Source organism: Pteronotus mesoamericanus, unplaced genomic scaffold, assembly GCF_021234165.1.
Source record: "Pteronotus mesoamericanus isolate MK-2021 breed Mesoamerican mustached bat unplaced genomic scaffold, CSHL_Meso_final contig_90, whole genome shotgun sequence".
Taxonomy (NCBI): Eukaryota; Metazoa; Chordata; class Mammalia; order Chiroptera; family Mormoopidae; genus Pteronotus; species Pteronotus mesoamericanus.
This window is the reverse complement of record NW_026555277.1, coordinates 36,354,333-36,498,511: the sequence shown is the minus strand read 5'-3', so window position 1 is coordinate 36,498,511 and position 144,179 is coordinate 36,354,333. Positions and strand designations below refer to the sequence as shown.

The window sequence follows — 144,179 nt, the reverse complement described above, 5'->3', positions numbered from 1 at the left end:
AAACCCTTCTTGACTGGACTTCCACATGTGATTCTCTACTTAAACATAATGAAAATGTTCTCTTTTTAAAACAAATTGTGATGGGCATTGAGAAGTGGATACTTTACAAATACATGGATCAAGAGAGATTATGGGACATGTAAAATGAACCACCACCAAACACACCAAAGGCTGGTTTTTATTCAAAGAAGGTGATGTTGTGTATATGGTGGTATTGGAAAGGAGTCCTGTAGTATGAGCTCCTTCCAGAAAACCAAATGATTAATCCCAATAAGTACTGCTCCCATTTAGACCAACTGAAAGCAGCACTCAACGAAAAGTGTCCAGAATTAATCAACAAAAAACATACAATCTTTCATCAGGATAACCCAAGACCGCATATTTCTTTGATGACAAGGCAAAAACTGTTACAGCTTGGCAGGGAAATTCTGATTCATTCATCATATTTATCAGACATTGCACTTTTGGATTTCCATTTATTTCAGTCTTTACAAAATTCTCTTAATGGAAAAAATTTCAATTCCCTGGAAGACTGCAAAAGACATGTGGAACAGTTCTTTGCTCAAAAAAATAAAAAGTTTTGGGAAGAGGGAATTATGAAGTTGGCTGAAAGATGGTAGAAAACGATGGAACAAAACAGTTGTTCAATAAAGTTATTGGTAAAAGTTTAAAATGTGCCTTTTATTTTTACTTTAAAACTGAACAAACTTTTTTGGTCAACCCAGTACAAATAAATACCTTTTGAAAGTAAACAAGGTAAAGTGCTTAGTGCAAAAGGTCATGTTATGCTGTTGCTTACTAGCTCCTTCTCATGAGAACTAATTGTTATGTTTTCAGAAATTTTGCAAGTCAGTTGTGAAACAGTCATTATTAAAATTGTTATTTAAACATATAATTAAGTAAATTAAAATAAAGGACATGTATGTGTAAAATTCATCACTTCTTATTTTACTACATTTTACTATTTTCTATGTTTTTGGGGTCATTTGCATCTAATGTATGTATACGATGACAATGCTCTACACAAGTTTGCCATTGCCGTGTTCCCAACTCCACATTCAATGATATCAACCATCATGGAGTATTTACGACATGGAAATCAGCAAGTGCTACAAAGGGAGCTTTTTCTTCCATAGAGCCAGCTCTTAAATACTTCTCAGCACCCTACGAAAAAAGGGTGCCAGTGTCTTTTAGAAGTAGTTAACAAAAGCAAAGGCATGGAGTAGGGGGAATATCTGTAGTTACTTCCCCAGAATTTATTCTCATTCTTTCCCCTTCCTAAACAGGACCCTGAATTTCCCAGCCATGTAGTTTGCATGTTACCTTGTCTTCAGCTGTAGAACAGGGCCCTTATTGTCTTAAGCCCAGTGGCTTATTCTAAACCTCTGACTACCTCAGCCTGGTTCAAGGATGGATTAATGATCAAAATCAGGCAAACTGTGGCCACCAAGGATGATATGGAGAACCTGCATTTAAGCTACCAAAAAAATCTATCCTAGCATTTTTGCTAGACATGAAGAAGGGAGTTTGTAGTCCCAGAGGACACTGATAGCCATCTCGGAAACACAAATGAAAAGAGACTGCCCAAGGGCGAATATAAACTGTGGAAGTAAATACAAAAAAAAAATGGTGATAGAAAAACTAGATTCTGGACTAGAGATAGGCTAAAAATCTAGTTATAGGTTCTGTGTAAGTCAGTAAATTCCTTTTGCCTTTAATCTGATTGAGTTGTACTTCAGTTACTTGCACCAAAATGATTCTTTTCTCATACATAGCATATGGTTCACGTCTTTAGATGAGTTAATTGCAAGAAGATGAAATATTCTTAGCCATTCTCATTCTGATTAAGTGTATGTATACACATATATCAAACCAGCGAGCAAGCTCTCTGTAGGCTGAAATTTTTTATTGCACATCTTTATATCTGTAGCTAACTAAGACTGGGCCCTACACATTTGGGATAAGTAGTATTAAGTGCTTAATACAGGTGTTCATAATAGAATTGGTTAGTAAGTCAGGGAGGGATTGTGCAGGAAGTGAAGTGAATCAGAATAAAGTTCTCTTCCCTTCTTTGCCAAGCAGCCAATTTGAATCCATTTCTTGTCACTTGTGAATATCCCAGGGAAAAAGAATGAAGCAATGTGGTTCTTGAGTCCAAAAGTTCAGTTTTTCTGGAGAAAACTACACTGGAGAAGGTTGTGGTTTTCTTTTTTAAAAAAGATTTTATGTATTTATTTTTAGAGAGTAGGGGAGGGAGAGAGAAAGAGAGAGAGAAAAACATCGAAAGATTGCCTCTCACATGTCCCAAAGTGAAGGACCTGGCCTGCAACCCAGGCACGTGCCCTGACTGGGAAAGGGACCAGCAGCCTTTGCGGAACGGCACCCAACCCACTGAGCTACCCCAGTCACGGTGGTTGTAGTTTTTTGTTGGAATATAGGTATGCCCTGCTTTTCAGAAGTTCACCTTGTGCCACTTCACTTTTACAAAAGACCAACATTGCTACCTGATTTTTCTAACCAAAAGAAATCCAAAGAATATTTTTGTTTTACAAGAAAAAAAAAAGTCCAAAAGTGAAAATAGTGTTCAGTGTTTTCTCTGCAGTAAGCCAGTCATACAGGCAGCATGCTCTTGTAAGTAGAACTACACTATATATACATTATTTCCACTTTATATAGGCTGTGTAGCATATCATCCCTGCTTTTATTATATGTGAGTGTTACTTTAAGTTTTATGTGTTATTTGGTATGGTTTGGTAGGTTGTTTTCAGGGTCTGGGAATGCTCCTAGATTTTTCCTTTATAAATTAATGGTCATTGCTTTACGCTGTTCTGGCTTACAAAAGGTTTTGCAGAAACACTGTACTTCCAGATAGCGAGATAAACCTGCACTGTGAAAACAGCCATAGTCTTTTAGTGAGCATCAATACTAAGGAAACTTCTTTGGTTTCTGTTTTCATGATGCCAGTTATGTGGATAAGAATTAAAATGTGCAGTCAGTTGCAGCATCAGCAGCACATAGACTGAAATTGGAATGACAGAGAGAAGATTAGCATGGCCCTTGTGCATTGAGGACACACAAATGTGTGAAACATTCCATATTTTTGAATATGCTCTCTGTTTTTGAACAAAGAAGACATAAATTTGATTCAGGCACTCATGAAGGATATAAGCTGGTTTTTTTTCCACATAGCTAAGGATTAATTCAGTTCAATATAGTGTAATAACTATGAACATGGAGTCAAAGCACCTGGATCTGAAATTTACTATGCACTAGCTATGTTACTTAACCTCTCAGTTTATTCACCTGTGAAATGGGGCTAATACATAAAAATACATATAAAACATATTGTTGGGAAATAAATTGGTTAATATTGAAAAAAATGTGCTGTCAACATGTCTCAGAAATCTATGCATGTGACACCACATTAACAAAATATCCACTTATTGAACCAGACTTCCTATCTCTGTCCAGGAGTTTGGCTTCATGGCAGTGAAAGTGATGGCAATGAATGTGACAGAACCAAAACTGTATGGCACTGTGGCTCTGAATGATGCCAGTGCCCTATGCCTTGGCGAGGGTGATTGATAGAAACACTGACAAATCATATGACTGTTTCAATAAGATTTCAAGTCAGAAAGAGGGAATAACCAGGGAAATAGGAATGCTGCCTTTTGCTTTCCCATCCTTTCCCTGTCTTTCCTCTACTACCCCATTGCTACCCAACATACATCTTATTTAATCCTCTCTCCATTTCCAGGATCCTAAGCTCCAGGAGGGCAAGGATTTGTTTCTATTTTGTTCATTGCTCTATTCTCAAGACTCGAATAGACTGCGGTATACATTAAGTGTCCCATAAACATTGTTGAACAAAATGATGGCCTGAGGATGTCCATTTGCTAATCAATTAAAACATCAGAAATTATAATGGCCAGGTTAAGAAAAGTTCTTTTTCCCTAAATTAAAGTAAAAGACCCTGTGAATTAATGAGCGTTGGCTCAACTACAATCTTAACTACAAAATAACTTTGTGACTATAAACAGTTTGCTGAACATCATGTCCCTTTGTTTCTCCATCTGGAAAATGAGGAAACAGTACCTGCTCTATATTCTTCAAAAACTTTTAAGTGTTTTAAAAGAGATAATAGCTGTTAAGGTGTCAAGTTAAAGATACAAGGTAGGAGCTTAGCATGGATGTTTTTTCATTAAATTAAACATTTACCTCACTTGTCCATTTACTTATTAAGCTGGCAAAATTCCATTTCAGTTTTTATTCTTATATATACTTGCAAACATGCACAGATCACTTTTCTATTTCCTATTGCATCCAAAGTATTGTTGCTATAAATTTTAGTTAACCATTTTCAAATCAAATGCCACTTCCTATACTTCACATTTGCCTTCAAAGTCACAAACTTTTTTAATGATAGACATACTTATTGAATCCAATCTAACTGATCCTTACTAAAAATGTAAAATGTCATTTCTCTACTAGGGTAGTCACCCTTCTTCCTCCCAATCTGTTAATAGCAAACCAATCTTTTTGTTATGGGAATTCTACTTATCCTCTCCCCAGTTTTTCCCTTCAAGCCAAATTCTAATGTTTAGGGTCTCCCTTCCAATCTTTAAAAAGAGACCCTGTGCCTTTAATAACAGAGACCTGGTGAGAGGTTTCTTTCCAAACTTGTTCCCTGGCTTCCAAGTGACGAAACCAGCTGTAATTTGAGAGCAGAGAGATCCTCAGGATATCATTAGCCAAAGGAAAAGCTCTGCATTCCCACCCAGTCCAGAAGTTGAAATAGTACCAGAGGGCAAGAGCCAGCCTTTCTCTCCAGCTACAGGCTCCATCTCCCAGCAGCAAGGGGAAACTGGAGAGTGAGCTCAGGCAACAGAGCCAGCGTCAGGCCAGAGCCCTGTGATTCGGCCGGAAAGAGCCTGCGGAGTTCCAGCGGCCCAGCACGTAGCGCAGGAGCGCAGAGCCTTGTGCATCCTGCGCTGCTGACCCTGCTACCCAGGCGCTGGTGCCACAGCCACATGAAGCCTGCTGGGGAGGAGGGGCCAGGGTGCAGCAAGCCGGCGGGGACTGAGACTGCCGCTGTCTCAGCGAGGTGCTGACTCCCAAGGGGGACCCCCTTTCTTGTGCCCGGGGCGAAAAGTCTTCTCCAGGGGTCCCCTGTCATCCTGAACATACAGGATGGTGTTCCTGAAGTTCCTCTGGATGGGTTTCTTCTGCCACCTGTGTCAGGGCTACTTCGATGGCCCTCTCTACCCAGAGATGTCCAATGGGACGCTGCACCACTACTTCGTGCCCGATGGGGACTATGAGGAGAACGATGACCCGGAGAAGTGCCAGCTGCTCTTCAGGGTGAGTGACCACCGGCGTTGCTCCCAGGGGGAGGGGAGCCAGGCCAGCCGCCTGCTGAGCCTCACCCTGCGGGAACAGTTCACGGTGCTGGGCCGCCAGGTGGAGGACGCTGGGCGGGTCCTGGAGGGCATCAGTAAGAGCATCTCCTATGACCTGGATGGGGAAGAGAGCTACGGGAAGTACCTGCGCCGGGAGTCCCACCAGATCGGGGATGCCTACTCGAACTCGGACAAGTCCCTCACTGAGCTGGAAAGCAAGTTCAAGCAGGGCCAGGAACAGGACAGCCGGCAGGAGAGCAGGCTCAATGAGGACTTCTTGGGGATGCTGATCCACACCAAGTCCCTGCTGAAGGAAACGCTCGCCATCTCTGTGGGGCTCAGGGACAGATATGAGCTGCTGGCCCTCACCATCAGGAGCCACGGGACCCGACTAGGTCGGCTGAAAAACGATTATCTTAAAGTGTAGGTGACTGGGCAGCCTTCCAGGAGAGGGTATCAGATCTACCCTGCTGTGGAGGGTGGGGAAAGGAAGACAGGGCTAACATTTCCCTTATACTTACTATTTTTTATACCCAGATTTGCACTTGGAGAATGATCTGAAGTCACCTTTAAAAGGAAAGGAGTGGGAGTTGAGTGGTTTTGTTTTACATTATTTATGTGCTTGTCATTGATTTGTCACCTGAAGAAAAGAACAGTTTCAAGCCCTGCCTCCCACCTTCCCTAGAGGCTTGATAACTCTGCTGAGACACCTGTTTCAGCCACATGTAAAAGGACACAAATTCCGCAGTGTTCAGCTTTCCCATCCTGAAGATGTTGTGGAAATACCCAGGAAGCAGTGTGCGTAGTTCCTTTCGGCTTCCAGCCTTCTCTCCTGGGCCCTGAAAGCTGTCAAAGCCGCCTGTGTTTGGGACGGGGGCTGAGGTGCTGCTCTGCATCTGCACGCCTGCCGGCAGACGGAAGTTGCCTGTTTCTTCCTCTTCTTTACTCTCTTATTTATTACCATGGTCTCTAAGGTTTTGTTTTTAGGATTTTTCCTTTTTGGGGTAAAAGTATTGGCTAGAAACTACATGCAAATCATCCTTTGCAGGGAGATGTCTGAAGTGCTTCTGTAGTTGTGTGTAAATTCAAGTGACCACATTTAAGTCTCAACTTTGCTGATGGTTGTGCACTCATGTCGATATGTTGATTTGCTATGTTTCACATTGTATGTCTGTGTCATCAGTGCTACATATGGTCCATTACGAAGAAGTAGATTGATTGTTTGAACGCACCCCCAAATGCCTATGATTTAGGTTACCAATGTATTCTTTCTCATTTGGGGGAGTTGTTTCTGTTTGTTTATTGGAAACTTGTACTTCAGGTAGGGGGAATTCTAATAACTCCTTAACCAAGTTTTATTATTCAGACAATAAATATGTTCTCGTGTAAGGCTGGCTTATTTTCTAAATTCTATCTGTAACTTTTATATTGCAAAAAGGGGCCAATACAAAAGGAAAGAGAAGGATGGGATTTAAGCCAGTTTACTTAGAGTGTATATTAAAGGCAGAGGGATAGCTACATATTTGGCAATCCTCTCTTCCCGGGTCACCCTTTCAATCTTCAAAAGAAAAAAAACAAATCTAGGCCATGCCAGAACTCGATCTTTGCTGGTCTGCCTAAAAACTCCAATTCTCTCTAGTTTTTCCATAGAAATCAACTGGAAAATTTTAGGACAGAGCTTATAATTTATGTGCCCTCATAATGTAGAGGGAGGATTCCATTCAAAGTTAGAGGAACTACAATGATGTTTAGTGATTTTGAAGCCAAGTCTATGTTATTTCATTAATGGCTTAAAAAGGTGGAAATGCATTTTATTTCACGTCTTCCCCTGTCCTTTTCTCATCCTCACCTAAATTTGCTTTCTTTTTACACACACACACACACACACACACACACACACACAGAGGAAAATAAGTAAATGTTCATAATCTCCTCTTCAACAATGAGCCATTTTTTTTCTCTTCCATGCACAAGGAATCCAGTTTTGTACTCTTATGAAATGTCTAATATTCTCCTATCACTGTAGGGGAAACTGAGTCCCAGAAAAGGATTACTCCTCAGCTGGTTGCAATAGCTCCACGTGTCTTAGATTTAAGTACAGGACTTTCCCACATTGCTCCTTTCAAGAATGCTGAGAGACAAGAGGAGAGGCCTGAGACCTAAGCCTTTGGATAACTATCTTATTGTTTAAAATAAAAAAAAACATATGGAATAATAATTCAATTAATCACTTATAATTCCATCACCCAAAAGCATACTTTAGGCTACCTTTAGATTGATATGTGGTAAGAAGGTAAATGATCATTTGAAAGTGTTTCCTTCTTTATTCTATTAAAGATGATGATGACAAAGGAACAGTGTAGGCAAAGGACATGATATTGGATGCTTAAATGATTGTAGCCTGTAGTCACAACCTTCATATCTCAAAGCTTTCATATCACTCACTCTACAGTGCTCAAGTCTCATCCATGGACATATGAAATGTCATCTCCTTGATTTTGCCAACTGTAATAGAAAGATGTGAGATGAGTGATATGGATGGAAAACTGGTTTCTTCACATGTACTAATTTGAATCAATTGCTAATGGTTTCATACAGTACTAAATTAAGCATGATTTAAAAGACACAGATGTGAAGACTTCCATCTCCAATTAGAGATGTCTTCCATGAGAGTGGGGTGGGGGGAGGGGAGAAGAGGTGACACTTCTGCTACAAATTTGAAAACCCTGACATAGATTATAGATGAGGTTCATTCCAGTGTTAACATTCAGTGACTGCTGCAAAACCAGAATGACATGATCTGACATTGGATCATCCATTCATGGCTAGATGAACAGCCAGTAATCCCAGAGTCTTATGTAGATGGATCCAGAGGGCAAGGGGGAATTTTCAGATGGGGAGAGGGAGCGGTCCTGGTCTGTGAACCCAGAGGCTAGCATCACAAGGCCTCTCCAAAGCCTCCTAGGGTGGAGCCAGCGCCACTCAGATTTGTCCTCCCTGCTTCCCAGCTATCCTTGTTAGGACTTCATTACTCACATGGTGACAAATTCTTTTTCAAAACAGTGGTTCTTTGTTTCTTGGATCATGAAGTATTTTGAAAATCTGAGGACAACTGCATACTTTCTCTCCTGAAAAATTTACTTACAAAAATATCCATACAATTTAGAGTATTTGTTACTTTTATAAATATTTGTCAATCACTTAATATGTGTCAGGCCCTCGGTTAAGTTGTGGGTAATTCTGGGATATGACAAAGCCTTGGAACTTCATCTAGCCAAAAATTTCTAAAGGCTCTTAGAGTTTTATTTGGAGAAAGATGCATTCATTATTATTAGTTATAATAACAACGAAATAGCTAACTTATTCGAAAACTCTTATTATTGGTCAAGCCCTCTGCTAAGAACTTTGCCTGAGTTATTTCCCTAATCCTAACAATAAACTGTATGAAGGAAGCATTTTATAAAAGGTAGCACATGCCAAATGCTTAGAATAGCAGCTGACAGAGTGAATCCTCTATAGATGTTACTCGCTATTACTGTTATTATTATTATCATTATTTTAATAACTTAGGCCCAGAAAACCTAGGTTATTTTCCCAAGGTTAAAACTGTGTCATCTTATATACTTCACTATGTTCTCACATTTAAAGTTATCATTATCTAGTGGGATATACGATCAAACAAAAGAAGAATGTGAAGGGTTGGAGTCCAGTAAAGATGACAGATATCCACCCCAAATGCTGTCTCTTGTATGCCAGTCAGCTCACCTCCTACAGCAATTTAGATGTCTGACTATGTCAGTCAGAAGCTGAGTGGCTCCTCTGTTTACAAATTCCTCATTGGTGCTTTCTCTGTATGATTCATAGTTTATTACCACTAATCCTTATGCTCCCAATCTGACCATGTAAAAACTTCCATATGTTGACTTTGAAGAATTTCTACTTTGAAGATAGATATCTGTCTGTATGCATGCCACTGATAAAAAACACCAGGCCATGTTAGCCTCCGCAGCAACCGAAGCCATGCTCATAAAAGCAGGCAGAAGCAGGTGTGTCATGGATGGTTTTACCAACGGGCTATCCTATGGTTCATGTAATTTTCATTGCCTTTTAAACTCGCATTTATAACTCTGCTAAAGAAACAGGCTCAAAACTTTCTGAGAAAAGCCTGAAACTTAGATTATAAACTATTTTAACAAGTAATAAAAATGTCCATGAAAACCTCTTAAACATATGAAATCAACCTAAAGGACAGTATAGTCAAAGTTCCTTGAGGGCATTTTACAGAGGATGATTATTAAAATCTTCTTAATAAAGAACAGTTGGGTATGAAACATAAATGTAAGTTGTGGTTTATAAATGTCTTAATGTAAAAGAAAAAAACGACATAAGCCTCAGTTAGAAATAAAATACAGAAATGCTTAAAAATAATACATTAGTATAGAGAATGAGATTCTGTGCATCATCTTAGTAATTTTGGAATTGAGGTAGTCCTTTAAAACACTATTCCCTGAGTCAGAATCCCAAGGGTTCTGTCATTCATCAAACATTTCTAAAGTGCCACCGCATGAGATGCTGGGGATAGAAATAGTTTATAAGCATGTGAGGAAAATGATGCCTGAAAACAGCTTTAGAGTGCGGCCGCGCGGGGGGCTGACACACGGGCAGGTTCTACGGGTGCTCGGCGAGAGTCTAAACCAGAACCATCTGGGAAATTGTAAATAATAAGAGGGTTTTTAAAGTCACACACTTAAGAAATATAGCAGCATCATTGGTGAAGTTGCTGTCATTTTGTTTTTTAAATGACATTTTTTTTTTCTGGTTATGTAACTCATACCTGCTGAATTCTAGTAATGTCGCAAACAGCAAAACACAAAGAAGATAAAATTGTTAATATTCTCAAACTGCCCCCTCCACACACAAACTATTTGCACTTTGGTGTATACTCTTGCAGTACTTTTCACATGTATCTTTGTACGTATTGATTTCTTTAGACAAACTATTACAATAATACATTGTTTTGGAGCCGATGTCTATTTTTGGTGTTAAATATGCTTAATCTCTTAAATCTTTTTTAAATGCTTAAATTTACCCACAGCACTTCACGAGGCAGAAGTTCTGGGTTCTAGATCTTACCCTACCATATATTCGCTGAGCAGCTTTGAAAAAGTTCCTTAAATGTTCTAAAATTCAGTCTCTTTGCTGCAAAATGAAGATAATAATAGCTAATATTTCTTGGATGGGCACTGCTCAACATGATTTTCCATGCATTATTTTCATAATCCTCCCAGGGTTATATTTCAAATAGCTGTCCTATTTTCTGAACTTTTGGGGTGAGAAAACTGAGGCGGGTTAGGGGACTCACCCAATGTCTCATAGGTGGACGGGAACGGAGTCAAAGGCAGGCAGACTGACTCCTGCACTGATGTTTTAACCATGAACAATGCTATTCCTTTCTGAAGACAGGGGACCAGACATACTTCTTAACTCTCTTCCTATTCTAGGATCTATGATAAACGACCTGTGAAATAAACATTTTCCTTATATAATTTTCTTAACTGAAAAAATTTAAACCCAATTTCTCTCAAAGAATGTTTTTTTTCTCTCCTTTATGTTATGTTAGGTGAAGCATACATTCTTTAGACCTGCGTGCTTGAGGCTGACTTTTTGCCCAGGAGCAACTGGCTTCTTGCTAAATATCATATGTTCCAAGCACTTGTGCATGTATTAGCACACATGATCACAGTACATGTTTTAGATGCTGACCTGTCAGGAAAGTCTGTGGTATTCACTACTTGGAGACAGTAGCCCAACGGTCACAGCTAGAAAATTTAGTCAGGACTGATGGAGATATAAAGACTCCTTCTCCAGACACCACTTTCCTTGCAGGTCTGCTTGTCACATGTTTATTCATTCCAAAAAAAAAAATTATTGAATGCCTACTATGTATCAGTCAGTGTTCCAGGATAGAGCAATCAAAAAAAATCCATACCCTTCTTGATCTAATGTTTGAATGTGAAATTTTAATGAATTCATTAGGACTCCTCTAGTGGAGGAAGAGATAAAAAATAAACTAAATTATATATAATAGAATGTTAGACAGTGATATGTACTATTTTAGATAAAATAGTTAAGAAAGACCTCTCTGAATAAGCAGGAGATCTTTGAAATGAGCCTTAAATCTTGAGTAGAAGGCCAGGGATCTTAAGATTAGAGGAAGAGAGTGTTCTTGGTAAAAGAACAATAAAAGGAAAAAATCCTTCTACCACAGACAGGCTTATATGCTTCTGAAGAGAACCGGGGAAAAAAGCCTGTGTGACCATAGCACAGTAAATCAGAGAAGGACTTAAAGAGCTTGAAGTCAGAGAGGACTGGAGCCAGGTAATATAGGAACTAGATGGCCATCATGAGAAATTTGAATATCATTCTAATTTCAATGCACTGGAGGTCTAAGGAGAGCATATATTGGGTATTAATACATAATATTTGGATATTATAATTATCTAATTATCTAATAACATTCTAATCTCAATACACTGGAGATGTAAGGAGAGGAGGGATGTGATGTGATTTATAGGCTCTAGGAAAGAGGCAGCAAGAAGGGAAGCAGGAAGGCTACTAGTCATGCTGATGAGAGAAGACAGAGGCTTGTTTTAAGGTGGTGGCAATAAAGAAAGCAGGAACTGACCTTGATCCTTACGAATGTGCTCCATTATTGTTTTTGTCCCAGAATAATGCATCATTCTTCCCAACCTTGTGCATCGATCCAGCTCCCCAACTCTTGGCTCCATTTCTTCACTCCCTCCCCCTTTGGATCTGAGGTTAATAGTGCCTCTCATATTCCTGACAACTTTACCCTTTCCTGCCAAGGTAGGTGGACATGCATAAATGGGATTTAGTTGCTCTCCTGACACATTAGGCAATATATGGACCCCAGTAGACCCCTCTGACTTGAAGCCCCACCTGTAGCCCACCAGCCCAAACACTGTCTACCCTATTTGATGGGCTAGAATGGACAGATCTGTGAAGGTAGCGTTTCCATTAAATCACAGGACTGTGTCACATGATTGACTAGTACACAAAAATCACTGTGATTATGCCAAAGTTTAGACAGCTTCCATTATTAATGATCTCTAGCATCCTCATTGTAGTTCTATTTATTCTTGATGTTTCTCCATAGGAGCTTTAAGTACATGAGCTTTACCTAAATATAAAACTTGTGAGGCTTTTCAATGACTTCAAAATGTTGCATCACCTTGTTTGGTAAGGTCACAGAGCATCCTACTTTGACACTAACAAACATTTACTTCGACGACTTGAACATTTCACCATCTCCCTTTTTTGCTTTTCCACGTGAAACAGGAGATATTTTGTATGTCAACAGCTCTCTGTTTACAGAGAGGAGCCTGACAGTTATGATTAATGAGGTAAAGCCTCTGTGCTCTGGGGTTGGCAGCAATGGCTTACATTTTCCAGTTGCAAAAAGTTTCCTCCTGCATGCAGTTAAAGCGATGTTTCCTGAACGTCTTCTCTTGCTTTGATCTTTGCCCAGCTCTCATTCCAAGACGAAGCAAACACGGGTGCCTCCTTCAACTTTTTAAATGTATGTTTTGCTGGCAGGCCCACTGAGTCAAACCACTAACATTTTCCACATGATTCTACTATGGGTTAAATTATAAAGAGCAGCAAACCTAGTGGGTTCACTTTGCTCTGAGGTATATTTTTGCCTGCCCTTCAAGTGTCAGTTATCTCCTACCCTGGTTTCCCCCTCCCTCTTGCCTTAGCCAAGTTCTTTCTCTCCTGTTTTCCGTTTGGCCCTCTGTCTCTCCCTCTGCTCTTGCCGTTACAAGCAGAGGAAGTAGAGGCAGAATCCTGATTCATATCATGCTTCTGCAGTTGTTTAGCCTCAGAACCTAAGCAAACTGTGTAACCTCTTAGAACCTCAGTTTCCTCCACTGTACAGTGGGAATTATGACATAGTGCAGGGTTCTTGTGAGGATTTGATAAACCAATGTATGGAGAAGACTTACTACAATACCGAGCAAAAGTAAGTACCATTATTATCACGCAGTCTAGCCATGCGTATCTCATTGAAGACCTCCTTTCAAGAAAGGATAACTTGTACATTCTTAGGTTGAAATGAAAAGACAAGGTTCAAATAAGCCTGAGGCATTCTGTGTATGTCTACAAACCAGTGCTGACTTCCGCATTCTAGACAGGCACCTCAGAAACCAGACACTTTCGTTCCCATTCACCTGAGAGAAACTCCTGTGCGTGAGTTTACACTGCAAACATTACTCCCTATTTGAGCCAAGAGAATGGATGCTGCAGCAGGAAGTAAGTTAGCAAACTTGCTTATGCTTTATTTCCAAATGTTAACAGTGCCTTCACTTTATACCTTGAGCATGAAAAAAACTTAGAAATTTCAGTATCTAGGTGATTACAGTGAGAGAATGCTCAAAACTTGGCCATGGGGCTACCAAGTGAGACAGAATAGGAATAAGCATTTCTAATATTTATTGAGAACTAAACACATATTTGGTCCTGGGTACCCTGGAAAAGTCTGGCTTTCAGGCCTGTGAGACTGAAGGCCACACCCCGTTTGTGGTGATCGCAATCTGGAAAGCATTAGGGTGACTGTGTGAGCCTCTTTTGTAACCCCAGACTCTCACTGTGGGATTTACCATCCCTAAATGTTTGGACGTTCTTTGCAGTCTCCTGGTCACGAGCTTGCCAGGGCTGGTAGACTGGACTGATCCAAGCCAAGTGTCGGCTTAGATGTAAGTGGCTTCACTGAGAGTACCTTGGGACACTGGCATGTAGCTTTGCAATGTCCCAAAGTGAGAAGCAGTTTGATAATTCTCTAGCTTACCTGTTTCTCCCCATGCAGGCTCAGCCTACCTGGGCTGTGAGGAAGGATGCCTTCGGTCAGTTGAACAAAGACTTAGGACCAGGCACAGTGATCCCTGAAACACATGCACATTGACTCTACATGCTCTTCAATAGAAAAGCAGGCAACGTATACCAGTGAACATAGATAGGGACATATATTTAGCAATAACTATAAGGAATGAATAAGCAGTATTTATTTTCTAATTAGAGGTATTTTGGTCACTTGGGAAACTTTAGAAATAGAACAATTTTTAACTGTTTCGTTCTAACAAAAACTCATTCAGACTTAGAAGTTGACAAAGGCCATACTGATGATAAATACTTATCCCATCATCACATTTTCCATAGACCCTCTAAATTTCCAAGCTTCATCATAAAAAGAGAAGAGCAGTGAAAAATCTGGACTGAAAGTTAAAATAACAATATAATATTAACAGGATGTCAGGGTTTACAGGGCTTTCCCATTTCCCCTGGAAAAATCTTACCATTACCCAAACCTGCAGCCACCACTTTACTTTTCAATTACTGTTAAAAGGCTATTTGTCAAGGAGATATTTATTTTTCTGTTCCTTCCACAAATATTTACTGAGTATTTACTATGTGCAATCACTGTACTATATTCATAGGATAATAATAGTAATAAAACAATCAACAATATTTTTATACTACTTACACTGTCTGGCCAGCGCACTATTCTGAGTATGTCATATAGATTTAACACAGCTAATCCTTGCAACAACTCTTCACAAGGGTTACTTGTAAACTGCCTAGCTTTCTGGAATGTTACCAGATAGCTATGCTAGTCCTTCTCTGTTCCCTCTTCTTGATCTCCAGCCTTGCTACAATCCCATCTCTGGCTACCACTCTCTCCTGACCCGGCCCATCCCACCTTATTAATGGAATCCTAATTCTGAAAGAGAAAGGAAGTCTTTAAATCAGGAGTTCAGGAATATTTGGAGAGAGTTATTCTCCAGGGACCTAGGGAACTAAATAAAGCAAATTTTAGATTTAATTGAGAAGAAAAAAACAAGTGAGAATTAGCAAAAGAAGACTCCAGGCTCAAGTGTCTAGGGTTAAGTTAGCCAACCTGAGCATGAAATCCAAAATATCAACATTATGTTAAACTCTGTCAGGCTAAACTAGTAATAAAACTGTACTTTAATTACATCCTTAGATGTAGTTTGGTTCTGAGAGCTACAGAGTCTGAGAACAAAAGAGATAGAAATTAACTTCAAAAATGCAGAATCTATGGTTTGAACAGGGGAAAAAACTTATTTTGGGTCACATAAATTCATGATATTAAGACCAGAGAATCACAACCCAGAAGGCCAAGCCCATTATATTCACCTATTCAACATCTGCATGAATCTGCCCTATGATATCACAGCCCTACCAAACGATTATTCAGGCCACAATTAAACACCTCAAATTATGGAGCTCTTTCTTCCCTCTGGGGAGTGAATTCATATGTCAGAGAGTTCTAACTCTGAGAAAGTCCTTCCACATTTTGAACTGAAATCTCGCACTATGCAGCTTCCACGGAGATCCACAGTCACCATATACCCCTTTTTAACTCCAAGTTAATCAAAGACCTGACAGCTGCTTTGTCCGGGCTCAATATCCCCAGTTCCTCCAACCCTTCCTTCTGTAACAGAAACAATAAGCAAAGTCTCCCAGCTGCACTTGACTCTCAGGAAGCAATGATTTACGGTGGTTGAAAGCATGGGCTTTGCAAACAGGCAAATCTCTGGGTTGAACTTCAGGTCTACCCTCACAATATTAATGTCCCAGTGTAGTTAACATATTCTGACCATACCTTGGGTTCCATTTATGTAAATTGGTGACAATAATATACACTCATAGGGTTGCTGAGGTAAATAAATGAAATAATGTAGGAATTCAACAAACATATTTGAATGGTTGAGTGAACGAGCTCCTGGTCGAGTGCTAGACTCAGCACTCATCAGTGAGTTTTATTGGTTGATTAACAAATCTGGAGAAGACTCTGTGGAAGAGAGGGTCAAAGGCAGAAGGAGTAGAAAAAGGCCCAAATGAGAACAAAAAGCTTCCATGGCTGACCAGCTTACTGTGCAGGTCACCATCAGGCCATTCCATCACAATGTCACCAACCATCTGAAGAAAGTTTGCTTCATGCTTACAGCTCTGCTCAGTAAGGGAAGGGGAGGGAAGAGCCTTACATTCAAGTATTTTGCAATAATTCTGGACTTTCTCACAAAGATCTGACAACATGCTAATTTGAAAGTCTAAACACTAAGTTATGTTTGGGAATAAGCAGAAAGGTACTTTATATCTATTTTTTTTCCTCCCTCTACAAAAACAGCTGAACAGACTTTCCTAACACTTTCCCAAAAGTTTCATGTTTGGTCTGAGCTCAGCCCTGGAAGGTCTCACTCTCAAGAGGAAGGCCTGAGAAAGTCATTAAAGGCAAATGAAAGCCCTGGAATAGAAATACACAGAGAAATGAAAATTCAATTGGCTTTTTCTCTCAGGTGATCCATCATTTAATAACAGGAAGATGAAACCAAAGCAAACCACCTCAAGGATAATATCTCCTAAATCATTACACACTTTGAAATAGTATTAGAACTCTTAGACGCAGCCTGACTGGAATTGAATCATGGCTGCTCTCTTTGTTATCTAGGTTACATGTGGCAAATGAGTGACATTTCCTGGGCCTTAGTTTCTTCCTCTATAAAATGGATATAATGATTCTTATTTCATAGGATTTTGATGAGCACCAAATGAGAGAATCTAGCTTGATGTATGGTCTGGGACATATATTAGACTATTTCATTAAGTGTAAGGTGGCATATTGTAAGTAGTCTTTGTCCTAGTAACATGATGTATCAAAATGAGTCCACGTTTTTTCTCCTCTTGACAGTTTGGCCCCTTTTCCTCTCGTCTCCTTCCTGGCTCTTGGTGGAAAGGAGAAAACTGCACAGGCATATTATTCATCAGACTTACCAAAAAAAAGGTTATCAAAGAAGAATAACCACATGAATCAGGGGATAGAGTATGGCATGAGGAAAGGGGTAGAGACCAGGGATACTATTAAGCATACTACAGTGCAGAGGACAACTCCTATGACAAAGAATTTTCTGACCCACAATGTCAATAATGCCAATGTTGAGAAACCTAGTCTAGAATACATAAAACTTAAAGTAGTAGTATAAGTAGTGGGATAAGGTTCAGGATCTTGAATATCAGGCTAAGATTCTTCCCAAAGGTAATGGGTATATTATAGAACTCAAAGCATGAAGGAAATAGAATTTTAGGAAGGTGTGTATTACAAAAGTTTGTCTAACCCATTAGATCATACAGATACTAAAGAGTTGAGGCACTTTGATAGAAAATCCTATATTTTATATGTCATTATAGTTATAATGCCCCAACTTCTGGTTGAAAATTGAAAGCATCTGTCAACAGGCTAAATTTATCTCCTTGGCTTTAGCTGCCAAATGCTTGAGCTTTGGTCTTTCCATTAATTAGGGTTCCCTTGCACTTTGGCAAGACAATTAAAAGGGATCAGAAGTGTTGATTTAGTCTAATTAATAGTTTGTCTTGATGTAGACAAAACATCTGGTTGAATGGTGCTTTCATTTATCACTTGGTGGTTTGACATGAAGGAAACATAATCATTGTTGGATGCTTGCTAGTCATCATTGTAAACCCAGCTGATCTCAGGGTAGAATCAACTGGTCCTAAAATAAAGAATTGTAGGTATGAATCTTCAACCTAAAAGACCATTGCTTATAAGAAAAATTAGCTCTTGAGTTGAAAATGAAATACTCAAGAATAACTTTCATTTATGTTTTCCTGCAATTGCTCATATCCAAATACCCTCTCAAAGTCATCTTCTACTCCTGGAAAGTGTGTGCAATCCATCAAAGCAGTAGATCAAGCCACATTCCCTGCACCAGAACTGCATCTGCCTAAAAAAGGGGGCTTCTTTTTCTTCACACTCAAGTTGTGCAGTCTGTTCACAAACCAAAGGGGAAGCTTCCATAAAAAAGGAAAGCATTGATTTTGTTTGTTTGTTTCTTTCTTTCCTTTTTATTCATCTGCCAAGAGGGACACCTTGTTCTAATTCATCTAAAGGAACAATACAGGCTGGTAGAGGTCTTATTCCTTTTTTCTGCCTTTCCAAATCTTATGCATCTTTCCAAGCCTAGCTCAGACTACCTCCAAAATGTCTCATCTGTGGCTCCTGTTTACAGTGATACAATGCATGACAGACAACTTTGATTGGTAAAGACTACCTGGATCACTCTGTCAAGCAAAATAGGAAGTTCTTATCAGGGCTTAAGAAGAAAGAGTTCTATGATCCATTAGAAATGCTTTTCATAATTATAAGATTGAGAGGAGGTAATATATAAACCAAGTATTTACTTTCCTCATCTTTTCCTCACATTCGTTGATGCTGTCATTTTTTTTTGTTACCAGTGCTAGACACTGGTGTTGACAATAGAAAGGAACAATAAATATTATCCATCTTATCTTATACCTTAAAGTCTAATGAAAAGAATTAGTATTTAAATAATTATCTACTTTTCAATAAATTAAGGCAGCCACAAAACCTTTGCTGCTTCATTCACCAGGACATGGCATTTACTCCCATCCCCTTGAACCTGATGGCCTTATGACTTGTTCTCACCAATTAACTGTGATGGAGGTGATACTGTGCCAGACCCCTTCTTTAAAGTGTAAGCTGCCAAGACCCTACTTTAAAGCCAAAAAAATGAAGAAAATAAAATAAAGATTAAAGTGAGAAAAGAATAAAAATGAAAACTATTAGGAAATAATGGAGTTGATGTCAGTTTTGATGTGTGTGCAAAATATATATGGGGGGTTGTAGGAGAGTTAAATAATACTATTTTCTTTCTTATGCTTTCATATATTTTATAAATGTTGGTTTTATAGGGCTTAGATTAGATTAGTGAATGACTGAAGTAATCCCTCTTAAAGCTTAAATACAAAATAAATTATGTGAGTGTACAGCTTTGTAGCACAGCTGGCCAGAGCACTGTCTCACTCACCATTTGCAGCCTGATGGTGATAGGCACAATGCTGGGGAAATTATAGAAAGTGTAAACCAATAGGAAAATGCTGAACGGTAGAGGAAATACTCTCTCTGCCACATCTGCTCTGTAAATCACATGCTAATATCCCTACTTTCAAGCGGGTGTTTCCCTCACAAAATAGTAAAATGAGATAACATAATGCAAATGCTCTGAAAACTATAAGATACTACACAAATATAAAGGAGTGTTATTATTAAGACACTTTCTTTATTTTACTTTTATTTTATTGTTTATGCTATTGCAGTTGTTCCTGCTTTTTCTTGTTTTTCCCACCTCCACCCAGCTCCACCCTCTCCCCTCCCTAAATCAATCCCCATATCACTGCCTGTGTCCATGGATGATGCATCAATGTTCTTTTGTTTATTCCTTCACTACCTTTCATGCCTTAGGCCCCCAGCAGTCTGGCTTCAGTTACAGTCTCGTCACTGGAACTCATTTCTCAAAATTTACCTTATTAGCAATTTGACTTTAGTCAAATTATAGTCAACTATATTATGTTGGGTTGGCCAAAAAGTCTGTTTAGTTTTTTCCATAAAATAAAAGATACATTTTTCATTTTCACCATAACTTTATTGATTTGGATATTTTAAGTATGTCGGCTATCTCCCTCATGGTACAATGTTGATCATTCTCAATTAATGTCTTGATTTGATCGTTATCAACTTCAACTGGTCTCCCTAACCATGGAGCATTGTCCAGCGAGAAATCTCCAGCACAAAATCTCCAGCACAAAACTTTGCAAACCACTTTTGACACATTCGATCAGTCACAGAACCTTTGCTATACACTGCACAAATCGTTCTTTTTAATTTTTTTTTTTTGGTTTTTCAGTTGTGTTTTTTAACTTTCTTGATATCATAACGCATAATATGCTGAAAATATATACTTTCTTCCATCTTCAATATTAAAATGGCTACACAAAAATTCACCAGTTTTGATTTTTTTAAAATGCATCCTGATATGACTGCTGTCACAATACAGTCTAACAAAATTGTTTTAAATGACAGTAAAGATAGCTAAGCACTGTCAGAGCCACCTTATTAAAAAAAAAGCCAAACAAACTTTTTGGACAACCAATATTTGGGATGAAAACAAATGCTGACTTGGATAGATAAACCAAAGGATACAAACCAGAGAAATAAAACTGAGGGACAATCTCTTTCTGTTGCATGTCCTCTCCCTGTAGAAAGGCTATTGTAGAAGCCAATTTATCTGAAGGTTTGATAAGTAAAAAAGTAGATCTTTTATAGTCAACTTTGGTGATTGGTACGTTTAATGACACCACTGTGTGTGCTTCTAGGATAAGGATGCATCCGCCTGTGAGAAACAGATGTTTATACCATCTAATAAGGGCACTCCCTTCTCTGGCTTGTGTCTCTGTTTCTCCTTTGCTGGCCAACATCCCTGCTGAATGACACATTCTTTCCATAGATAAGGTAATGCCTTCACTCAGGTTCAGTTCTGTCTTACTGGCCTGAACAGCACTCTGTTTCTTTTATGTAATTTTGCCTATTTCTGATCCATTAAACCTAAAGTGTCCATTTTATAGTTTAATTTTTATGTGGTCCTCTTATTTTACCTTTAGTGTTCTTTTGTTTGGTGTGTTCTCAAGGGCACTTCACTTTTAGTCCATCTATCATCAACCATAACAGCCTTCTAATTCACCTTCAGATCCACTATCCCCTACTTGGCCTTCATTGGCCTTCATCTCTCTAGCATAACAGAGTCCACCTTGCCTGAGCAGGCAGTTCCTGGCATTATTCTTCTTCTCCTCGATAGTCCTCCAATCTGGGGAAGAGGGAGAGAATTACCTTTCTCTCATTGTATTTTAAGTTTCTGGATGATAAATCTCTGGCTTGCATATGCCCACCTCCAATTATGGACCAGACTCTGGTTCAGTCAAAATAGGTCTGTGACCAAAACTCAGCCAATCAGATGCTTTTGAGACTTGGAGAAGGAGTCGTTCTCACCACTGGGGAGGATACGTAGTTGTCACTGTAATATCACCAGCATACAGAATGCTAGTTCCAACTATAAGATATTTGCCAAAAGGTCCAAGCTTCCCATATTTTGGGCTTCTGAACTAATATATGTAAATTAATATATGTATTACATATGCATATGTAATAAATAAAGTCTATATAATAATTTATTATATATAATTAGAATATATTACCTTGTTAAATATTATATTATTAAATATTATATATTGGTTTCTATTATTCCTAAGTGTTGTCTCCCTACTATCTTTTTTTATGTTACAATGCCTTTATTGTAATTGAGAACATTTTCAATAAATATCTTGAGTTTGAAGCCTTGTCTGAGTAATCTTTTTGCAGTGGAAAACATATTTCACTAATACAATTTTATTACCAACCATGGGATTTATTAAAACTACAAGATATAACATATTGAATATTTTAACATCATTCAGTTGTACATACCTATCTCATTAGCTCTAAGACAAACCAATGTAAGTGCTTAAATGTAGTAAAAATCAATAGATTCTTCACAGATGAAACAATAAAAGACTAAGTCCTACAGCATGTTCATTAATTCTCCAATAATATTTCTTAGCATATTCCAAGGATAATAACATTTATTCACCATTATCAATGTTACCTCAATTTTCAAACTATTAATAGCTTCTAAAAGGCATCAACAAGGATGTACATAGCCAGAACTGTTTTTATAAACTTGCAATGCTTATTTTGTCATGCATTTTATAAAAATAAATAGTGTAACACATGTACATTTAAGTCATTAGTGTTTGAATGAATTTTGCTTACATGGCTATTTGCTTAGGTGAATGGTATAAGTTACAAGATAAAATAATTCTATTATTCTACGGTCCACTGAAATGCTTCCACTAAATCCATTTGTTGAAAATTACGAGAAGAATTTTTATTGTTTGCTGCCAAGAAGTTTTTTGTCTCCTCATGAAAGCAGCAAAAATGGCTTTTCATCACCTCCCCAGCACATTATCTTACATATATTAGATATTCAATAAAGTCTGTATAATGGACCAATTGTGTGTTAGATATTCAGAAATACAGTTGAATGGAATTGAATTGAAATGAATTAAGCAGGCTTTCCTCAGACCCAAAGCAACTATAAAACTAGGCTATTTCACTGCCATTCAGAAAATTGTGCTCACAAGATTTCATTCTGGAATCTTGACAGATAAGATTTCAGCAACTCCTTATTTAAACACTTGTTAGACAAATTATGTGTCTCACTACATTACTAGGAGTTCTGTCAAGAATTTGCAAGAGAAATGTTTTTCCAAAGCAACTGCCTATGTTTGTAGGTAGCGTGTCATTGTGAGGTGGTTGTAATGGACAGCAGTATCATTTGGGTCTCTGGTTTAACCACAGAATGACTCAACAGCAACACTGGTTTGGGCAATCAGACGGAAGAATATATGCTGAATAAGAATTACAGATAATAGCACGGATAAGGTTTTCCTTCTGAAGCTCAGAAAAAAATATATATGTTTTCTCTCCGTGTTGCTGGGTTTCCATAGCACCTTCCTTATCTAGCATTAGATCCATCCCATTTGTCAATTGTGCAAAAGTCTGTTAAATAAAAACAAGAAATTGAAGTTGTGTTCCTGCAAAACTCTTCTTAAGCAACTTATTTACCAAGATATAATTTTAAAATAAGAATAGACTGATTCTTTTAAAGTGACTAGTATTTATACAGCTCAAAAGTTTACCAAAAAAAAAGAACATACGCTAACTTTGTCAAGTAGTATTTTTACTTATTCCTGAGAATAAACCTCTCTCCCTGAAGAAAACCATCATTGGAAGTTCTTGCTCACCACAGAGATCTGGATTTCATCAACAAGGCCACAGCACTTGCTAAACACCACCCCATGCTTGTACTATGTATACATATGCCATGCCAACAACACCATCTCAGCAGCTTTTCACTCTTGATACAGTGTGTCCTTCCCTAACTTGGAAGAACATTCAAAACTATACTTTCTGCAAAGTCACCCTTGAATGATCAGGATGGAACCTCCACTGATGAAGATGAGACACTCAAAGCACACATTTTAACCTTCAGTCATTGATTATAATGGGAGAAGGAGGCCTTGCGGGCAAAAATATATGGCTTGGGCCAGGAAAAATTGCCCTGAAAGAACTTCATTCAGAAATTATTTAGAGCAAAGTAAATCAAATAATTTTGCCACTAAGAAAAATGTAAGCAACAAAGTTTATAGCTTCATTTAAAAAAAAGTCAGTGGTGAGCAGAAAGAATCTCCCCCAAGTTCGGGTAATGATGGGGAGATTTTGTCTAAGAAATGAGGGCCATTCTGTACCATGTATGACTTTAACTGAGGTAGAATGTCCAACTCAAATCCCAGAAAATACAAATGATGTAATAGAAAGACCATCACAAATTGCTTATCCATACAAGAAAAAATAAAATTGGACTTCTGCCTGCCCCACAAAAAAATTAATTCCAGATGGATTAAAGACCTAAATGACAAAAGTAAATATTTTATTGAAAAGTATGGGTGAATTTCTTTCTGACCTTAAGATAGAGAAGGCTTTTTTAAAACACAAAATATGCCAATGTAAATTAAAACATGAATGAATTTATTTTAAAGACCACTTGCTAATTAGAAGAAATATTAAAGAAAATGAAAACACATGTTAAGGATTGGAAGAAGATATTTTCATCATGCATAACCAATAAGAGATTAATAACTATATCTAAAGAACTTTTAAAATTATAAAGAAAGTACTAATAAACCAATAACAAATGATCAAAGGAATGAGCAAACACTTTCAGGTAAAGAAAACAGGTGGAAACACAATAAGGTTTAGTTTCATCATATATCTGGAAAATACAAATTACAATATAAGATACTATTTTAGATCAGCAAAATAATAAAAACAATATTAATAATGTTTGCTAATACCAAGTGTGGGGAAGAATTCAGATGAACAGGATTGACAGGTAAAGATTAACTTTCCAAGACCAAGCCTTATCTCTTAGAAAAGGAGCTGGCCTCTTGCAAAGCTCCATGGAAACCAGCATTAGCCAAATACTTAGAACCATCAATTCTAGTTAACCAACAGGCTTAGACCCGAGTCTGCTGATTATGTCCCAAGGTGGAATGGTGCTTTCAGAAACATGTAAAGCATGTCATGTAGCAAATTCTACCACTCATTCACATCATCTTACATCTGTGAGATTGAGAACGTCATCTCCTCATCACTGCAAGTGAGAAGTTGGTGCTACACTCCAAGAAGACTCACCTAGCAGGATAAAGTTGAACTAAAAGTTCTGCTATGTCATGTTGCTATTTTACTCTGGACTTTAATCATAATGGAAGAGGAGATGGAGCATCCTTAAGTATATAGATGAAAAGTCCTGTAACCCAAGAACAACTGTCTTCTATACTATGACATCTAGCCATGCTAGATAATTGTGACCTACCTCATAATGGAGTGGACAAAGGGGAAGTTCAAGTGATATTGTAGTTCTTATATTGAGTGGTGATTCCTCAAGTGTTTGTTATATTATTGAAAATAAAAATAATTATAAAAAACAAAACAAGTACAACCAATCATGCACCAATGATGGAAGTGGTTCATGACTAAAGACTAAGATTAATTTAATCCTGTGCTCCCGGGCCCAAATTAACACAGGGGGAAAAAGAGCTCTTATAGCTTTAACTTTGATGGTTTACACACCTTATCTAAATTCTTAATTATAATTTGTGATGAAGCTATTATTATATCTATCTTACATAGAAAATAACAGTCTCAGAGAGGATAACTGAATATAATATACACTACATATATAATAAAAATTAAATACTAGATTTGGATCTTTGATCATGTATTAGTTTAATTAAACTGCAATGACAAATAGCCCCTAAATTTCTAGTATATTAATATAATAGAAATTTACTTATTCACATATGGAGCCCAGGAGCATTATTTGAGTCAATGGAGTGGCTCTCCTATGTGGTCATCCATTGGCATAAACTCCTTCCATCTTGTGGCTCCATAATCCTCTTGATCCTCATCATTATGTGTAGGAAAGAACATGGAAGAACACACTGGGGGAGCTGAATAGGCCAAGTTTAAAATGATAGTATTCCTACTCAAATTTCATTAGAGAAAACTAAGTCACATGAGCACACTTAACTGTAAGGGAAGCTAAGATATGGGGGAAGAGTGATTTGGCTAGACAGCTGGTGACTTTTACCATGGGGTCCAAATCTCTTGCTTTTTCCATGAAACCAGATTGCTTCATGGGAAGACAAATGCCAAAGATTAAAAGTTACTTTGGGATATCACATGATAATTGTAGGCCATGAGCAATAAGTTCTGTGGTGCTAATGCACATACAATCCCTGGACTAATGTACTTATTTTGCTAGAATATAAACATTATATCACACCAGTGCAGTACTCCCTCATTATGCTTGAATCCAAAGATGCCCAGTTAACAAATGAATTATGCAAACAACTGTCTATCCTTCAACTGGGAGAAACAACATGGACTGATGTAGTGTGTGTATATATATGCATGCACACACACATGTGCATGCACATTGGAATGAAAATACAGGAAAATAATAAAAAATGGAAACAATCATAATGTTGAAAATCAGAATGTTTTGATTGTCATCCTAGACTAGATTTCCTGGGCCTTGCTTCCCAAAATATAGCATTTTTCTTTTTTTCTTTCTTTTTTTAATTTTTGCCAGATAGTCAACAAGAGTCTAATATGTTTTAAAACAATCATTAGACTTCCAGTCAAGATGGTGGCATAGGCAGACATGGGTCATCTCTTTGCACAACCACATCAAAATTACAACTAAAATATAGAACAACTATCACTGAGAAGCATCAGAAATCTAGTTGAATGGAAGTCTGACAAGTACGGAATTAAAGAAACCACATCCATCCAGACTGGTAGGAGGGGCCCAGATGTAAAACAAGCTGGTCCCTCACCCATGTGCAGTAGATAAAATTTGGGAGGAATATTTCAGGAACCAGGAGTCCCAGCCCCATACCAGACCCCCCAGCCCAGGCTTCCAATGCCAGGAAGGTAAGTCCCCACAAACTCTGGCTGCAAAAACCAGCCAGGATTGAGTCTGTGGAAGAAACTGCTGAAGCCCCAAGCAGTTCCTCTTAAAAAACTCACACATGGCCTCATCTATTCAGATTTACTCCCTCTGAGCTCCAGCACCAACGTAGCAGCTCAAAAAGCACTACTTGGTATACTGAGAAAAACTGAAGTGTCTGGCATCAGGGTAAGCAGAAGCCATTGTCCCTTTTCTAAACACTCCATCAACAGAGCTGACAAGCTGGTGCCACATATGAGACTCCATCAACCTGGTTAACCCTGATTGACCTACATTGGAGATCCCCAGAGACTCTTTCACACCCAACTTATGGGCCTACCTGAGCTGCTTTTCCATGTGAATGGCTGCTCTTGATTCATGTTTCACGACTTACTAAATACTATCAAATGAGAAACAGTTGGCCTCAGTGAGCCGCAAGCCCAGCAGCAGCAGCATCTATCCTAGTTTCACAGCTTGGCATTGCCTGGGAATCTCCAAGCCCAGCACAAGTAGTAGCCATTTCAGATTGCTTTATAGCTCAGGCAGGGTGGCCCAGGCAAAACACAGGTAGGGGCTGACCTTGGCCTGTACCACTCTGAAACCCCAGGGCCAGTCAGTGCACCCATTGGGCAGCTACAGATCATGTCAGAGCACCACCACCCTGCCCCTGTACAGCTGATCCTCCACAGAAGGTGGAGGTTGGTGGTCAGTCGTCACAGCCAATCCTCACAACTGACTGGCCTGGGTCAATCCTTCCCATTGATCTTCCAAAAGCAACCAAGGCTAAACTACAAGAGGAGGGTGTAGTCAGCCCATATGTAAGGTGCACCTCAAATACCCAGCTTCTGTGATAGGGGAGGCTGCACCACTGGATGGTATAGGACACCTACTACATTAGGCCACAGTACCAAGACACAGAGTCAAAGAAGCTCTACCTAACACATAGAAACAAACACAGGGAGGCTGCCAAAACAAGAAGACAAAGAAACATGGCCCAAATGAAAACAGATCAAAACTCCAGAAAAAGAGCTAAATGAAATGGAGATAAGCAATCCATCAGATGCAGAATTCAAAACACTACTTATAAGGATGTTTAAGGAACTTAGTGAGAAGTTCAACAGCATAAAAAAAGATCCATTCAGAAACAAAGGATACACTAATTGAAATGAAGAACAATTTACAGGGAAACAACAATAGAGTGGACGAAGCCAAGAATCAAATCAATGATATAAAACATCAGGAAGCAAAAAACAACCAATCAGAACAAGAAGAAAAAGGAATCCAAAAAAATTAGGATGGAATAAGCAGCCTCTGGGATGACTTCAAGAGGTCCAATATTCTCATGCTTTGGAGGTACCAAAAGGAAACAAGAAAGAGCAAGAAACTGGAAATTTATTTTAAAATAATGAAAGAAAAATTCCCTAATTTGGTGAAGGAAATAAGCATGCAAGTCCAGGGAGCACAAAGAGTCCCAAACAAGATGGATGCAAAAAGGCCCACACCAACATATCATAATTAAAATACCAAAGGTTACAGATTAAGAGAGAATTTTAAAAGCAGCAAGAGAAAAGAAGTCAAAAACCTTCAAGGGAGTTCCCATAGGACTGTTACAGCTGATTCCTCAAAAGGAACTTTGCAGGCTAGAAGGTATTGGCAGAAAGTATTCAAAGTCATGAAAAGCAGGGACCTACAGCCAACATTGCTCTACCCAGCAAAGATATCGTTTAGAATCAAAGGGCAGATAAAGAGCTTCCCAGACAAGAAAAAACCAAAGGAGTTCATCATCACCAAACCATTATTATAGGGAATGTTAAAGGGACTTAAGAAAAAGATCAAAACTATGAACAAAAAATGGCAAAACATACAAATCTATCAACAACTGAATCTAAAAAACAAACTAAGCAAACAAGAAGAACAGAGACAGAATCATGGATACGGAGAGCATTTTGATGGTTGCCAGGGGGTTGGGAGTATGGGGGAATGGGTGAAGAGGTGAGGGGATTAAGAACTAGAAATAGGTAGATACAGAGCAGCCATGGGGATGTAAAGTGCAGTATAGGAAATGGAGTAGCCAAAGAACTTGCACGCATGACCCATGGACATGACCAATGGTGTGGGGATGGCCTGAGGGAGTGGGGGGAGCTAGATAGAGGGGGACTAAGTGGGGAAAATCAGGGCAAATGTAACAGCATAGTCAATAAAATATAATTTTTTAAATTAAAAAAATGAAAACAATCAGTATTATCTGCCGGTTCTTCAGAATTAGCACTAGTAGAAAGAGCTTCTCAAATAAAATCAAGTTTCTGCAGAGTGTGACTAAGTTACTAGGAGACAATAGCAGATACTCTCTGGCCAAGCATGTACATAGCCTACCAAGTCAATCGGTTATCTGCTTTCATACTTTTCTAAATAATAACAGCACCTACTTTGGGCTAAAAGCTTTATGTACATTAAATCATTTAACCGCAATATGTTATCAAGTAGTCACTGAAATTCCCAATTTTCAGATGAAGACACTGATAAGTGTGAAACTGCCTAAGGTCACACAGCTAGGAAGTAGCAGATCAGGATTAGAATGTGGATCTTTTATTCCAAAACTATTATTCTTCCCCATCACAATAAGCAGCCAGCGAGAAGTCTAACTCAGAGTCAATAATGTTATTCATTATGTACTGAACAGAATGATGATTTTCTTATTTTAATTAGAGTGTTTCTACTGGAAAGGCTACAACTGGTACTATATATGGTGGGATCGAATGTCCTTGCACCGATCTCAGGAGGATCTCAATTATCCACACAACCCTGGCCCACGAAGACACAGGACACCAGACATCTGCACTGATAATACAAGAACTTAAGATGTTCTCTTGGTTTAGTCCTTGTGGAAACAATGTTTAACCCTAGGCTCCTGTCAGATTAGGATTCAAAGAGTGTACGTGTTTAACCCAAACAAGACCTTTCCAGGGTCTGTAAACTCAAACTACACTTTGCAGGCATAACAATTTCCCTAGCAGCCGACCTTGACTAGAAACCCCAGTTTTATATATGTTGAGTAATACAAACTTAAATGCAACTTTCCTAATTCCCTTATAATTGACTCTTAGGATCCAGTGCTAATGAAAAAAAAGAAAGTGCTTACATGTCCTATCCTGTTTTCTTCCATATTGGAAAGACCAAGGAAAGGAAGAGAGAGGAGTGAGGCCTTTTCAGGTGTGCTGGCTCTGCATCGAGCTGAAGTTGGATGCAGAAGACTTGGGCATAACAGTAAATTAAATATGACATGGCAGTTTTAAGTTCAGCTTGACTGGATTGGACTTCTTTGTCCCTAAAATTTACCTAGAACCTATGGAATCTGTCTCAAATAGTTTACATTATTAGCTATTATTAGATTATTTTCAAATGGTCACTCCTTCTCCCTTGACCTCCTCCATACAGGGGAGGAGAATGGCATCAATCCTCTCCATTCACGTCGGGCTCCACTATGGGACTCGATTTGCGCCTAAGACTCTGGCAGGCCTGATGTAAGCACGAACTTAAACAGCACTTATGTGTTTTGCACTCCTGCCTTGCATCATGAGAAGAACATGCCTCAGTGGTCCCTGGTCCAAAAAGGACGGAAGACACATGGGGCAGACATACACCCAGCTCACAAACTGAAGGCAAGCCCAGGCTGTGAGCAGCAGACTGGCTAAATGATTTCAATTTTATTTATTTCTCACAACTGGAACAATGTGAGAAAGAAAGAAATTCGAGTTAACTTAGTTCACTATATTGATAAGCATTAGGTTGTCTACCTTTTCAAATTTGTTAATGCACAGAGTGCTTATGCTAAGTGGAATAAATCAGAAAGAGAAAGACAAATGCCATATGATTTCATTTACTATATTTTGCCATGTATTACACATTCCCATTTTGGAGGAAATGGGGATATAATACCCATCCCCGTTTTTGGCCCAGACTTTCAGGGGAAAAAAAATCTTTCATTTTAATTTTTAATTCAATTATTTTTTATATTTAGATACTTGTTTTTTGTATTATTGTATTTTGCATATGGATATCATTATTGCTTTCTAGAGTTACACTTCTAATGCATATGCATAAATAAAGGAATGAAAAACATTTATATAGATACAGAATTAGTACTAGCCATGTATAATGCACATCCCTATTTTTCCCTCAAAAATTTGGGCAAAAAAGTGCTCATTGCACACAGCAAAATATGGAATCTAAAAAAAGAAAAAACAAAATAGAAACATACATATAGTACAGAGAACAAGCTAATGGTTATCAAATGGGAGCAGTAAAAGTGTGGGAATAAAAAATAGTAAAGGGACAAAGAAATGCTTCAAGGCAGAGTAGGGGGATGAAAACCATTTTCCAAAGCCCTCAAAAGTGACTGTTTCACTCTCAAAAAAAGAGAAAGAGAGAGAGCTGCAATGAACATCTCTTTGCATATATCATTATGCATTTGAGAAAGTATTTCTATAAGCTAGAAAACTGGAAGTGGAATTTCTGGATCAAATCCATTGTATATTAAAACTTTGTCATATACTGTCTAAATTCCCAGGAAAGCTGTGGTACCTGTCATCACCATTTACATCCCCACCTACTGGATATAAGAGGGCCTGTTCCTCCACATCTGCCTAAAGACAGGCCTTTATCTTTCCCAATTTTACCAAACTAATAGGTAAAATACAAACTCATTGCTTCAATATCAGCGCTTGAAAATTGGAAGGCATTACTACGTGTCCACACGTGGAAAGGTTTTCACAATATAAGTGCAAAAGCAAGTTGTAGAACTATATGTAATATAATCTCATTCCTTGTGTATACATATGAACTTAAACATGACATGTATCATGGATATGTAAATGTGTGTATGTATTTGAGTGCGTTTGTAGGCGTGCCTTATGTAAGTCTACATAAACATTAAAAATCTCAAAAGATATTCTCCCTGACAAATTAATTTAGGGAAAGAATAATAAGGAGAGAGCTTTAATTCTGAAGTTTACATAGTTCTGTATCGTTTAAACTTTGATGACCAGGTAAGATTTAACAATAAAAGTATACAGACAAAAATGTTTCTCTAAATATAAAACAAAAATCTTCATTATCCAAAATTCTGCAGCCATAATCTCCATTTAATGATGCCTTACAATCTCACTGAGATTCATTGATGTGTCACAATTCTTGTGTGGCTGGCATTTATCACTAATGTTATTTGACTTAATAATATATCAGATATTTTAAGTTATAAATAAAAAATATTTTAAACGTCATTTATTGATAAGGCAGTCAATAATGATAATCCTCTTATTAATTAAAAAGCATGAAATACAAAGAAAATCTTATGCTACACATATATGTAACTGGGCTAAGGAAAGTAACCAAGTCATGCTAATGTATTATAAAACAAATGACTTCCAGATTTTCATTTGTATTTCTTTCAGGAGAAAGCTTTCAGCCTTAGAGCTCTGTGTTTATCATTTTTTTTAAAGCCATTAATGGGCCAGCCTAACCCTCTTAAGTAATTTATTAGAACCGTAAAACAATTTTTCCATTGAGATGTTTTTATATTTTCAGTTTATCTATCTAAAAGCATTTTAGAGTTAAAATTCACTCCTACATTGGCAAATTAAGCACACATGTCTAGATGAAGTATTTAACAGTGGTTTTTGGTATTCAAAATGATATAGTTTCCTAAGTAGGAAAATACAGAGTATTTTGAGGAATTCAGATTTGGCTAGACAAATAATAAACTCACAAATCATTGTTTTCCAAATGCTTTACATAAAGAGTGTGTTAACTCTCTTCACCCACTGTTCAAAACGTGCAGTGAGTAAGGAGTTACCTTCTTTATGCCAAAAATGCTGTCAGAGCCTTGTGAGCTAATTGGAAAAAATGATCATGAAAGAAAAACAAAGAATGTTATAGAACCCTATAAAGCTAAGAACAAATAAAAAAGTATCATAAACACATCTAAATAAGAAAAGAATGTGAGATTTAGGATCTAGTTTCAAGTGAGCAGAAGACATTAATACATGTTCCCAAATGCAAGTTTGCCCACAAAACACACACATCAGACCATGTTTGTGAAGAGATTCCAGTGTGGCATATATTTTCTTCCAAACACATTCTAAATTCATCTTTGAAAGCATATTATCAAATTCTAAATCTATTTGCCTAGGCATATGTTTAAGTCTTTTGCTGAGAGGTATTCCAACTGCCTGGAGAGGACTTCATTTGTTAAACAAGTCAGCAAACAGAATTGTGTGTTACTTTGTTGAGGTAACTCGATAGCTGGCTTGCAAAAGTTCCTGCAAGAGGTACACTCACAAGAAAACAGCGAGGATATTTTACAGTTGCTAAAAGAGTAAGTCTTAGAAGCATTCATCCTAAGAAAAAGAAAAATTGTACCTAGGTATTGTTTGGATGTTAATAATGGGTTCACAATATACACAAATATTGAATCATTATGTTGTATTATCTGAAACTAACATACTGTTATATGTCAATTATATCTCGATTTAAAAAGTAGGAAAAAAATGAAAACAGCAAAGGAAGTTCCCTGGGTCCCACTGAGTCTCCTAGAATTTAGCCAAACAATAAAAGACATTTTCCATCTTTAAGATCACTTGATTCTTTCCCATGAGATTCAGGGGAAACCCATTAATTTCAAGGTGGATATATGAGATTGCTACAGTTTTGATATGAGGACAATTAGATAATCTTAAGAAAGCATCGGTTTTTCGGAGTATGTCCTCAAATCCACAGCTACTGTTCATTTACTCCCATTACCAGCTGTTAGAGTTCATTTCAGCCACCAACACTTGATTACACATCTTTCTATACGTAAAATTCTAAACTCTAACTTCTGAAGGAGGTGGAGGTGGTTGAGGCCAAACTGTTTATAATAATAATGTGTGTCTGGACTAACTGCAGCCAATACCGTCCAGGGGCGTCCAACCTGTGACCTGTAGGCCACACGCAGCTCAGGATGGCTATGACTGCAGCCCAACACAAAATTGTAAATTTACTTTATGAGATTATTTTTGTGAGTATGTGTCACAATGTATTTAATGTGTGGCCCAAGACAACTCTTCTTGTAGTGTGGCCCAGAGATATCAAAAGGTTGTACACTCTTGCTAGACAGTTCCATGCCTTGTGTTCAATGGGTGCTGGAAGAAATGCAATGGTTTGCATATATCTAAAACCAAATCTGTACTACATATCACTGGGTCTGGGGCTAGGGAGTAAAAGTTAAAGATAACTGGGAGCAGTGCTGCCCCTGGAAAGAAATATAGAGAAAAAAGTTTCTGTGTTCTGAGACTCCTAAACGTTTTCCTCCTATACATTTACTCACACCCAAGAGCAGATGTTGCTCTTTTCATGTTCTGCTTTAAATGATTTGATCCCTGCCCATCTGCTAGTGTCATCTCCTCTCATTCTCCACCTTATCACTATATGCACCTGCAGTGGCTTGTCTGTTCCTCACGGGTGCCAGGCTGACCCTTACCTCTGACATTTTTGCGGTGCTCGGTCTTCTTGCCTGGAATGTTCTTATCCTCTCTCCAGTCCTCTGTTCTCTCTGCCTGGAATGTTTTCCACCCTCTCCCGAAGCCTGGCTCTGTCTTATCATTCAGGTCTCAGCTTGAGCATGTTTTCCATAAAATTGTTTTTCAAAAGCTTTTCCAGACCAGCATGACTACTACCTTTTCACTCAAATTTCTCACCATCCTATTTCCCTGTTAGTATTTTTCACACCACTTACCGCTAACTGAAATGATCTCATTAATTTATTTACACACTGTCTGTGTCCCTCAATAGCTCCTTGAAAGGTATCTTGAAGAGTTCATAGTGGGCTCTTAAACATGATTATTGAATAAATGAATATTGCCGTCATTTTTTGTCTCTTCGTTGCTACACAGTAATGAGGAGCTTGGGTTTTGAAGTCACAACTGCATTTGAATCCAAGCTTTGCTGATTGATAGCTTAGTAAACTTGGAGGTATTACCAAACTTCTCTGAGTTTAGTTTTTTCATCTGTAAAGTAGCAATAATAGTATCTACCTCAACACTTATTAAGCTGTCTGCTCCAGAAGAAATACTCAGTAGTTCAGTAAACAGTAATGATAAAGTAGTGCTTCTCTCAAAAGACATTTGCATTTGAAAAGAGCTCAGGAAAAGACTAAATCTTAATGAGGAGATGCTGTGCCTTGCAATCAATGGGACACCTTTGTGTACTTCCTTTGGGCAGGAAATAGGTCATATTAAGAACGAAAGTTAACTAACACCCTTCACATCATAGTTTGAAGATAATTTTACTGATGGAGGAGGCAAGAACTGTCTTCTGGATGATGAGAGATGTTTGAGACAGGAGTTCAGATGTTGTCAGAAGGCTACCTGACTGGTGAGTATGTCTTATCCAGTAGCATTTCTTGGGTGAATTTACCACAGTCAAGTATTGACTATGCAGACTGAGCAAATGTCAGTCTCCGGAGTTGATAACATGTAGTGAGTTGGCCTTGCAATGTCCAAACTTAAGCATATAATGCAGAGGTCAATGTGTTGAATTAGAACAAGAACCAATAACTCTCAACTGTCAAATATTCACATTAGCCTGAGCAGTCCAGTGTCTCGCTCTAAGAAAAAATATAATCTGCAGAAGCCAAATTATCACATAAAAATGTCTTGGTGAGGAAGGAGAACTATCTATGGGTCTCCAACGTTACTGAATAATACATTTTATCAGACATGGATACATCCACCTGTATTGCCAATTCCTTGGGTGGTGGTGGGGTGGGGAATTTCCATCAGCTTTTTAGTTAAAACTCCTGGTTTTCAATGTTTGCTCACCTTCTTACTAATCATTTCCTTAAATATCTTAATGTCATTCATCCTGCAACTCCTTGGGTCTTACTAATTCAGCCAGATGAGAGACTGAAGATACTTTTCAGCCACTCAATGCCGTGATAATTTCTAGAATGAATTTTCTATAATTGCATTCTCAAAATATCTTATTTTTAGGTCTTATTATGCCTCAATATATTCCATGTTTACTACCTGTGTCTATGAGTTCACATATTTGAAAATTGTCAACGACAGCAGGAGTTATAAGGATTGGCAGACACTGAGACTGTTTAGAAATATTCCAGTTTCCCCCTTCCAATAACACAGCTACCTACTTTCTTGAAGGAAAAAGGGACCATTTGACTTCTTGACTAACTAAATGAGTAGAAATGATATGTGGCATGGATGGGAGCCTTTACATTCCAGGCATAAATAGCCATCCTTACTTTCCGTTTGCCACAGCATCTCATGATGTTCCAGGGAGTAGAGACTTTGTCAGTCTGGATCCTGAGCTCATGGAGCAGATACCACTGCCCACAGCATTAGCATGTCATGTATGTGAGAAATACCCCTCCCAATCGTCTTAAGCCACTGAGCTTTTGTGGTTATCTATTTACAGACCATTCTCACTAATATAGACATGAAAATCTCAGAATGTCCCTCGATGATATCAGGTTTTTCTTTAGGTTGGGAGTGTTCCAGATTCACCATTTATAGAATAAGACTGTTGGATCATAAGATAGCTACATTTCTTCCAAACCATAAGGTATACATCTACATTTGCTGATGATTTCCTTGAGCTCTGCCTATATGTTGATGTCCGTTTTGATGAATCTGTGTTTTCATTGAGCAGCCTGTTCAAGTGAGTTTTCAACACTTGAGTGATCTGATATGGGGTACTCCTTAATGGGATACTCCTTTTGGAGAAAGAACTGTTTATGGGTTGTTATTTTGTTTTGTTTTGTTTTGTTTTTTGGTAGTATACAGGAAGAGTCTCATGTTTACAAGAGATTTATTTCCTAGGGTTTTGAGTTTATGGAAGTAAAGGTCAGTCAAACAACTTTTTTTGGAGGAAGTGTCAGAAAAACTAAAAGTTAATTGTGTCACTGTGAAGAGAAAAAATGTCTAACTGCTGGAAAAATATAGAGGAGGGAAAAAGTAGCTTACTGAGCTCATGGTAGCAACACTGAAATAATTTGGGAGGAAGAAAATATCCACATGAGAAGTAAAATATCTTCTATTGGGAATTGCTAAGGAAAAAATAATTTTTATACTAAGTGTATCAATTGCCAACCAATGGAATATGTTCATGAGTGACAATTATTCCAAGTAGAAATTATCACTTATTATTAAGCTTTATTAAATTAGCCAAGCAAATGAGAGGAAGAATCCCATTGCTAAATCATTTATACTTCGTATTTCTCATAGATTTGTCTTAAAAAGTTAATACATTCCTCATTAAGGGTAACATATGGAATGACTAAATTTCAAATATTAATTCAAAGCCATTTTTCTACTCAATATTTCAGGATACAAAATACAGCTGAGAACAAAATTAAAGCATAAAACACTGCCTTTCCTCCCCTAGGCTCGGATAACAGACTTGCAGCCAAGTGGAATTTTACCAAACTTTCTAAAGTGAGTAACATTGTGTGAGCACTGTTCCCTAGGGAACCATATGAAAATGAGATGTCTGCCACAAAAGGCCAAGGAAAACCCTAAAAGAAATGGGCATTTGTCTTGACCTAGAGACAAATGCAGAAAATTACAAACACCTAAGACTGCTTAAACTAAAAAAACTTGAATTCTCCCCATAATGATAATAAAGTTGACTGCATGTGTATTATTCATTGTTTTGACATTTATTTATTGTAAATGAGGTGCCATGTACTATGCTAGAGGCTTTCACAGAGCTGTATCATTTGGTTGATAACTCTTTAAAGTACAGATTAATTTATAGATGAATGGCTTATCTAACATCATACAATTATTAGGCCTTTTATTGAAAAGGTTTTTATTAAGGGTCACTACATGTCAGCACTTTTTGGTGCAGTAGGGTGAATCTTTAACATCTAGGGGTCCAAGGATGAGAGTACAAATTGAGGTTCCTATACCATGTCTAAAAACAGTCATGCACCACTCAACAATGTTCTGGTCAATGATGGACCGAATATACCACAATAGTCCCATAAGATTATAATGGAGATGAAAAATTCCTGTCACCTAGTGACAGCGTAGCTCTCTTAATGTCATACACGTTGCTCACATGTTTGCAGTGATGCTGATATAAAAAGGTCTACTGTGCTGCCTGTCGTATAAAAGTATAGCACATACAGTTATGCACAGTACATACTTGATAATGATAATAAATGACTGTTACTGGTTTATTTACTATAGTACACTTTTATTATTATTTTAGAGTGTACTCTTTCTATTTATTAAAAAAGGTTTGCTCTAAAACTATACTGTTTATGCTGCTGTATATCTCCTGTTTACTATCTCTTGACTGCATTGTTTTCTCTTGTGCTTGATTTAATCTTAGGTTCAATCTTATGTTGTTTTATACAGTAACACACTGTACAGTCTTATAGCTTAAGAGCAATAGGCTACACCATATAGCCTAGGTGTGTAGTAGGTTACACCATCTAGGTTTGTGTAAGTGCACTCTACGATGCTTGCACAACCACCTAACAATTTCTCAGGACATGTCTCAGTTATTAAGAGGTGCATGACTGTGTTTAAAATTATTATAAAGTATTGTACAGGACCCAGCTGTTGTTGGCTTGAGAGAGCCAACTTAATGTACCTCTTCCTAAATTCACATCCAGTAATGTTGCTTTGGTAGCTTGACATTGGCCACGGCAAGATCCTTTACACCATCGCAATGGCAAACATTACAATCAAGTCATTGTCTTTTTTTCAGAGAGCCTCTTGTTAAATAACTACCAGCAAGGCACTGTTGCTTATAACAACCTGTTGAACAAAATATGCTTTATAAACCAACTTTGAGAAATAAACCTCCATAATATCTTAGAAGGTCAAGCTTAAATTTAGAATTCCCATATTCCTTGTTGTTCCACATTAAAATTTGGCAGGAAAGAGAGAACCAGTCCCTAGACACTAGCCCCCATCTTGCAGTCTGAGGCCCACAGCTCTCTCCACCTCTCATCTCATCTCAAGTTTGATCCTGCAGCAGGAGGGAGACCATGCGGGCACTCCGGAACACAGGTCTAGGCTTCATCATCTATCTGAACAGCACACACACATATAGAGCTGCCCTGGACCACCTCTTGGGACCAGGGTGTGCAGACTATTGGAACAATGTAACCTCAGTAACCTGGAGGAAGGGAAGGGAAATCTCACAGACCCTGGAAGCAACCAAGCCTTTGAAGGTCTGAAATTTCAGAGTCTGGCTGGCAGAGCAATATCCAGAGTGAGGAGATGGTGAAGGCTCTGGGTAGGTCCCTCAGTGCCATAGATAAATCACTATGAGAAGTGGTTCAGATAGAAGAGGGAGCAAGAGTAGAGCCCCCTAAAACACAAGTAACAGTAGAGGCCTCTATTGCCTGTTCTAAGAATGGGACTAAATACAGAAGTACCAATGCAAAGCTTTCACAGAAATGATGTTTCACAAAGTGGAGATATAATAGATTAAATATTAAATAGTTAAATACCTAAGACAGATTATCTTCAAGATTAAATTGGCTTATTACCACCATTTTTTTTAGCCCAGGTAAAATAATATGAAGAATTACAATTTATTGATAACTTTTTATTTACTCAAATATTACTAAGTTCTTGGAGACTGAATGACTACAAATTCAAAGCTTAGCTATCGATTTTAGTTAGCAAAATGATTACTAATATTTATCATAATAGTTTTTTTTATTGGAAGAACTCAAGACTTTGTATTTCTTACATAATGCAAGGGTTCTTTCTACATATCCAGCTGAATCTTCTTGCAGATTCTGGACTGGGCTCTCTCCTTCCTCATGGGTCCTGTCACCATGGGCAACAAAAGCACTTTCATTATTACCTGAGAATTAAAAACACATGGGTACAGAGAGCTGGTTGTTCAGTGTTTACCCACATACCACTGGGTTACACATATGTATAGTAAATACTTCTGTATAGGCCAAAAACCTTATTAACAGTAATTACCTTTGGGAAAAGGAATTTGAAAGAGGAAGGAAAAAAGTATATACTTAATATCTTTCTATGATTTTCTTAATAGTAATATGAGGGCATTGGGATTATGGGTCATTTTGGTTTTCTTCTTTATATAAAAGTATATATAAAAGTTTATTTTTGGTTTCATCAAAACTCATTTGTTGTGTTTAAGTGATATGAAAATTCTTAAACGTTGATAAAGTTATCAAAATTTAATTTAAAAAAATACTACTCTTGACTGTTTGTATGAGAAGTATCCTTGGCAAATCCTACTCTTTTCCCTCCTTCTAAATAGGAGATGGTGTAAGCAGCAGAATTTTTCCATAGGTACTAGATTTCACTATAGGTAAATAGTCTTGCCATCTATAATATCTTCTTATGCCCAGGAAAGCTCCCTGAGTACAAGCATGTGCTAAAAATCATATAAATCATATAAATCTGCTGCCACTGTAGTCACCAGGCTCCAAGGGCTTTATCCCCTGGAAATACCACTCAATATCAAATCTCCAAGTGATGGGTGGACCTAGAGGATATCATGCACAGTGAAAGAAGCCAGACAGAGAAAGACAAATACTGTATGATTTCATTTACATATGGAATCTAAAAAATGGAACAAAACCAAACAGAAACCAACTTATAGATACAGAGAACAAACTGATGGTTGCCAGATGGGAAGGAAATAGAGGGATGAGCAAAATAGGCAAAAGGAATTAAGATGTACAAACTGCCAGTCATAAAATTAGTCACTTGGGATGTAATGTACAGTATAGACAATATAGTCAATAATATTGCCATATCTATGTATGGTGACAGATGGTTACTAGATTTATCATAGTGATCACTTCATAAGGTATATAAATGTTTAATCACTATGTTGTATACCTGAAATGAATATAATATTGTATGTCATATAATTAAAAATAAATTTCTTTAAAAAAATCTCTGAATGAGATCTTGCTCAGTCTCATCAAACATGGCTATTGGACATAAATGACGAAGTCTTTCAAGTAATCCAGAGCATCTCTTAATCAGTGATAATGAGGGCCTCATTGTATTTGGGTTGAAAATGAACACTGAATTTTAATGTATTTCTAATGTCTAACACATTGGCTGTATTTAAGCCCAATTAGCTGTCTTTAACATGGAATTCATTTTAAGAACAAACCTCTCCTAAACCTAAAAGAAAAAGAGGAAAAAGGAACACATGGGCAAAGTTTCAACATTTCTTGTTCTGGTACCAATGCACTTTTTGTGGCCTTCTGTACTAGTCCATGAACTCCTACAGTCTCATTTTCCTCCATCTGAAATCCAGAATATTAATATTTCTTTCTACTTCCAGGACAGTATTATGAGAGGCCATTTGTGAAAGCAAGGCGGAGATTGAAGGATTAACACAGGAAAAAGAGAATCCTCAGAGAAATGTTCCTATTTTTTTTTTCAATCTTAAATAGGTCTTGACAGGGAAACTGAAGAGTTAAAATTTTTTAGTCAGCTAATATGTTTAGTGATTAATGTGTATAGAAAGTTGTTATTGCAGGAACTGGAATGCATGACCAGATCTACCCTGACCCAGATGGCCTGCAAGCAATTCATCCTTTGTGCCCCACAGGACTGCAAGTGATCAAGATGGTGCCTGAGCCATTGTGCCCCAGGGAGGGAATGTCCACGGACCTGGATGAAGAAAAAGAATCTCTGGGATGCTAGAAAAATCACTGGATTGCAACTTTTATCTGATTAAAGTTTTCCCTGAATTCTAAATCCTTACCTACCCTTTTCCTCTCTTAATAAAAAAGGTTGGCTTGCGATGAGATATTAAGATTTTTTTTTTTTTTTAGAGAATGTAATCTGCTGTCTTCTTAGACAGCTAGCATGTGAATAAAGCACCCATCAATAAGTAGAGAATCTTTGTCTCTACTTACTGGTCCTGGTAGTGACAGGCAGCATGAATGCCGACTTTTCAGGTTTCAGCCTCTCACGCTCGAGAGTAGGATTTGTTTGTTCGTCTGTCGTTTGTTTTCAATGTGGGAATTAATTCTTTATGTGCAGGTTTTTAAATTTTAACTCTTGACTGGTTTATTGTTTATTGTCTTTGATTTGTTCTTACTCATCTTTTAGAAACCATGGACATGCAACACATTTCTTTCAACAATTTTCTTAAAGCTTGAACAGAATTTACCAAATTTATTCCAATAATTGTTAATAAGCACAAGTATGAAATAAAAAGTAGTTAGGTGTATTTTTTACTTTTTAAGATTTTATTTATTTATCTTTAGAGAGAGGGGAAGGGAGGGAGAAAAAGAGGGAGAGAAACATCAATGTGTGGCTGCCTCTTGCACACCCCCATCTGGGGACCTGACCCACAACCCAGGCATGTGCCCTGACTGGGAATCGAACTGGCAATGTGTCATTTCTCAGGATGGCACTCAATCCATTGCACCACACCAACCAGTTGAGCATATTTTTATTACATCATTAGAATTTTTAGAATACAATTAACTGATTGCTACTGGCATACCTATAAACTCAGTTACTGTGGGTTTAAAAGTCTGGCAGTGTTTATGAAAGCACCCCACATACACACACCCTCCTGTTCTGTGGGAAACAAAAGCTGCGGTTATTGTCACTGGACACTGGGTGTCAGTAATTTGACCTAGACTTGGAGAAAGGAAGGAGGAAGGTGGCACATGGGACCACAGAAAGGAACACAATTTAAATTTTATTGTGAAAGGAGCTGATAGGAGGCATGGTTGAGGGAGAAGGGGACACTGCAGTCTTGGATAGAGGAGTTATCCAGACAACAGACCATCGAGAGGAGGCCACATGAGAGTTGGGCTGCACTTTCTTTCTCTATGGCTAGCTCTTTTGTTCTTGCCTGAGTCTCAGAGCTGTGAATGCCCTTCAGGCAAGAAGCACCAAGTTACCTGCAAGGCTGCTTCTGGTGGTGGTGGGAGGAAGGCAGAGAGCTCCTTTCCTAGACTCCCTGTGCCACCTGCAGATTTCTATGAATGGCATCTGGATCCAGTTAGGAACTAGGACTTAAAACTTATCTACCAGCCCTTCTCCTGCAGTGGGCACTTCCCGTCTGAGAGCCTGGCAGCCAGGCTCTGGGTCCCTGGCACACTGCCCACTCTGGCCTTTCCCTTTTGTTGCCCTAAGGGCTGTGCATTGTGAGTCAAGTCACTGGGCAACCAGGCGTCTTCAGAAAAGTCCAATGCTCTCTGGCAGCTACTGTTCATTCCAGCCAACGTGGCAGAGAAAGGAGGGCATCAGGCTCAGGGACCCATTCCAGCCTTCCTCCCAGCTTCCCCTCCCTCACAGCTAATCAGGCTCCCTCTAAAGGGGCTCATATGGAATATACTATGTATCACCTCTCCTTTTGCTCAGGTGAGAGCTGGTAGCTCCTCCCTGTTAAATGCATACTTCAATGCCTTCTTCCAAGTGAGTTTTGCAATAAAAGAGCTGTCACTGCGCAACAGGTGGGTCAGGAGTGAAAGAGCTCCTTCACATGCTTCTGTTGTTACTGTTGGCTTGGGGACAGGAGACAAGACAGGTGAGACCTGCTCTTCTTTCTATCAGGAAAGATTTTAAACTAAAGTGATGCTTTTCATTGAGTCCTGAGGTTTTGTGGTTTCAGACACGTAGGGTAGTGAAAGAATTTTTTTCTTTCTAACTGCTTTCCCTCTAGGCCATAAAAGTTCTTTTTTCTTTCCTTCTTTCTTTCTTTTTTCTTTTAAATCTCCAAGCTCCTTTCAGGTGTTGCTACACCTTCCGATTGTGACATCCTTCCTCATTTGCAAATCTTAGCTGTGTCTGGGGGCAGGGCTGCAGTGGAGCTGCCAAGAGCAGAAAGAAAGGCTTCCAAGTAATAAATAGCACCACGTGAAACATAGGAAAACCAGGGGCAGATCAATCTGGGATGTGCTGGGCACCAGGAGGCTCCCTCCTCAAAGGACCTTTAGGATCAAAGCTGACATTTTCTTTCCTTCGTACATTTTGCGTGGTTTGGCGTCTAAAGCACATTTGAGAACAGGTATGATTGAGCTCCCCGTTTCGTTATTTAAAGAGCTTGTAGATTCAGGTCTATGGACGGCGGCGGGTGGGTGGGAGGGGTGGGGGGAGCATCCAATTGGAAATCCAGTCACATGGATCTCATAGCCATGTGCGCTGCATGGGGATGGTCCAACAGGCATTTGGAATAGACTTGATTTTGGAATGCAGTTGATCTGATTGCTTCTTGGCAGTTTCTCTTTCCCAATTATGTTTGGCTTAGTCTAGCAGTCAAATTACTTTGCAATCTCTAAGGTGATCCAGAAAGGATACAGAGGGGACAGAGAGAATAGAGTACTGTCTAAAAAGTAGACGGGGTGAGGAGCAGGGTTTGGGGGTAGGGAAGGGTGGGTTGTGATTGGAAATGTTTGTTTAATGATCTACAGCTCAGTCCAAAGAAGGTGACTGCATATTAAACCTTGGTCCTTTGTTAATCCAAAAACTGGATGTTGCAAGCGTCTTTAGAATGATGGTCAAGAAAAGTCATTGGGCACCTTTTTAAATGTTTTGCTCCCTGAATGTAGTCCAAGAAGAGATATGATGGGTATTTTGCATGAATTTTATTGAAAATATAAAATTTTTCATAATGAATATATGTTCTGGTTCAATGATTTAGAAATCTTAAAATCTAGCTTCAGGACTCTGCATTACATCAGTAAACAAATGCCTTCATAATTTGAATTCCAATCTGAATGTGGTAATTCCACCAGAGTAAAGCTCAAGTTTTCTTTTTTATAATTTAGGAAGGAAGGGTTTGCATAAAATTTGACACTTTAAACAAGATATCAAGTAGAATGTTGAACCTGCTCAAGAAAAGGGACTGGTTCTTCTAATGGCTTTATGGAACTTATTATCTACCTGTGAATATACTCATGAATTATTAAGTAGCTCAACTCTTTATTAAGTCAAGTTTAAAAAACAAAACAATCTCTAATTTGAAGAGCTTTATGTAGCGAGTATACTGAATAGAGCATGTGCACATTCAAGCGATATTAAAGTTCAGACACTCCTAATACCGTGTTGTCAGCCTCTACCAAATGGAAATTAGTTGAGTTTTATGATTTAAAGTTTAAAATAAAAAAGAATAGTAATATTTTTAAGCCTTTATGATATAATGACTGGGAAATGACTTTCTGTCCCCTCGCCCCCATGATGAAAAGTAGCATGGCGGGGTTCACTAACAATGGGCAATCTTGAGATTTTAGTTACTATTTTGATAGTAGATTTTTGTGAATTAAAATTATGGCCTCGAAAACTATTCATCCATAGATTCTCCATGATGTAGTACTATGCAGAAGTCAAGAATCATTATTCCCTCTGCTTTCAAGTCAGTTACTTTACCTCTCCAAGCTCAAGATTTATCTATAAGATGAAAGTCATGGTACCAACCTCATAGGGTCATCAGGGAGATTAAATAATGTTAACACATATTGTATTGTAGAAAGCACTAATAGAGTGGTTAAAACATATTAAGTGCTGAATAAGCGGTTTTGTATATATATCTCATATGCATACATTGATATAATACGAGCATTTCTTACATTTTGATCATGTTCTTGTCCTACCACTTAGAAGCAGGATCATTTTCTGATTCTCCATCCTCAAACACATTAGAGTGTCCTGCTATACAATAGCAAGTCTGATCACTTACTTAAAGAAGGAAAAAGGAAATTAAACTGACATTTGGCAACATGATACTGGCATTTGATAACATGAATTCACTTTATTCTTGTCTTCCACTAAAAAACAATCAAGAAAATAACAACCTTTCATTTTCAGTGGTGAGTAATCTAGTACAAATCAACCTTCTTGGGTGTATATTATTTTTCTCCATCAATTTTAATTATATTCACAGTCACTATAAAGTTTCTCAATCGACTTCCTGAGAATCCCATTTGAAAGCTATGATTCAAATCAGTTGTAATTAGCCTTTGAGAAAGTTTTGCACTCAACTCTATGAGAATTAAAAAATATTCCCTTCATATGTGTACACTGGACTGCCAAATATGTTTTGGGATACCCTCTCCCAATCACAAGTGATGTGGGCTTGGACAAATCACACTCAGCAGCTCTGAACTTCCATTTTCCTTGCTGTTAGCCAAAATTTTAGAGCTACTTTCCTGACTTCCCAAACAGTGTGGGAGAAACCAACAGACAAATTTTGAATTCATCAATTTTTTTAAAAGCTAAAAAAGATAAAAACTAAACCCAATTTGGTTATGCAAAAGAGACGTTCCAAACAAACTTCCATAACCTTGAAGGTGAAAAATAGGATAAGTGAGTTAGGAAGGAATGCACATCAAGTGATGGGATGAAATTAAAAGAACTCTATCCGATCAGATGGGAATCTCCACCAATCCAAGCTGTTTTTCAGGTGAGAAAGGGATTGTCAAGAGTAGAAATGACCTGCCAAGTTTCCTCATACAACTTAAACAATTAACTTCAGCAACACCCATGTCTTTCCAGTTCTTCCACACTCTCTTGCTTAGGGCAACCTCTCATCAGCCACCATCTTCAGAGTGCCACCTGTCTTGAAATACCCTCCTAAGGACATCCATTGGTCAAGTGAGCTGGGAGAAAGAGTTTCAGGTTACCCTGGTGTCTGGAAAAGTGATTTTTCCTCTCCAGTTCAGAAATGCTAGGCAGAAGGAGGAGAAAAAACAAAAACAAAAACAAAAAAAAAGAGAAAAGAGACACAAAGCTTAAATTGGAAGTTTGGGTTATCATTACTATTCATTGGTGCTCATATATGTGTTGATATGAGCACTTCAACAGTAAGTTGTAGGTAGGCATCGTGCCATATTTAAGTACAGAAAACAGTGATTTTTGAGGTGAAAAATGCACTCTTCATATAGAGTACCCATTGAGAATCAATGTATCTGACTCCTTTTTTTAATATATAACCTTTATTATATTTTTCCATTACCAATTAGTCCCCTTATACCCCTTCCCCCAGCAGTCAGCTGTTGTCCACATCCATGAGTCCTTTTTCTTTTTTTGCTCAATCCCTGATTTCAAGTTTTATAAAAACTCTTTCAGCCAAAGCAATATCAAACCCATTAAGGAACACAATAATGACAATGAGTTGAGTTTAGAATATATCCCAACACACATGGAACTTAGATGATAACAATAAATGAGAAGGATTTTTTTAATTGCCTTACTCTCTTGGAGAATTTAAGATGGCTTTTACTATCAAGTGTATGCTAATATTCTCTAACCTCTTTCTTTGCTGCTTATTTGAGTAATTGCAGTAGATTTTTCATCAAGTTGTAATGAAAAGTTAATGAGTTAACATATGTGCAGCACTTAGAACAGTGAGTAGCATTCAGTAAATGTAAACTATTACTTCTACTGTCACTATTATTGTAATGTTACTATCAATATAATTAAAACAAATATTCTTATTTTAGAACCAAACCAGTTGCTCTTTCATAATTCATGAGATCTCATAAACAGTTACCACTGTTCTTTAAAACTCACAAGGTAAAAAAAAAAAATCAAAAACCTTTTAGATATTCTTTACTCTTTTCACCAGAGAAATTAACTAGTTTTTCTGTTTTTATATTAGCAATATTATATCCATGGTATCTTGTGTAATCCAGTGCCCTCACATATGAAAGACACATAAATTGAGAAGATACAGAATCTAGATATCACATCTTATGAAAAATAGTCTGAAAAATTGAGTAGATTTAGAGAAAAGAGAAAATGAAGGTGATATGATTAAGGTCTACAATAACTGAAAAATCAGGCCAGGACAAACTTGTAAATGTATTTTTTAATTCTATTTTTCAATTACAGTTTAAAATTAATATTATTTTGTGTTAATTTCAGATATACAGCCTAGTGGTTACATAATCACATGTTTTACAAAGTGTTTGCCCAATATTTCCAGTACCCACTTCACACCATGCATAGTTATCACTAAATTATTAACTATTCCCTTAAGCTGTACTTTATATCCCTCAGCTATTTTGTAAAGTATACTTTAAAGGGTAAATATGGCCTCAGCATAAAGAACATGAGCTTGAAACTATATATGTTTATTTTGCATATATTAATATTTTGAGATTTTTTTTGCCTTTCATCCTTGGCAAGTAATTTTAGCAAGTGATTATTAATCCATCAGTTTGTAAATAGATTAAATACCAAAGAGAATAACAAGATAAACAAAATAAAACATATGTAAATATTTTTTCCTGTTTCTATTTTCTCCGGGCTCTCCGTCATCCCTGTTGATATTTATTTACTGTGAAACCAGAATCTTTCCTATCTCTCCATCTTCTTTGCACTCACTGAAAAAATGTAGCCTTGTACTAGAAGAAATCTCGGTATAACTGCATGCCTGGTAAACACATCCATGTGTTCATAGGGCTGTCCATGTGAACAGTTGCATTCTGTTTTGCATTTCTTGATCATCTTTAATGCAATAGATTATAGTAATTGCTCTTCTTAAGCAAGCTGAAAAAATAATTGTTTTCTTATACAATCAGGGAACAAAGCCATTCTCTTTCATAAAACAGTTTTTAATAAAAGATCCCAAAAATTTATGAGGACAGAAACTGAGGACCAATTTCAAATATAACTTTGCAACATTGCTCACATCTCCCTCCTTTTCTTTCTCCATTTCCACTCCTACCATTCTCATTTATTCTTAACTTATTACTACAAAAAACAAACAAACAAACAAAAAACTCCAAACAATTTCTCTAAATCTTGTGTTGTTACCTGCTCCCTATAGACTATAACACACTCAGTATTATGTCCTTTGTCAACCTTCTGCCTGAAAGAAATATTTTAAATTTTCCATTTATAACAGAGTTAAGTCCAAACTCCTTTGTCCATAGTGCTTCCTGAGCTGGTAACAGCACACCTTTTAATTTCTTTTAATCTGTATTCTCTCTCTTAGCCTTTTGTTCCAGCTAAACCAAATAAAAATATGATTTAGTTGGAGCAAAACCATATTTTAGCTGGAGTTTGAAAATATGTTCAAACTCCATATTTTCAAATCTGAGTTCCTTGGCTCATTCTGCCTCCTCTGCTTGGAACGACCCTGTGCACTTTTTTCTGCTTGTGATCCAATCTATTTGTATCCAGAAAAAATGGCATATAAAGGTTTACATATGCAAGGAGCTTATTTGTTTCTTGCGTAAAAACAAGTGCAGACATGACTGTCCAGTACTGGTAATAGGATTTCACAGAACCAAGGAGAGTCCAGGCTACTTTTAGATTTTAACCTTCTGCTTCTTGCCTCATGTTTACAAAATGACTGCTCTATTGCCAATACCACATCTGCATTCCAGGCAGGAAGAAGGGAAAACATCATGTGGCAGTTAAGTCTACTTATTTTAAAAAATGTTTCCATCAGAAACTTCCAAATATACTTCACTGGCCAGTATTATATCACACACTAATCTTACCTACAAGAGAAGCTGTGAAATATAGCTAAATACTAGTCACATGCTTGCGCTGAAGAATGAAGAAGAAAAACAATGTGAGATCAATTCGCATTCAGCAACATCAATCACAGATCCTTTAAGACTTATTCAAATAGCCATTTTATCTACAGAAGCTCAGACAACAATAAATGCAATTGTGCCCAGTCTTATTTTTTGTTGACTTTCATAATTATCTCATTTTTCCCTGAGGTCTAGAACTTCACGGGGACCTTTGAACCCTCTCCGTGCAGCAGGCAGAAATAAGATACTTGGAATATATTTGAATAAGTCTAACCTTATATATGAGGAGGAAAAAGAGAACTATTTTCTGTATTTAACTATGGTTATATTCCACTGTAGTAAAAGCAGGACTGAGATAATATGATCAAGGGCAGACCACTTACTGCCAGATACAGCTTACAGCATATTTTTCCACAGCCCATGAGGTAAGAATAGTTTTTATATTCTTATAGCGTTTGAAAAAATAAAACAAGAATATGCAATAGGGACTGTATGTAGCCTGCAAACCCTAAAATATGTATTATCTGCCCTTTTACCAAAATATTTGCCAACCCCTGACTTAGATAAAAATTTACTACATTTTTCCATTTTGTCCATGTGTGTCATGTGTTATTTAATGACTAGTTATATTATCCCAGACTTACTGGAATCATCACTGTCTTTTGAAAGCATTCATGTAAGAAAAACTGCCAGCCTCCCCTTCTATCAGAAAAGCTAAATTTGCTACTCATTTCATAGAGAAACTGATGCGTGGACTTTCTGAGGGCTTCTTTTTGAACCTATGAGATGAATACCCAGGTTTGACTAAATTATATTTTTGATAATTTTTTAGGTAATAATGCTCTCCTGTTGCTATATAAATTATTAAGGAAAAATAAAACCCTGAAAAGTCAATGGTTCAATTCCCGGCCAGAGCACATGCCTGGGTTGCGGGTTCAATCCCCTGTCAAGAGCGCATTTGAGAGGCAACCGATCAATGTTTCTCTCTGACATCAATGTTTCTCCCCTTCACTCTAAAAATAAGCAAATAAGCATGAAACCCAATGAACTGCGTTTTATTTTCATCATTAGATAACTTTAGAAGGATTTAGCTAAATAAAAAAAGCAGTCTTTCTTTTCTCTTTCTTTCTTTCCTTCTTTCTTTCCTTTCTTTCTTTTATTTCTTGGCTCTGTTTTGTAACCTGACTACATTATCCAAGCTAATGATTTGAGGAAGAGCATATAAAACAATCACCTAAACGCTGTTTTATTTTAATGTTGTGGAAAGTATTTTTAAGTGCTTTTAATGATGTATAAAGTTTCCCTATCTATAAGTTCAAGAAAACCACAGAACTATTTTGTCTTGCTTGTCACTGAAACTTCCATTGATAATTGCAGTATCTGGTACACAGAAGATGCTTGTTAATAGTCACTGTGTGTGTGTATGTGTCTGTGTCTTCTTCATCCCAAGACAATAAAGTCTTATTTCCATTGTCACATGTCACCTTCTATTAATGGTAAGCTAAATATAATGTGGAAGAGATTAAGAAGTTCATATATTATTTTCTAGGACTCTAGAAACAGAATTTATGTGGAAGAAAGTGAGATTTAGATCACTGATATGATTTCTGAAGGTCAAATTCACAGTCATGACTGAAATCAGAATCAACACTGAGGTGCTCAGTCCATGGTACCATGATGTCTCTCTTTCACTCAATTTCCTTTTCTGTCAATCTACATGTTCTTAAATTTGGTAGATTTCTTAATAAAAAGAAGTGATTCATTCTCAAGTAAATTCATGAAAGTATTCAGTAAAGGGTTAGAGTAAACTAACCAAAATTTCAATGCATACTCTATTAAAACAGAAAATCTCAGAGAACAAACCAGCAAGTTCCTTGCAGAGCCTAGAAACTTTTGTATACATTGAGAAAATGCACTATGTAAATAAAAAAAATAGTGATAGAATAGAAGCAGTACAGTGTACTGGGTTACAGTACCACTTAAAATTTAAAAACTGCATTAGCGTTCCTTTTACTAGAACAAGTTTACTGATTTTGTGTCATAGAAACATTTTTTTCAAAAGGCATGTGTAATTGGGCATCAGTTAAAATAGTTCAGGTATGATTGTTATGCTTTCAATTTGTGAAGCATTTTTCTCCCTTAAAAAATTTCAAAGCTTTTATACAAATATAATTATAAAAGTTCACATGTCATTGGTTCTGAACTTATTATCAAACATATCTATGAGAAAAACAAGGAATTCTTGTCATTTGGATCCTGACTCAGCACATGTATCTTATTGACTCTTAGTCACTGTTTTTCTGGTTACAGCATATGAGATACTCTCACCAGAACAAAGGTCCCAGTGCTGATAAGTCAAACCTCAAACTCTGGCAGAGGAGCGAATAGCCAAAGCCAGAGTCCACTTGAGTTGTTCCTACTCTTAGAGGTCAAGTTCAGACCCATTCTGCCTGCGATTCCTTTTAACACTGATTTGTCACATCAGGTAGCTGACAAGACTTACCTGCAAGGTCCAGAAACATGCACTGTGCCATCCAGAAGGCGGAAGTGCTGGATGGGGCTCATTTGATGCAGATTCTCTGGCACGATGGCACAGAGTCATTCTACCCCGCCGTGTGGCTGAGGGACAACTGCCAGTGCCCCAACTGCTACCTGGATTCTGCAAAAGCACGGAAATTTCTCGTGGAATCTCTTGATGTGAACATTGGTATTAAAGATGTGTCATTTGACAGAAAAAGGGTAATTATCTCTAAATTATCTCTATTTCTCCCTTCTCTCCTAAGATAAATAAAGGGGTTAGTCTCCAATAATATATAATGAATTATTTTTTAATTTGATCATATGTATTTTCAGGTTTGTATAGTTCTTGGCGAAAAGTAAGGTTACTCAGTAAATAAAGATTCTGTTAGTACCATTTTTATTACTGCTACTATTTTTTTTAAATCCATTGTTACTCGTTATTCCTTTAGTGAGTGACAGCCTTTAGACACAATTAAACTTTATTCTATAAAAAAAGAATGCTTCTGGGTCTGAGTTTCTCATGTGTAAGATAGGTATGCCAACAGAATTTGTTCAGAGAGATGATGAGAGGAGGATTCCATGAGATAATATGGGCAAAAAGGCTTAACATAGTGCATGGCGCATAGTAAACACTCAAATTAGTGGGTAGATGTGCAAGGTTTTTTCTAGGATTCCCAAAAACATACCTCTCCTCTCAAAACCACTAACTAGATGTGGCCAACATCCTGTGTTTCTTCCTTCCAAATTTATTAGCATAGTTACAGAAATGCAAATGTGGCCAACAAGGTCATCCTCTTCCCCTTCTCTTCTTCATCTGCACTCAAGGACTTACTCCCAGCATTCATTGCTTGCTGGCCCTGTGACCATAGAAATAGTATTTACTCTTAAATTCCTCACCTGAAGCAATGTGAGTGATAGTAGTACCTTCTCCCTAGAGTAGCATGAGGACTAGTGAGGTTTGTTTATGGTGCTCATTATACAGTATGCACTCAAAATGGTGTTACTTTTATGCTGTTATTTTTATCTGCCTGATCACAGCATTACTATTTCTGATACTCTTGGCAGGAACACTAAGTGATGTCTAACTTCAAGTCATCACAGAAAGTTGGGAAACCACACGTTTAGAGAATATAGGACAAGAACGTTAGCTTTAGCCAGGATTCATTTCTTGTGTGATGTTTTAGGGGCCTCAGAACTCAGCTGGATCCCCTTGGCTTTTGGTGTCCATGTTTTCCAAAAGCTTCTTCTGTGCCTGTGTGTACATAGGCAAAAAAAAAAAAAGAAAGAAAGAAAAGTAATGGAATGGAATGCCTGATTATCTTAAATAACATTTAGAAACAGGGCAACAGTGGAGAACTGAAGTATAGAGAAGCATAATATTCGTATAGGTGATATTTGCTTTCTGTGTTATCAGGTTCTTATCACATGGCCAAATGAACATTACAGTGAGTTTGAAGCTGAATGGCTGAAGAAAAGATGCTTTTCGCAGCAGGCCAGAGAAAAGCTCCAAACAGAACTGTTTTTTCCAGGTAATAACCTTGCATTGGTCTTCAATGTCTAAACGTGTACAGTAAGAAATTTGCTCAGAAGCAAATTTAAACCCCTGTGCTTTCGTTACAATGTTATGGTAATTCATGTGGAATGATCCATGGTTTACCAACACAGATCACGTGGAGAGTGATGTAAAGAAACACAGATCCATTCTAGACATTCTAAAGAGACATGCAGAAAAGAAATACAACAAACATCTATCCTTGTCATATACTGTGAAGCTGGCACACCACAAATGATCCAAAGTGTTCACAGCAAAATTGTGAAACAAACCAGAGTTGTCCTTCTTAATAATTTTACCTAAGGCCAGAACAACACCAAGTCAATCAAGCAGAAATTCTTAACCTGGTATCCACAGATAAACTTGTGCGATCCATGGACCCCATGAAGTCATATACAGCATTGTGTGTATATGAGAGAGTGTGTGTGCACATGTGTGCGAGTGTGCACAGCAAATTTGCTTGGGGAGAGTTTATATGGGTTTCAAGAAAATCTGTGAGCACATTAATGTTCATGAAATCTGTAAGAAATGGATCTGACAAAAAAAAGACTTTATTCTTGAACAAGGACAAAATGAACTAAATACTTAATAGAGATAGAAAGCTCTTTTTAAAAGTATGACTTTTAAGAGACACACAATATTTACAGCTCCAGCTCAAGCCACAGGAGAGAAGTGGAGAGTGTTAATAATTTACTCTCTGTGTATTCTGAAGATTTATATCATAAGATTATGTGGGTCAAAGGCAAATTCTAAAAACACAGTGATTCTTACATATTTACCTGAATTTTGACTTCTACAAACACAAACAAAGCAAGTTTCCCTAAACTTTCCTTTCCACTGTAAACCTGAAATATTGGACTTCTGCTTCTTTGAGCAACTGACCAGCCTTGTTGAATTTGTAACACCTTTCTGGGAATTCTGGGCTTTATCTCAAGATAGAAGTATTACTTTACTTCTTTCAATTCTGAAATTCTCAAACAAGTGAGGTAGCTCTCCATAGTTTTAAATGCTAGACTTTAAACAGTTTACTGGGTGTGGAGATGTTATTAATTAGTCAACTTGAACCATACAGCTTCACCTTGTCCTATGGTTATCAATAGGGTATGATATTGTCCCCTTCCAGTAGGATTGTAGGCTAGTCTTGTCAAGAACTAGCTTCTTTTATTCCCGTAGTCCCACCATTCCAACAACTGACAAGATTTTGTTCCAGTGCTTTCTGTCTAAACCACCAGGAATCCATTTTCCTCTTCATCTAGGCCAGCCAGCTGGTGGAGCCCATGCAGGTAGTCAGGGAGATGTGTTTTCCCTGACTTCCCAAGTGAGTGCATTGCTGGATACTTCAAGGACTCTACAGTTACCTAACTGAGTAGCAACTGGGTCACATAGCAGAATCACCAATGGGTTATTGTTTTTTTTTTAATGTATTTTAAATTTCTTCTGGTACTCAAAATATTTTTCTTTAACCCTGCCCTAATTTTGTAATCCTGTGGGATTTTACTTTAATTTCCTTCAGGCTCTTCTCTTGATTATTTCAGGGAATAAAGGGCAACTTTTTATTATTACAGATGAAGCTTTTGAACATTGTAAAAGGATACGGCCGCCCATCCTTATCCTCATTAATATTTCTTGAAGAGTGCAGTTCATAGCTTACATTTCTCAATACTATCAGGCAGTAGCAAAATGGAAATGATACTATACTTGGTTAAGTAGTGGAAAAAACTCGTCACACTGACAAACTGCAACCATGAATAATGTAAGGAGAACTGGCTGCTTTAGACACTGGAAAATATTTTAATGGCTTAAAACAAGATCAGGTTTTAAAAATATATTCTCAAGATGCGAACTTGGTGGGTTAAAGAAGAAATTAGTGGGCCATTTTGGAATATTGTTTCTATGGCTTTTTGCCTGGAGAATCTGACACCTATTTCACTGCTGTTGCATATTTTCAAACATTTATACTCCAGAATCTGTAAACAAACTCAGCTACATTTATGAAAGGATTTTGTTGTGTTTTTAACCCTCGGTAGCAATTCTTCCTCTTCTCCTCTTTCCTTAGAGTGAGGAAAGCCTTTTAAAATCTGGCATCAAGATGTAAACTTTTCCTTGATCTTCCCTTGGCACTAGATGTTGAACTCGAACATGAAATGACAAATGATAAGCATCCAGAAGAAACTCTTGTCATGGGAAAGACAAAGCCAGGAGGAAGACATGGATAATCATTCCCTCATAATTTTCTGTTTAGTGGCACATAGATGGGTCACCTATTTTGTGCTGGAAACTCTTTAAGGAAATACCAAGTTTAAAAAAGGCACGGGTTCTATCCTTGAGGATTTATCAAGTCTAGGAGGATACACTAGCCATGAAAACAGATGCGTATCATGCATTATTTTAAGTCCACAATGGCATACACAGCAACTTAATCATAACGTAAAAGAAGGAATCTGAAGACACGAGGAAATAGTCCTCTGAAAGGAGGTCATGCTTAAGCTGGGTTTTGAAGAATCAGTTTGTCAGGCAAAGGTAGAAAGCAAGGAAATTTTTGACAGAAGAAAAGGCCTGTGGAAAATCACGCTCACATGAAATAGCAGATTAGGTTTAGGAAACTACAATTTGTTTAATGCTGGTGAAGTTAAAATTGTCAGGCCACAGAGAAGATGGAAGGGGCCAAACCATCCAGTGGCTTTAGTGCTCTACTAAGAGTCTAAGTCCTAAATCCTTGCATAAGGAAGTTTTCTCAATAGAGAATTCGGGCATGTTCCCTTCCATTGGTCCTCAGGCTTATTCTATAAAGCCAGAGAAATCGAGTTTAAAATCTTTATAAATGTAATGAGAAGATTGCTTTGGGATTTTTTGTGGAATGCCATTTACATTTTCAGAGTTGTATATGCATTTTGACCAAGTGCATATCAGTTCTCAAAATGTCTACCAGTTTGCCAGTGTCTCCTCAGCTTTGTTTTTCTCTTGATGCATTTATCCCCTCCTCCAATGTATGCCTTTGGTTCTTGGTTTGTATTTATTTTACAAAAGGCAGTGAAGTGATTGGATTTGTGTTATAGGACATCTTGGTCTGGTCCTCTGTGTGGAAGGGGCTGGTGTGGAGAGTGACTGGAAGCAGGGTGACCATAGCATGAAAGAATTGAGAGCTTAAATTAAGGAAGCAGCAGAGAGGATGGGGTTAGAATTTGTACTGAAGAAAAGCACACACTGACCTACAGGAGAGAAGGTTGGTGGCCCTGCTCTTTAATCTCTACTAACTTAAAAATGGATTGATGAAAACAAATGTGTCCATGTCCAAACATATGGATGAAAATTGAAAACTTAATAGCATATTGAAAATATGAAGATTTCTTAATGTAATCACACTTTTGCATCCACATGAAACTGACATAATTACACACTTATTTTTGTGACTAACTTCAATATACAAAATTCCCATAACATCAGTGACAGGACTGAAATGGAAAGAATTAATATACAATATGATGTTAAGGCACATCAATCTAAAAATTTGTTTTTTCTTTAACACTCAGCATCAGAAAGATTGCTTGTTCTATCTCAGTTGGTCCTGAAATGTTCGTATATTATTCCCTGACTTTAGTAATATTTGTTACTGCAAATTGAAACTGAAAAGGTCGTAACTTCAAGAAGATTTTTTTTCCCATGGAAGTGGTCTGCTAAGCTTTTTCAGCAATCCAGGGACTGAGAACTTTGCACAGTCAGAAAAGAACATTTCCTCTCAACTTGATACGCTGTTCTTATAGTAGAGCAAATCTCTTCCTGTCTCTTTCATCAGGGTACCTCCCCTCAGTCCACAGCCAAAACCCCTCTTTTGTTTCCAAAGGAATATGCCATGAGAGGAAGTGAAAACTCTCAAATGACTGTCGGGACCCTCTAAAACCTTTGTGGCTTGCCCATGGCGGGGACGGGGGGAGGTAGTAGGAACAGAGCTCTACTTCCTTGCAGAGGGCCATGTGTTTCCTTGCAAATGAAGATTTTTATTACAGTACAAGGAAGAGTTGTTTTGGTGCAGACACTATATTTATATTTGTCAAAAAAGCAAAAAAAATCACTGCCTTTTTTTTAAGTAGCAGGTACTATACATACTAAATATACCTAACTCCCACGTGATAGATCGTTCACCTCCTCTCTAAGCCTTGCCCCGCCTTTCACCCGTCCTTGAACCCCCAGACGTGGAACGCTGCAATGCAGGGCAGAGGTGAGGTGAGGATGTTGGTGCCACGTAGTGCCTGGAAATTATAAAAAGGGCTAGGAGGTTGTTTTTTTCAGGCTGCCTTACAGTGTCCCACCGGTGTCACAGCTGCCAAGTCAAAATGGCCTCAGAATAGCTCTGTTAAAACAGCTGCATCAGAGCCGTCAATCCACCATGTCACATACCCTAACATATTTCCCTCTCGAAGAAAGAATAAAGATTCCTTCCCTGAGGTCACCCAGGCTCACCCTCTGACACATAGGTGGCATAATACCTCAAAGTCTTCATATGTTTAAGAAACAAGCCTCTATTCTACTTGCCTATTATATGTGAAAGGCACCTACTGACTTTCATAGAAATGTCTTTGAGGTTTTGATAAAATGAATATGAGTATTTTAAATGTCTCTAAGTTCATACATGCATGTTTTGCTTCATTTTTCCTCTGGGTTATATTGATGTCTTCCAATGTGTCCTGTTTTTTTTTTCTGAACTACATATCATTTATTATTCCACTCAATTTCTGCATTGAACTTGGTACACTTGGGCATAATAGCAAGGGTTCTAATATTCCTGTATGAGTTAGAGTCACCCTTATTCTGTCATTGATCCCAAGATGGAAAACTCACAGCCTGAGATTTGTCCTATAGCATCCTATAGTGTCTTTAGCACGCACAAATGATTTAAAGGTTGTTCCCATAGTCATCTGCTTAATTTTTTGTTTCACTTCTAAATGTTAGGTAAGATCTTCCTTTTGCCTTTTTTAAAATCTCCATTCATATTTCCACCTGGAAAACACATACCACATGGCCAGAGATAAATATTAAAGATAAGTCTATTTTATAATGGGATATATTAGAGAAATACTTTAAAAGGCTGTATACTATCACTTTTTTTTAAATCTTCAGTAAGAGATATTAATCACATTTTTTCATCTTTTTTTACTTAAATTCATAAAACAAAGTATAGTATCATCCAAAGTTTGTACTGAACAGACTCAATAAAATCCCTATCAAAATTCCAATGGCAATTTTCACAGAACTAGAACAAATAACTCTAAAATTTGTATGAAACCACAAAACAGCCCAAATAGCCAAAGCAATTTTGAGAAAAAAGAACAAAGTTGCAGCTATCATTATCCCACATTTCAAACTATACAAAAAGCTGTATTAATCAAAACAGTATGGAAGGCACATAAAATTAGACCCATAGGTCAATGAAACAGAACAGAGAGCCCAAAAATAAACCAATGCAAATATCGTAAATTAATTTATGAGAAAGAAGCCAAGAATATGCAATGAGGAAAGTACAATTTCTTAAACTAGACAGCCATATGAAAAGAATAAAATTACACCACTGTCTTACACCATATATAAAAATTAACCGAAAATGTATAAAAGACATGAATGTTAGATCTAAAACCATAAAACTCCTAGAAGAAAACAGGTGATAAGTTTTTTGACATCAATCTTGTTGAATTTTTGGATCTGACTGCAAAAACAAAGGAAATAAAAGTGAAAATAAACAAAAGAGACTACATCTAACTAAAAAGCTTTTAAACAGCAAATGAACCCATCCTTAAAAAGTAAAGGAAGTAAAAGCAACCTACTGAATAGGAGAATATACTTGTAAGTCCTATATTTGATAAGAGGTTAATATTTAAAACATATAAAGAACTTAACTCATTAACAAAAAAAAATTATTTAAAAATGGACAGAAGATCTAAGTAGATAGTTTTTCCAAAAAAGACATACAAATGCCCAAAAGGCACATTTCATTTAATTATCAGGGAAATGAAAATCAAAACCTCAAAGAGATATTTCATGCCTGTTAGGACAGCTAGTATCAAAAAGACAAATATGTTTTTGAGAAGATATGTAGAAAAGGGAACACTCATACGCCTGTGTTGAGAATGTGAATCGCTGTAGTCACTATATAAAACAGTATAAAAGTTTCTCAAAAAATTAAAAATAGAACTACAATGTGATCTGACTATTCCAGTTCTATATGCTTACTTTTTAATGAAAACACTAATTTAAAAATATATATGTACCCCTATATTTATTGCAATGTTATTTACCATAATCAAGATATGAAAACAATCTAAATGTTCATTGGTATAAGGATGAATAAAGAAGATGTGGTATGTACATACAACAGAATACTACACAACCATGAAAAGGAAAGCTTGCCATTTGCAATAACATGGATGGATCTAGAGGGTATTATACCAAGTGAAATAAGTCAGATAGAGAAAAACAAGTACTGTATAATTTCACTTATATGTAGAATCTAAACCAGATGAATAAAAAAAAAACAAAAATTCATGGATACAGAGAGTAGATTGTTGGTTATCACAGGGAAGGGGATTGGAGGATTGGTGAAATGAGTGAAGGGGGTCAATTGTGGGGTGACGGGTGTTAGCTAGACTTATTGTTGTAATCACTTTGTAGCATATACAAAGATTAAATTATTATGCCATACACTTAAAACTAGTATAATGTTATATACCAATTTTACCTCAATTTAAAAAAATAAATGAATATTAAAATGTTTAAATAAATAATAGCCTGGCCATGTATTTTTAAGTATTCTTTAAAAAGCTGGTGTGTTTAAAGCCATGAAAACATTTGAGGATATTTTTGAGAACCTAAAACAAATCTATTTCAAGGAAGAATTATTATAGCCCATTTCTTTTTCATGGGTTTGTTTTTTTTTCAGTAAACTTGCCACGTCAAAAATTAAGGAAAATATACTAACTTTTTTACTCCTGGAAAAATAATTCTCTGTAGTTACACTAAAATAAGTTTACTTTTTATTTTTCTATTTTTTTCAAAGAGAGTAAAAGTAGAACGAGCTTTCTTCAATGAGTGAAAAGCTTCCATTTCTCAGAAACTAGGCTTACTTTTTGTTGCAGACCAGAAATGGGTTTTATAACATTGGCAGTTGGACTTTAAATTTAGCATTTATAAATTTAGAAAATTCAAAAGTGTGGCAATTTCAAGAAGTAAAGTTGGATCACTTCATATGTTGGCTTTATTTTTACCAAACTTACACATATGTTATATATTTAGCCTACCATTTTTGCTAGTGCCTACACATCAGGATATTCATCAGGTAAAAAGAAAAAAAAAAAACAGAGGACAACTAGTTGAAAAACTTACCTCTCACTTCTTGTTCTACTTTGCTTCTTCAAAATGGCAGAACATAGAACTACATAGCTTTGGTTTGGGAGTAATGAATATCTTCATCACACTTAAATTCCTTTTTTTTTTGGTTTCAGTCCCAAATTTTCAAATGTGCCCATGGCAAATGAATAAATACATAAATTTTTTTTAAATACAAAATAATATCCCTGTATAAAAAAGAATTGATTTTTTAATTTGTTTTTATTTATACATCCTGTTGATTTGTCTTATTTTAAGTTGAACAAATTAGATAAATAATTTTTAACCTACTTTCCATTCAATGAATGTTCTAACTTAACTATATTCTTTATCTCAAAATTCTCTATTTTTCTGTTTGTAACTTTGCTCTTAGTCAAGAGAACTGTGTAGCAATGCAGTTAAGAGTGTTCTTGACCCTAGGTATTGCTAGGTCTCTGATCCTGAGCAAATTATTTAACATTTCTATGCTTCCAAATCTTTATCTACATGACAGATGTAGTATCTATGTATCTTCTAGAGCAGTGCAATGTTGTGTGAAGGGCAATGCCACACTTTATGTATTAATTCACTTAATCTTCACAAGGTTCCCTAAATAACAGGTGTAAGTAACTATAGAGACCAGTCAATCCTAAGGAGCTTTTTGACCCTTTTGAGCACTATATTTGCTTACCAAAAAAATGCTGAATTCTATTGGTGAATTCTCTTCCTCCTTTCCCCCTATTGGCTGTCAAGATTCCATGTACATCATATGTTTGCCTAAAAAATACTGATACTCAACAGGTTACAGGAAGGAAAGATTGTATAGGTTGTCTCTTTGGCCAACAATTCAGCTGAAGCCTTTTACCATCTCATGTCTGGTTACTGAAATAACATGGCCTCGGTGTCCACACCCAGCTTGCACAACCCTGTAGGCTGATTTTCCTGCTGCCCACCACCATCTCTCTGCTCCCTTGCTCTGTGTCTCACTGTGGTACAATGAAGCCCAGACTCTTCCCTGGGGCTTTCCAATCATCCCACAATCTGGTGCCACCTCCAGAAGTATGTGAATTCCTACTTTTATCCAAGCTCTCCTTATACCATTTGTTGTGTCTGGCTAAACTTCACCTGTCTATCCTGCAAGGTCCAATTCACATCCCTGTGAAACCCTTTACCAACGATTTTACCCTTTATTTATATTTATCCCTGAGCCAAACCATAAACTACAGATAAGAAAGGAAGTCAGCCCAAGAAATAGATATAATTTCACTAGTGACACTAACACACAAGGCTGTAATATAACAATGGAAGCATATACATCTTTCAAAAAAGATTGTTAGAATTTGTTAGGAGAGAAAGTGAAAGAATGTGGTATGTTAAGAAAGCTCTTCACCTTTGAAACACTGTGTTATTAAATGAGAACCATCTTTGGAGTCAGTAGATATGGCTTTGACTTTCTGCTTTGTGAACTTGACTTAGTTTCATAAATGGTCTGAGCCTCACTTTTCCTATATATAAAAGAGGCGATCCTATCAGCTTTGGGATATGAAGAAGAAATGATAAAATGTAAATACTGTACATCACACAGTGCCTGGACACTGTGGATGCTTAAAGCCAGTCAGGTCCTTTCCCTGTCCCTTTTTCCTCCAATTTAGAGAGCCATGAATTTAGGAGCAGAGGCATAGTAAAGAGCATTTGGGTAAGAACAGGAGGAGAGGGAAACAGTGGCATAATACCTTATGCTTGAGTCCTCTTTACGTGGAGAAAAATCATGCTGTATTTCTGATCAAAAACATGACAGTGGCTGTAAAATGAACTATTGCCCTGAGAAAGATGCTACTCTTTCAGACATTGGTTCGAAGTCTAGACCAAAATTTTACCTTCCCAGCAGATAGTTTAATTTAAACAAAATTAAAGATGGCAGTGAAAAGACTAGTCAACTATGAACCTAATTTCAATCTATGACTTAGAAATGTTTACTGAAGCTGTGATAGTCAGCAAACTTGGGAGAAAGTGGCTATGTTATCTATTAATTAGTTAAGGATTGCTACAGATAAAAAGTATCAGAAATTAACAAATACATTTCACGTATGAACTAAATACTTGGATGAAATAAATTCCAGATCCAAACTAGGCACAATCATGGCCACATACAAGTAGATCATCTCAACAAGGAAGGTAAAGGAAAAGTATTTAAAGAGAAAAATGTGCTTATACCAGAAGGAAGCAGAGTCTCTAAACACCTTCACAAGGGCTGCATTGTAATTACAATCATTTTACACATGAGGAAAATGAGACTAATAGAAATGAAGTAATTAGTCCAAAATCCAAGAGACAAGAACCAGCAGAGCCAAGATTTAACTGAAGAGCATCTGTTCTATGAAATGCTATTCACCACCCCCCCTTCTGTGTGGTTACAGCAATTTGTGTGGGCTCCTCTCTCTGTGCCACTGCAGTTATTGCAATGAATGGTCAATGTCTGTGCATTGACCATCTTCCCCACCAGACTGTTGGAATCAAGGGAAATAACTAAGATTAGTAATCATTTATCGAGCTTCTACCACTTACTATGGATTTATTTAGCAAATAATGAGTGCCTGCTATGTACCAGGCACTGTCCTAGGGAAAAGGGATGCACTGGTGAGCAAAACAGAGAAAGACCATGTTCCTAAGGAGTTTACATCTTGGTAAAGTGATCAATGAATTTACTAATATAACTATATTACATCAAATGACGACAAGGATACGGACACAGGCAGGTTGGTGAATGTGGTGGTGGGAGTGTATGAAAGTTCTCTTCTGAGTCCTATTTTTTACTGAAATAAGAAGCAAAGTTGTCAGCTAAGCATGAGTAGGAGGAGGAAGTGTGGGATATTCAATGATAGAGAACGTGAGAAACAGTCATCTAGGGGAGTATGAGTTAACTAGAGATTAGTTGGCATGCAATAAGATCAGTCATCATAGTGTGTTTTCCTCCAGCCACATTCAGACACTGTGGTTCAAGTGCATATTTAATCAAGTTCACTATGGTGAGCTCTTCATATATATAATCTCATTTATCTTTAACAACTATCCTGCAGGTTATTTTTGGCCCATAATTTCCAGATGAAGAAACTGAACTGAGAGAATATATCACTTGCTGTGGGTCATGCAGATGAGAAGTATCAGAATTCATATTTGAATTCAAATCTGTTACCTTCGAACTTTAAGCTATTAACTTTGACACAATGTCCCTGTAAAATCATCTTTTTCTTTATCTTTTACAATATCTTTATCTTTATATGTGCTTAATATGTTCTCAATGAACTAGCTTTGGAAAGTCTTGGGTGAATGAAAAGTTAGTATGAGTTGATATAGACTCAAAAATCAATGAGACTGCTGGGAAAAAAAGGTTGATTAACTTGGGGCTACATGAATGAATATGTAGCAGTGAGCCCACCATACAGGATGGGCCAGATCCCTCCTACAGTACTGTGTCTGCTTCAAGACAACAGTGCTATCGTGGGGCATCAGCAAACTTGAATGCATGATCCAAAGGAGATTGGAGAGGGCAGTACAGGGCTTTGGAGCCATAAAATATGAAAACCATGGGGAAGAAAGAGGCTACTTAGTCTTTGAAAGAAAACTTAACACATTAGCTGTCTTTGTATATACCTCCAAGATTACCATGTTCTGTGTGAATCAGGAGCACAGAAATAGGATAAAAGAAAGGCAACAAAGGTGGATTCTACCTCAGCATAAAGAAGAAGCTTGTGACACTTGGAGCTGTCCAACCGGAGACACTTGAACAGTTAAGATATAACCCTCTTAAACAGTATGGGCTGTTCGGTAGGGCGATGTGTGCTGTGTAGCTGAAAGCAACCAAGAGGTTGTTTTGTAACCTTTCAGTGAGAGCAGAGGGTAAAAATGAGTTTTCTGTTTGTTCTGCCAACTCTAAGGAAGTCTGAGATAATAATTTCCTTTCCTGACATCCTCTGGTGGTTGTTTTCCTTCAACAAGTAACTTTTTATTTTTAATATGTGGAGTTAAATTGTTCATGTGGGTATCCCTGTTCTGACATGTATTAGCTGTGTGTAATTAGGCATATTATCTAATATCTTTGTGTCTATCTCCTCCTCTATAAAATGAAAACAATAATAGAACCTCTGTTATTGGGTTGTTGTGAGAATTACATGAATTAATCCACACATAAGGGGCTAAAGGAAAATCTGGAATCATAAGTGTTCAATAAAAGTTAGCTCTCATTTTTTCAAGTATTTATCACACACTGCCATTTAGTGTTGCTTCATGTTTCATGTGCTTTTGTTTTCTCCAACGAGATGGTCCATCTTGTCATAGGACTAAGTGTGTAAAATATACCGGGTACCTAATAGTCCAAAATGAAAATTGTTACTACTTTCAAACAACCTAAACTTGTTTAGAAGCATCTTTATAGATTCTCAGAAAGACTTTTCAAGTGTTCAAGGTTTTTTACATATTTTTTTGTCTTTTAAAACACTAAAGTGTGCTCAGATGCAATCTCATTTTACAGGGGTTGCTTCTGGTCTCTAGACATCATTAGGAAGAAAGCTAAAATTTGTTCAGGATACAGAAAATATTCTCTTTCTTGAAAATCTACCAGGGGCCTATGGTGGGCTATATCCTGGGAAGAGTTAGAGAAAGAGGCAACAGTTGTGAGAAACTAAAGATAAATGACATGACTTCCAAGGTTTGTAAAGTACATACAGTCTAGTAGAAGAGAGCGCTGGGGTCCCACCTGACCCAGCCTTGCCTACTTCTCCATCTGCTACATGACCCTGTTGCCACATGTGTTCTACCTCAGTGACTTCAAGTTCTTCCAACAAGCAAAGAGATTTCCCATCTTCCTACTGGCCCTCCTTCCAGGTTTTGCGTCTCCTTGCCCTCTTGCCCTTGGAATGACTGGTTTCTCCTACCTCTCAGGATTTGGCTTAAATAGCATCTCTTCAGCTTGTCCTTTCATAACCATCATGTCTAAATAGGTTTCCCATAGATCTCCCAATAATTACTAATATACCTTATCTGTTACCCCCATAGCACTTGCTATAGTTACTTTTATGTGCTTATTTGTTTTCTTCCTTGTTTATTCATTGTTTCCCTCACAAAGGCAGCAATCACATCTATTTTTATTCACTTATGAGATCTCTTTTGCTTCTCAAGGCTTTTAATGAATGTGTGTTAAATAAGTGAAAGATCATTTCAGCATTCTGTGTGTATCTGGTCTGGTGAACCAGAGAAGACAGATACCTAACCCCCACCTTGTGGGTCCTGAAGGAGGCATTATAGAGGCTGTAGTTGCCCCGCTGTAGCCCCTCAGAACCCCTCCTGCACTTGCCGGCAGCTTCCTGCTGCTCGATTGCCTGCCACTCTGCTGGAGGGCTCTCTCTGCCTGAGGGAGCTCGTTTGGCCAGGATACACAAGGAGTCCAGAAATACCCAGGAGCCAGTGGATGCCCAGAAGAACAGATCTCACCCAGTGAGGGGTGGGCATAAGGTTCCTGTGCATCTCAGCAGCCTTGGCCCTGGCTGGGACAACTCCGAAGTGCATTCTACACTGTTGCCATGAGGTCCAGCAGTGCTGAGCCTCTGTTGCCAAAAGCAGTAACCGATTCACTAAAACACCTTCCGCATCCTGGCTGAAGTGGCTCAGTGGATTGAGTGCTGGCCTGTGAGCCAAAAGGTCACTAGTTCTATTCCCAGTCAGGGCATGTGCCTGGGTTGAGGGCCAGGTTTCCTGATGGGGATGGGCGAAAGGCAACCAACTGATGTTTCTCTTCCATATTAATGTTTCTGTCCCTCTTTTTCTCCCTCCTTTTCCCTCTCTCTGAAAATAAGTAAATAAAATCTTAAAAAACACACACACACACACACACACAACCACACACACACACACACACACACACACACACACACACACACCTTCCAGAGGCCTCCTTCCATGTCTTACTTCCCTACTTCCTAATAGAGTCCCCAGGATGCCTCCTTAATAAATTGCTTACATTCAAATCTTCATCTCAGGGCCAGAAAATCTCAATCTAAGTGAGAACACATGACCAGAATCTTGAAAGACATGCAGAATTCACTACACAAAAAGTAAAAACACATTCAAAGAGGTCTGGATTTCCTTAGTACGGAGAAAAGAATCAAAGCCCGATTTCTACTCAAGTGTCTTTCCTCCACTAGGGGTCAGATTTTTGGGGGGGATGGGGTGCTGGACCCCTACAAGGTATTTATAGGAAAAAATAGGAAGAGATTGGCTGATCCCCGGCACATTAGAATAGCTATTTCAAGCCAACAGCACAGTTCATTACAGGTGGACAGAAGGTCCTAAACTCTTGAAATAACACATTGCAACTCAGCATGCCGTACTCATGAATCTGTAACTAAAGAGCTTCTTTGTGTTCTTTCCTTTTTAGAAATACAACTTAGGATTCAGGAATGTGATTCTTAACCCCAAGAAGGAAACCTTGTACAAATGGTTTCTTGAAAGCCAGCATGTAGCCTGTTCATAAACTTTATGATGTGTGAAGCACATGTTCAAGGAAGTATTTATTAGTAGGGGCGTAAGTTAAATTAGACAAGGTGGTTCATGCCTTAAATATTCCGTCATTTTCCATACTGTTTATGTATCCAGACCCAAGTGTGAAATTTAAATTTGCTTTTAATGTATTTGCCTGACAAATGATTTACTCTAGTCAAACGTGTTTTCTTTTGGGTCCCTGGTAGTTATGTTTTGCAATTGGAGGAGACTGAAAAAAATGCTTATAAATTACATTGTCTATGTTAAGGTTTCTGTACAGAGATCATAGAATGATTTTACTGGTGGATTTAGTAAAATGTAGTATATCTCTCATGAAAATTAGAGTGGCTTATATTTGAAATGTTATGTTAGATTTAGAAACCAATTAGTCACCGTGCTGTCTCTGAAAGTCACAGTGGGCATTACCGAGTATTTGAGTGGCTCATACTGGGACACAAGTTCTGCAGTGCAGCCCTTGGTCGCTGATTTCCGCAAAGCTCCTGCCAGGGCACACCAAAATGAAAGCCAGAGTTGGAAAAGTGTAAACTCGGCAGATCTTAAAGATTTTTGTAACCACTCTCTGAAAGTAAAATCCTGTAAACCTGAATTATTTACAGTGTATACTATGCTGTCTATGGTATTGCTAGTCTTGCTGTATACCAGAGTATCTTGGTGAATATGGTTAATTTTACACATGTAAAGTAAAGCATTTATTTACAGAGTCTAACTTCTGTGTTTTTAAAACGATGGTATGGTGTGTGCGCGCTTTGTGTTGGAGAGCACGTTGTGCCTGTGTGAGTGCTAGTCTCTAATGGGAAAGGGACTCTTGTAGAAACAAGTTCACTGAAACGTGCTGTAAGTGTATACAGATGTGTTTAGTGTACGCCTGAAGCAGATGCTTCTTAAATCCACAAAGCAGTCAAAATACAAACGGAATGTTTTAAAAACATTGACATCTTGTGAAAATGTTTTTTTTTCAACCTTTCTTTATTATATTTCCTCGCCACAGTCACCAAACTCTCTGGAAAGTGATAACGGCCTTAAGTAAAACCAAACTAACATGGATCACTGAAATACAGTGGCAGTGGTTAGGGAAGCTAGATGATTTTTAAGCCTCGGTTCATTTTACAAAATGTGAAAATCAAGGCTGTTGCAGTGTTGTGCAATGGAAGCTACTCACGATGTTTTTTCTGTGTTTAAAATCCTGAGAAGGAGCCAAGGTTTATCTTTCAGCACCCATGCTTGAACAAGTTCAGACAAAGTGCTCCTACTTGGACTTTGCTCTGCTTTCTTATTTACCTGGTAGATTTCCTTCATAAAGGACACAATAAGCTATGGGCATTCAGACTTAGAACATAAAAATGCATGTAATAATAGTATTTCAAGGCGTCAAATGTTTCTAGGTAGCTGGTAAAACTATAGACTTTGGAATCAGTCACCTGGCTTTGACTAAATAGCTCTGCAAATCATTAGCAACAGGACTTGGCTCTCTGTTCCCTTCTCTGTAACATGAAAATACTGAAAGTATCTATCACATATATTTACAGTGGTTATTAAAAGAAATAGTATATAAGCACTGTTCCTGACACCTATAAAATACTCAGCAAATATTAACTATTATTATTATTATTATTATTAGCCTGCTATATGCCAGGCACTGTACTAAGCTCCTTGTGTGATCTCACTGCATGATGAGTAAAAGGTTTGCAAGGTAAATAGAACTAGGACTATTTTATAAATTATGAGACAGAGGCTCAGAGAAGAGACCAAGAAACTAGCTGGTAAGAGCTAGGAAAATCATTTAAAGCCAGGCCTTTTTGCCTCCATGCTCTTCATTTCCTCATGTCCTATTTCATACAGTACCAGTTACATATGACTATTTAAGTTAGTTAATATTAAATAAAAAATTCAGTTCCTCGGTGCCACTTGCCACATGTCAAGTCTCAAGAGCAATATGTTGGTGTTAGTAGCTACAGTACTGGAGAGTACAGATGTAGAATATTTCCATCATCTCATAAGTTCTATTTGACAATGCTGCAGGCTTAGACCAATACCAGCTTCCCAGGCTGGTTTGTTCATAACAGGACATAAGATAGTCTTCTAAATATTACAATAAAGATTCACCAATAGATTATATAACTCTTTGTAATAAAGAAAACCCATTTGCTATATGGCCATGTAAATGATACTAATCTATATAACAGCTACACAGGAATGAAAAACCTGTCCTCAACCAGATTATCACAGTGTCCAAGAACTAGGAGGATCCTTAGTTGTGGTTTAGACAATCCTTTTGTTCAATAGTAAGAACTAATGACAATAGGAAATCCTAAAGCCAGTGTGAAAATGCCAGAGGAGTCTCTAACATCACATCCACACACTTCTAATCCTCTATGGGCTTATGCTTTTCATTTGGGGTCAATATGCTAAAGCTGTTTTAAATATTGTTCAAGTTTCTAGATATAGTCTACTTAGGGTAAACTTTGGAAAGAGATGGTGACTTATTAGTCATGCCCTTAATGCTGATATTTTGCCCAGGAAATTTTTCTTCTAACTGGAAACCAAATGACTTTTCTAGTTAAGCAGCCAATAAGTATTATTTATAACATTTATCACCTCTTTCTGCAGACTTTTGATTGGTATCAGATATTACAACCTGGAAACTTTAAATGGAAAGAACGAATGAAATGGCAAAGCAAATGGCCACATAATTGAACGTTCAAAACAAAGCCAAGCAGATTGCCTCTTTGAGAGAGGCGCTTTCATATAAAACCAGTCCTGTTTGATTAGAGAAGAAATAGTTCACGCATGAAGAACAGACCTGGGAAACTTCATGCATGTAAGAGTAGCTAGCCTCCTAGAAGGAACATGAGAGAAGGGGTCAGAAGACCTGATACTTCTGTGGTATCCTGAATATATTTCAACTACAGCATCTATCATATTGTGTTTTAATTGTCAGTTCCCATGTCCAATTCTTTTATCAATTATGAGCTTCTTAAAACCTACTGTTTATCACAGTGCCTTGAGACATGGTAAAATATTAGTCCTATTGAAAAGATATACCAATGAATGATTGTTAAGTAGTTGATATAATCAAGGAATACCAAGAATTTGTATGTTAAACCATACACACACACACACACACACACACATATATATATATATATATATATATATATATATATATATATATATATAATCATTATTCCAAAATCTTCACACCTCATTGTCTGTTATTGCCTTAGTCAACCCGCTTTGGTGTAATACAAAATGGCCCATATGCTGACCTCCTTCTCTTTGCCAAAGTGATTTGGTTGATGTTAAATTCTAAGGGTCTCTCAAATGTCAGAAGCACTCAATAAGCAATGCTTTAAAAAAGGAGAAGAAGAAGAAACAGGTAAGACTATTGTTCTTTCAGGTCTGGTTGGTCCCAAAGAGAGAGAAGAGTTAAAAGGAGAAATTATGAATCATTAACTGGATATAAACTTGACTTCCTGAGAAGACACAATAAGTCACTTTGGACTGTGGGATGTATTCAACACTAAAGAATTTTAACATAGTCCAAAAAAAATTAATTCTGCAACCAGGAAGACCTAATTTATAGTTTGCAATACAGGCCAAAGAAGTTCTGCCTCATTATGCAAGCTGTTAGGTTTAATAACCCAGAAGCTTTGATAAGATAATGCATGCATAGTCTGATTAGGTCTTCCCACATACACACACTTAGTCACCTCTACAAATGTCCTTATGCCACTAGTTGACAGAAGCGCAGGAAGTGGCTTCTTGCACCTGCCTATATCTTCTCATTACTAAGACCACTATCTGACCCCTAAGAAATCCCTGTTTTTGCAGAAATAGCCACGTTGACATCAGAGGGAATGATTTCCAGTCTACAACTACTATAAGGGGGTATTGACCCCTTCCTCATTCATAATTGGTACTGGAGGGGTGTTAAAGTTGTTTTCTGTAACAGGACAAATATTCCCCAGTTAGAAAAGTGAAGCATTGTTTAGATGGTATTGAGATCATAAATTCTCATGCTGTCTCTTTGGAAGATTTGCCTTCCTAACACAAATTTATTCCTGAAAAATGAAGAAATCAAGTGAATTAGCTAGACTTAAATATTTTATGAATACAGTTGTAATATCTGAGTTATTTCCCTTGGCCAAATTGTATTTCCTCTGTGTTCCACCTCCTTTGAGAGATCCTGGCTTGCAATCAAATTATTGTTTATATTTGTTTTCCTTTATGTGTGGTTAAGTACATATTTTTATGAGCAATTTAATCATAAGGAAACAGAGTTAAGGAAAGCATTTGACTTTATCTCCTGTGGCTTTGTCACCACGGTGTCTACGCACCCCAGAACCATACCTTCCATCTCCTCTTCCCCATGGCCCGCTTTTGTTGACTCCAAAGTACAATTCAACCCCAGAGAAAGCTTCTTATCAGATGAAATAAGAAAGAAGGAACTGTACCTATCATGGGAAACACTTGCCCCACTCCCAGGATTAGGCATATGATATTCTAGTAAACCACTCCAATTTTATCATCTACTTGGAGTTCAGCAATATGACTTGGTTGTTAAAACACAGTATTCAGACTTGTTTCTAAACAGAGTCCAGACAGAGAAGCCCTAAGTACATACAGATCAAGAGCCATCCATAAACTAAACTACATTCTCTCAACAAATGTGATATAATGAATGCCTGTCATGGATCAGGCATAGCAGTGAGCAGGGGGCCACATAAGTAGACTAGTATGGCTCCAGAGAGAAAATCTGATAATTCGGGCATCTGTAGTATGACTAAAATTTAACATATTCCATGATAAGTCAAAGGTCAACTTCATGGAACTAGTCCTTTCTCTGAGGTTATCATTGTATTTAAAAACAATGTAATCCCATCTGGTTTCTTTATTTTCTTAATTCACAGAATGTCAGTACTGGGGCTCAGAACTCCAGCTACCTACTCTGAATTTTGGAGATGTTTTAATAAGTGATGAACATGCATACAAGTGGCTCTCCAGCCTCAAGAAAGTAGGCATAGTGCGACTCACAGGAGCATCCAACAAACGAGGAGAAGTTTTAAAACTTGGGAAAAGAATTGGTTTCCTTTATCTCACATTTTATGGGTGAGTTATCAAATAGTTTGTTTTTTTAAGAGTTCTCTGTTATTTTTTTTATTGTTCAAATACATTTGTCTCCATTTTCCTGCCACCACTTTCCCCCACCCCACCACCGCTACCTCCTGCCCTCAATCCTTCCCCACTTTGGCTTTGTCCATGGGTCCTTAATACATGTTCCTTGATTTGACCCTTCCTTTTCTGACACAATATATGAAGTTAAATATATTTCTCAGAAGGGGTACTGTTTTGGTTGGAGATACAGAAATTTCCATAATATCTTGAGCAGGAAGTCAGATAAGAAGATGATCTAGAACTGCGATTTTTCTGATAATTACTGGAATTTCTAAGAAGCCTAAAAGCCCAAAGACATCAGGCTAGTTATAGGTGTGTATTAGTTTGCCTGAGCTGTCCTAAAAAAAAATAACACGGATTGAGTAGCTTAAACAACAGGAATTTATTTCCCCGCAGTTTAGAAGGCCAGGAGTTCAAGACCAAGGGGCCAGCAGGGTTGGTTTCTGGTGAGACCTCTTTCCCTGGTTTGCAGATGGCCACTTTCTCATGCCTCCTCACATGGCCGTTCCTCTGTGCACCCATGCTCCTAGAATCTGCTCTTCTTACCAGGCCTACAGGCCTCACATTTGTACCTTAACTTTAATGACCTCCTTACAGGTGCTTCCTCCGAACATAGTCACATTGCAGGTTAGTTAGGGCTTACTCATATAAATTCTGGAGGGACACAATTCAGTGCATAGTAGGTGAGATGGAAGACTGTGTTTCTTCAAGAGTTTTATAAAATATTCCGCTTTCCAAATGTTAAAGGTCATTAAAGTTTTACCTCCCAAGAGTTGGTGAAAAATAAAATTGGGCCCTGGGGGATTGAAACCAGCCACCAGATGTGTTTTAAAAAAGATAAAATTAGCATGCAGAAAATTAAGTCTATGAACTAAAGCAAGTAACAGGAAATATAATTCATTTTAACTTTGGAACAAGAAGTTGGTTACATAAGAATTGCTGGAGGTAAAACTAGTTGTGAATGGTGAAACACTAATAACAGAAAACACTTACCTGGAAGTGGGAGCATGACTTTAGTTCTGATCTTTATGGTACGCTTCTCATGTGAGGTGAAGATAATGATTCTTGGGCTCCTAGTGTACAGCGAATTGGAAGTGGAAATGACCTTCAAAATCCAAAGGTTGGAAACTGGTAGCACACAGACTGTATTCAGATGGGTTTTGTTTGGCCTACATGATGTTGAAATAAAATGAAATTAGTCATCAAGATTTTAAAACTGGGAGATTTTAAATTAGACATGGATCTGACTTTTTTGAAAAAACCAAGTCTGGCAACAACTGAGCCTAAATTCCTACATGCCAACAGCTTGCTGGACCAAAGTAGATAGAGGCTGTTCCTTGAAGGGAGCATGTGTTCCCTTCCCAGTTTGCCAAAGGCCTTCGCCAGCCCTGCTAACCTTTGATTTTGCCATGGGAATCTATAGTAAGACCTCATCTGTTGATAAATAGAAGATAAAAATACTCAATACTTGCCTCCAATGATTTTAGCAAGTTAATTCATTACAGCAGATACTATCTTACTTAGGCTTGAATGACCCAGCCCCTACCTCCACTCCAAGAATGTATCATAAAATGTGCATCTTCCCTACACATCTGCAAGAATTTGAATTGCCTTAGGGATCACAACAGTTACAACAGGCAAACAAAAGAGAAGCACCCTTAAATTACTAAGAGCCTCAACTGTATTATTTGTTCTCTATTTAATTTTCACAACTTTCTGAAATAGATATTATCTCCCATTCCACTCTAAGGAATCTGAAGCCCAGAGAATTAACCTATAATCCATATTCCCAATACATAGTTAAAAAGAAGCCAGAGCTAGGATCTGGGTCTTTTTTATCCCTAGGCTTCCTAATCCATGTCACTATTAATAATACAAAGGAAGAACATGGAAAAGATACTTTCAGACACTGGATGTAAACAGAACATTTCAAAATAAATATCTTCTACTGTTGTCGCTCTTAGCTTATATTTGCTGACAGCAGACTTTTTGTATCTATGCCAACACGTTGGATAATTTCATAACAGTGGCCAAATTGGGCGCTCTTTGCTGTAGTTCTCCAACTCCCAACTCCATCCTTCACATAAGGGTCAGGTTCTGAGTCTGGATTTATGACTTGTATTTTGTTTTGTTTTGTTGTTACAAATAGTAACAAAAAAATAATTTGGCCACTGATCTAACATTGTGAAATTTATTGGAATAAAGGCTAAAGGTTTCTTGTCAAAATAAATCAGATCTTCTACTATTATTCCATTTCCTTTGTCCAAGACCAGTGCATCTAACCAGATAGGTTTAACCTGCCAGCACGCAGGCCCACCTTCCACAGGTGACTCACATTTCTTTTCTTAATTTCTCAGCCTATACCACAGGCCGCAAACGCCTTTATTGCCACCTTACTGCTGCTCTCATCACTCATTATCAAGAAATCTCCTTTTTGGGGGTAGGAGGAAGTGTTTTCATTTCCTAGCTTATGAACTTACAGAAGAAGACAGTTTTACTGTTGTTGCTTTGTATTTGTTTGTTTGCTGATTTGTGAGTGCTGTTGTTGTTATTGTTAAGAAATGAGGAAAGTGAATATTTTCCCTGAAGTTATTTTTCTTTTCTGCTCGTTTCCATGGAAATGTGGGGAATTTGGGTAACAATTGTTCTCAACCTAGGCTGCACATTGAAATAGCCAATTAAAAAAAAAGTACTGGTATCTGGGTCCATTCTCCAGAGTTTTTTTCAGGACAACTTGGACTTGGCCTGAGTATCAGGACTTTTGAAAACTCTGCAGGTGATCCTGAGGTGCAGCAATGGTTACAAGCCTCGGGCTGAGGGGAAGGGGTCCTTCAAGTGAAGGCAAGTCTCAGTCGGCAAAGAACTTGGGTGCCTCATATCCTCCGAGCTCTCACAATCATGTACACTACATGGCATTTATCATGTTCATCTTTGTCCTGCGCAGAGGCCTGGACATGACTTATCGTCACAATAGAACCAGTAGCTGCCTTAACCTGGGTCCCTCCCTTTCCTATCTTTGTTTTTGCACTGACAAAGTGCCTCTCTCTTGTTTGAAAAATAATGGTTGGTGAGTAAATGTACGTAATGAATGAAGGCAGGCAATAAGTAATGGGTAAGAGGGACTGTCAGAATCAGGAGAGGGAGAGAGAAAGGAAAGTGGGTAAAAATGAAGGTAAACTTTGTTTTTCATGTAGATTTTTCAAGGAGCCTGATTTCTACTCTTCCTCAGATGCCAAAACCAGTAAATAGTGAGATGTTGTTTTACACAGGCCTCCCTTGGGAACCAATACCCACCGAGGACTTCCCCATTCAAATAGGGTTATATTTGGAGAATTTGAATTGCATCGGTCTAAAATGAAAAGTATAATTTCTAATTTTGGTTTCTGGCTGTCATCGCAATTGTTAAATGGTTGATTGGATGAACAAAAACAGTAGATTCCAGCATTTTGTGCAGCCTCAGTATAGAGTTGGCAAAGAATAAATGTTGAATGAATAAATGCAAGCCTAGGTGCTTTTAAAAGACTACAAAGCAAATCAATGCAATAATTATTAGAGCATTTTACAACTATAAGATTATGTTCAACTACTAACCCAAAAATGATAACTTTGGGTACAAAAGTACATGTCATCCAGCATCCACATTGGTATTATCTCAGATGCTTGCCATGATTTTGTCAGTGCCTCATCTAGACAACACTTATTTCATGCAACCATGTGAAATGCTCAGTATCCTGAGGCCTTGATGATGAAAGCATTCCTGGGGGAAAAGAATAAATCAGTAAAGAAACTTCCCTTGCCAATTTATCAAATATATATACTTGTGGGGCAGTATGTAAAAGGATGAGTTCTTTAGGATTTAAACCTTTGATTCGGTGTGATGTAATTTTTACACTGTGAGGCCAAATGCTTCATCCCAAGTCCCTGACCTCCACCAAAAAAAAATTGATAAAAATGGCTTTCTTTATTGAAGAAGTTATCTGAATTTTATGACATAATTTAACCCAACAGAAAACAGTACTCACTCAGTGCTTCACATACTCTTGTCTCTCAGGAAATTTTAATGAAAGGGAATATATGCTAAAATATTGAGGACTTCCATTGGGCAAAACATCAAAAATCATTTCTTAGCATTGCTGACACTTACCAGTCCTTAGTTAGAAAATTAACCCCATGACCAACACTAAGTAACCCTTCTTCATTAGAAAGTCATCAGAAAAATTAAAAATATCAGTCTTAACTAGCAAGACCAACGTCATTCCAAAATAGAGCCCAGCAGTTCAGATTTCTTTCTTTCTAAGAATGTTTTATTTGCTAGCATGAGCAAGTTGCATTAATATATTTGTAGTAATGATGAGACTAATAAGAACAATGAAGTGAAAATGAAAAAAAGTATGTTTTTCTGAAACACTAGCATCAGAAATAAAGTAAACACGGTGAGAGTCAATGACGAAAATGGGTACAGGAAGAGAAACTTATGGATGTTGGTGATAGTTAAATTTTATTTTGTGGAAACAAATATGGAAGCTGTGTAACTGCTGAATAAAACTTATATGGCTGCAAATTGTAGGAGAAATATAAACAAATACTGTGGAACACTTAGCTCCAAAAGGAACTGAGGAACCGATGTCCCAAAGCATCTGTATTCCATTACTGCTCAGGGTGCTGCCCGAAGGAGCAGTCGAAACGGAATTTATTCTTGCCTTCTCGGCTGGTTATTTGTAAGTGACAACTTGATCCAAACTTTTCATTTAATTCCCTGGAGCTCTGTGACTTTACTGAACTGAGGACTTGCTTCTTCCTTTCCGTAGGAGTATTTGAATACCTGTCAAGCCCTTTGAGAACTTTGGATAAAAATTTGCTGGAAAAAATGTAAAATTCTACTCCTACTGCCCAGCTTTGCATCAGCATGAGTGCCCTGCATGCAGGCTTCATAAGATGAAGGAAATAATGTCAAAAAGAAAATGTTTCTAGTGGGCTTTTTGTCAAATACACCAGCCAGTCCAGTTAAGAATTAACAAAATTGAAATGGCTTCTGGGGAGTACAAGTATGTCTGCTGGCATTTCTGTAAGCCAGCACGGCAGCACTTCACACATTAGGTTGTATTAAAGACTAAGGGAGTATGAGTGAGAATTGTTATTATTCTTTGGCATCTGGACCCTTAGAAATTGCTACCACCCTTAGCTCTGCCTCCAAAGCTGACTTTGACGTGGCTATTTGGTTTATACATAAGTTACCAGAGGTGTGGCAACTGAACAGGGAAAGAAAAAAAACAAGTCTACCCATTTTGTTGAAGTTCTAGCCAAGAAATTGTTTGAGAAAACCACACAGCCTATCCTGAATAAAAATGGCTTCTGAGTTATGGGGGGTAGGGGGGAACAACCTAAAAGCAATTCAGACTTGGGAAGAAAGCAAAGAAAACTTGTCCGAGTTCTGAATTTCGTTGTAATTCCATCCTACTTTGTAAAAAGTTCACACTGGGATTTCTTAATGAGCTGTTTTAAGATTTAGTACTAACCATGGTGTTTGACTTGGGGCAGGGGCCTTTAAATTGTGTATTTTTGTTAGTATCAGGGTTTCCTAAGCAGAGTTACAAGCTGTGTTATTTCAGCCATTGTGAACCCAGCTGATGTTATCAGCCAAGACTCAGTCCCTGGGGTTTCCTCTGTAATATCAGGGTTCATTGTCATTAAAGTTGCGGCCAATAAAACCACTTGAGTATGAGGTCATCTCATGAATGAAAGGAAAAATAACTTATGTGTCTTGTGCTCCCCTAGAAATCATGTGAGGAAATTTATAAGATACCTTAAAGGGAGTTGCTTCTCCTCAAGTCTGAACCCCATTTCTTCCTTGGTTATGTTCTATGCAGCCAGGACAGGCAGCTGTCATTATCGGAGGGGAAAGAGTAATTTTTTATTAAGCATCCTTTATGTGCTAAGTATTGGGCTAAATGTTTTACAATCATTTTCTTGACTCTTCTCAATTCCGGTAAGAATCATTATTCCCATTTTAAAGGTAAGGAAACTGAGGTAGAACAATCAGGCTGCAAACCCAAGTTTACTTGACTCAACAGCCTGCGATGTTTCCTTTACTTTATGATACTATGGCAGTCTGTTGCTACCTGACATTTTCCCTGTAGTTCCTAATACCACAATAATGTTGACTATTAAGTGTGGCTTCTGCTCACATTTATAGCTCAGATCTTAGGAAATAATTTGACAATGTGCTATACAAATTTCTTAAACTAAATTATAACAACACCAGATTATTAATTCTCTTACCCTCTATTAAGTTCAATTATATCCAAGTGTTTATGCAAAGGGAAAATGACAATCAACAAAGATTCATAAAACTTGTCACAAGATAAAATTGATATTTATATCTTTCACATCAATAATCTAAACTAGCATCCAATACTTGTTCAGATGAAATAAATAAAGCAAAACTTGACCTCTCACCCAAAGGAATTTTTATAAATAATATTTACTATTATTTATGGAAGTATTATTAATATTAATATTATTGTTATTATTTTGCAATGCATTGCATTCTAATTTTTTCATAATGAAGGGCCTTGTGACTTTAGAGCAAATTGCTAACATTTTTCTTTATGTTTTCAGAGGTAGTTATTTTTCTATCTATGCCTGTCTTCATTTTTATTCTTGGGAGTATCATTTACCTTTTAAATAAATTTTTAGAAATACTTCTCATTGGCCTGACCAGCATGGCTCAGTGAATTGAGTGCCAGCTTGCAAACCAAAGGGTCTCCAGTTCAATTCCCAGTCAGGGCACATGCCTGGGTTGTGGGCCAGGTCCCCAGTAGGGAGCGTGTGAGAGGCGGCCACACATTGATGTTTCTTTCCCTCCGTCTCTCCCTTCCCCTCTGCCAAAAAATAAATAAATAAAATCTTTAAAAAATAAAAAAGACTTCTCATGATAAAATACAGTATAAATACATAAAAATCACATAAAAGTACAGCTAAATAACTATAGCAAGGCAAACACTGCTGAATGACATCAGGGTCATTGGAACATTGCCAGCCACTCCAGAACCCACCCACATATCCCAACCAGTCACGCACCTCTCTTTTGTCCCCAAATGTAATGGCTCTTCTGAACTTTATGATATTCACCACATTATTTTTTTTGGTTTAAAATATTATCACCCGAGTGCACATCATTTGGCACTACAGTTTGGTTTCCCAACTTTTTAGTTTTTTAGCATCTGTGTTTTCCTTCCCTGTAAGTAGTTCTATTAGTAAACACAAATTTAGTAATCAGCACAAGTGCTATGTCTTTGTGTCACTACTCACTTTAGTTGTCTGAAGCTCATTCTCTTATAAATTCCTCAGGAAGGACTCATGGGAACAATATTCTCTGAATTCTTACATGTTGACAGCAATTTAAGGCCTTTACACTTGAAAATGAACTTGGCTAAATATAAAATGCTTGGCTCACAGTATCTTTAGTATGCACTATGGCTTTATTGGTTATCTGATATTCTTTTCTTTCTAAGTAACTTGTTATTTTGTACCCGGACGCCCCAATATATATAAATATACATGATTAAAGACCAGTAATTTTACAGACTATGTGCTGTTGGTTGTTCTGGGGCAATTTTTAAGAGAGTATATGATTTGATCTTTCAGTATGCAATTTAAAATCTTAATTTTTAACTTCAACTTTTTTTTTTAATTTTAGTTTTTAGTATTTGTTCAGTTCTTTACTTTGGGTTTTTTCTTTTAAGAGCTCCTAATATGCATATATTAAATAGTCTTTGCCTATTCTCTTGTTACTTTCTCTCAAATCCTTCTTATCTCTTCTTTTTTGACATTTAAATTTTTCTCCCTTTTTTCTTCAAAGACATTATCTGCTATGCTTATTTGATCTTGCATTCCTTCTAGTTTAATCTTTAATGGTTATTAAAATTTTTCCTGAATATATCATCCTCTTTTTGAGTTTCTAATCTCATGTAGGTTATTTTTAATATGTTGTCTCATTTATTGATGATATATTGTATCATTTAATATATTGCATCATCTATTTTGTTTCATTAGATGTAGCTATAACTAGAACACAGAAGATTGAAATATAAATATATATATTTTGTCTTTTGAGGGCATATTTTTCTTACTTCTATTGTCTGTAAGTGCATTATTTTGCTATTTTAGACTCTTTTTAAATAACTATGAAGCTAAATCTTCATCATTTTATGTTGTTAATTTTTATGTGAAATCTGTTTTCTTAAATATTAAAAGGGGATATGATTCAGAAACCTTTGTAACTTACGGTCTTAAACTGTATTTCATAACTTTGGCTGATGGCATTCTAAGATCTCCTGGTTCCTCTCCTTCACTTTCACCTGGACCTTCTTCTTACTTTGTTCCTGTAATGTTCAATTTGGAGTGTTTTTTCTCAGAAGGAAGTTTAATCATAGAAGGGAGTTTTGTAAATGTTTAAGATCTCCTGAGGTCCAGAATATTCCAGTCCCTGACCATGAACTTCTTGTACTCAGCTATATTAGAATGTGAAAATACCCTCTCAGGTTTAACTGCCATTCTCAAATTGCCCTGCAGCATTTTCCAGTGAATATGTTAGCAATTTGGAAGTTTTTCAGCTCCATCAGGGATCTAGTTGCTTCCCTCTGCTTTCTCCTACACAGTTGCTGATACCACATATTATGAGTTTGAAAGGTCTATCTATACCTGTTTAGTGTGTGTGTGTGTGTGTGTGTGTGTGTGTGTGTCTCGGGGGGAGGGAGTCATGGATATATCTTGTCACCTAATTTTGATTAGATGTTGTCCCTGTGTTTTGGGATTTACACTCCAGGTGCTTTGTGAGGAGAATTCAGAGAAATTAAAATCTATGTCAGAATCATAACCTCAGAATCTTCTTTGTTTACATCTTTATATCTCATGGAGATTTCCATATAATTTTAATGGATTGATTAAGTGCATATAAGAAAGGTTACTTCTGTTTTTCTAGTTCGTGTTTGGGAATAGTAATTCTCACCTAAAAATGGTATGAACTTTTTCATATTTAGGAATAAATGCAATGTAAATGTGTGTCCATAATGCAAATAGAACTGAAAGATAATGATTTTTAGAAATATAACCTTAGTGATTTTGCCAAGTGTTGGTTACAAATAACCATCACCCTCCCCTCGAAACAAGACAACAATGATAATGGATGGCTAAAGCAGTCATGACTGAAGTAAACCTAAAATATATAGTTTATGCCAGGATTAAAGATAGTCGGACAATGGGGAAAATAACACAATTTACTATCATAGAGTCCATGTTTTCATTCAAAAACCATTTTTGATAGTAAGTTAATTGCTTGAGATAAAGAATATGTTTGAAATCCGCTCCCTAATGTAATGAGATATTTTTTGTAAGAATTTACAGGACAATAAGGGAAGCAGGAATTTGAAGGGAAGCCAAAAGCAGACATAGAGCAAACTTTCTCTCCACTTCAGCCCAGACTGAACTTATCTCACTTCTCTGCAGCCAGCGTTCTCTCCCTCCATTGGGCCTTCTGATGAGCTATTTCCTCTGCCTGCAATGGCCTCTACTCTTCCAGGCAAACCCTATTCAATCTTCAAGGCTCTATTCTATCTTCACTTCTTTATTTTCATAATATCTTGTATTTTAGCTATGAAAAATTAATCACACTAATTTGTCTTCCCCATAGACTGGAAGTTTTGTGACGTGTAAGTCTATTCTATTTTCTTCTGTATCCTCAGCTCCTGATCTATTGTATGTGTCTAATACATGATAATGGAAAAATAAGTGTCTGGAGCTCTGGTGAGTGACTACACCTGCGAAGTCATATACAGAAGTGTCACAACTATAGTTACAGATAATACACATTATGACATTCCTTTAGATGGTTAACAATAACATTTTTTGTTTCTTTTAACTAGTGGATCAGTTTACATGTTAAAATGTAAAAAAAAAAATAAGACATGAACATTATTTTTTTCAATCTATTGGGATAAGTGATAATGTTCAAAAGAAGGCATTTTTTCACGATATGACAAGAAGAGCTTGCAACAGGTCAACATTAGGGGTTGTTGCTGCTGGTGACATAATCCAGGCTGCAGATAGAGAACATCTTTTCATATAAGTAGTACTTCAAAAATGAAAAAAGATTATAAATAAATCCAGCATGATTTTCCAAGTATGAGCCACTAACCAAGACTATAAAATCTATCATCACGTCCTCACTTTTGTGGTCCAGTTGGTTGGGTGTCATTCTGCAAAGCAAAAGGTCTATGGTTTGATTACTGGTCAGGGCACATGCCTGGGGTGCAGGTTCAGTCCCAGATGGGGGCACATATGAGAGGCAACCAATCAATGTTTCTTTCTCTCATCAGTATTTCTATCCCTCTGTTTCGCCCTCCCTTCCCCTCTCTAAAAATAAGTAAATAAAATCTTTAAAAATACTATCATCAAAGGTGTAAAGGACAAATCTAGCAAAAACAATATTTTAGCATCTTATAAACTCTGAAAGTTTTTATTCTGGCACCAAATACTATTAATACCATGCAATATAATAATATCTATGACTAGCCATCTAGAGTGTAGTGAATCTCGTAAAGCAGCTTTTGACCTAAGAGCCCATAAAATATTCTCTACAAATAATTATTTTAGTACCTAGGATCTTTTGACAAACACTTGAATAGAGAAAAATATAAGGGAAAGTTCTAATTAAATGTTGAGAATGGCAATTTTTACTTTTAGCTCAGTGATTTGTTGAAAATAGCATCTTTGTCAAAAGCAGGATTATTTGTAGCACAATACCAAGAAAGTCTGTACCATTGGATTAAGATGCTGTACTGAGCTTGCCTCTTCAGTTTTAGAAGAATCTGGCCTTGCATCTCTGCTTCAGTCATGAGAATTCTTGATAATCTGCTTGAGTAGTTGCCTGCTTGGAACACTTCAGAATATGTCTCTAATAAGAGGTGTGTGTAAGTATACCCTCTTCTCACTAAAGCTCCACAAGTGAGCTTTTAAAAAATAGTTTCTACGCAGGCTGATGGATTGTGTTTGCATTTATTTCTGCTGTGTTTCATTGGAGATTTGGATTTGAGAAGGATAAGTGAAAGCTTAGAGTCACAGACAATCAGCAACAGCCTTCTTGGCATGATTCATTTGTATAAGGAAAGGTAGACCAGATGATATTTCTAGGATTTTTCCAGACTTTTGCTAAGACTATTAGGAGAATATTTTGTGATTGGAATTGGCAAACTCCTTTCCCAGGATTTATCATTATGTATGAGCACAGACTTTTAGTCTACATATCCCATACCATGTCTAAGATACTTTAGAGCTAAAAAATGTTTATCATCCCCTGCCAGTTAGCTCACAGGGCTGGAGAACAGCTCTGACAAAGCCAAGTCACAGGCCCCTTCCCTGCAGAATCCAGTTAATGGCAAACAAAGAAGAGAGTTGTTCCCTGCTAAAGCTTGCACCTTGAATCTGAGCCAGTTCTTGGCTGCAGCAAAACTCGGTTAGTTTGCCCTTGATCATAGGAGAAACAAGGAAAGAGAATGTAGGTGAATCAGTGCAAAACTATCATCACTTTTTAAAAGATAATTTAAATATAGTCATTTCCTACTGACAGTGTCAACAGCATCATCTTCTTAGTCAGAAGATATTAAATATATACTCTGCAACTTGAGGAAATCAGTTTTTGTTCTCCTTAAATTCCTTCCTATGTGTTGATAATTCTTGGAATGCTAATGTTGACAATATCTGAATCCATATTATATATGGGATGTAGAGTGGCATGAACTTTATAGAGAATATGTATTTCTTGGCTGCAGTCACTATATATAATGGATTGCTTGACTCATACTTGACATGAGTTGCAGGAGGCTATGTATACTCCTCCGCTCTTCACTGGGCCTCTTTGCAGCTTGTGGCCACAGGTGGATAGCTCTTTAACCCTTACTAAAAGATATACCAGATTTTCCATCCTGAATTTAAAGGAGAAAAAAAAAGAGCAAACTAGTTAGTTTTATTCTCAAACCCCGAGAATGAGGAGAAAACCTAATCTTTTCTCCTCAGATTCTTCTGCCTAAAATACATGCCCCAGAAATTCATACTTCTCCTTCCCTGATTTTAGTCAAACTTCTGTGAAAAATTCCAGCTGTGTCAAGAACACTTCCAAAAGCATCATTTCTGTCATGATATTCTTCTGGCCCCCAATCCTTAACTCCTTACTTTGCTTTCATTTTTTTTATAATACTCATCTCTACGTAATACTAGATTTGGTAATTTGTTTGTCTAGCTCTATTGTAAAACAAGGCCTGGGATAGAATAAGTGTTCAATATATTTTTATTGAAAATGATTTAATAAATGTACACAGAAATTAATAAATAGACATTGTAACAGCAATAAAATGATGTGCATATACAGTGACATTTTTGTCAAACTGTATTGGGTTCATTAAAGAACACTGTTTCCTTCCAATGACCCATTGTCTTAATCTTCCGAGGGAAAAGCCTTATAAAATCTGAATAACGGTTTCATTTCTTGTCACAGGGTTGGAAGTAATTTCTAGGTTTTGGTTGTTGTTGTTAACTAACACTTTTTAACTTTTTAAGCCAAGCTATTTTTTGTAATGGAGGTAAAGTAGACATAGTATAAAATTTACCATTTTGAAGTGTACACTTCTGTGTCATTTAGTACATCGACAGTGTTTTGAAACCATTACCTCTATATAGTTTTAATACATTTTTATTAATACTGTTACTTTTTAACTATTCATCTTTTCTAAATTTTTACTGTTATTCTGTTACAGTTGTTCCGATTTTCCTCCTTTGCCCTCCTCTGCCCAGCCCATCCCCTACCCCCATAGCCAATCCTCACACTGTTGCCCATGTCCATGAGTCATTCGCCTTAGAGTGGTAGAAAACTAATTCATTACATTGTAAATAAAAGGAAAAATCAAGCATTTTTCTCATCCTATATAAGCTATTATATGGGGGAACCAAATAATAGTTGAGAAAAAGTAGATCTTAAAAAAGGTGTACAAATATCACAAAAAGAAAGACTTCTAGGATTTCTGTCTTTTAATATAAGAAGATAATGCCATCTATAGTTTTGCCAAAGAAAGAAAATAGAATCTATCCAAGCATCTGCATTTAGCTGCCAATTTTTTAGAAACACAAAGGATAGGGGAACATGTTGAATGGGAAGAAACTTCTTAATAAGTAAGAGGTTTTAGTTAAAGTGATGGAAGTGTTTTCGAAATTGGATTGGTAGAGAAGGTAGTTACTGACATTATGAAAGTATTAAATGCCACTATACTGTCCCCTTTGAAATGGTTTATTTTGTGTTATGTCAATTTCATCTCAATAAATAATTTATCAGAAGGCATGAAACTATTAAAAAAACAACCTAAAATTCCACATACACTTCCTTATAAATTCTGTGCAATAGACAAGTGTACCTTATTTTGGAGAGAAGAGCAATGAGGAGATGTTAATGCGGAAATGGTTACTTTAGACAAAGAAAGGTCAGACTCTCTCTTCTTTGGCTCATCATCATTATGGTAATTATTTCACAAAATGAAAAGTTTCCATTTCCCCCATGTATCAAGTTTATTTTAACACATTTCCTCTGGCTTAGTTACAGCCTGTTTAAACATATGTTTCTTGTATTTTACAGACATACTTGGCAAGTGCAAGATAAAATCGATGCAAACAATGTGGCTTACACAACGGGGAAGCTAAGCTTTCACACTGATTATCCAGCCCTCCATCATCCACCTGGGGTAAGGTGAGCCTCAGCGCATTCCACAGGGCAAGCCAAGGACCAATATCCTCTATTTTGAGCCTAGACGATTATATCATATAGCTGATTTGTTTTATGTAGATCTTCTTTCTCCAAACACAATCCAAATTCAAAAATCCTCCGTACCTAAATCCTGAATAGCTTCACATTCTCAAGGGATAAAAGATTTTCATGTATATTTTTTGTTTCTTCCTGTAACTATTGGACTTTTTGTTTTGCCAAGACATTTTACCACAGCAGTACATCTTGAGGTCTTTTAGTGCATTTACCATTCCTAAGAGAGTTAAAAGAAAAAAAAATAAAACAAGAGAACAATGTAGGGTTTTCCCCACAAAGTTATATGGCCATCTTTCATATTAGCTGTTACTGCAGAAAATAATCCCCACTCCATAACATCATGGCTTAAAAGAACAACCACTTGCTTAGATCATGTCTTTACAGTTTGGGCTGCATTCATCTGGGCAGTTCTGCTGCTGCTGAGTCGGCTGGGGGCTGACTGACAGAGGTGGGGGTTGAGAGGACTTGTCCCGGCTCTTCCTTCTCTAGCGTGTCGTCCTCCAGCGGACTGGCCCCAGCTGATGCACATGCAGCTGGCAGTGTTTCCAGAGAGCAAGCCAAAACCTACAAGGCCTCTTAAGACCGAGGCTAGTAGTCCACACCGTGTCACTTCTGTCATGCTATTTGGTCAAAGCAAATCATAAGTTTAGCCCAGATTCAAGAGGGGAAGATGTCCCATCTATTCCCCCATCTATCAGACTCCTCATCAAGGAGGGAGATGTTCAGCATGGAGCCACAAATGCCACAAGAGAATGCCTGGGACCCTCTACCAGTAAATTATGACAAAATTGTCATTTTACTAAACCAGCTCCATTTTTACAAAAGCATCATTTTGTTGAACGAAAAGAATAAACGGTTAGGAAACTACTTTTGATAAGATAATTTGTTCCTGTTTTTAAAACTAAGTGGGACTAAATGAAATATTACACAGAAATCAGTATCTTCAAAGGTAAATGGAAGTGGAAATTTGGGACAATTCTCTTGTTAATGAAGGTAAAATGGAAGAAAATCAAAATTAGTCTGTTTTTCATCACGTTAACAGAACGTTTTCTCTGTGCCCTTATTGTTACTCATTGTCTTCTACAGTATTGACTAAGCTAGACTAGAAGAGGACTTTACATTGTAAATTATTTTCTTGATTGTAAAACACCACATGATTTCTTTGAACTAAATGATACTGAATTACCTTTTCAGGTGGGGTTTGAGAACAGGAAGAGACACACAATGTGATTTGTCCTAACTGTAGTCCAGAAATTTTCTAAAACCTTTGGGATTAAAAGCCAAACTGATCAGCTCAGTTCATCTGCTCAAGATAGATTGGAGAAGTTAGATAGAATAAAGCTTTAAAAAATAGACTAGAAAACCAAACTACTCTTTGAATTTTTTTAATTATCTGCTGTTTTTTATGAGTTTAGGTTTGCCTCTGGGTTAAAATTGAAAGCCTATGGAAAAGTAATTAAATGACTTCATAAATATTCCTGAAGTACAGTTTAATGCTTGACATCTTTAAAGAATTTTATACTTTTTCAAAGCTATTTTTACTTACATTACTTTATCTGACACATTCCTTTAAGGTAGACAAGATGGATCATGTCTTCTTCATGTCAGATGAGGCAATGACACACAGCAAGGTTAAATACTTTCACAGGGTGACATCTGATTAATAGGGAACTTGGACTTGAACCCTGGCCTCCATCTTTCACAGCACCATATGGGTCTTGAGTTGGATTTTCTAATTTCTGTAATTTATATAATGTGATGATTATTTATAGACATTATCATACATTACAAATTCTTTAAACACAGGACCTTAATCTTAGACTTCTCTGTATCTCAAGACTTAACTCAGCACTTTTCATGCAACAGAGACTTAACAGATATGTTATAAAGAAGCAAAAAAAAAAAAAAAAGCCACAAGGCTATGCCTGTCTCCATCAGCAAATGAAACATCCAAAGTTAAATGACCCAATGGAAGATTTTTCTAAATAAAAGATGATTCCTGAAATGTCTAGATTCTAATAGAAGAGTAATTTAAATGTAGGTACTCTTTGTGTATAACGTTCAAGCTTTGAATTATTGAGGGGTTTTTCTCCCTACATTTGAGTGTTTTTATAACAAACAGAATTAGTCAATGTTCTTTTAGTACAGATGCAATGATCTGGATAAGTTACCTGTTCAGAGTTCAGTTTGACCAATTTCGGTCACGTGGGGCAGGGACAACGAGACAGCTTTAATGGAACACAGATGGTGCTTTGCTGACTTCTTTGTCTGGGCCAAAAGTCATATGCTGCCATAAAGTAACATTTAGAAAGAAAATATTTTTGGTTCTGAATGACTTACATGAAATAAAATTGGGTTTTATACACATCAGGCACCTATTTTCCTTTTCAGTTAGCAGTGAAAGTGTTGTCTGGCTCCATCAGCTTTTTTCTTTCATAAGATTACATTAAAATGTAAGTATACAAGAAAAGATTATTCCTTGGCCTTGCCATATGTAAAAGACATCAGTTGACCTTTTTTCAAGATTTACATTTGAAATATTCTATGACTTCATTATGGCAAAGTCTAAAAGGATTTAAAGAACTCTGATTCTCCCAGAAAGAAAGTTATGCTAATGTTTTGCCTTCTTAGAGTTTGGTAGCTTTGAAGTTGAGATTTTCATTTCACCTTCTTTTAATCATGCTGCTTCACCCCTCATTGCCCTGGTAATGGGAGGGTTTTCTACAATGACTCTGTCAGTTTAGGCACATATTGTTTTTTAGTTTAAAAAAACCAGCATCAACTTAAGTACCGAGCTATTATTAATTTAGACCAATTCTCTCCTAACTGGTGTATCAGAAAATAAGGCATTATCAATCTAAAATGGAAGTTTAAGTTTACAAACTACATAGACACACACCACACAATGCTGAACTATTAGGACTACTCTAAAGAGATTTCTCTTTATCAAAAAGGTAATTGTTGCCTGAGGATTTTGAGGCAAATAGACCAAAGTTTGAATACTAGTGTTACCACGTATTAGCTGAGTTAGCTGGCTCTGTATTTCAGCTCTGGGTCTCAGTTTCATTACCTATAAAATGGAGATGAAAGTATAATTCTAAGTACTGTAGTGAAGACTTAATAAATCTAAATTATACAATCATAACTTGAGAACAAGCATGTATACGATTTAAAGTATGAAGAAAATTTACGCAGCTTGGGAGGATGGCAGGAATTGTTTTCTAGACCTGCACTGCTTCGCTCAGCAGTCACAAGCCACAAATGACTACTTAAATTTTAATTTAAATTAGTTAAATAAAGTCTAAAATTCAGCTCCCGGGTCATACTGACCACATTTTAAGTGCACAGTAGCCATGTAGGTCTAGTGAGTACACTTTCATCATTACATAAAGTTCAAACAGATTGCACGGTTCTAGACAATCTATGGAGAAAGGCAAATAAATGGATATTTTTCCCACTCGTAATGATACCCACCTCATCTGGATATTTGACCATATTTCCCTCTTCCCTTCTATAAGAATTGTTAGACATTGTTGTTGTTTTTTTCACTCAGTAAGAATAAAGTTTTCACAGATGAATAGTTTTAGATGAATAGATTTAGAAAATCAGTGTCTAAATTTAGGTTTTAAAAATAACCCACCCATGATGACTTACCAAAAGGAGTCACATAACCAAAGAAAACATAAACTCCAACCAAAAAAAATTTTTTTTTTACTATGTTTTGCTTTTCAAAATAAAATAATGTTTTCTCCTAAATCTTAGTAAAAATAACTACTATCCTTTTGGTTTCTCATTTCCAATGTTTCTTGGGTTTATTCATCCTCACAGTGCACTCCACCTCAGAACCTTCTTATGAACTATCACATTAGACTCTCTCACTAATTTACACCTTAAATAATTTATCCCATGTAACACCACTGGACTGATATTCATCAATTCAGTCTTTCCTTTCATTTTCAAAGGCTTTAATGATTCTCCTTTGAGCACCAGACAAAGTCCAATATCCTTCATCTGTTATTCAAGACTCCTATTCCTAGGAATAGGAGTATGCTATTCCAAGGTGTGACCCTCTACTAAGGCAAACTTTTTGATACCCAAGGATGTGATTCTCTCCATTCTAGTCTACATATTCAAAATCGTATCCATCCTCCTTGACTCAGATGAAATCCCACCTTCTTTGTAAAGTCAACATTACATGCAGAAATAGTCCAACATGAAGTGCTAACTCCCTGCAGCTATTTTCATCTGTGCCTTCTGTTTACTAGTGAACATTAGCTTGACTAACTCGGTGTCTTCAACTGTAACAATGTTTGAACTATAAAATATTGTTCATAAGCAACTTTTTCTCCCTAGTCCCTTTCTCTGCTGATACAGTGACAAATAAAAAATATTTGTCGATTTTAATGCATCTATAGCTTTCTGTAGCTTCCTTTAAATACGGTGTCAAAAAATGTAAGTACATATCATTTTAAAACCGATTTCTCTATTTCTTTTTAAAGGTTCAGCTTCTGCACTGCATAAAACAAACAGTCACTGGGGGAGATTCGGAGATTGTAGATGGATTTAATGTATGCAGAAAGCTCAAGGAAAAAAACCCTCGGGCATTCCAGATTTTGTCCTCCACCTTTGTAGACTTCACAGACATTGGAGTGGATTACTGTGATTTCTCTGTACAATCCAAACACAAAATTATAGAGTAAGTGTTACTTATAAATTTGTCATAGCAATAAAACAGCTGACAGCAAAACCTTCATTAACCTAAAGCTTAAACAGCAAAGGCTTCAGTTAACTCCAGAGCTTTATTTTTTGTTAACTTTTTAATCCAATTTTAGGGGGAAAAGGGAAAAAAGAATCTTTTCACCATAAAAGAACTACTTATCAAGTTTCATAAAATCTCTGTTCTTAATCAATATAAGGGAACTAACTAAGACTTCATGTACACTTAAGTTTTATTTAATTTTTAAAACCTAAATTCTACATAGTTGTAATCGGTATGATTGTACTTGTTGATATCTTGATCCCAAGAATATTAAGTGATTAACATTAACTTGATTAAAAATATGTTTTTAATAACAAGAGATGAAACAAAGAGCGTTTTCAGTTGATTCAGAACCTTGGTCATCTCTGTGTTTGGGTTCATTCCATTTTCTTTGCGATTAAATTCTTTATTTTGAGATAGTTATGTCCTATCTAGTACAAAAAGACCTTGGCAGCTGTTGACAGGGTTAAGTACAGTGCGAGAAAAAATACAAATAAAAAAACCTGGACAAAAATTATAATGGTAAGATTACATAACAGCAATACTTCTTAGTGGTTGCAAATTTAATCACAGGAATAAAACTCCATGTCTGTTAGTGGTGCAATTTCAGTCAAGTGACTTCTGCTGGCTAAACCACAGTAAAAAAAAAAAAGAGAGAGCCAGTAAAAAGGGAGTAATATTAATCCCTACCACATACAGTTGAAGTGGAAATTAATAGAGGTAATAAATAAATGCCCTCTTCTGATTCAGAGAGGGCAGAATGCATTTTAGCTAGCTATAATTTCTATAAAACCCAATACATTTACCGGTGATAGATTACAATTTCAGCTGCAAGTTTCTTAGAGACCAAAGAAAGAAAGAAACATTTAATTTGCAAGATTAAAGATGTGTCTAATCTGAAATAAATTTTTACTATAGGTCCTCAAAAATGTGATATAGTGGGCAATACTATAGTAACATTTCAAATATCATCTCTCTCAATGAGACATAATATTGTAACGAACAAGGAGGAATTACAGCACCAGCTGATTGTAGGAGGTGACCCTACAGTTTTTTCACTATGTTCTTTTGTTGGCATCACTGATGATCTTTTGCTGGTTGGCAGTCACCATGTTGCTGGTTTATAGTTAAATTCTTGTACTTCATGTAGAGTTAATACATAGCGAGTCATTCTTCATTGTGGGGCTTTTACCCTTCCTTGACATGTAACCTTATGCTGGGACCTTCATTTTATTCTGTTGTTGCACAAATAATTTCCTTCTTACAAAGATTCAATTTTGCATTTTAGGTGGCTCTTCAAGATGCCAGCCACTCACCTCTGACATTTTTCAATCATCAAAATAATGTCTTCTCCAGAAATTATAACAAATTTGCTTTCTATTTCCCCTCATGTCATTTCTGAGAATGCTAAATAATGAATTTGCATATTGTTTTCTCAGATAGAAAGTAAATACCAGGTGAAAGGAGACAGAGCCTATGTGACACACAAACACACACACAGGAAAAAGTTGATTATTCTTGCTTATATCTGGGAATTCTCAGAAATTAAATCTTAACACAACGGACCATGAGACACACAATTCTGATTTTATTATATTCATGAATCACAAAGTTCCTTTAACTAATATGTAAGGATATACACAAGGACTCTTAAATAAAGAGCTCATAACTATCATAATCATTCCCATCAGGAATTATGGTGTTCATGAAAAAGAACTGATTACCAGAGTGGCTAGGATGAAAGACCCCCAAGATGGGTTTTTTTGGTTAACTTTTTAAAGTTGCATGTTATCCCATTGCCATTTAGTCCCCTTATACTCTCTCCCCACAGCAATCACTACGCTGTTGTCCATGTCCATGAGTTGTTTTTCCTTTTTGCTCAATCCCTCCACCCCCTCACCCACCACACTTAAGCTGTCGTCCTGCTCTCTGTGAGTCTGTCTCTATTTCGCTTATTAGTTTAGTTTGTTTGTTAGATTCCACATGTCAGTGAAATCATATGGTATTTGTCTTTCTCTCACAGGCTTATTTCCCTTAGTATAATGTTCTCCAGGTCCATTCATGCTCTCTCAAAGGGTAAAATTTTCTTCCTTTTTATGGCCAAGTAATACTCCATTGTGTAAATACCCCACAGTTCTTTTATCCACTCATCTACTGATGGACACTTGGGCTGCCTCCACATCTTGGTGATTGTAAATAATTCCACAATAAACATAGGGGTGCTTATATCCTTTTGAATTAGTGTTTTGGGTTCCATCAGATATATACCCAGAAGTGGCATTGCTAGGTCAAAAGGAAGATCTATTTTTTATTTTTTGAGATATCTCCTTACTACTTTGCACCAGTCTGAATTCCCACGAACAGTGCAAAAAGTTTCCTTTCTCTCCACATCCTCGCCAGCACTTGCTCTTTGTTGATTTATTGATGATAGCCATTCTGGCCAGTGTGAGGTGATATCTCATTGTGGTTTCAATTTGCATTTCTGTGATGACTAGTGATGGTGAGCATCTTTTCGTAAGTCTGTTGGCCATCCGTATGTCCTCTTTGGAGAAGTGTCTATACAGGTCCTTTGCCCAGTTTTTAATTGGGTTTTTTGTCTTATTTGGTGTTGAGTTTTGTAAGTTCTTTATAAATTTTGGATATTAACCCCTTATGAGATATATTAGTGAATACGTTCTCCCATTCTGTGGGTTGTCTTTTTATTTTGTTGATGGTTTTCTTTGCCATGAAAAAACTTTTTAGTTTAGTGTATCCCCATACATCTGATAAAATATTGTTATGAGCAATGTCTGAGGTTTACTGCCAGTGTTTTCTTCTAAGATTTTTATGGTTTTGCGTCTAACATTTAAGTCTGTAATCACTTCAGATTTATTATTGTGTGTGGTATTGTGTGTGGTGTAATTTATTATTGTTTGTGGTGTAAAAACTTTCACTTTTTGTACATATCTGTCCAATTTTCCCAACACCATTTATTGAATAAACTATCTTAGGCCATTGTATGTGCTTGCTTCTTTTGTTAAATAATAATTAACTATAGAGGTGTGGGTTTATTTCTGAGCTCTCTATTCTGTTCTATTGATCTATATCTCTGTTGTTATGCCAGTACCATGCTGTTTTGATTACTATGATGTTATAGTATAGTTTCATATTAGGTAGATTTATTCTTCCAACTTTGTTTTTCTTTCTCAGATCTCAGTTGCTATGTAGGGCCCTTTGTGCTAATAAATTTTTGAAATATTTATTCTAGTTCTGTGAAATATGTCATTGGAGTCTTGATAGGAATTGCATTGAATCTATAGATTGCCTGGGGTAGCATGGATGTTTTAATGACGTTAATTCTTCCTATCCATGACCACAGTATGTGCTTCCACTTATTTATATCTTCTTCAATTTCTTTCTTTAGTGTCTTAAAATCTTCTGAATACAGATTTTTTATTTCCTTCATCATATTTACTCCTAGGAATTTTATTCTTTTTGAACCAATCATGAGTGGGATTATTTTCTTAGTTTCCCTTTCTGTCAGTTCATTATTGGCATATAAAAATGCAGCTGATTTCTGGATATTAATTTTGTATCCTGCAACTTTGCTGAACTCATTTATCAATTCTAGTAGTTTCTTGGTGGATCTTTAGGGTTCTCTATGTACAATATCATGTCACCTGCAAATAAAGACGGTTTTACTTCTTCCTTTCCAATTTGGATGCCTTTTATTTCTTCTTCTTGTCTGATTACTATGGCTAGGAATTCCAGTATTACGTTGAATAAGAAGGTGAAAGCAGACATCCCTGTCTTGTTCCCCATCTTAAGGGAAAATTTATAGTTTATGCCCATTGAGTATTACATTGGAAGTGGGATTGTCATATATGGCTTTTATTATGTTTATGTATGTTCCCTCTATTCCCACTTTGCCAAGAAGTTTTACTGTAAATGGCTGTTGGATTTTTTCAAACACTTTTTTTCTGCATCTATTGATACAGTCACATAGTTTTTATCCTTCATTTTGTTTATGTGGAAAATCATATTTATGGATTTGTGATTGTTGTACCAACCTTGCATTCCCAGAATAAATCCCACTTGATTATGGTGAATGATGTTTTTTATGTATTGCTTTATTGAGTTTGCTAATATTTTGTTGAGAATTTTACCATCTATGTTCATCAGGGATATAGGCCTATAATTTCCTTTTTTCTTTCTTTCTTTCTTTTTCTTTTTTTAGAGTATCTGGTTTTGGAATTAAGTTAATGCTGACCTCATAAAATAATCATGGGAGTCTTCCCTCCTCTGAATTTTTTGAAATAGTTGAGAAGAGGTGTTGGTCCTTCTTAGAATGTTTGGTTAAATTAACCTGTGAAGCCATCTGGTCCAGGGCTTTTGTTTGTTTGGAGTTTTTTATTACTGCTTCAAATTACACTAGGTATAATCTGTCCATTCAGATTCTCTGATTTTTCTTGACTTGGTTTTGGAAAATTATATGCTTCTAGGAGTTTATCTATTTCATCCAGGTTGTACAATTTGTTGGCATATAGTTGTTCATAATATTTTCTTACAATCCTTTAAATTTCACTGGTGCCAATTGTTAATATTCCCCTTTCATTTATAATTTTAGTTATTTGGGTCCTCTCTCTAATTTGTGTTGATGAGTCTGGTTAAAGGTTTGTTGATCTTGTTTATCTTTTCAAAGAACTAACTCTTGGATTCATTGACCTTTATATCACTTTTTAGACTCTATTTCATTTATTTCTGCTCTTATCTTTATTATTTCTTTTCTTCTACTCACTTTGGGCTTCATTTGTTTTTCTTTCTCAAGTTTCTTTAAGTGTAAAGTTAGATCATTTATTTGATCTTTTTCTTGTTTTTCGAGATAGCCCTGTAATGCTACGAATTCCCCTCTTAGGATTGCTTTCCCAGTGTCCCACAGGTTTCAGATCATTGTATTCTCATTTTCATTTGTTTTGAGGTATCTTCTGATTTCTCCTTGATCTCATTGTCAATTCATTCACTGTTTAATAACGTGTTATTTAGCTTCCTTGTCTTAATGTATTTTTCAGTGGTTCTTGTAATTGATTTCTAGTTTTATAGCATTGTGGTCAGAGGACATGTTTGATATGACCTCAATCTTCTTAAATTTATTGAGGCTTGTTCTGTATCCTAACATATGGTCTGTCCTAGAAAACATCCCATGTGCACTTGTTGTATATTCTTCTGCTTTGGGGTGAAATGCTATGAAGATATCAATTAAATCTATTTGATCTAGTGTGTTGTTTAAGGCCACTGTCTCCTTGTTGATTTTCCGTCTGGAAGATCTATCCATTGAAGTCAATGGAGTGTTAAAATTTCCTACTATGACTATTTTGGTATCTCTCTCCCTTTATGATCATCAAGATTTGTTTAACATATTTAGGTGTTCCTCTTTTGGGTGCATAAATGTTTACTAGTGTTATATCTTCTCATTGGATTGTTTCCTTTATCATTATATAGTGTCCTTGTCTCTTACTATAGCCTTGGTTTTAAAGTCTTTTTTTTTGTCAGATATAAGTACTGTTACCCCAGCTTTTTTTTCCCTTTCCATTTGCATGAAATATCTTTTTCCATTCCTTTACTTTTAGTCTGTGTGTATCTTTCAGTCTGAGGTGGATCTCTTGGAGACAGCATATTTATGGGTCTTGTTTCCTTATTCATTTAGCTACCCTATGTCTTTTCATAGGAGCATTTAAACCATTTAAAATTGAGGTGTTTATTGATAGATATTATCTATTTCCATTTTATTTTTTTAACTATTTCCCTCTTTCTTCTTCTTCTCCTTTTTCTTCTTCTTCATCTTAAAGCAAGTCCTTTAACTTTGTTGAGTACTAGTCTGGTGTTAACAAACTCATTTAACTAATACTTGTCTGGGAAGCTCCTTATTCCTCCTTCAATTTTAAATGATAGAATTGCTGCATGAAGTACCCTTGGTTATAGGTCCTTCCTTTTCATCACTTTGAATGTTTCATGCCAGTCCATTCTGGCCTGAAATGTTTCTGTTGAGAAATCAGATGACAGTCTAATTGGAGCTCCCTTGTAGGTAATTACTGGTTTTTCTCTTGCCACTTTTAGGATTCAGCCCTTGTCTTTAAGCTTTGCCATTTTAATTATGATATGTCTTAGTATAGGCCTCTTTGGGTCCAACTGATTTGGGATTATCTGAGCTTCCTGGACTTGTGTGACTTTTTCCTTCATCAGATATGGGAAGTTTTCAGTCATTATTTCTTCAAATATATTTTTCATCCCTTGCTCACTCTCTCCTCCTTTTGATGTTCCTGTGATGCGGATGTTGTTATGCTTCATGTTGCCCCAAAGGTTTCATAAGCTCTCTTCATTTTCAATTTCTTCTTTTTGCTTCTCTGTTTGGATGTTTTTTCTACCTTTTCTTCCAAATCACTGATTTGACCTTCTGCTTCATCTAACCTGCTATTATTCCTTCTAGTGTATTATTCATTTCAGAGATTGTATTCTTTATTTCTGACTGGTTCTTTTTTATGGTTTCTATGTCTTTTTTCATGCTGTTGATTGTCCTTATAAACATTACTTTAAATTCTATAGCTGATAAATTGCTTGCTTCCATTTCATTTAGTTTTTCTTCTTGAGAATTCTCTTGTTCTTTTGTTTGGGGCCTGTTTCTTTGTCTTCCCATTTTGGTTACACCTTTGTATTTGTTTCTGTGCATTAGGTAGATCTGCAAAGACTCTGGTGCAAGCCTACATTAAATGCTGCTTGTGACTGACTGTGGGAAACCTGTTTGGAACTATCAGTAATCAACAGCTTGTGGCTCCCTCTGCTGGGCCAGGGTGTGTACAGAAAGAACTAGGCTGAGCACCAAGGCTGGCTTTTACCAGCACCTGAGGAAGGGTCAATTAACGTCTCAGAGCTTCCAGAGATCTGCCTTAGTTGTTAAACTAAATCACTGGTATAGCCTCAAGCTGTACTCAGCAATCTAGTTTAAGCTCCACAGGGTGGGACAAGAGGGATTCCTGTGGCTGGGGCTATTGCTTCCCCTCATGCTGATATCCACTTAGAGGGGAGTGCTCTGCCCTAGAAATATGGGCTTTGCAGTAGGGGAATGATTCAGAACAGGGATCGTGGCAGTTAATTCTTCAGCTTTCTCCCATGAGCCACCAACCCCAGACTCTCCTCATGCATCTCTAGTCCACTCTGCCTTCCCTCTGCCAGAGCCCAGGGTAAGTGGCTACAAGCAAAATTTTGTGAATTGGCCCTTTAAGAAGCTCTCTGTATACCCTGGCAGAGAGAAACCCTGCTGCTTTTCACACCTGGATGTTATTTGGGTTCCTTTCATGGGTCTGATGTTCTAGGCTGGGGAGACCAGCTGGGGTTTAGACTGAACACTTCTTAGGGGTAACCCCTTGGCTGCTGAAATATCCCTCCAGGGCTTCAGCTGCTATCTGTGGGAGCCCAGCCAGCCCTCTCACGCTTCCTCTGCACTCCCTAGTAGTCTCGTTGTGGTTGTGTGTTTTTTTCCCTATGTCCTTGGTTATAAGGCTTCCTCCAGCTAGTGATCAGTTGGTTATTCAGGATTTTTTAAAAATTTAATTGTAATTTCAGTTTGGTCCTTGGAGGAGGTTAGTGTAGCTTCCACTTAGTTTGCCGCCATCTTGAGTCTCCCTTAATCAGCTCCCCTAATCAACTCCTAAAGTCATGGCATCCTTGTCAGTAACATGGAGGATAGCACAAAACATATACCTCAAGCTAGGCTCTCCTCTGTGCCTCAGTTTCCCCATCTGTAAACTAGGGATTGAATTAGAGAAGTATATTTCAAACTTTTAAAGAACGGGTCTTTTTCTCCACTAATGCTCCAATAAAATCATATTTAAAACCCCAGTAAGTGGAACATATAAAGTGATGGACTACGAACTTATGAAAATACCTTAATATGTGAAAGCTACTGTTTAAAGAATGACAAATGAATTGATTTCCTTAAACATAAAAAAGTTTTTATCAGAAATCTTCAATATTTTTTATTTTAAATTAATTTGAATCATTCTGGCATTTAGGTGGTAAGATTTCCAAAGATGCTAAATGGATAAATGAAAAAAGAAATAAATACATTGCACCACAGATAACATTAATATCTTCTGTACATGTGTTTGGATTCTATAATATAGTATTTCAGAACCACCTCCCAAGACAAATTAACCCTTAAAATGTAAATAGATACTTTGTGGCTTATATTTTTACACTATTCTCTTTTAAAAAATAGATTAGATGATAAAGGCCAAGTGGTTCGCATCAACTTCAACAATGCAACAAGAGACACGATATTTGATGTGCCTGTTGAAAAAGTTCAGCCTTTTTATACTGCTCTGAAGGAGTTTGTTGACCTCATGAACTGTAAAGGATCCAAGTTTACTTTTAAGATGAATCCAGGTCAGTGAACATGGTTTCTCAAGCAACAGAAAGGATGTGTTTTCTTCTATCTTAACCATTTAGAGCAATATGTAGAGCTGTTTTTTCAAGCATGGAATGTGGAACATTACAGTAGAATCTTGGTGAGCAGCCAACTTGCTTAAAGAGTAGATTCCCAGCCCCCACTCCTGACTTTCCAGACTTTAAAATATTCATTTTGAACAAAGCTCACAGGTATTTCTTAAGCACACCAAAACTTAATAACCTCCAACCTAAAGAATAAATACTTCAAAGACAAGCTAGAGACCAAATGAAATCTCATGCTTGATATCAAGACGGACGACTTACATTTTCTACCTTGATAACAAATCAATAAAAAGTGAAGCTTGTAATCAATTATCCTACCCTGGTAAACAAATAAAATTACCCTCATGATTCTCACTCTAAACTACATGGGCAAAGTTAACTCATTAAGCTTATCTGATCTGGCAGACTTATGCTACCTGAAATAAAGCAGTACTTGAAATATTGCAGCTACTTGAAATAAAGGAGCAGGGAGCATTGTGTTTTTCCTGGACTATCTTGACTCAGTAAAATGACATCAAACTCAAGGCTTTTGATACTTAAAATAAAAAGCATAATTTCTCTCCATGGTTGATTTGACCAAGTGGAAGATTCTTTTCACTCGTGATTATTTTTTTAATTGATAATAGTATAATAAAGTAATACTAAAAATTTTCGTAAACCTGCTGCTATGCAATCATGCCCGGTTGATTTTAAGAGGAGTAACATGTAAAATGGAAATACTACAGGAGAAAAATACAAAGTAATTAGGAGCTGGAATCCATAGTTCACCATTTAATGGCATCATAGCTTTGGGCAAATCCCACATTTTCTCAGAGCCTCAATTTTCTCATGTATGAAAAGATGAGATAATATTCTCTTTTTAGGATTCTTATGAGGCTCAGAAATAATATACATGAAATACTGGAAACATGGAAGGCAACCCAAGAATGTCACTATTTTTATAATTATTTGAGATTGTTAAGCTGGAAATAAACATTTCTAAGTAAGAAATAAGTGGCAGTCAGGAATAACAACTCAAAAGTCTTACACAGAAATTCTATTTCAAGTAATAACTATAAAAGTGTCCACAGGACACTGTCCAGCTATGTAGTTTATATGTCAACATGTCTAAAGCTGTTTGCATCCTGTGGCCTGATTTGTGTGAAAAGTGGATGTATGGGTTTTATGTAAAGAAATAAACATACTCTTTCTTGATGTGAACTGAATAGTAATGATATTTTGCATTTTCTAGCTCTACAAAGTTTAAGACATGATTATTCATTTTAAAAAACTCTTTTGTCTAGGTGATGTGATTACTTTTGATAATTGGCGCTTGCTTCATGGTCGAAGTAGCTATGAAGCAGGAACTGAGATAACCCGCCATCTGGAAGGAGCTTATGCCGACTGGGATGTGGTAATGTCCAGGCTTCGCATCTTAAGGAAGAGTATCCAGGATATAAACTGAATCTTTTGTCTATAATTTCATTAAGATTCCAATGAGTGTATTTGGTAAAATATGGTGAGGATGTCTCCACAGCCCATGATCATGTCATTTGCATGTTAATTTCTTTAACACTGAACTGAATGTGTCCCCTTATCACAAGGATTTTTTCTTTGTAATCATATCTAATGGCAACTTTTCATATGTCTGTAGCAGTCTTCTCTCTTTTTCAAACAAAGCACAGCCTCTGTTCTAGTGCCTGTATGATCTAATTTCTTTTGCCCATAAATGAGAGTCTCCAGGATGCCTAGAAATAATTTTGTATCAAATAAAACCTTCTTTCAAATAACACCTTTTTAAAGGAAGCTTTTGTTTCAAACAAAGCTTGTGTTCCAAATAAAACTTATCTCATATAAAACATGTTTTTGCTCTGTTGCCTATAGGATCTCGTCTTTCAGGACTGCATATGATTATTTTTAGCATGCTTGAGAGAAGACTGCATGTTTTTAAAGATTTGTTTTATTTACTTTTGTTAAAGAATTCCATTACCCAAATGTCCAGACCTCACAAACCTGGTGATCTCAAAATTTCCTTTAAACCTGAATTTTGACACCAAAACCAATAATGTCAAACTAAGAGGAAATCTAGTCTCCCTAAGTATCTTTGACACAAATAAATACTCCCAAGACCTACCAGGATAGTTTATACCTGTCCTTAAGTCAACACCCCTCATTCTTTGCCTTCAACTAGTAGAACCAAAATACATGCAATCCTCATAAATGAACACAATGTCTGTTCACTTCTGGACAGCTTCACCTGATAGTCTTGGCTTCCTCTGTGGCCACTGCCTTTTCCCTAGTAGTGGAACACAGGTGTCACTGGCAGTCATGGAAATCTCTCTCCTGCTAAGCCCAGTCCCTTCCCTATCCCTGCCAGAAAGGGCAGCCTCAGCAATATTATTTGCTGAAGTCCTGGTGGTATTTTAGTCCATATATTTTGGGCCCTGATCAAGCCTAATTTGAATGTCTTAATCACTATTACCATGGCCAAGCTCTACCTATTGCCTGAAGACCAAGTCAAAACACTACTTCCAATTATGTTTTAACTTTTGCTTCACACTCACAGTGCACCCACAACACTGGGAGCCCGGATTGAGAGTGCTCTAAGCCCATGTCAGCACACCCCTCTGATTCTCTGAGCTCTGGCATTGAGTCCACGTCACCAGCTGAGATGCCCTTTTTCCTGATAACACTGCCCATTTCTGGGGCCTTCATTGTCTTTTTGTATAATCTGGTCTTGATTGGAGCTACAATAGTATATCACACACTTGATTCCTTTGAACTTCAGAAAATTGGTTGGGTTCTCAATCCCGTTTTTCCTAAGACTCCCCTAGAATGAAAACCAGGTGAGTTCAAAGGGACTTCGCCTGTTTTAAGAAAAAGCATTCAATACCTAAAAACAAATAATTTTCTGGAGTGACCCTCACTCCATCAATTCACAGCATCTAAACTCTAAGCACTTGCCAAAATAAAGTGACTTATTATACTTTTATTCACTCAGCAGATATTTATCACATACATACCTGGTATGTGTGAGGTACTCTACAAACCAAGGGCACTCAAAGACTTGAGATGTGCATGTTTGTAGTCTGGTAGGAGAATAGATAAGGATATAGATGATGATATGTTATGTCAACAGAGGGGTTCTTAGGAAACCAAGCCAGACTGGGGAGATTTATGAAAGCTTCAGCTGAGTTGAATAAGGGTTAATTGTAGTTTTCCAGGCAAAATGGGAAAATGACTTTCCAAGTCAAAGGACCGAAGAAGCACAGAGAACTGAGAGTGAATACAGCACATGTGTTAACACACAAATGAGAGAGTGGAATATAACAGTGATGTAAGTTCTGGAATTGGGTCATGGGTTCAAATAATAATAATGACCATACGTTGCTAACTATATGTCTTTGGAGAAATTACCTCTTCTCTTAAGCTTCATTTTTTTCTATCTATAAATGAGACTAACAACAGTTCTTATATCATTAATTTTTATTAAATGAAAGCTTATGTAAAGCATTATTTTCCCAAACTTCTCAAATGGTAAGAGTTGCCATGATGTTTTTGTGTTTTGCTTTGCTTTTTATTACAACTCCCAAGGCTCATTACCTGAAGATTATGATTCAATGGGTCTGGAATAGGGACCAGGAATTGTATTTTTAGCAAGCATCCCTTGTGATACATATCATCAGAGAACTTTGGAAAATATAGGTTTAAAAAGTTTAGCATAGTTCCTAGCTTAGCCTAAGTGCTCAATAGATGTTAACTATTATTAGGTATCCTAACAGAGATTGTAGAAAGAAAGGGGTGGATTGGGGTGAGAAGAGATCTACAAGGCTAGAGACAGAGATGGGAGCCAAGTCACGAAATGTTGAAACTTGTGTAACACTAACGAGTTGATATTTAATCTTGAAAGCAATGAGGATCCATTTAAAGTCTTTCAAGCAATAAAGTGCCTTGATCAGATACTCATTTTGTAAAGATGCATCTGGCTACACTGTGGAGGGAATTGTAAATGAGAAAGACTAGAGGCCATAAATCCACTTATGAGGTTATAAATCTACTGGAGGAAGCCAGATGAGAAATTAAGAAGATTGAATTAGATTTTTGGGGGAGGGTATTGAGAGATAGCCTTTAGAAAGCTAATCTAGAGGACTTGAAGACGATGACCCACTGCAAGTAAAGAATGAAGAGGGAGATTTCTAAGATATTTCCCAGGTTTCTAGTTAGGAGAAATTAATAGTGATTCCATGGCCAAAGAGAGAAGTCACAATAGCAGAAGCAAGCTTGTGGGCAAGAAAATGAATCCAGTTTTGAACAGACTAAACTTGCATTGTCCATGAGCCATTTTATTTGGCAGTTGATACATATGTACATGTAGCTCAGGGCAAAGACCTGGACTGGAGAACACTAGTTGGAAAGTATATAGATGGTAGATGAAATCATTGCTTGTTTTCCTGAAGACATTTCATGATTGTGACCAAGGTTATAAGCCTCATGGTATGATGATAAGCTAATTATATTGGCCTAGTTTGTGGAATCAGTTACACTCTACGCATAAAGAATTAGTGGTGGCTTGTATTCAAAATCAGCTAGACCTCTTACATACTGTATTTTGTCGTTAGAAGACAGCATCTTAAAGCAGTGCCCCATGGACTGGCTTTTCCTTCTCTGTTGAAAAATTATTTCTCCCTGGCAAAGAAGGATAGAAGTATTGGATACAGTTGCAACAATTTCTTAAGTGTTATATAGGACATGACATATTATGGGCTATGGGAGCTGGTGCCGACTAAAGATGATTAGGTTTCCTGGACATAACAGTCTAAAGATTTGACTTTCCCCCAAATTCATAATAGATCTGATGTAACTTGGATTAGAATTTACCCCTATTTGGCAGCATGGACTCACTATCTGTTCCATTTCTCTGATTTGACTTGGAGGGTATCAACTTTTGGCTGCTTAATTGGAATAACTCTACAGGTCCCCAGAATGACATGTCACAAGGTATCTTCATTTGTCTCTATTTCTCCCCCTAGCCAACCCTAACCAGTGAGTAAATAAATATCTACTAGATAGTTAGAGAGAATTTATGCATCTGAAAGGGTTCGTATGGAAAAACTGAGTGACACTGAGAATAACTTCTCTGTTCAGGAATTTAAACTAAGCAACAGGAGACATTTTATAAACAAAAATACCCCTTTATGTCATCCTCAAAAAAATATCCTTTTGAGGATGAATTTGAACTGTAAGTCCTTGCAATGAAAATGTGATTTGATTGGACTTAATGGCTTAGAGCATCTCTCTCTCTAGGTCTCTGAACATGTTTTTCCAGCTGTCTGGAATCCTCTTTCCTTCCACCTTTTATGTCTGGAAAACTTCTTCTCTTCCTTCAAAATTTCACCTTAAGTTTCACCTCCCTTGAGAATCCTTCCTTGGTTCTCCCAGTCATGCTTAAACACCCTTTCCTCAGGCTCCCATGGAGCCATACACACTACACATTTTTATATTCACCTATTCTAGCAATACTTATGCATACCTACTATATGCCAGACACTATTCAGGGTACTGGTGTTCAAGGCAGATATAAGGGACTTCATAAAACTAATGGTCTAGTAGGAATGCCAAGCATTGATCAAATAATCATAGAAATAAACTACTAATTCTGATAAATGCTATAGATAAAAAGTCCAAAAAGCTACAAGATCATAAAATGAGAAGACAGGACTAATCTCAGGGGAATGGTGCTCAGGGAAGGCCTCCCCTGAGGAAGTGAATTTTGAGCTTTTTGATGAAGGATGATATACAATAATGATACTTTTGGCTTCAATTAATAGAAATTCTGAATCTAACAATAAGAAAATTTTTTATCTCACAAAACATGAAGTCTAGGGTAAAAGGCTGGCTCCCCACATTGTACCTCCCCATTCCCATATCTCTGTGTTCTCCTGGTTCTGTCTTCCTTTATATGTGTGCTTTATCCTCAAACTGATAAAATGGATAAAATATAGAGACTTACTTACTCTCTGTCACTTTCTTAAAAGCAAATAAATCTCCTTTAAAATCCCTCCTGCAGTTTTTCTCTAATGCCTCCTCAACCAGAATGGTGTCAAATGCACTCTCATAAACTAGTTACAGTTATAGGAAATGAAATTTCCATGATTCACTCAAATGAGTCAGGAGATACCCTCAGGCTAGGGAGGTGGTCCCTGGTATATATGGATGTGTGGCAGAGTGAATAAGTAAAAAACTAGGATGAAGACGAATGTTAGATGATGTGTAGGCAACCACCAGTGTCTGCTCTAGATAACAGATGCTTGCCTCCATAAAAGGGGAGAGCAGGCAGGGTGAGCCTACCAGGAGAACAAATGGAGTAAGGGCTCTGACCTTGTAGGGAAGATGCTGCTCTTGAAGAAATAGATCAAGTCTATGAGTCTTGCCACTGAGTAGCCTACCAATGGTTTCCAATAGTTTGTGAATCCTTTAGGCAGAGAGACTTTTTAGAGTGAAGGGAAGGGAGGGAGAGAAGGGAAGGGATGGAGAATACTCAAAGAAATGAAACAAGCTAGGGCAATTATTTCTTTGAGTATTCTCCATTTGACATCTTGATGAAACCCAAGTCCCATCTCCAGGAATTCAGTCATCAAGAAAAGTCCCAATTTTTGTACCAGGTAGGACTTCATTTCTCTTCCCTCTTAACACATTTTATCTATGCACCTACCCAGTTTTAGCCTCAAAAACTTTCCCATTTACTACCAGGATCAGACCATACACCGATTTAAAACATCTCAGCAGGGAACTTCCAGTTCCCAGACCATCATGTAAGGAGCTTCAAAGTCCTCACTTCATCCTAAGAACAAGTAAAAAAGCTGAACAAATGGAAAAATCAGTAACTCTTCTCAGATTCATCAGACAAGTGAAGTCACAGGGCAAACCACTGCCTCCAAAATTGTAGAGACAAACGGGCAAATACAGAGAATCACAACTGCCCAGAACAGCAACCTCCTCAGGAACCAGAGTAGGGTAGGAAAACCTATTAATAATTGACAAATTGCTAAAGGCTCCATGTGGACAAACCTAAAATATAAAAACTCCAGGGGGACCCACACGGGGAGGCCTTCACATTTTTGTATGTTTTACCTCCAGGGACTCTAACAGGTCCTCCTAGTGAGTTATCAGAGAAACATCTCCATGTGTTTCTAGGAGGGGAAGAAGAAGACAGACCATGCTGAAATGTGCCTGATTATTCTCTTCTTATCAAGGTCTGCTCTCAGGAGAAACTATTTTATCAGAGAATAACCTACCTGGAGGAAGGAAAATACACAACTCCAGACCCCTCCAGCCAGCCCATCTCACCTAAGGGGCAGGAACTAAGGTGCACTGCTGAAGTTCACAGCCCAGTGACACAGGTTCACTGAAAGCCTGAGACTTAATCACAGGACTAAAGAACACTCCGCCTCCCTCCCACATCATACCACTGCATTATTACAGACCTGTGTACCACTGTTCCTTTTACCTAGTACAGAATATCCACATTTCAACAAAAAAATTACAAGACTTAATAAGAGACAAAAAACACTATGTGAAGGGCCTGAACAAGCATCAGGACCAGAGTCAGATTAGGCAGTCATGCTGGAATTATTAGACCAGAAAATTAATTTAAAAAATAAACTCTTATTAGTAGCTAAGGGCTTTAATGGGAAAAGTAGACAACATGCAAGAAGAGGTGGCTAATGTAAGCAGAAAGGTAGAAATTCTAAAAAAAATCAAAAAGAAATTCTAGAGCTCAAAAACACTATAACATAAATGAACGATGTCTTTGATGGACCCATTAGTAGAGTGGACATAGCTGAGGAAAGAATTTCTGAGCTCAAGAGAATAAAAATAGAAATTTCCAAGACTGTAAAGCAAAGAGAAAAAAATGAAAAGAGAAATACAAAACAGAACATTCAAGGACTTGAATTTTATAACTTCAGGAATAAACTTTTTAATTTTTTAGAAGATTTTATTTATTCCTTTAATTTTTTTTAAGATTTTATTTATTCCTTTTTAGAGAGAAGGGAAGGGAGGGAGAAAGAGTGGGAGAGAAACATTGATGTGAGAAAGAAACATTGATCAGTTGCTTCTCACATGCACCCAGACCAGAGACTGAATCCACAATCCAGGCATATGCCCTGACTGGGAATCAAACCCACAACCCTTTGCTTTGCAGGACAATGCCCAACCAACTGAGCCAGACCAATCAGGACAATTTTTTAATTTTTTTAAGTTGTTATATATTTGATACTCATGACTTTCTAATTACAGTGATGATTGGTTTTCATTTATGGTAACGATATAAAGATTCTTTTCAAATTAAACTTAACTATTGAAAGAAAAATATTTCTAGTAGTACAGGTGATACTGTTTTGAAGGTGATATTCCATTGGTTGAAGTTTGGAAAATGCTGATCCTTTTATGCACAAGCAAACAGAATGAGATAGGAGAAATTACTTCCCATGGCCTTAAAAGGTGAGTGACAGAGCCAAAACACAAACACAGCTTTTGGTGTTCAGTTGTTCTCTTTCTTTCTTCTTTTCCACACTGTGAGGATTTTAATTTCATGTGGAATTAGGTTAGCTCCTTGCTGTTTCTAAATATCTTACCAATGGCTTTACTTTACATTCCCTGTAAAGTAATCCCAGAATCGATGAAGAGAAAAAGCGAAAGGGCACAAAAGTCATTTGCGCGCCTAATAAACATGAGAATCTAAATCAGTGCAAAAGTTCTCAAATTATGGAATGCCAAGAATCACTGGGAATCCTGCTCAAAATTCTGACTCCAAATACACCCTCACTTGGATTCAGTAGGCCCAGGCCTAGGAATCTTGCTATTTAATGAGCATCCCAGAGATCTGGCTGTAGGTGGTCCATGGACCACACTTTAGGAAAGTGCTCTGTTCACATGGTCTAAAAGAAGCATTCCAGTCCTGTCTTAAAAGGCCTCTGGGACTTTCAGTAGCAACACATTGTCTGCATTTACTTCACTCTCTTCCCTCAAGATTTCCCTTATCTTCCTTTTGTACAGTAGTGAAGAGATGTCAGAGGGTGTAAGAGACCCTCTGTGTCATTACAAGGCAGCAACTAGATCCTTCTGTCAACCCCAGGAAGTCAATTTCTTCTTCAGTCTTTTGTCTACCACATACCCTCCTCATGAACTTTTCCTTGGAAGTATTTATAACTGTAACCAAAGGGTTTTCTGCATAATTAATTACACAGGTTCCCCCCTCCTCTCAGGTGCTGTGATATTCATAGCACACAGCATATATGGGGCTCAGGAGGGCACTCAGTTTATTGTTGCTGAATACACAAGCAAAGTATCACTTTTGGGCACAGATTTTTTTTCTCTTTTGAAAATAATCCAGATTTTTTATTTAGTAGGTAGAAGAAAGGAAAATTTTTCTCCCTTTCATTTTTGGAGAACGTGACACTTCCAAGGTCACCCTATGATGTAGCCTAAAGATACTGGTTATAAATGGTCTCAAATGGCTGAAACTCATATACTGAGAAAGCATTCACAATAAGCACAAAAAGGCTTCTTTTGGCTTATTTATGTATAATGTAAGCAGTGGCCCTGAGCTAAGTTTTACGTCCTCTGGAAGACATATGGAAAATATCACTGTCAGTGATGTTTGATGAACCCAAATACTGTTATGGTTTCTCTCCAAGAAATCTCCATGTGCTGACCCAGCTGCTTAATGTTCATTACATATTTCAAGACATAAATCACAAGGTTTCCCTTTTATTAGATTTATACAAAATTACCAATCTTACCACCCGAGTTGTTCTGGGTTAAGTCATACACAAAGAGACCTAATTCTTCAACTGGTGGAGGGGAAGCAGGGTACAGAAGACGCAACACACATAGATATGTGGTTTCATTTTAAGACATAAATTACAGCATTTCCTTTTAATACATTTGGGCAAAATTGCCGTCCTAGTTGTTTTGAGTTAAATCAAACACAGAGAGACAATTCTTGGACCAGTGGTAGGGCAGATCCAGATGGGGAAAAGGATGAAATGAATATAAATATGCACATGAAAAGAAAACTTATTTAGTGGTTTCTGTTTTCCCCCTATACAATTTGCTTTCACATTTTCAGCAACATCTTTGAAATATTGGATTCCACCAGAATTAAAATGAAACCCACGTGAAAGCTAGCATTTAATGATCTCTGGGAAAGCCTTCCACTTATTCTTGGATACAACTAAAAGCATTGGTGATGATGAATAATGTACCTTCTTTCCCAGGAACTGAAGCATCTCAAGTTCGAAGAGGCCCACATCTGAAGCTATCCCCAAGCTGTTCTCTACTGGAACTATCTGCTGAACAAACTGACCCAGGGTCCAAGCGGAAAACTTTTTAAGTAAGACAACCTAAGATGTCATTTACTTTCCCTTACAACAGCCACTAATGATGTAGCATTTTTAATTAATTTAAAAAATAATAATAGAGTACTTTTTTTTAAAAAAAGTACAATTTATCTAATACACCAACCAAACCAGATGATGCTTACATCAAATGCTGATATTTGGCCATTTTTACCTTTTACATGTTGGCACACAACAACAACAGAAGTGGTTCAGCAAAATTTGTGATTGAAATAGGGAGTCATAGCCAGCATTGAGGACCCTGGAAATGTGTCTCATCCTTGGTGATGGGATTGTCCTGTAACTTCAGCTGAACCTTTAATGATCTGAGAGATTCATAGCAGAGGCACTTTAATGCATTGATTATGGTATTGGTACTGAAATAGCCAGACAGTTCAGTGACATGGAATAGAGAATCCAGAAATAAAACCTGCATAGAAAAATATATATGATATATGACAAAAATGAGAGTTCAATTCCAAAGTTAAAGGATGAATTACTTATTAATGATAAGGGCACAACTGTCAATCCTACTGGAAAAATAAAAATAGAAACCTCTGTATCCTAATCTTGTACCATCTATAAAAAAATAAATTATATATGGATACAGAGCTTAAATTCTTAAAATAATAAGATCTTGACAATAAGTCTAGAACACTGCATGTACAAGCTGCACTGAAAACCCAGAAGTTATAAAATAAAAATCATAGCCATTTGAGTATATAAAATTTTTTTTTGCAAGGCTTTTGTCTGAATAGCAAACCAGCATGGACTCCCTGCCAAATATCGCACCTGATAAAACCACAGCCATAAGAGGAAAATATAGATTCCAGACCAAGGAAATGTGAGGCACGCTGGAAAGAATGATGACTGTCTTGTCCAGGTGGTACAGGAAGTGGGTAAATGCAGCGCAGGGCTGAAGATGGTCTAAATATCAGTGAGAAGATAAGTTGGGGGACATTTTAAATTCTCTTCTTTGTCTCAGGCTTGTTACCTCGGGAAGGAACATCGTGACCTGTCCCCTCAGCACCCAAAGCAACAACAGTATCCAGAGCTGCAGGAGTCTACCAGGGAACATCAAGGCATCTCAGAAGACTTTCTGAGGTGAAGAATTGTTGAAAATGGGTATGGCCTCCCAGATCCTACCCCTCTACTTCCCAAACCCCAGGATGGGAAACATGACAACCTATAGCTATCACCCCTTCACTTCGTTCTTTTTCTCTAAGAGTTTAGAGAGAAATTTGTGAAGTGGAGGCAAACAAGAATGATCTTCCGTGGTGCTGTGGGGGCAGGGCCTCTCCCCAGACTCAGGGAGGTGAACAGAGGCTCAGGCCTGGCCTTGGCCCTTCATTAATATTTATTTGCAGAGTAATTCTTACCCCTGGGGCAATATAATCTCACCAAACAAAACAATCAGTCACCTGAGGACATGACCACCATAAAAGAAAGGCAGCAACTAAAGAATTAGAACAAATGGGCCAATAATTTAAAATAAACAAGAAAGTATATGTTTAAAGAAATAAAGGAAAGTAGTAACATGAGACAATAATAAAAATTTGTTTTTAAAATTTAGTCAAAATAATAGACATGAAAAACACAGTAGTTGAAATAAAGAGCATAATATATGAGATAAACTGCAGTCTGAATTCAGCTAAGAATGAATTAGGGAGTTGGGACATATGATTTAAAAGAAGTAAAAAAAATGATATAGCAGGAAAGAAGGAAGGAAGGGAATAAGAAGGAATAGGAAAGCAAAAATAAGTCCCAAAATAACTGCAATTACTCTAAATGTAAAGGGATTAAGCTTATGAGTTAAAAGAAAGGAAACTTCAAGTGGGAATTCAAAACATTTTTTTAATCCAAAAATATGTTATTTACTGAAGACACTTAATAGGAAAAAACACAGAAAGGAAAAAAATACAGGAAAAATATATGAGACAAAAAAAAATGGGTCAACACTCTTTCCAAATAGTATTTAAGACAAAAAAATTCACAATACACAAAGAGGAACATTGTACTATACTATACCATATTCAGTGAATGCTGTACACCACCATATTCCCCTTCAGGAAAAAGTCATCCATTATCCCAGTCACTAAGAGTACTGGCAGCTGACATCTCACAGCTTAGTGCCAATATCCACTAAAAGGAACTAGAGATTCTAGGAACAGTGGTTGACTCCAGAGCCATCAAAAGAAGATGACTTCAGATAAAGAGAAAAATTACAGGTTAAGCCAGAATATCTTCTGCCACAGCAAAGAAGTGCCTTAATCATCATAATTTATATCAAAAGGACACAAGAGCCAGCTTGAGGGGATTCAACTGACCAAATATGGGCAGTCTGAACATCATATAAATGACTATTGCAATAGATTGCATAAAGAGTAATTCCTGAGTCTGTACTAATACAAATGAACAGATGTAGGTAAATGTAAAGCTCTACCTTTCCATAGACTGCCAAGTAATAATGTAGACTGAATAATGGAATTAGAAAGCCACCATGACAGTAATAATTGATCCAGATAAAAACCATCAATGAATATTAAAACTAGTGGGTAAAAGTTTGTTGAGAAACAGGATATTTACAGTCTCAAAGTAGCTCACTGTAAAACACTTACTAATTTCTTATTCATATAATTACTTATTAATTAGTAAATGCAAAATACCTATAAGTGGACTTTAATGTAGATAAATCTTACAGGCACCATCTTAACTAAATAATAGAAGACAATATCAAAAGTGATAGTTCAAATACACATGTGCTTCTGCATCACTTTGTAGTATTCTTGTCAAAAAAAAAAAAAGTGAATAATATTGACCTAAACACGAGAAAATAGGAGGTAGACCAAACTAAGGAATGTTCTACAAAGGAACTTGCCTGAAATCCTTAAAAATGTCGAAGTCATGAATAACAAGGGAAAAAGGAGGAAATCCTTCCAGGTTGATAGAAACTAAAAAGATATGACAACTAAATGTAACACATGGTCCTATGACTGGATCCTGGAGAAAAAGGAAAGAACATCATTTGCAAAGACATTGCTGGGTCAATTGGAAAAATTTAAATGTGGAGTCTGCATTGAAATGGTAGTATTATATCAATATTATTTGGTTCTAATGGTTGTCCAATGATTTTATAAAACAGGGTCTCCTATAAAATATGAATGTGAGAGGGGAAAAATAAAAAGATAAATATATATTAATTTTTGGAGATTCTGATTTAAGATTATACATAAATCCTTCTTACTATTCATGTAACTTTTCAGTAACTTTGAGAGAAAAAACAAAGAAAAAAAGGAAAGAATTGTTAAAATGAAGATAATATCTACCTATAGATTTAAATAATATGAGTAAAGTGCTCAGTGTTGCAACTAAAATCTAGGAGATGCTTAATATATGATAGCTATTAGACAACCTGAAACTCTCAAAATATACCTATGCAGTGGTTTGGATAGGTTTTTAAGAAGCTTTCTAACAAGTTTTTACTTTGCTTTAATTTAAAGGATTATTGTAACATGCAGAAATATTGCAGTTATTGGAATATTGCAGAGCTTCTTAAGTCCATAAAAATGTTTACTCACTCACCTTTTTCCCAAGAGTTTTAAAGTAAGAATTCTACTGAGAGTCCCTTACATGAACATAGTATGTATTTTCAAATATCATCTCAGTAGATACTCATAATGACCCTGTGTGAAGTCAAAATTATTACTCCCATTTACAGATGAGAATTTGAGAACACAAAAAAAGTTAAATGATTTAAATAGAATAAGTAGTGGGGCATAATCCCATTTTTTATTCTAAATCCAGTATATATTCTTGGACAGCTGTACTTAAAATTAATGTTACTGCCCTAACTGGGTGACTCAGTTGGTTGGAGCATCATCCCATGCACCAAAGGGATGTGGGTTCTATCCACAGTCAGGGCACATACCTAGGTTATCAGTTTGATCCCTAGTTGAAGTGCATGGGACTTCCACCTAGGTGGGTGGAGGGAGCCATCTATGTTTGTCTCTCTCCTTCTCTCTCTCTCTCTGCCTCTCTCTAAAATCAATGACAGAATCTTATATGACTCGGATAAATTAATTTCTCTGAGATGTGTAAACTCTTGCCAAAACAAGACTGGCAACACCATACCAATTAGAAGAGGCAATTTGAAAGGAGACTTGGAATAGATAGAATAAGTAAATCTAGCAACATATATGAAAGATTTAGATGAAAAACAATGTTAACTTCACTAAAGCACATAAAAAGACCTAAATTGTGTAGAGATACCATGGCTCTGCATAGAAAAGTTCAATATTATAAAAATGTCAGTTCTGTTCCAATTAATTAGTTTATAATAAAATATAATTAAAACCGTAATTCCAACTGGATCATTTATGAACTATAACAAGTTAATTCTAAAATTCACGTAAAAGACAAAAGGCATATGACTAGCCAAGAACATGAGAAACAAAGTAAACAAAGAAGAACAAGGGGCTTCTACTTTAGCAGATGTCAAATAAACTATGCTGTAGTAACAAAAACCATGGTGTTGGCACAAGAATAGAAAACTCTTTTGTGGTATAAGATAGAGTCCAGAAACATATCTATAATTTTATTTTAATAAAAGTAATATTTCATATCAATGGGGGAAAGATTTGTTTCCAATAAACAGCATTGTAAACTATCATCCCTCCATTTTGAAAACATTACAGTTAGACTATTCTTCTACCTCCCTACTCACATCACTTTATATACAAAAATAAACTCCAGGTAGATTATGGAATTAAATAAATGCATAAAATATGAGCATATGATAAGAACTATGGGGGAATATTTTATAATCATGGAGTAAGGAAGATCTTCCCAGATAAAACACAAAGCCTAAAAGATAAGGGAAAAATTAGACTTGCAAAAAGCAAAACATCTGTACAAGAAGCATCAGCATAAAGACAAAAATCATATAACAAACTAAAATAAAATATTACACAAATGACATTGTAGACTAAACAAAGGATTACAAATTATTTTTTAAACAACAGCTAATCAAGAAATTGTAAAAATACATGAACAGGCAGCTTCTGGGAAAGAAATATTATTGGTCAATCAATAGATAAGATGCTCTATCACACTAGTAATTAGGAAATTATAAATTAAAAACACATTAAGATATTTTTGTCTATCAGAGTAGAAGAAATATTTTTGAAGACTGTCATGAAACAGGAAAAAGACACTTTGACCCAGAGGAGTCAGAAAGACATGTTGGTAAGATGAGGAAATATGAATAAAAATAATTATTCCTTTTTTCCTGAAGCAAGACCAACATGAAATAAGGACAAAACCTCAAATTTAAATCAAATCCAGATTTTTAAATTGTTACTTGGGACTTAGGATGGTGACTAGTTCACTGAGATGGTATTTTGCGATGAGAAATAGCTAGAGAAAGCATAATACCTAACGGTGCTTTCATCCAGGGCAGAACTGGCTCCCTGGATGAGAATCATGGGACAGTAGAAAACCAAAAAAAAAAATTGCTTTCTCATTATATCTATGGTTTATGCTTAGTAACAATTATATGTGTAAGTATGTAAATACCTATGTATATGTGTATTTGTATTTATATGTATGCATGTATGTACATATAATACTGTGTGTGTGTGTGTGTGTGTGTGTGTGTGAGAGTGTGTGTGAGAGACTAGAAAGATACAGCTAAGTTGTTGCCAGAGGTTTCCTCTGGAGATGGAAGTGAGAAGGTGGGAATTTTCATAACTGGTGCATCTATAACTCTTTCAACAGCGGTTCTTAAGCAATTCTTCCTAAAGAGCTAACAGCTTAATTCTGTGGCAATCAAGATCTGCATAATGAATTGAAGGAAAAAAGGAAGAATGATTCTGAGGCTACAGAGCCAGATCTTATTCAGACAACAAAAAAAGGAAAGATTCCATTCTGCTTCTGTCTTAATTCTCACCCTCATCATTTCCTTCCTGAACTGCTAGAGTTATGCAAAACTTGACTCAGTTCTTTAGCTTTGTTTCTTATTGGTTGTGTGATCTTCAGCAAGATACTTAGTTTTTCTGAGCCTAAACTTCCTAATTTGTAAAATAACAGTAAACCTATAATCTAGAGATTTTTGTGAAGATTAAATATACAAGAAACAGCCCTAGCTGGTGTGGCTCAGTGGATTGAGCACCGGCATGCGAACTCAAGACTCGCCCGTTCGATTCCCCGTGTAGGGCACATGCCTGGATTGCAGGCCAGGCCCCCAGCAGGGGGTGTGCAAGATACAAACAACGTTGATAGTTCTCTCCCCCTCTGTTTCTCTCCATTCCTCTCTCTAAAAATAAATAAAAAAATCTTTTTAAAAAATAAAATAAATATTATATAAGAAACAAATGACAGTATCTTCAAAACTAGCAGTGTCTTAATATTTATGATTAACACAAATATTTAATTTTAATTTATGATTAATACAAATGCTTTTATCAATATACTATATATATTTAATGATCCGTGTATGATAGTCATTAATAGCATAAGAAATTTCTAACTAATCACCCTTCGATCTCCTGCTCTATCACAAAATTATCTTTCCAGAATAAGAGTATATCAGTTCTCTATTTTAAAATTTTATGATGGTTATTTATTACATACAAAATGAAGTCCCAAATCCTGACTGAATCATCCAAGTCACATTTTCTACTCCTTCTCCTACCACGTTATGGCATCTTTATTCCACCAATTACAATTTCTAGTCTTCTAAATATGTCATACGCTTTGGAGCCCCTGTGTGCTGTTGAGCCTGTCCTTTCTATTCATCCTCAAAAGCTCAGCTTGAAATCTCTTCCATGAAACTCTCTCATTTCCTCCCATACTGTGGGAGGCAGCCTTTCTTTATTTCTCCTCTGTATAATCCTCTGGTAAAAGCTATTTCATTTTGAATTATATTTATCTAATATATTTATTATATTTATCTAATATATTTAATCTCTCTTACTTGGTGGAGCCACACAGCATGAGAGAAACTAGCATATACTGAACACTTCCAGTGTGAAGACACTAGTTAGCATTCCACATTACATCTTTCAATTATTCTTTTATAGGTAAAGAAACAGATACTAAATATCTTAGGCAAATACAGATCTTTCAGAACAAGAAAAAATCATCCAAAATAGTAACTGATTAAATTAAATAACACATCTCCTTTCTTAATATCTTTAAAATAGATATAAATATGTAAAGCAAATATTGCCGTGATGATTAATTGTATATGTCAATTTAACAGGGCTGCAGGATGCGCAGATAATTGTTAAAACAGTATTTCTGGGTGAGCCGCCGGTGTCTCTGAAGAGGATCTTTAGGGCAATGAAAGTTTTCTCTATACTATATTGATGGATACATGTCATTATACGTTTGTCAAAACCCATGGAATGTACACCACCAAGAATGAGCCATGATGTGAACTACGGACTCCGGGTGATGATGATGAGTCCATGTCAGCTCATCAATTTTAACGAACATACCACTGCAGTGTGGGAGTTTGTTCACGTATAAGGGAGTATCCAAGAATTCTCTGTACTTCCTGCTTCGTATTTATGTAATCGGCTCTAAAAATTTTTATGAATTTAAAAATAATTTTTAAAAACTGTCTCTAAAAGCACATGTACATGTTCAACACGTCTGTCCTTTTCTGGCTATGGATCTAATGGAAAGCCAGAATGGCAGGCTCTAGTATTGCTAAATTACCAGAAGGAATTTGCTTCTTAAAATTTTATTTTACTGTCTGAAGAGATCCTAAGTGAGAGTCAACCACTTAAAAAGAATTTGAACTGAATCAGACTCAATTTTGTTTGGGAAACTTTTGAACAGTTTTCATCATTTGATTTTTCATAAATGCATTTCTTAACCTTGTGCTCATTTTCTATTTGGGGAATTCTGGGCAGAGAAGGGTGTTTAGGTTACCATATGGTCATCCATGCTCACTGTTACAGGAGAAAGGATGATAAGGGGGAGGAGAAACAGAGGGTGGAAGAGAAAGAAAGGGTGGGGGAAAAGTGGGAAGAGAGACAGAAGGAAGTAGTCTTAAACTCTTTTTATAATTTTGCCATCTGCTTCAATGGGAGATTTTAATTTGATAACCTAAAAATGACCATTTTTTTATTGTTGTTCAATTACAGTTGTCCCAATTTTTCCTTGTTGCTCTCCCCCACCACACCCCCCCACTGCCACAGACAATCCCCCCGCCCTGTTGTCCATGTTCATGGGTCCTTTGTATATGTTCCTTGACTAGGCCCTTCCCCATCTTCCCCCTTTAACCTCCTCCCCCTCCCCTCTGGTCACTGTCAGTTTGTTCCTTATTTCCATATCTCTGGTTCTATTTGCTTGTTTGTTTGTTTGTTTGTTTGTTTGTTTGTTTTATTCATTAGCTTCCACTTATAGGTGAGATCACATGGTATTTGTCTTTCGCCCCCTGGCTTATTTCGCTTAGCATAATGCTCTCCAGTTCCATCCATGCTGTTGTAAAGGGTAGGAGTTCTTTCTTTCTGCTGCATAGTATTCCATAGTGTAAATGTATCACAGTTTTTTGATCCACTCATTTACTGATGGGCACTTGGGCTGTTTCCAGCACTTGGCTATTGTAAATAACACTGCTATGAACATTGGGGTGTATATGTTCTTTTAAATTGGTGTTTCAGGATTCTTAGGGTATAATCCCAGTAGTGGGATCACTGGATCAAAAGGCAGTTCCATTTTTAATTTTGTGAGGAAACTCCATACTGTTTTCAGCAGTGGCTGCACCAGTCTGCATTCCCACCAACAGTGCACTGGGGTTCCCTTTTCTCCGCCTCCTCAGCAGTGATGGTCATCCAGACTGGTGTGAAGTGGTATCTCATTGTGGCTTTAATTTGCATCTCTCTGATGGCTAGTGAGGATAAGCATTCTTTCATATGACTGTGGGCCCTCTGTATGTCCTCCTTAGAGAAATGTCTGTTCAGGTCCTTTGCCCGTTTTTTAATTGGATTGTTTGTCTTCCTGGTGTTGAGTCATAAGAGTTCTTTGTATATTTTGGAGATGAAACCCTTGTCTAAGATATCATTGGCAAATATGTTTCTCCATACAGTTGGTTCCCTTAAAAATGATCATTTTATTGTTGTCAGATCCTGTCCTTATGAGAGAAGGCTTTCTCATGATATTTGGGGTTAGAAAAAAATATAGATCAAATGTCAATTTTGCCATGTGCCTTATCTGGGTTTCCTGTCAGGGAATCTCTGTGTAGAATCACAGTAAATGAATCCAGCATGGATTGTATCTTATGGGGTTTGTAAAAATTATTCTGAAGGAAAAAAAGTTTAAAAAAATTCTTAATAGGATCAGAATGGAAAAGGCTCTTTGTTGGTTTTTACATGATCTCAAATGTCGCATAGATCTACCTGGACCTAAAATAGAGGAGAAAGAGATCAGGCTACAGGGCTCCAAGTTTAATAGATATGTATGCACAGAAATGCTTGCAGGCCAGCAGAAATTGTCTTAGTAAACATCAATGTCCCCATCTCAATATGCACCCTCTCCTGCCCCCTGAATGGGCTTGCACAAAGCAGAATGGCTCCCTTGAGGCAGAGATGTTCACCATTCCTTCCTATGGGGATGTCTCGTTCCTGAGATGGTTAAGTCCTTTGCTAAACAGTTAAAAATCACTCCAGAGGTAGAGCCAAAGTTTCAATTCCCCAGCCAAGTTGATTCTACATCTTCCCCACATACACAACACCTGCTCCTCTACCTGTCTCCTCACTCAGTGAAGGCCTTCACCATCCATCCAATTGCCCAAGCCCATACCTTATGAGCAGTCCATGCCTTTCCCTCCCCCTCAATACTGGCATTTAATCACTCACCTAACCCCTTTTGATTCTACATCTGAAAGTTAAATTCTGTATGCTCACCTCCATTCCCACTGTTACTTTCCAAGTAGAGCCCCATCATCTCTTTCCTAGATTACTGTAATCATTACTCTGCTCCCTAGTCTCCCTCTAATCTTGTAGGGATGCCTCCAGTCTATTCTGCCCTTGACAGCTAGACCAGCTTCCAACACACAAATCCAGCTGATCCTCAGCTGTTATGTATCCATATTGCTATAACAGTTGTTTAGGCCTGAGTGGTCATTGCAGGTAGCAGGTGTTAAGTATTGAATGTCATCCTGATGGCTGATCCTGTCACTCTTTCCTTAAAACATTTCTCTTAATTAAAATGTATCGCTTTCAGGTACTGGTCCCAACAGCTTAGCAACGTAAATAAGACAAGATAATTTCCCAAATACGTGTTTTTTGTTGTTATCACCATTTCTATATAATGCTTTTTCCAAACCAATAACAAAGCTTTCTAATTTCTTGCTTTAAGGATTCTAATGGGAGGAAATTAGGAGCTGATGTATTTTCTAAAGGTCTAAATCTTTTGAAAACATTACATTATGTCAGACTTCGTGGAAGATACAGAGAGGCTGGGGGTGATGAAGTGATAGCCAGCTATTGTGGAGCTTTGTAGGGGGAGAGGCAAAGCTTATGACAGTAGGGACCCAAGCCCTACACTTCAACAATACATCAGGAAGATGGAGAGCGCTTAAGAGGAAAAGCAAAGTGGCTTATCCAGGGACACTAGATCCTAAGACTAGAGTTCCCCCCTCAACCAAGATTGTCACAGCTAACTGGAATGCAACAAACCTGCAGGGATGGTAAAAGCAGGAACAATGGCATCTCTATGACAACCACTGTGAATACTTTGACAAATAGCTTAAGGGGCCTTTCTAAAGATATGGCTTGGAAGCACAGGAAGCTCTAAGAACAACCAAAGTATTGCCACTCTCATATGCTCCTAAGTCATCCTATAGTATATTTCTTATCATAAATCTTATTGTACACCATAGAGTTACTATTATTTGTCATCCCAGGGGATGACAAACTATTTCTACAAAACACCAGATAATAAATATTTTAGCCCCAAATTGTCACCTGTGCAGTCTGTCACAGCCATTGAACCCTGCCACTGTAGCCCAAAACAACCAATAATACTATGTGAGTGAATGGGTATAGCAGTATTCTAATAAAATTTTATTTATAAGCACAAGTGGTAGGCCAGATTTGACCCAAGAACCAGGATTTTCCAACCCCTAGTTTAGTATATTAAACTATAAACTCACTGAGGTCAAAGACTTTATCTTTCCCTAATTCAGCAAAAATTTATTGACAATTTATAATCAACACCCATGAAAAGGTGAACATAGGGGTTCAGTAGTGAATAAGATAAGTCAAGTCTATGCTGTAATGTAACTTAGATTATAGCACATGGGAAACAGTAAAAAAGAAAAATCAATAAAATCCAAGTTTTATTCACCAATGATATTGCTCTGCCTAGGCTAGTGTTCAGTGCCTACAAGTACTAAATATACACTTGTTGAATGAGTATGTCTAGTGCTATAAAGTTTATACCCAACTCTCAGTTCCCTTCTTCCTAAGAAACCAGTGGCCCACGTTGCTGAGCCTTTCAGCAAAAAGTGGAATCCCAAACTCACCATGAAACACCTGGTTCAATTATTCAGTGTAATGAAGTCACAAGGCAGAGCCTCCCTCAGCTCCTACCGAAGGAGTGGTGAGGATCAGGAGCTAAAGAGCAGGCATCTCCAGCAGGAGTGGTTCTGCCAGGACCCTGTGCCACCTACTGAAATGACAGAGGAAGAAAGCTCTTGTGGTCATCTGAGTAATTCCCCTTCCAAAGATATTCACATCTTAAAATGCCCTGAATCTGTGACTGTTCTTACCTGGCAAAGGGGACTTTGCTGATGTGATTAAATGAAGGATTTCTATCATTAGATGAGATTAGCATGGATTATTTAAGTGGCCCTTATGATCACAAAGGTCCTCATAATAGCAAAGTGGGAGGGTCAGTGTAGGGAGTAGATGTAGGAGAGAGAAAAGAAGATGGGTGAGATGTCCGGGGGCGGGGGGCGGGGGAGACCAGTGTGAATGTACCAAGTTGCTGGAAGATAGAGAAAGGAGCCAGGAACGAAGAAATGCAGGTGGTCCCTAGAAACTAGAAAAGGGAAGAAATGAATTCTGTCCTAGAATCCCCAAAAGGATATCACCTGCCAACACCTTGATTTTAGCCCAGTAAGGCTCGTTTCAGAGTTCTGACCTCCATAGCTATAATACATTTGTATTGTTTTAAGCCACTAAGGTTGTAGTAATTTGTTACAGCAGTAAAAGGAAACTAATACAGACCCTCCCTCTAGAACTGGCATAACTGAAGAGGCCCGCAGGCCCTTTGGGCCTTACCATAGCTGCCTTGACAGGTGCCCCAGCGCTGTGTTTGGGGCCGCCTTGCAGGCACAGCTCGGCAGACAGCCCAGGTGCCACTTCAGAGACGAGTGAACCTGCGGCCAGCCCCGGATTGTGGTCTGCTCTGCATCTTTCATCCCCCTGAGGGGCTTTCTCCAGCTTCTCTACCAAACCCAGCCAAGGGCTCTGTGGGACAATCCTCCCCCAGTCCCCACTTTTGTGTCAATCTTGGCTCATCCCCAGGCCAGCAGAGCTGCTTGTGTCCTTGAAGAGAAATACTTGTTCTTGGACACATCTCAGCTCTGCAGCTCAGCTCACTCCAACCAAACCAGATGGCCTAGGGAATGGCCCCAAAGGAGCTAACTGACCACCAGGCACGTGAAACGCACTTGCGTTGATTGCAAAAGTTCAGATACAAGAAAAAGACTTATTTAAAAAGGAGCTGAGCATAGTAGGGTCTTTCCCTGGACAGGCCTCCCAATCAGATGGCATTGCCAAAGGTCCCCTATGTCTCCACCTATCCACTCCCATCACTGGAATTATACCTTTTCATTCAACAGAAGCCTTAGTTCACATCTATAGAAAAGAAATTGGACTAGATGATTTTTCTAAGGGAGCGTCTACTGCACCATGATCTGTCACCTAAATAGTCGATGAGGTCTAAGAGTTTTTTCTTAATAGATTTAGGCTGCATTACGGTATTTACCTCAGAGCACCGAGCGCCCTCTGCCCTGGAGTTCTTTCCGCAATCCTGCGAGGCCTCTAGGGTTTACAGGCCTAGTTTAGCCAGTATGGCCAAGACTGTTTTTGTACAACAGGGTGAGACAAAGAACTCCTAATGCTGCCAAGTCCACATCCAATCTTCAGTTGATTTAATATTTATAAACTTAAACCTGTACTTACTCTCATCTCCTTTTTATAGCTTGATTTATTCTTTGAATCTTTTATTCTCTTTCTTTCAACTTTTTTACTCTATTTTCACTGTCTTTGGTCTACTTTGTGTTTTTATTATTATTTACACTGCTCTCTTTTTGGTTCTTTGTGGGACCTTATTATAATTCAAGTTCATTTTATTGTTTCATCCTGTTTTTATGGCATTTGAATTGCTTTAGCGTTCTTTCTTATTTTTCTAGTCAAGTTATTTTTTTGTCTTAGCTTTTCTGTTTATCTAAGTTATGTAATTGGAAAGCAAAAGGATATCTGCAGGAATAACCCATAGTCCAACCATGAAAAATGGAATGTTTTTTCCGCCAGGAACCTGCCAATTTGTTCTGCAGGTCGTCCTGAGATGTTAGCGAGAATTACAGCAGCCTGCTCTCAGGGTGGGGGAACTAAAATGAAGTACAATACAGGGTTTTTCTGAGAGCTGGGGGCTGAGGTCCCCCTGCGGGGGAGATAAAATATCCACAAGTAAAATTAAGGGGAGCATGAGAGGAAAGCCTATTCCTTTCCCTCTGGGTGCTGATCAGAGTCAGCAAACAGGACTCCGCAGCCTGTCACAAAAGCTTCTTTGGAAAAGTGGGTCTGATATTTTTATACATATTTACTGATCAACAACTTAGTTTTACTGTGTTAGCAAATATATGAAATACATAACTTTAAATGATTTTGATTAAAAAGATAAAATGACATGCCTATGTACATTAAATAATTTTTAAAGCTTCTTTAAATAAATAATGTAAACATTGAAAAAATAACTGAGCAGAATATTGTTGGAACATATATGCAGGTCTAATACTGTGTCACTGGTATGCTACTGAATATTTTGTTTTACATAATCCTATTTTTAGTTTTGTCATAAAATTGTCTGCAAGCTTCAAAGTTGCATTTATGGTTAATAAATTGATGACAACTTTAATTTACTCTTGTCAGTAGGCCATTATATATTTAATTTAAAAATACTTTATAGATGCTGAGGTTGGTAGAAAATTCAAGTCAAAATCTGCTAAATATAAAACATTAGCATTTTCTACATTTTTTGGATTAAAAGTATAAAAATTAAGTCCAAATACACCCAAAGACACTCTCTTTTTGGCTGTGGTTACAGTGTCTTTATTTAATAAATATTCTATTACAAGGAAACAGTTGTTTAAAAAAAAGAAGTTACATGATTATTTTGAATGTGTCACCAAATTTAGATGCTACAAAATTGTAGGTCTTTCTGTTTAATTCTCTTCTCGAACAGAATATAAACACATCCAATTAAAATTAAAAGCTCCATCAGAGGCTCTTCCCTAATTAGATATATTCCTAAGCATCATCAGTCCTCCTGGGCTTTTGTCTTTTATTTGGAGTATTTAGTCTTTGGAAGGCCCTGATTTCCAAATTTCACCTCCTAGCCCCAAAATACTGCCAACAGCTCTGCTTCGCCCTCATCCTCTTAAATGCACTTTTTTCTTGCCTTCTCTTTCTCCCTTCCTCAATTTCCCTCTCTCTACCTCTCCTTTTCTCCTTCCATACTGGTTTTCTCCTTTTTTTCCTAAAACATAACAGGCAACCACAGCTCTAGTTCTGTATGATCTCCCAGCTGCAGCACCAAAAGCCACTGTGCTGGTTTCCATAATCAATCCCAGTTCCGGAAGGAAAACATTGGGTTGGTCTTACTTAGAGTAGGCATTCACCTGTTGTGCTTCCCCTGGGTCCATTTGACCTTCCTCTGCTTTGCTCTATAGCCCAGGCCCTAGCCCTTTGCCAGAAGAGTTTCCCCAGGTCCTTCTCAGCTGGCTTCTGATGAGTTCAGCCACTAAGAGGCATTATGGGAAGACTGGAGAACCAATAGAGGGAAAAAGCCAGGATATTTCCCCCTCCTGTTCTGCTTTGGTGACATCTCAACTCGGGAGTGCATCTACCCCATGGCTCCAGTTCCACGTTCTGTTTGGTGACCCTCTTCCACGGGTCACCGGCTCAGATAATACCACCTTCTCTCTCTGTTCCTTTCAGCCTAGAGGTAGTAATGACTTCTTGGGTTGTATAACTGCCCTCTTTCGCTTCTCAGCTCTGTCATCACTTGTGTAACCAATTACCAGCATTAAGTTTCCTTTGTTTTAACTACTCAGATTTAAGTTATCCTGGTAGATCCTGATGGAATCACCCTGGTCCAGTTGGCTGGGATTGAAGGATAATATTACCCTTTGCTCAGTTTGAACAAAGGATGGGGGCAAGCAGGCATAATGACAGACATGCCCCCAGCTACTGACTGCAAATAATGCAGAGGGAAGGGAGCTAAATAGTGGCGGAGTCCGAACAGAGCACTGAGAACACTGGAAGGAAACAGCTTCAGCCCTCAGTTTTGTTTCAGACACCTCGACCCTGGTCAGCCTAGCAAGGAGGGATTTGGAGGTAACTCAGTATCAAGGTTTCCCAACGCTATCATTAGTGTAACCTAGTTCTTATCTAGCTGAGCAAGAAAAAATATATCATTCTTTGTTAAGTGAACGTTGTTGATTTCTCATACAAAAGGGAAAGAGGCAAGCCATGTGAGCTGTGACTTCACTTCTAAATTTCAAGTATGAAATCTTTTTGTGGCAAAAACATCAAATGTTGTGAGTTTATAGCTCATTAAATCGATCTATACTACATTTAAATGAATGAGTTTTATTTGCAGAACAAACACTTGCTTTTAGTAATCCTTGAAATAAAAATAAAGTCTGTCCCAAGTTCCTCAGCTATGGGGTAATCAGTATCAGTCAGAAAACTCAGTTCAACCCCCAGAAAGAGGGATTAGCTAGCTTCAGGTTTGTCTGAGTTTATTTACTGCCTTGCTTCCATTCAAAATTCCATCCTGGGAGAATTACCTGTGTTTGCAAGGTTTCCTTTCAAGAAACAAGGAGCTCTTCATAGGACAGGCAACACTTGAACCTCATGAAGGAGAGAATAAAACACAAGACGGGCCATCTGGCATTCAAATGGGAAAAAGGATTGAAAAAATAAATGTTCCTATAGGTGTCTAAGTGTAATGAACTATGGGGTACAGAATGACCCATATTTAGGGAAATTCCTGAGTAAGACAGCTGCTGAAGCAGTTCTAGAGGAAATGTGCTTCACAACAAGACAAGATTACAGAGCCTTTTGGATGGAGAGGAGTTTCATCCGGTGCTCCTAATTCAGTTTTAACTAGAGGAGGAAATTTGCAGGATTTGAGTGCTTGAGCCTTCAAGTATGTTCTTTAGGCAGGACCTCCATCTAGTGGTAAGCACTGGAAATTATCCCACAGCCTCTATTAAACACACACACACACACACACACACACACACACACACACACACACACAATTTCCTTTCACAAACTGTATGAAAACAGAAAAAAGAGAGTTCCCTCTTGTTGCCTGACAGGGTCTCCCCGGAACCCACCGAACCCTGTCCCTCCACAGCCATAAACCGCAGATTTTTTAACCTCTCAATTTTGCCATGCTTTCACCATTCAAGAAGATCTCATATCCAGTTTATTTCATTGCCCATAAAAGAAAAATGATTTCTAATGACCACAGATAACAAAGCTGTGTATGTGTATGTGCCTCTGTGTGCACGCATGCGTGATGGGCTGAGGTGTTCTGAGAAAGAGCCCAGTTGGGGGGAAAAAATGGACAATGGCAGTTGCTAAATTGGGAACAGAGATTACATATTGGTAAGAACAACAGGAACATAAAGGATTAAGGATGGAAGGGACAATTAGATAAAAGCAGATGCACAAAAGTTCAAGGGAGGGACAGCATGATGTCTCACCGGACTGGGAAGCGAAGCATGGCCACAATGAGACATGTCAACCAGGGCTTAATAATTCATGGCCCCAAATAAGTGACCTCAGGCTGCCAGAGCTGCTCTGCTCCTGTCGGCGTGTGACTTTAATAAAGTTCATCTCTGTCTGAGCTTCTGACATTCTTTACCAGTGTACTTTAATGCCCCAATGTAGTTCCTATGAGTGCTATGGACCCTCTTCCATTTATGTATAATTTTGTGCATAATTTTGATGGTTTAGGGATGTCCCCCTAAACCCATCCCCAATCTCTAGATTCACTCTTCCTTTAAAAATGGGCCTGTGGCAATTCTTAGCGCTGGTGCAATTTTTCACATTTTGAATACTGTCTTACTTCCAGTCCTCAGTGTTTGTCAAGCCCCGCTTTGTGTGCTCTCACATTTCATTCAATGCCACTGACCCCAGCATTGTTTTGTTCCCACTTGTATTTTCCAATTTTCCTGTGTGTCTTTTCTTCCTACTTACATGCTTTCTCTATGTGACATGTCTTCTTTCAGTCTTTTGAACACTAGAGCAAATGGTGTTTTTAAAGGAAATCTTTATGCCCATCAAGAAAGGATTTTAAAAAAAAGGCCTTAATATGGGAAAGCAAATGAGTGGTAGTGGGTAGGAAAGACATTCTAAGAGACCATGAGAGTATGAAAACAGAGGGAGAGAAATACAGAAAGAAACTAGATAAATACCCATCCATTTTGAGGCAGCAGCTTTCAACTTTTGTGAGTTTAAAGCACATTTTAAAATGCCAAAATCTTGGCAGCATTGCTGAGGTGGATGTTCGCAGAACTTTTTCACAAAGATGACCAAAACAATGTGTCTTGTTCCATGAGTGTTTCTTAAAATGTAACTTTGGCACTCTGCTCATTGAAATGTGGGTCCAAGTCTCCCACTCTTAAATCTGAGTGGTCTTTCACTCACTCACAACCAGTAGAATGCAGTGGAAGAAAATTCCAAAGTTAAGTCAGAAAGGGCGAGGGTTTGTCTGCCTTGTCCACTGAAATACCTGCACTGAAGTCCTCAGTCACCAGGTAAGTAATCTAACTAGTATGAGGTCATGATGATGTGAGAAAGCCAACGTGGTTCACAGGAAGAAATGAAATGGAGAAGCACTGAGGCCGTATGAAAGAGAAAAAACAAGAGAGAGATACCTGGCTGGTTCCCAGAGGTTTTGGACCCCTGTTGTTCCAAGTGCAGGCATCAACTGATTGAAACTAAATGAAAGACTCCAGGACCAATCAGCAGACCCTTTCCCCAAATTATTAACCCAAGAAACCAAGAAAGATTTTTAAAAATTGTTGTTTTAAACCACTAACTTTTGGGGTCATTTATTACACAGCAGTGGAGAGTTAGAACAGAATGAAAAACTTAAAGCAATACAAAATAGGAGATCCAAGATGGCAGAGGAGTATGTGGAAGCTACACTAACCTCCTCCCAGGACCAAACTGGAATTACAACTAAATCGTAGAGAAATCATCCTAAATAACCAACTGAACATTAGTGGAGAGAAGCCTCATAACCACAGACACACAGAAGAAACCACTTCACCACAACAAAACTGGTAGGGAGTGTGGAGGAAGCATCAGAGGGCTACCTGGACTCCGATGGAGAGCAGCTGAAATTCCAGAGAGATTTCAATGGACAGGGAGTCCCCACTGAGAATTACGGGGTCTAAATCCCAAGCAGGGCTCCCCAGTCTATAGCACCAAAGCCTGAAAAGAAACAAGATACCATCCAACTGTGAAAAACAGCAGGGTTTCTGTGTGCCAGGAAGAGATGGCTAGAGATTCAGAGAGCCCCTTAAAGGGCCAATGCCCAAAATTCTGTTTGCAGCCACTTACCCTGGGATCCTGAGCAGAGGGAAAGCAGAGTAGACTAGAAACACTTGAGGAGAGTCTGGAGTTGGTAGCTCTGGGAAGAGAACTGAAGTAACAGCCACCAGGATGACTGTGCTGGGTCATTCCCCATACTGCAGAAGTCATCTGTCTCAGGCAAAGCACTCCCCATCCAAGTGGCATCAGCCTGAGGGGAAACAATAGCGCCACCTTCAGGAATTACTCTGCCCCACCCTGTGGTACTTAAACTGGACTTCTGACTACAGCTTAAGGTTATATCACTGATTAGTTTAACAACTAAGGCAGGAAATACAAAGCAGCCATCAAAATGGGAAAATGAAGAAACAGATCCCAAATGAAAGAACAAAGGAATTCTCCAAAGAAGAACTGGATGAAATGGAGGCAAGTGATTTATCAGATAGAGAGTTTAGAGTAATGATTATAAGGATACTCAACTGCATTAAAAAAGACATAAAAACTATAAAAAAAATAGTCAGAAATAAAGAATACAATATCTGAAATAAATAATACAATGAAAGGAATAAATAGTAGGTTAGATGAAGCAGAGGGTGGAAACAGTGATTTGGATGAGAAGGTAGAAAAAACACAGATAGAGCAGCAAAAAAGAAAAAAAAATCTTTCAAATGAAGAGAGCTTAAGAAACATCTTGGACAACATGAAGCAGAACAACATCTACATTATGAGAATACCAGGAGGAGAAGAAGAGAGTGAGCAAGGGATCAAGAAACTATGTGAAGAAATAATGACCAAAAACTTTCCTAACCTGGTGAATGAAAAAGGCACACAGATCCAGGATGAGATAATCCCAAATCAGTTGGATTCAAAGAGGCTTACACTGAGACACATCATAATTAAAATGACAAGGCTTAAAGACAAGTAGAGAATCCTAAAAGCCACATAGAAAGTCAAGTAGTTACATACGCGAGAGCACCAATTAAACTGTCACCTGATTTCTCAACAAAAACACTTCAGGCCAGAAGGGAGTGGTAGGAAGTACTCAAGGTGATAAAAAAACAAACACCTACAACCAAGGCTACTTTACCCAGCAAGGCTATCATTTAAAATCCATGGAAAAACATAGAGCTTCCCAGTCAAGAAAAAGCTAAAGGAGTTTGTTAACACCAAACTAGTATTACAACAAATGTTAAAGGGCTTGCTATAAGAAGAAGAAGAAGAAGAAAAAGAAAGGAAAAAAAACAGAGAAAAACAGTCTAACAATAAAACGGTACTACATACATACCTGTCAATAATCACCTTAAATGTAAATGGCTTAAATGCTCCAACCAAAAGACTGTAAGGTAGCTGAATGGATAAGAAAACAAGACCCATATATATACTATCTCCAAGATACCCACCTCAGATTGAAAGATACATACAGACTAAAATAAAGAGATGGAAAAATATTTCATGCAAATGCAAGGGGAAAAAGCTGCAGATGCAGTACTTATATCTGACAAAATGGACTTTAAAACTGGGGATATAGCAAGAGACAAAGAAGGATACTATATAATGATAAAGGGAACAATCCAACAAGAGGATATAAACCTAGTAAACATTTATGCACCCAACATAGAAGCACCTAAATATGTTAAGCAAATTGTGATAGACATAAATGAAGAAATCAACAGAAATATAGTCATAATTAGGGGTTTTAACAGCCCTTTTACCTCAATGAATAGATCTTCCAGATAGAAAATCAACAAGGAGGCAACAGCTTTAAATGACACTAGATCAAATAGATTTTATTGATATTTTCAGAGCATTTTACCCCAAAGTAGCAGAATATACATGCTTTTCAAGTGCACATGGAATATTCTCTAGGACAGACCACATGTTAGGACACAAAACAAGTCTCAGTATATTTAAGAAGATTGAAATCATATCAAGCATCTTCTCTGATCACAATGCTATGAAACTAGAAATCGATCACAAGAAGAACACTGAGCCCTAGCTGGTGTGGCTCAGTGGATTGAGCACCAGCCTGCGAACCAGGGCACATGCCTGAGTTGTAGGTCAGGTCCCCAGCAGGGGGTATGCATAATGCAATCACACATTGATGTTTCCCTCTCTTCCTCTCTCTCTAAAAATAAATAAATAAATAAATGAAGACACAACAATCCAAAATCTATGGGACACTGGGAAAGCTATCCTAAGAGGGAAATGTATAGCTTCATAGGCCTATCTCAAAAAACAAGGAAAAGCTCAAATAAACAATCTCACTTTACACTTAAAGGAACTTAAGAAGGAATAGCAAATAGATCCCAAAGTGAGTAGAGGAAGGAAATAATAACGATGAGAGCAGAAATAAATGAAATAGAGTATAAAAATGATATAAAAGATCAATGAATCCAAGAGCTGGTTCTTTGAAAAGATAAACAAGATTGACAAACCTTTTAACCAGACTCATCAAGAAAAGAAGAGAGAGGACCCAAAAATAAACTCAAGATGGATAAAAGACTTAAATAGAAGTCGCAACACCATAAAAGTCCTAGAGGAGAACATTGGCAGGAAACTCTCAGATATCCCACACAGCAATTTTTTCACTGATATGTCTCCTAAAGCAAGGGACATAAAGGAAAGAATAAACAAGTGAGACCTCATCAAAATAAGAAGCTTCTGCATGGCTAAAGAAAACATCAGCAAAATGAAAAGGGAGCCAACCCTATGGGAAAATATATTTGCTAATGATACATCAGACAGAGGTTTGATCTCCAAGATATATAAAGAACTCGCTCAACTCCACTCCAAGAAGACAAACGATCCAATCAAAAATGGGCAAAGGACCTGGGCAGACGCTTTTCCAAGGAAGAGATACAGAGGGCCCAGAGACATTTGAAAGGATGCTCGGCATCAGAGAAATGCAGATCAAAACCACCATGAGGTACCACCTCACACCGGTCAGGATGGCCATCATAAACAGATCCACAAACAACAGGTGCTGGCGAGGCTGTGGAGAAAAGGGAACACTAGTACACTGTTGGTGGAAATGCAGACTGGTGCAGCCACTGTGGAAAGCAGTGTGGAATTTCCTCAAAAAGCTGAAAATGGAACTGCCTTTTGATCCAGTGATTCCCCTGCTGGGACTATACCCTAAGAATCCCAAAATGCCAATTCAAAAGAACCTATGCACCCCAATGTTCATAGCAGCACAATTTACAATAGCCAAGTGTTGGAAGCAACCTAAATGCCCATCAGTAGATGATTGAATCAAAAAAATATAGTACATTTACACAATGGAATACTACACTGGAGAAAGAAAGAGTGAGCCGCTACCCTTTGCAACAGCATGGGTGGATCTGGAGAGCATTGTGCTAAGTGAAATAAGCCAGGGGCAAAAGACAAATACCATATGATCTCACCTATAAGCAGAACCTAACCAACAATACAAAGATGCATGGAAAATAAGACCAGCAACACTGAAAGGAAAAGAAACCAACAGAGACAAGAGGGAAGGAGGGAGAGGGCAGGGGGGAAGGAAGGGAAGGGGAAAGTCAAGGAACATATAGCAAGGACTCATGGACAAAATCAAAGGGGAAGAGTTGAGGGAGGGAGGGAGGGAGGGAGAGGGCAAGGGAAAGTGGTGGGGGGTAGGTAGAGACAAATGTATTTGAAAAATAAATAAAATTTTTAAAAACAAACAAAAATAACTTAATTTAAATGGATTTGAAATTCCTGAAACTTTCACAGCTAGCTCAGGCAACTATTAGAAAATCATACATTATTATTGTAAATAAAAACTTGAATTATTAATCTTAAAAAAATCATTGCATTTCACACCATCTATAAATACATGCACAATTTCGTTCACAATTTCCCCTCAGTAGAGCTCCCTTTTGGTTATTCTTGGGCTCCAGTATAGTAAAAACTTCCTTTGATCCTGGATGATATTATTAATCTATACCTATTCCTACAGAGCCTCCCTCAGCAACTCAAGTTTGTTATATTTAACAGACATAACACTGGAAGTATTTGGATCAAAATCTATTGGCTCACCTAGCACCCATGTCTTGGTTTCTAATACCATCTTTCAATTATAGAAAGCAGGGCACCATCTGAAATGGCCAATTCCAGAGCTGTGGCTGAGAAAGTACAAAGTCTGGAGAATCTCGCAGTGCCAGAAAGTCCAAAAGTGCTCAAAAACAAAAGAGCAGAGGCATGCCAAAGGTGAACAGAGTCAACCTGAAAGAGCTCTCAGTGGCCAAAGCCAAAACAATTTGAGCAAGAAAATAACGTAAGATTAGATTATTACCCAAAGTAAAAAATAAATATTTATGAATCCCCTTCTGTAGATAATAGTTACATAACAATTATAGGTAATAACAACAATTGCTTACATACAAGGGTGGGGAAAAGTAGGTTTATAGTTGTGACTAAGTGAAACACAAAGTGTGTTCTTGTATAATTATTTACTAATTACTGTATTATTTCTTTGTATTTCAACTGGGAACCTACTTTTTTCCACCCTTGTATATTAGTTACTCTGTGACAAGTCCTGTTCTAAACATTTTGTAAGTATTATTTTAGTCCTCACAGTTCCCTGTGGGGTAGATACTCTTGTTATCATCATTTTACAGGTGAAGAACCCCAGGTTTATCATATCGAAGCACAGATAGAAAGGATACCGTCTGTACAGCTCATTGCAGGTATTGACATGTGTAGGACACTGGCCATCTTAGGCCTTTTTTGGCACCCTAAGAACTGAGGGCATTAGTGTACCCTTTTAAGGCTCAAAAGAGTTTCTAATGGAAATTTTCTCTATGTCCCACAGCCTGGAACTTAAACCTAGACCTGTCTAACACCAGGTCTCTTGAGTTCTCTGCCCTAAAGTCAAAATAGCAAATGCAGATAATAATTATATTAAGAGTATACAATTATACTAAGATGTGACATACCATCTCAGAAGTTGCACAAAGTATCAGAGGGCTCTAAGGAAAATGTAGTCTTTAACTTCTTAAGTAAAATATCTGCCCAAGCAAGAGACCAGAACAACCCAGTCAATGGAGAGACACAGCAAAACTTCTCAAGCAGAACCTGGTGAATCTGAACACTTTACTCCCAAAATTGTAGCTGCTTGAACTTTCAGGGTAAGAAACACACATGAGAACAAGCTAATTTTTTTCCCCTTGAAGTAAAACAAAATTCAAAACAACATCTAAGGGTTTTCAAGGGGTCAGAACAAATTCAAAGTTCAGCCTTCTGCCCCTACCATCACACACACGTTACTAGGACAAAGGATAATGACGCCATGGGACAGAGCAGAAATCAAGAGTGGAGAGGGGGTAGAATGTTAACTACAAAGCACCTGCTATGTGCTAAGAACTGTGCCAGACGCTATCCAATGTCACTTTCTTGTTTTTCATAGCAACCTTTTGAGAAAAGTATTACTAATGCCATTTCACCTGTGAACCCAAGGTTCAAAGAGTTGAAAAAATTTGGCAAGGTCACTCAACTAATAAGAAATGAAGATAATATTTGAGTCCAATTGTGAATGGCTCCAGAGGCCTCATCTCTCCTTGTAAAACCACAACAAGGGAAAGGTAGTTAAGGCCACAGGCAGACTCCTGAGAGAGAGGGGAATCTAAAGACGGAAATATAGAAAGGACCTATGGCTCTATAGAGAATGCAGATCCCATATTCTATGTGTATAAGTAGGGATTAATCTAAAACTGGAAATGAATGGCACATCCCTCTAAGTAGCAATGGTAACTTAGCAGAAAATAGTTCAATGAGAAGACAGCAAGAAATCTGTCATAGAGAACTAGATTACAGAGGCAGGCTTCCCATCTCTGAGGAAGCAGAGAAAGTTTCACTGATGTACACTTGAGTTCCTCCCTATCACCTAATATTTACTGGGTGCTAACTATAGGCAGAATGTTTTCATGCTTTTTCTCATTTAATTCTCAAAACAGCCCTATGAGGGAGATACTGCTATTGTCATCAATTTTCTAATGACAAACTGAGAATGAAATTACTTTCTAACCTAATATCAGAAGATTAGGGTAGAGCCAGGCACTCTGATACCAAAACACAAGATCTGAACCAGTAAGAGGAAAGGAACTAAGTTCAAATACTGAGATTCTTACCATATCATTCAGCCTATTTAAAATGTTAGGTTTTATTGTCATTATAATACTGACTTTTATTCTACTCTAATAATACATTTTTATTAGCATTAAGTTTTATTACCATAGGTTTGAAATTTAGTACAACTACAATTAAAATACTTGGCTTGTTATTAATACTATATTGCATGTATTATCTCAGTACTGGTTTTATGATGATGATTATTATCATTATATCAGTCGTATATTTTATTATTGCTACCATGGTTTGTGTTACAGTAATTAGTTTTGTGGTCTAGGTAGAAATGGGAAAAAATGACAATCATGATATAAAACCAAGCTCACGTTTGCATATATCATGAAGAATGGGTAAATGTAGTACCCCATGGCTGATGCTGCAGATTGGTTTTCTCAACACCTGTTCAAATACCCTTCTCATGTGCCTTCTTATAACTACAAGAAAGTGTGAGCTACGTTCCCCAGAACCTCTTGCAGCACAGCTATGAAATGACTTTTGTGAAGAGACATTGCCACCCAAACCTTGGAAAGCAGAAGTGACAAGAAATGGAGTAAATCATGTAGTGGCCACACTCCATGAGACCAGATCTCCTATGACACTTGGTTTTGCGTAGCTATGACTAAGGTTTGACATCATAGGCCATCAGGGGTAGACATCCTTGGCAGAGGGGATCCTTCTAGATGACTTCATCTTGGAGTTGGGGGTTCCTCCTTGCTGTTTTCTTCTAGCTGTGTAGCATAAAAACAAGTCCCCTGGCCCTCATTTAAATTTAATAAACTAATTAATGTTCTTAATATTAATGTATGTAATAAATCCCTTTCCCAGAGTAAATTCTGACCAGTAAGGTAAGAATTTTGACTAGTACACAGTCTTCCATTGACTGACTTTTGAAATGGAAACAGATATATAGAGGTTATTGAGTTTGAACTGTTTCCCAGTACAGGAGACCTTTTTAGAGTAAGGTTGACATTCAGACTCGTTTTTATCCCTTCTAGGAAAAGGGGATTCATTTTGCTACTTAAAATCTCTTTACAGTTCACAATGCTTTCATCTAGCATTCCCTAAAGTCTTTTCTGTAGAAAATTTTTACATACATGCATTTAAGACTTTGTGGTTGAATAATTTGGAGAATAAATGCTAGGTTAAATAGAGTTACAGAGGTTCCTTTACTGTAGAGTTTCCCAGAGCTTTTCATATACTAATGTTCATAGTTACCTTCAAAAATTTGAAAAATGGTGCAATTATTTCCCAAACATTTAATTTAATATGTTTTTGTGGTGGTTCTCCCAGATTAAGTGTTATAAGATACATTTTACAGTACAGCTTAAATTAATGGATTATCTGAAGAATGGGAATTTCAAGGTTTGAGATAGACCAGTGAATAGGTTGTTTGAAAACCAGAAGTCTCCTGGCCCCTTAAATAATACCACAAAAAAAAGCCACCAACCCCCCAAACTTTAGATCAGTCCTGTTTTCCAATAGTCCCAAGTCAGGTAGACCTCTGCTGGGATTACCTGAGCTTCTGTCTCTGTTCAGATGTTTCAGGTGTCTACTGCTACATCAAAAACTAGGTACAAAAGTAGTACATGGAGTTTCCATATACCCATCACTCACAGTCTCCTAACGTTAACTTCTTACACCACCTGAATATATCATCACAGCTAAAAAATTAACATGGTACAATACTATTAACTAAGCTGCAGACACTCAAACTTCATAAATTGATCTACTAATGATCGCTTTCTATCCCAAAATTCTATCCGGATCCCACGTTGTATTCAGTTGTTATTTCTCCCTCAGTCTTTTCCAATCTGTAATAGTTCATCAGCCTTGTCTTTCAGAGTCTTAACACTTTCAACAAGTACTAATCAGTTATTTTCTAAAATGTCACTCAATTTGGCTCTTTTTTATTTATATTTTTATTTAATCTTTACTGTGTTTTTTCCATTACCATTTAGTCCTTCCGTACCCCCGCCCCCCAGCAATCACCAACACCACTGCTGTCCACGTCCATGAGCCCTTTCCCTTTTCGCTCAATCCCTCCACCCCCTCTCCTCCTCCCCCCACCAGCTGTCATCTGCTCTCCTTCTATGAGTCTGCCCCATTTTTCTTATGAGTTCAGTTTGTTCATCGGATTTCACATATGAGTGAAATAATATGGTATTTGTCTTTCTCTGACTGGCTTATTTCACTTAGTATAATGTTTCAATTTGGTTCTTTCTGATGTTTTTTCATAATTGAAATGAGCTTATGGTCAGACTACTTACATGATGTTTGACTTCTAAGACAGAAAGCTGCCTGTTCTTAAGACCTGCAGAACACCACTTTATCTACATTCTGCCAGTCAAAGCAAGCCACAGGGCCAGCCCAGATTCAGGGAGCAGGATAACAGATTCCACCTCTGGATGTGAAGAGCAGATTGACCTACAGGAATGGAGTAATAGATGCTAGCCATCTTTGAATACCACTATAAGGGAAGACAGAGGTGCAATATGGCTCCAGCAGAAAAGGCAGCTGGGAAATGTTGGACTCTCTGTTTAACATTCTGTGACTGTTTAAGTCTCTGAAGCCACAGCTTGGCTGACTACGGAGAAAACATACTGTCCAAAAATAAATGTCATGTCCCCAGGAAGGAGGTTAATGAATGTACAAAGTATGAATAACTGCCTAATGTTATCTGTTAATTTAGAAATGCATTGTTATTTCTGGTGGTGTTTGTGACTATCCACCATATTGTTTTACTATTAACCCCCTAAAAAAACAAAAAACAAAAAAAAAACCCAGACCCTGTCCTGGGAGGGTATGGATTTTTTTCATAATCAGCCACCACTAGGAGCAAGCAGATGCTTTGCCCATGTATGTAAGCTTCTCCTCGCAAAGCTCTCATGGATTTGAATAATGTTTCCTGTCAGTTCTTCAGAACAGATCCTAAATTTAGACTTTTGGGGTTTTCTCCCAACAACCACCTATCACACTGAATTTTCAAAAATACTTTAAAAATTTACTTAGCAGGTCAACCGCGAAACCTGTGATTCTGCCTCTATCACACCAAACCTTTAGTTATCTGAAACTTCTTTAAAATAGGACTAATAACACCTGCTCTGCCTACCTCACAGGGTGTAGCAGTCAGGGACAATTGCTGCTAAGATTGCTTTTAAAAAGGAAAAACTGCCAGGAGAAGCATTCACACGCTCCCCAGAATGCTCCCAGCCAGTGACAGAGCAGGGCAGTGGCACTGGAACCGGACCGGTTCCGCCTGTCTCAGGGCTCCCCTAGAGAGCACTCTGCTCAGGAATACCCATCAGCCCACAGACACTCGCTCACAGCTACACTGCAGCCTGGGGCGTGTCCTACCTGCGTCTCCTTCCCGCTCTGATCCTGTCATGGCTGTTAGACCCACCTTGTCCTGGAAGGTTCTCCCTTGTCTACTCCTACTCCCTCTCCCCTCTGTCTTTCACAGGCATTTCCCTCAATAAATCTCTTGCACTTTTAATTTTATCTAATCATTTGCTTCCAGGAGGACCTGACTGGACACAAAGGATGATGTGACAATCAAATGAGATGTTTACAAGGTATAAACATCCTTCAAAAACAATAGCTGGAGGAGCAAATATTAGGTATTATCACTTTTTTAAAAAAAAAAATGCAGGGCAAATTGTTTTATACAATTCAATAGTCTATTGGAACTTACTGTATTGCCTTCCCATTCATTAATTAATATTGACATTTCATTCAAAGAATACTTGTATATTTAATGATAATGCTCAGTAAAAAACAAAGAGAAAGAAAAATACATGATATTCCTTTATTTTTTAAGTGTAATCTTTATTGTATTTTTTTTCCATTACCAGTTAGTCCCCTTATAAATTGACACTGGAGTAAGAGATTTTAATCCAAAAGAGAATTTCATTTTTAAAGGGATAATTTATCTGGGGTATTCACTCATGTGGAGTGAAAATCTAGGCATTTTCTGTATGTAGTCCTCCCTAAGGACACCACCTTTTCTTCAAAATTGGGGGAGAGCCAGCTGCCCTGGGTGAGCAGCCCACCGAGAGCCCCCGAGAAGAGGAGGACCAGACCTCCTCCTGTTAGGACAGTATCCCACAGAGCGGGAGCCCTCCACAGCTGCCTGTCCCCTGGGCCTGCCAACTTTGTCTTGCTCCCACCCAATCTACTCCACACTCAGCAGCAAGTGTTGTTATTCCTCGCTTGATATCCTTACTAGCTTAACTCACATTTTTAGGATAAAGTCAAAACACCTTAAGATATTTAATCTGATCACAAGTTACCATTTGCCCTCCTCACCGTGCTATCTGCGACATGCACGCGCGCACATACACACATACACATACACATACACATACACCCTCTACTTTAGCCGTATTTCTTCATTCTTGGAGGTACACTTTTTTTTCATGTCATAACACCTTTGAGAATGGGGCACATCTGAAATTTGTAATAGAACAGGCAACAGTTGTTAACTAATGTTTTGGCCTTACATGCACAAACATGAAAAGCACTAGCTTCAAACTGTCAGAATGGTTGTTAGCTTGTAAGAAAATCCCAGAAACAACAGTGGACCAACTTTTAAACTATAAGTACCAAATGTTGGGGGGGGCGTGGAGGGAAGTAATGAATCAGAAGCATTTAAGTAACATTTACCTAAGTGGGAATCAAAAGAAGACTAGTAATTCCGCAAACTCACAAACGCAGCTTCAGAGTGCAGCCCCAATGACTTTCAGTTTGTCCATCAATCCTTTTAAAAAATGCTGTGTTGCCCTGGCCAGGTAGCTCAGTTGGTTAGAGCAGCGTCCAGATCCACCAAGGTTGCAGGTTCGATCCTCGGTCAGGGCATATACAAGAATTAACCAATGAATGGATGGATGGGTGGAACAGCAAATAGATCTCTCTCTCTCTCTCTCTCTCTCTCTCTCTCAAAATCAACCTATCAATAGTTTTTTAAAAGAAAATAAAGAAAGAAATGCTGTGTCACTAATGCTGTTGGCCATATCATACGGAAAAGCTTGTGGTTGACGCCTCTGAATTAAAAGTGCCCTTTCCGAAGAATCTGACTCTAAAAGTGAAGTTTCAGGAATAGTGAAAGCAAATTATGTCATAAATATTTCTATTTTGCTATATTTGATAGAGTGCTATATGATAAAATAGACTGTATATCCAATTAAGAATAAGGAAGGCTCTTTCACAAAGTATTGAAACCCTAAGTGATAAGAAAACCACATGCCATAGTTTGGCAATGTTTGTTCTTTCTCTTAGGGGCATATAAAATAAAGGCATATCTTGAAATGAATGGCATCTCATAGGAGATGAAATATGGTAGAACCACTTTATTCTCTTGCTTCCTCTAATCACTGGACTTTCATGTGTTCTGCTCTCCTCTCCTAGAACACTTCTCTCTCTCTTTGCTTGGCTAACTCCTACTCATCCTCTGGGTTTTGGCATAACTATTACTTCCAATAAGTCTTCCTTAACCTCCCCACCTCCACCCTCAAACTGAGTTGCCCAAGCTGTGAACCTCCACGTCACCTCATACTTCAGCTCTTGTTACAATTGGTATTCTTTACTCTAACTGCTCCTATAATTCTCTGTCTCCCCTACAGGCTATAAACTCCTTGAAACTAGGAAAATTCTCTGTCATGCTGACATTGTGCCTGGCACAGTTGGCACTCAATAAATATTCATTCAGCTATGAATAAGTCAACAAATAAGTGTCTCCATTGCACAGCAGTAATAAACTCATTCAATTTTGAATGGTGAAGCATTAGGAATTTTTATCTTGCAGATGAGCAAACTGAGGCACACAGAATAAGAGACTAATTAATGATAAACCCAAAAATAAGTTTCCTGAGGTCTCATGTCACAGTAGTGATGCCAGACATTTGTTGGGCATTTACCATGTGCCCGGCACTATTCTGACTTCCATATATGTATAATCTCACTCAATGCTCACAATTACTTCATTAGATGGGTGTTATTGGCACTGGCATTTTATGAAAAGGGAAACTGGCATGCAAAGAGGTAAAAACTACCTATGATAATAGAGCTAATAAGTGGTGCAGCTGAGATACAAACCTAGGTAAAGTCCTGAATTACCTAGTTGCACCTTCAACCACATTAGAGACGCTGATAAACTGAGTCAAAATATTTAGCAATAATACATACTATTAGTTACTAGCAGATCACTTCTTCAGAATGTGCTTTTATGCTACTTCAGGACAAATAGCTTTATTTCAGTAGATACTGTTAACAAAAAAAAAAAAAAAAAAACGGATTTAAGCTTACTATTGTTGAACAGACACTCTAATATGAGTTAGGAGCCCTTGGTTCTACACAGCGCCAAGCAGCTATATAACCCTGGGTGAATCACCTTCTGTGGGACTCAGTTTCTTCTTCACTATTTAAAAAACAGTGGGGGTAATGCAAATGTATACGTGATCCTATGATAGGGTCTGTCACCTTATCTCAAAGCAATTAACCAGTCCACCAAGTGGGAGTAATCACCAGTGATTCCTATGCCAAACATTGAATTCAAGGATGTCTCTTAAACTCCAGTGCTGGTTCTACAAAAGTCAAATAATGTTTGGCAAGATGAAGGGCTCTTGATCCTTCACATGAAAGCATAGGTTTTCAAATTCCAGCCATGGGCATTTTTTTCCTTCCCTGATATTGACAGTGTTTGCCTTGGTAGGGAGAGGGAAGCCCAGACTTGTGTTGACAGAGTTTGACTGTTGCGGAAAAATACATACCTGGAGGGGAAACAGTGTTTAACAAGAAACACGGCATCAGTCTCCACCTGACTCATTCCAAGCTGGGCCTCCCTCCACCATTGCTTTGTTCCAACATTAGATCAGAGGCTCATGTGGAGGCTTGCTGAAGTCAAATGCTATCAAAAACTCCAGCCCAGCTCTGGTGTGGTGGAAAATAAGATTCTCGCCAGAGGCGTGCTAGAGCCAAGGCTACTGAGAAGAGCTGGAGACACATGCCAGGGCTCCAGGGAATAACCAGCCCTCACCCTTCAGGGTCACAGGGCTGCCGAAACTATTCATATTTATCCAAATCTTTGGGGAATGTTATTCTAGTAGGCAGTGATACCCATTTTCTTTTCTTGGCTTCGTGAGACATGAAAGGTCATCAAAAGTCAATGCCTCTAAATCTCTATTCCTATTCCAAGGCATTCAGTATCTTCAGGCTTCGTGCTTGCACTTTGAGCTACATAAACTTGAGTGAATTGCTCAACCTCTTAAAGGTTCAGTTCCCTCACCCATAAAATGAAAATAACAATGCCCACACTTGAGGATTAAGTGAGATAACAAGTACACCTATATACATTGTGGGCTCTTTTATAATACTTGTCATGAAGGGTACCACAAGGTCAATCATTTTTCAGTTCTCTAAAGCCAACCAAATTTGGGGAGGGAGCTTTCGTACTAAAAGATTTTCTAGAAAATTGTGTTTCTGTGGCTTAGTGCAATTCTTCCTCACACAATTAAAATGGAAAAAAAATGTTATGAGATAGATGAGAGAGAGATAAATTGCATTCCAAATTTAGTATGTAGTCTTTCAAGAAAAACTTAAAAGCACTAGGCTTTAAATAAGGTAATATTGCTTCCTTTATAACGCACACTTTTGACTTACAACATTTTTCTCAACAAGCATTCATTCATTTGATTCCTTGCCATATTCTGTGAGGACAGACACAGATCCTTTTTCATCTATTGGAGGTGGGAGCAAAAGCCACAGAAGCAGTTGAATGAATGTTATAAAATTATGGTCCTTGATATCAGACAGGCTGGGATTTGCGGCCTGGGTCTGATACCAGCTGTGTGTCTCCATAAGCAAGTTACCTTTTTTCATCTAATTTTCCTCATCTGTGAAATGGGAATAATATACCTATCTCATAGTTATTGTGGGGATTAAATGGAGTAATATATATAAGGTACTTATTACATACACTGTCTAACACACAGCTTAACACACTATCAGGTGGCAATCATCATGGTCATTATTACAGTTTTAATTATTGTTCAAGGCCACAGAGCTCAAATAGCAGAAATAGTTCATTGACTTCCAATCCAATACTTTCTGCCAAACTAATAGTTTTCAAACCTTTCCAAGCACTAACAACACTCTTTAAGAAAACAATATTGTACATTGCACATGACTATGTAACATGTCAGAACCACTCTTGCTAGAGTTGGGGGAAGAGGCCTGAAGTGCCTTTCATCCATCCCTACTTCCCACCACTGCAGACAAATGTCTCCCCACACCCCCCATTCCATTGCTATCAGGCCTGCTGCTTGCAGTCACCATTGCCTGAGATTCACCAGGGACCTGATCTCAATGAGTTAAGAGGACAGTTGGGTGACAATGCTTCCATTGTCTTGTTCCTCTTCTTACTTGTCTTGCCCTGCTCCTCATTTCCTGTCAATCTCCTGGTCATTTGACCACCCACCTTCTTCTGGCTCATGAACTCCATCCATTATACCAGGAAAAACTTCCTGACTATCTCCTGGCCTGAGCCCTCACATTTTGTTCTGCCAACGAGAACCTGTGTCCTCCTAGTCAATGGAGGTTCAGCCCCTTCTGACCCACCTGTGCCTGCAGAAGAGGGGATGTTTCCACCCCCTTCTTCATGCCATGAAAAATTCTGTCAGCCTTTCCTAGTCCTCTACCTAACCTTCAAGAAAGGAAAACTTACTGATCTGATTCATAAAAATTCCAAGTCATTTTATCTGTCACATTTTCTTCAGGGTTAGATTACTATGTGCTAAAAGTACAAACCCATGTATCTACCCCTTTACTTTCTCTATATGGCTAGGATTGCACATCCAGGCAGACCAACCACATTCTCCATATGCATGCCCAAGCATGCTGGCCCTTGCTTTTCTGTGTAATTGAGCTGGTCAGTAAGATTCAGATTTAAGTTTTTAAGATTTATAACCCCATTTAGTCTTCTAGCTTTTCCCCCAGTCTTCCACATTTTCCCTAGAACTACACAGTGACAGTTATTGGGTACTCTTAGGACTAATTAATTCCCATTTAGCTGTTGCTCCTTGACTCTCCTTCCCATTGGAAAATCAGTTAGGAGGAAAAGTGTCTGGTGAGGAAGGCCTCAGCCTTCCCTGGTCCCTTGATTCCTAATACCTCTGTGACCTTCCTTCTTTAAGCCTGGCCCTTTTCCTCTGCTCCCAGCCATTCCCAGGTCCCTTACCTGACACACATCCCAGTGACATAGAACATTACAGATACCCTGGCCTATACTCCTCTGGGCCTTGAGCCCAGAATGCTTTTCCCCATCTTTCTTCTATCTGATCCTACTGTTCTTCAAGACACTCTACAAAACACTCCTCTACCTGAAGTCTTCCATTATCTGTCGGAATAAGTTATCCTTCCTCTGGCTCACATAGCACTTAATTTTTCATTCACTTACAGCACTTATTTCATTCTGCCTCATGTTCCAAAAAGTTGTTTCCAACAAGGCAGTCTTCCCCCCAGGACTGGAAGCAACACAAAAACAGGGGAGAGCC

The 144,179-nt window shown here is 37.5% G+C and overlaps 2 protein-coding genes and 1 non-coding gene across 3 annotated transcripts; all 3 read left to right on the top strand.

Moving 5' to 3' along the window:
- Positions 1-2,997: 2,997 nt before the first annotated feature.
- Positions 2,998-3,102, top strand: LOC129080813 (U6 spliceosomal RNA). The gene has a single exon (XR_008530214.1). It is a non-coding gene; the product is annotated as a U6 spliceosomal RNA (small nuclear RNA).
- Positions 3,103-4,733: 1,631 nt separating this feature from the next.
- Positions 4,734-6,796, top strand: FIBIN (fin bud initiation factor homolog). The gene has a single exon (XM_054586249.1). The coding sequence runs from the start codon at positions 5,191-5,193 to the stop codon at positions 5,824-5,826; it is 636 nt and encodes a 211-aa protein (XP_054442224.1). The 5' UTR covers positions 4,734-5,190; the 3' UTR covers positions 5,827-6,796.
- A 44,631-nt stretch (positions 6,797-51,427) lies between these two features.
- On the top strand, positions 51,428-101,001 carry BBOX1 (gamma-butyrobetaine hydroxylase 1). The gene is made up of 7 exons (XM_054586248.1): positions 51,428-51,752; positions 52,948-53,062; positions 71,904-72,102; positions 85,847-85,952; positions 90,529-90,725; positions 99,040-99,206; positions 100,556-101,001. Exons 1-7 carry the CDS (start codon positions 51,534-51,536, stop codon positions 100,714-100,716), a joined length of 1,164 nt encoding a protein of 387 aa, XP_054442223.1. The 5' UTR covers positions 51,428-51,533; the 3' UTR covers positions 100,717-101,001.
- Positions 101,002-144,179: the final 43,178 nt, after the last annotated feature.

What these genes read in the sequence shown, in the direction of transcription:
- BBOX1 (XM_054586248.1), top strand. Translation starts at nt 51,534, where the DNA reads ATGCACTGTGCCATCCAGAAGGCGGAAGTGCTGGATGGGGCTCATTTG. An exon ending in TGTCATTTGACAGAAAAAGG is followed by an intron (nt 51,753 to 52,947) that starts GTAATTATCTCT and finishes CTGTGTTATCAG; the next exon opens with GTTCTTATCACATGGCCAAA. An exon ending in AACAGAACTGTTTTTTCCAG is followed by an intron (nt 53,063 to 71,903) that starts GTAATAACCTTG and finishes CTTAATTCACAG; the next exon opens with AATGTCAGTACTGGGGCTCA.
- FIBIN (XM_054586249.1), top strand. Translation starts at nt 5,191, where the DNA reads ATGGTGTTCCTGAAGTTCCTCTGGATGGGTTTCTTCTGCCACCTGTGT.